At 43.9% G+C, this 144,179-nt stretch overlaps 1 protein-coding gene across 5 annotated transcripts; it reads right to left on the reverse strand.

Annotated features, from left to right (window-relative positions):
* Positions 1-2,638: 2,638 nt before the first annotated feature.
* CPEB2 (cytoplasmic polyadenylation element binding protein 2) lies at positions 2,639-74,300 on the reverse strand. 5 transcript variants are annotated; one of them, XM_054999119.1, is made up of 11 exons: positions 72,651-74,300; positions 66,940-67,221; positions 46,868-46,958; positions 42,003-42,053; positions 27,522-27,545; positions 22,329-22,499; positions 18,515-18,604; positions 15,650-15,768; positions 15,235-15,349; positions 12,121-12,302; positions 2,639-6,908 (listed from the first exon to the last, which is right to left on the reverse strand). In XM_054999119.1, exons 1-11 carry the CDS (start codon positions 73,239-73,241, stop codon positions 6,681-6,683), a joined length of 1,944 nt encoding a protein of 647 aa, XP_054855094.1. In that variant the 5' UTR covers positions 73,242-74,300; the 3' UTR covers positions 2,639-6,680. The 5 variants fall into 5 exon arrangements, with proteins under 5 accessions (XP_054855094.1, XP_054855096.1, XP_054855093.1 ...); XM_054999121.1 differs by having other exon boundaries at positions 22,329-22,475; positions 66,931-67,221; XM_054999118.1 differs by having other exon boundaries at positions 66,931-67,221.
* Between the last annotated feature and the right edge of the window lie 69,879 nt (positions 74,301-144,179).

Consider the following 144,179-nt stretch of genomic DNA (forward strand, 5'->3'; position numbering starts at 1 on the left):
CAGGCAATGAACTAAAACACGTCCCGGAAAAAAACAACAACAACAAAACCCAGGGCTGCTTCCAGAGGTTAACTATGTTACGCATTTGCAAGGGACCAAAAACCAGAAAAGCCCTGCCGCCGAACACTGTTGCCATTCTAATTTTGTAAAAAAGACCCAAGATAAAGAGATGGTGGGAGAGAATTATCAATGTGGACACCCTAAACTGCCCACGTTAAGACGTGCATCTGACAAAGAGAACTGTGATTCTCGAAAGCTTCTGCTACAGTAAAGTTGGTTAGTCTTAAAGGTGCTACTGGACTCTTTTCTATTTTGCTACTACAGACCAACATGGCTAACTCCTTTGGACATTAAGACGTGAATCCCTCAAAACCTGGAGCTGGTGGTATTGCAGAATCATTTAAATGGGGTAACAGAAATCTGGGCAGGAGGCATGTCCTTAGGATACAGGCACAGTGACCATTAATGAGCCCACCACTCTTTACTTTTAGGAAGGAGCCCCTTGGCCTCCCTCTCACTCTTCCTTCTCCTACGTGCCAGGCTTTCCAGGTGCTTACCTGGACCGCAACTGTTTGTGGATGTTCCTTCAGCATTTACTTTATGTGCACTTTTTCACTGCCTTAGGAATTCATTCACACTCAAGTGATTTGTGGAAACAGGGTCCAGGGTGATGGAGTAAGAGCAACCACCTTGCCTTCTGGCTTGGCGAGTTCCAGGCAGGCTGACCAAAGAGACGGAAGATGAAGCATCTCAGCTGCCCTCTCCATCTAAATACAGGCGAATCACCATGCAAACAAGGTGTGCATTTGCAGGGCATTTTTTTTTTTTTAAAATAACATCCCTCTCCTGTTTTTCCCCATGGGGGGGCGTGCCTTGCAGGTCCCTGCATGAGTGTCCGTGGCAGGTTGGCTGCAGCCTGTGGGTTGTATGTTTAGCACTCTTGCTTTAACTGATACTTAGAATGAGCAACCACGTTCCGTGACTTTACTGACAGCAGAATCCCACCGCGCCCCCCCCCCCCATCAGACAGGTATATGGCTCAACACACCACGGCAGACTGACACTGGCCTGGCGTTTCCCTACCAGGATCTTTTTCATTTCTGAGCCTGATGCTCCAGGTGAATGACTTTTTCTCCCCCCCCCTGCAAACTGTCTGTCTGTGAGAAAGATACATGGATGGATGGAGAGAGAGAGAGAGATTGCATGAATAGGACCCTCTGGGTTTGGGCACTAAGAGCCAGTGTGGTGTAATGGTTAAGAATGTTGGACAAGGATTTGGGAGGTTTTAAATAGCCACTCTGCCATGGAAGCTCCCTGTGCCAGTCACACAAACGATACATCTTACCTCACAGGCATGCTGGGGGGAAAATGGAGGAGAGGAGAATGAGGTAAGCCAGTCTGGGGAGGAAGGTGGTGTATAAATGAAGTAAAGGTCCTGTCAAGCTTCTCGCTTAAAACATAGTATCATCTGCCCAGCATTCCTGGCGGTGGCTTCGCTTCTCTTTCACAGGTGCATACAAGCAATTTTTAACATGTAATAGGTAGTATTTGAACAGACTCGCTCACTCTCGCTGAGAGAATAATTCTTTCTAACTCGGCAGTATGAAATTTATTCAATGGACCTTGAACAGAACACCTTTCATTTGTCAGAAATGAGGGATGTGGGAGCTGGAAGTACAAAGGCAGGCAAAGTGGCTAACAGAAGAAATCAGAGGAAGTTAAATCGTATCCTTCTCATTCAACAAAAGGCTTTCTACGTACAGCTTCTCAGTTATTTGGAGATTAACTGTCCACAGGGCAACCCGTTGTGTCACTCATCACATGAACTCAGGCTCACATTGCAAGACATAATAAGGCCCGCACCATAACGGAGTGTAAGAGATTTGGCTCAGCTGATACCTTCTGGAAAGAATTTTAATCTGGGAAGAGACTTGGACTCTTGTATTTGTCCCCCTACATTGTATGGAGGAAGTACTGAGTGAACTGTTCATATTTGAACACAAAATTTCAATGGCCATGATTCATCTTTCAGTATGGAGTTGAGCCTTCTGTTCTTATAACAACTGCACAATACATACAGGCCGTGCATTTCTTTGAGCAATAAAGAGGTGAGAAAGGCATGTCCACAGAAAGAGAGTATCTCTGGCCAGTTTTCTGGTACATTCATTGTACACTCGAGAAAAATGACTGGTCATGTGTTCAAATCCCATGAAGACAAAGTGACTGCACGCAAGTAACATGCAGAGAGTCACCATTTACGCGGGAGAGCATGTTTTTAAGACATGCCACTAAAAGGCTTGTACACAAATATTTTAACCACTCTAAGGCTGCTTTCAGACATGTAGGATAATGCACTTTCAATGCACTTTAGAGACTGTTTGCAAGTGGATTTTCCTGTTTCACACAGGAAAGTCCACTACTTGCAAAGAATCACTAAGGTGCATTGAAAGTGCATTATCCTGTGTGTGTGAAAACAGCCTAAGAGAAAGCATGTGAGTTCGGGCAGTGGAGAGGGAAATGGTAATTACATGGAGGTACCAAAACTTTCGAAGACTGTGGAAAGCATGACAGTTTTTTTGTTAAGTGAGTTGAAAATCTGTGACTCAAGTACAAGGCAATACAACTCTGAGAAAAAATATGCCAATAACTTAATAGTTTATTAGTCAGTCAACGATATTACAAATATTTAAAAATTACTTAATATATAAATAATTGGCAGCAAACTATTCCATTACAGAGTTAAATTACCAGTACAACAGACAGACTGGAGATTTAGACACCTGGAAGATAACAGTAAAATTAAGTAAAAGATTTTTTAACAAAAGATTTAAGCCAACGGCAATTAACTTGGGGTACAAACTACCAAACCCTGCTGCTGTGACACCCCCCCTCCATTTCCATAGGGCTTTTATGGATTTCCAACATAAGTGCCATTGAAACCAAGGGAGGTAACTCAGCAACAGGGCTTGATGGAGTGTCCCCTTTGTGTCCATAAAAGCATGGGTTTTCTTTTTATTTAGAAAAAAATAAAAACTGCTTTAACACCCCATTAGCAATACAAAATAAAATTAACTGAAAATATTAATTTGCATATCAAAGAACCATTTATAATTACAATCCAAACACTCCATAAACCACTTGTGCGATTCTTTACAGAAACTCGGAATTTAGAAACTAGTTGCTTTAATATTACAAAGATTTTAGCTCCAAAAATAATTCAACATAAAATAAACTTTTAGCAATTAGCATCATAAAATTATATATTTCCACATAAAAATACAAAATAATATTAATGACAAGAATATGAAAAATTATTCCAAGTATTTTTACTATCTGAAATAAAACAAAAAGAAAAACAAAAACAAAAGACAACAAAATAGAAATATGCATGAAAAAAGTCTCTCCTTTTGTTAGCAAAACACTATCCAAAATAACTACGATCATTTACATCAGTACAAAGATTTCTGGATTTTAAAAAATATTTGCAATGACAAAAGGGGTTTTCTTTTTCTGACAGTAAAAAATGACACTGTGGATAAAATTTGCAAAAGATGCAATGAAAAAAATAAAATTTGCATTTAAAAAGGTTTACACTGTTATTCTTTTTATACAAACATTAGAAACAGTATTGCACGTCACAACACAGAATCGAGGTTAGTCAGCCTTCCAAAATGTGTTATATTCAAGTTTTGTAGCATCTTTGAGGAGAGGCTCCGTGCAGCCAGATGCAACAGGGAATAAGATATCAAGTGTTTTCCATACACAAATATATAAATGCTAAATGTTTCCTTCTTAACAAAAAAAGTGTGGACTTTTAAAGTATTTTTTTCCTCCACAGTCATATGTTTGGGCAGCAATATGCACATTTTGGGGGAAATAAAGTAAAGAAGCTTTAAAAATACAAAAATAGAATAAAATTAATCTCCTACAAAAATAGTAAAATAAATATGATTTGTAAAAAAAGGAGGGGAAAGAAAAAAGAACCCAACCAAAACAGCGTGGAACCGCTAGGAGAAAAAGAGTACAATCCACCTGCCCACCAGTGCTCCATACACAGGAGTGAGAATGCTATTATGGTCTTGCGAGGCTCCCACAAAGGTTCCAGTGGGTGCTGGGACTGGAGAATTTCATGGTGGATTGGGCCCTAAGAGCACGATCATTGAAAGAACAAAAGAAACATGTAGGTTGCAGAAGCTATTCACATCAACAGCTCCAGAAAAGAAGTGACAAGCACAGTCTGATATTTTGATTACTTTTACCCATACCAAAAATAAAGAAGAGGTGTCCCCATGTATTCCTAGCATTAACAGCTTAATGGGGGAGGGGGGGAGGGGGATTTTTCAACATCTCCAATTATTTCACTTGTGTTCTATTTTCCCATATTTGTTTTCATTATTTAAAACATGTAAATGCTCTTCAATTTTAAACTTTAAGCAAGAAATATGAAAATAAAGTTAAAAACATCTGCAGAATTAAATTATATCTAAATAATTAACACTGCAAAACTACTGATTTTTTTTTCCTCTTTTCTAAATTCCAAAAATTGAGGTATAGCAAAGGAGATGCCATCAGTCAAAAAAAGGTGTGCCTCAAAATAGCTGACTTGTTGGAAAAAAATCTCTCATAGAGATATAAAAATAGTGCATAACAAATGTCAAAAATGGATCAAGGTTTGGCAGGGTTTAAAGGTTAGAAAAGAATACTCCCAAAAATCTGGAGGATTATGGTTAAGTAACAAATAGGGAACATTGACAAATAAATCAGTTAAAAAGCTCTTCTTAAAACAGCGTCAACTTTAAAACATTAAAAACATGAACTACAACCACGACAAAACAGCAGAGTTAGACATGAACCACATATTGTACAGTACAAAAAGCACACTGCAGACAACCAATATAATAAGATCAACACTTGCTTACATGAAGGATTGTCCCCAAGGGGTTGCTAAGAGCAAGACCCTTGTACATTTCTCTCTAGGAGTTAGAGACTTTCAAATTCTGCATTTGCTTTTGTTGGGTGCTTGCTTAAACTGTAGAGTAGCTCTTTCCTTCCACTGAAACATAAGGGCTAGTTGCATTAAAATGTCTGGAGATGGACAAAAACACAGCCGATGAACTTCTCTCATTCAGAAACTACACGTGTGTTTTTCATTTCTGCTCAAAAATCTGCAGGCCATGTCATCAGAACTCCATCAAAATTAAAAAAAACACTGTTTGGTTGTTGGTCAACTAACAACACTTCATGCAACAGTGACCCCAGCTGGACAGAAGACCAAATGCACTCAAGGTCAAGCAAGCACACACACAATTTTAAACTGGATTTCACTGTTGTCTTAAAGGTAAGTTTTAGCTTATGCAACTAGCTGTCTGTACATTATACCATCTCCATTTTGACTTCATTTAGATTTTATTACTAAAGCATCAGGTTTTCTTTTATGAACACATTTCTATGTGGATTATTTCTCAGTAGTTTCCCATTTGGTGACTGGTTAGCAGTGGGCTGGCCATCTTTGGTTTGTAGAGGAAGTTTTAAGCATGAATGATTAAGGGGGCTGAAATAAATTAGTCCAGAAAAAGCTAGTTTTGTTTTTACTCAAACATGTCTATGCTACGCCACTCCACATTAATTAGAATCACACATCACAAAATTGCACAGGGATTACAATATTACATCCAGTCTGCAAAAATCGAATTCCACTACCAACCAGGTCACAAAATGGCTGCACTTTCTAATCTAAAACTAATTTGCATATTGTACACATGTAGGACATTTTAAAAAAAACTTTTGAGTCACAATCATGCATGCAAGTCTTTTTTGTAACAAATTTTGCAATTTGCTCATGCTACCTAGACTTCAGAGCCTTTTAAAAAAAATTGCAATAACTTGCGCCTTGTTAGATTTAGTGCATGCATATGGTGTATACAGGTAAGTAAACATGCAATTTTTCACATTCTAAAACTATGGCAGTTTCGGCCATATTGTGCTGCCTGCATTTTAATCTGTAATGCAGTGTATCTTGAAACATTTCAATCCCGTATTAATAGGTGGCATTACACACAACACCTATGTAGCAGCAAAGCTAATACAGCTTGTAATTATAAATGTTTAAAAATAGCTAATAAATCAGATTATCTTGAGGTATTATTTCTTGCAAGTCAAAATGGAGAGCAAAAAAATCAACCCTATTTTTTAAATTGACGTATACACTGAAAATAGCAACAATAAAAAATAAGCTTTTTTGTAGCAGACATATTCCATCTTCACTATTTTTGCTACCTTTGGTAAATTACTGGGGCAGATCTTGAAGTTTAAAAACCCATGTTTAGAAATAAGTGCACGCTTCACCCACTAAATATAGCAGCAGACTCTGTGCCCCTACGCAAAAACATTCTCATATCTAGTTTTAATTTTACATATAAAAATAAGTTGGAGAAAATACAAAAAAACATTTTTTTTTATTTTAACATGAAAATATCACAAAAATTAGTAAGCCTGAGATGTAGGGTTTTGGTGAAAAACAAGAGGCTTTGTAGTGTTTTGGCTGCTGAAAAAGATGCACGTATTGAGAAGTTGGGGTAAGAAGCAGAAAAATGCACTTATTTCTTCTGCATGTCAGTTTCTTCAAACACAGTAAGCCACATGCACTCTTCTTTCCTTACAGGGATCTTGGAGAATCAAGCTCAGTTCCAGCGGAAGTGGATCTGGCGTGGGCGGTCAGCCCCCTCCTTCACCAATGGCTTATGGAATTCACGTCCTGCCCGAGAATGGATATTCGCCCAGCAAAACTCACAGTAATACTGCAGGCAAGTGACATTGGCACAGAAAAAGGGAGCAAACTTTCCACCACATCGTGCGCCCTGGCATTCGTCACACATCTGGTCATCCAACACATATGGCTTTACCTCCACCTGTTTAAATAAAGAAAACAGAGGGGGGGGAATCTCTAACTGCCCGTGAATGTGTATATTTCAGAACGTGGCAGAAATATTAGATTAACATTTCTATCCCAGCTTTCCCTTCAAGGAATCTGTAATAAGGACCCTGCGTTTATCCATGAGCTTATTTCCTGAGAGGCAGGTCAAGCAGTACCGAGCAGCTCAAAGCAATACAATGAACTTCAGGCTGAGCAAAGCTTTCTATTTTAGACCCAGGATTAACTATCTATCCACTGCTATACTGGTGCTCCAGTTATATTTTAAAAAAAAATTGGGGGTGGAAATGAAAGTACTAAAGTTGTGAAGGATCCCCACATCAAACAACACGGCTTGTCTCCCTTCTTTACAGGCTCTGTTTATAGTTTTACAGCTGCTGAATGAAGACTGTTAAGATACTGAGGCATCAGTAGGCAAACAAAAAGTGAAAAACAATCTCAGAAGTTAGCTTTGCAGTTAAACGTACCACTGTCGCCAACAGTGAACAAATTATCAGGTTTCTGCATATTTTCAAGAGTGGTCATGTGAAGAATGGTAATCAGTGGGAAAAAAGGGACTCAAAAGCTGTTTGATGCTCCGTTCAGTCACAGCTCAAGCAAAAGATATTGTCTGTACTATTAGATAGTGTTTAATTTCTATTAAATGCTACCGTTAAACCACTCACATAACTTGGTAAAACCTTCCCTAATTAAATCCTGGCAGTAGGGACTCCATATGTTGGACTCTGTTTTGCTCGTGGATGAAGGAAACGCTACTCCAAGAAAACAGAGCTTGTAAAAGAAACCCAGTCATTTTCACAGAATGTCCCATGAATAAACTTAAAAGTTACAGTACAATTTTCCATCCCAGATCAATATGGAAATGGAATGACTGGTTCATTTGTTTTGAGAACAGTGGGAGCCAAGATTAACACACAGTTACAAAGTTTGAGATCTGCTGTACCATACCGGTTAAGTGGTTGGGCTGCAAATCAACACTCTGCTTGTTCAACTCCCATTACTGCCATGAGCTCTGCAGGTGGCTTTGGACAAGCAGCTCCTCTCAGCCCCAGCTCCCCAGCTGTATTGTGGGGATAATAATAACACTTTGTTCCCCGCTCTGACTGGGCACTAATGTGTTCAAGAAGGGCGGTATATAAGCACATGGCTATTATCATGATCTCAGGGAAAATTATTCATCTTTTTAATACACAGTAATATGAGCTCTGATAGCATACTCTGATGATGGTGGTCTTCAAGAGGTGGCATTGCTTAAAGCAGCACTCCAGCTCTTTCCACCTATCTCATATGACCTCCTCCTCACCGCAAGCCCCTCCCTATCCTTGTAAGAGAAATTAAAGAGCATTGTTCTTCTCAGGCCATATTAGTAAGCTTATAGCAGAGAGACCCATTTGGTCCACGGCTTGTTGTTAATACCCTCATCCAGACAGGGAACTAAAGTGGAGAGAAAATGGTTTGGTCATGGCCAAGTAATGGGTCTGTGGCTGTTGGAGACTAAGCTGAAAAGAGCTCTTGTGACATAAGCAGATTTACTCTTCGTATTCCACCATGGTTCTGGAAAGGAGAATACACCGAGAGTACTCCTAAGAATAGGTGCTTGGAAAAGGGATAAAAAGCATCTTTGTATTCATGTATGAGACAAGAGGGCTGTTGGGAACACATGAGCCACCATTCCATGACTGCAAAACCCATTACTATCCGAGCATGTCCAGGCTTCTATGAACCACAGAAATGGTTCATTCTCCTTTTCGGAAGTCCTCCCAATTTGTGGCAGAATTTCTTCATATAGCTGCAGTATGAAGGAAGTTTATTTTCCAAAAAGAAAAGACAGACAATCTGCAACCTGGTTGTTGTGGGTTTTCCGGGCTGTATTGCCGTGGTCTTGGCATTGTAGTTCCTGACGTTTCACCAGCAGCTGTGGCTGGCATCTTCAGAGGTGTAGCACGCTACACCTCTGAAGATGCCAGCCACAGCTGCTGGTGAAACGTCAGGAACTACAATGCCAAGACCACGGCAATACAGCCCGGAAAACCCACAACAACCATCGTTCTCCGGCCGTGAAAGCCTTCGACAATAAATCTGCAACCTGTCTTTCCTAATTGTTTGTCAGAGCAACAGGCAGGCATTCAGTGAACCCCATGTGACAGGGGCCACCGACAATACGGGCTGTTTTCACACTGCTTACTGGCCATGGAACATCATGCCAAGCTCCCGGAACAACAGTGTCCTCCTGGAGCGATTTCGCACGAGAACTGCAGTTCTCACGCGAAATCGCACCAGGAAGATGCTGTCGTTCCGGGAGCTTGGAGCGATGTTCCGTGGCCAGTAGGCAGTGTGAAAACAGCCAGGGTATTTCTAATTATCCACAAATATTCACAAATTATCTATACCACTTCTTGACTGGCTATTCACACATCCCATTTACATGTACAATTAACTTTATGTATGGCTAATGTGCAGCAATTAAAATCACTTTTTGTGGGTGTGTTACGTGCCGTTAAGTCACCGCCGATCTATGGTAACCCTATGAATGAAAGACTTCCAAAACATTCTATCATTAATAGACTTGCTCGGATCTTGTGTACTGGAGGATGTGGCTTCTTTTATTGAGTCAAGCCACTTTGTTTTGGGTCTTCCTCTTTTCCTAGCACTATCAACTTTTCCAGAGAATATTGTCTTCTCATGATGTGACCAAAGGGTGATAGCCTCAGTTTTGTCATTTTAGCTTGCAGGGAAAATTCAGGCTTGAACTGATCTAGAACCCACTTGTTTTTTTGGCCATCCATGATATCCACAAAACTCTCCTCCAGCATCACATTCAAATGAATCAGTTTTCTTCCTGTCATCTTTCTTCATAGTCCAACTTTCACATCCGTACATAGTAATGGGGAATTCCATACTCTGGATTACCTTGATCTTGGTCCCTGAGAGACATCTTAAAGTAATTCAACATTTAATCTTCCCAGCTTTGATCTTCTGTGTATAATTTTTCCTTTAGTCTGAAGAAGGGAGTTTTGACTCCTGAAAGCTTACACTCTGAAAATTTTGTTGGTCTCTAAGGTGCCACTGGACTCGAATCCTGCTGCTCTTTAGCTGCTTTAATTTTAAGAGCCTAAAATACTGAATTATGGTTGCTTGGGCAATCTATAGTTTGGAGAATTAGAAACAACACTTGGTATGACCTCCACCTACCAGACACAGGTTTTCATTCTAGTAGAGATCAGTTTGCTATGATGTCCAAACTGGCAAACGATGCTTTTTTGCTGTCCTTCAGAACTGAATATGCACTTTCAACCAGGGCTTGACAAATTCCAGAAGCCAGGTCATCATGGCACCTAGAAATTTCACTGTGGCGCCTAGTATTTTCAGCCATGGTGTTATTATAAAGTCTCTTAATAAAGAGGACAAAGCTGGTTTATCATTTTCAAATCAGAGTATGTTTTGTTGTATGGCATAAAAACGTGTGTGCATGAAGTTCTTGTCATTGCTTCTTTATATGTTAACTTTTTCACCATTCAGTGGAAGGGGATGAATTAATGTCTTAACCAATTGCTTTCTATATTCACTCCAATATTCAATTAAGTGGAGCTTTTAAAGCAATAATGGAATGATCAGAGATGGGGAGAAGTTAGGCTATGGCTAGGGGTTCATTTTTTGTTGTGGCCAACCGGGCTATCCTTGTATTTATTAATATGCAACTCTTCTGTCATGCCTTCAATCAAATTACAAGAAATGGTGAAGAGATTAGGATTAGGTTTTGTGGGAGCAATCATTAGAAAATATAATATACAAAACTCTGAAGACAGACAAATGAGTCTGGCACCTACATCTTTGGGCTGGCTCCTAGAACCCAAGAAAACTGGTCAAGGCTTCCTTTAAACCAGGCTTCCTCATTCTAGTTGAGGAACAGGACAAACCATAGCTGGCCAACACAGAAGTCATGAGGAAGTAGGTCAGCACTGAAATGTAAGCTGAAAGGAGGAGGAAGCATGGAAGCCCAAGACTTATTCCGTCCTCCACTTCTCGGTTTGAAGGAACTCCTGCATATGGCCTCATTCACACCCCATGTTTTTAAAAGGCATCTGTTAAGGTTCAGTGTAAATTCTCCCCCTTTAAAGCAAGTGTCCCAGAAAAAACGGTGGATGTCATGAAGAAGGTCTGCTTGCAGAAGGGGGAGGGAAGCAATTTGTGCCATTTCCCCTCTTGATGTGACAGCCTGTCACCTCCCCACTTATGCTGCTCCTGAGAGTCCCCTGTCCACACGGTCAACAATGGGGGGCATTTCAGGCTGCAGTGGGAAGAAGGAGCGGAGGCAGTAATGCTTCCATGCACAGAATTTAACTTATTGCTGCATATCAAGCATTTGCTGGTACCAAATGAGGACTGAATAGACTGAAAGAGCTGCATCCTGCTGGAGCCTTCGCAAGGGAGGCAGACAGGGTTTGTGCTCGCGTGCATGCGCACAACACAGATGGGCATGCCCAGAGAGGATGACGCCACTGGTAGGCATCTCTCCCTGGGTTCCCAAAGCCCAGAACTGAGCAGGAGAATAATGCAGCACACAACCACAAACCCCATCAACAAGGATGTGCCGAGAGTGAGGAAGTGCTCTCCTGCATGCATGTCCTCTGATCAACCAAAATTTATATTGCAATCCTAAACTTTAAGCCACTTGTGTGAAAATAAGTCTTATGCAGGAGGCCAAAGATCAACCCCACACTGACATCTTAGTAAGTGTTTTCAACTAAACATGAACAACTCTTACGAAGGAAAAGTACACTCAAATATTTTAGAAACAGGAGGGAGAACGCAAATTTGTCTACCAGCAACTAAAACCCCTCTGAGCCAACTGACTTAATACCTAATGAGAATCAAATCCAGAGGGAAATAACATCTGACTACCTTCCCCACTTACAGCTTGCTGGTATAAATAACTTAATTTCATTTAATTTATAACCCAGCAACTCAGAGAACGCCCCCCCCCCAAAGGTGTCTTAAAAGTGCCTTAAACTTAGGAAACCAGAGGAGCAAAAAAACCAGACACAGCTATAGGGGCTATACTGGAAGACGGGCAGCCTGTGCAACTTCTATAGATGTGGCTAGCAGACACGAGGCTGCAACTTGGTACGTTGCCATTTTCTAATCCATGGGAAATGAAGTTAGTTTAATACTGATTCCATATAACTTACTCGTTTATCAATATCACCATGCTGAAGTTGAACAAACCGAGCACTGATGGCAGCAATGTAGCTCTGCTGATTGGAAAAAGCCACTCGCCCAGCACCTTTTGGGTATTTCAGTTCAGGATCTGTATCGATTCCTGCATAACAAACTCCGCCATAAAGTCGGTCCATTATCATGGCCAACTCCACTACAAGGAAATGAAAAAGAAAAGAAAAATTACAGTCGTGCTTTAAATGAAATGGAAATACTTCTGTGAGGTCACAAAATACAGGACGGAGGAGAAATGAAACTGGCTTCGGTGCTCTGTCGCACAAATAAAGCGAAGCATAAAGGAAGTTCCCAACTCGAGCGAGATGCTGCTGCAACTTTGGCGGAGGATTCCCTGTAACAGACGTGCATCAATCCAGTCTGCGTACTGATGCATTAGCCCAGGGAAAGACACCAGATTATGATTCACCGGGTATTGCTGGTGTTGTGCATGAATTGGAGGAGTAATAAAAAAAATTCCCATTTTTTTTCATAAGCAAAAGATTTCTAGTACAATTATATATCTTAGGATTCGTTTTGCTCTAATTCCAGCTTCCTAATTCCCATAGCATACACTTTACATAAAGTGATAACAGCACAATTTACAAGCAATATGTTTTTAATAAAGAGTGATAAAACAGCAAATGGGTGAAATTATCCTGAAATCAGGGTCTGTGTATGATTCTGCTGAAACTGCACAACATGTTATTCTACAGTAGTTATGAATGTAATTTTTCCTCCTGTAGCTAACCATTTAAGTGTACTTTTTAATTAATACTTTAGCTGAGCCAAACTATGCACAGTGCTGATTACAGAAGTTTATTACATTCAGATTAAGGAGCCTTAATTGATAAGGAGAAGAAATCTAATTTCATCACTTCAGGTCAACCATGAGAATTCCTTCTACAAGGCCCACTAAAATTCTGCAGAATACGTTTAGAATGTAGTTTTTGCAGACATTTCTATTTTGTATTAACAATACAGTGCTTTTTTAAAAAAACCAAGTGAGCTCTTAATACCTATTCAATGTATCTGCAAATGGCAAAAGCAATTGTAATGATTTTAAGTAAATGGGTGCGTGTGTCTTTAAATGCTTGGTGTGGTATAGATGAAGAGTGGGGGTGAAAGAGAGGGGTGAGTGAGTGATATGATCGGTTGGTGACTGAGAGGGTGGGCGGAGTGAAGGCAGTTTTAGACTGGGAGCGGAGAGAAAAGATTCAGTCAGGGCAAGCTGGGTGCAGCCTGAGCATGTTTAAGCATTTCTGTGAAAAATATTGAGTCTGGTTTTAGTAGGCAAGCTGTGTGCAGCCTGAGTATTTTTAAGCAGTTCTGAGATCAATATTTAGTCAGGAGAAAGCAGGCAAACTGTGTGCAGCCTGAGCTTGTGTATGTTGTCTGAGAGAAATATAACCTGTGTGGAAGCCTGAACTGTGTGTTTGTGAAAGAGGATTCAGTCAGGAGAAAACAGGCAAACTGTGTGTGCGCCTGAGAGAAGATCTATGTGACTGGGTTTAAGTAAAGTAACTTTAAGAATTGAAAAGAGTCCAGTAGCACCTGTAAGACTAACCAACTTTACTGTAGCATAAGCTTTCGAGAATCAGTTCTCTTAGTCAGATGTTGCATCTGATGAAGAGAGCTGTTGCTCTCGAAAGCTTCTGCTACAGTAAAGTTGGTTAGTCTTAAAGGTGCTGCTGGACTCTTTTCTATTTTGCTACTACAGACTAACAAGGGCAGTTTCCACACGTGTTGAATAATGCACTTTCAATGCACTTTAGTTACCCTTTAGAAGTGGATTTTTTGTTCCACACATGGAAAATCAGTTACAAATGTGCACTAAAGCGTATTGTAAGTGGATTATTCAACGTGTGTGGAAACGGCCAAGGCTAACTCCTCTGGATTTAAGAATTGAGAACTACACTTTTGAAACCATCAGGTTTTAGAAATAATATAAAACCGATACGCTACTTATAAAAATAAATGTTTACTTTGTTTGTTTTATATTCCAGAGACTCTGTCATTCCTATATCCCATTTCTATCCTCAGGTCCACATAGTACCATGAAAAAGCCTGACCCTTGGGCACGTTACTAAAGGAGAAATTTAAATTATTCTGGATTTTAATTCCTGTTGGCAGCAATCTACCAAGAGGGGGCAAGAATAAAAGGCTTAAAGATCAAATCTACCCAGAGAAAGAAAGGGGTCGTAACAGCAATGTTTTGAGACTGATGTTTCTCAGAAAAGCTACTGGAGGGAAAATGTGAAAAATCATTCAGTATCAAAACAGATTCTATCGAAGTGTAAGAAATGTTTAATTTTACACATCCACAAACATAAATCCCATCTGTGCACTTGCCATACCCAACCTGTTGTTATCTCTGTGGTAGTCTATGATATGCACTGATGCAAACATCTATGAGAATGTGTCTCCAGGTGCTGACAACACACCCATAAACACACAGGTAAGGCTGCCTACTGACTTCTCATTACCCACACCTGGCAATTATGCATTCCATGTTCACGCAAACCTCTTCCACCCTAGCAGCAGAAGGGAGCGTAAGTGCTACTACCAAGACCAGGGAAAGAGCATCGAGAACTATAAAAACAGGGGTGCTGGGCTGGAGCGCTCTTGAAAGCATTTTCAGCCCAAACATGCACTTGCAAACTTTTTGGTTCTGCCCTCGTTAGAAAAAGTTACTAAGAGCAGTAATTCTATACTTAGATGCATCTGGCAGGGAGAGCTGTGGTTATCGAAGGCTTATACTACATAGGAATTGGATGCTTTTACTGCTGCAAACTAACACGACAAACTGACTCCACACCAAAAGGAGATGTTTACATTTACTAGCAAAGGAATGTTTTGGTTGCCTCCCCGCTAATTGCATCTTGTCCCCTTCTGATATATGTCCCCTTCTCTCCCCTCTCCCTCCTCCTCTTCAGTATTTGACCAGTTTGGATCATGCATCTGATGAAGAGAACTTGATTCTTGAAAGCTTATGCTACAATAAAATTGGTTAGTCTTAAAGGTGCTACTGGACTCTTTTTGATTTTGCTACTACAGACTAACACGGCCAACTCCTCTGGATCTATACTTACCAGCTCTTAATGGCCTGGGGACACCACCCACAAAAATGGTTTTCCGAGGGTCAAGAGGCTGAGAGCCATCCATCACAAAGTCACTATCACTTAAGTTCCAGGGACGGATCTGGACCTAGTGAAACAAAAACCACGACAACTGAAGTCCAGCTGCATCATTCGAACTGGGATTTCATCAGTCTACGTAAACTAGCCAAACAGCCTGTTAACTTCTCCAGCTGCTCTCTTGGTAAACCTATACTTTCAACATACAGAGCAAAACATTTTATAATTGACTGAAATATCCCCAGCAGATTCATCCTAAACTATTGCTCGAGTCTGATTATTTTCCTCCTCCTCCTCCTCCTCCTCCTCTTAGAAGCAGCCTTCAGGCAGATGGCAGCTGCACCCTGAAGGCCATCTTGTATTTACTTACCGGCTTGTCCTTGATAGTGGGGCTAGAAACACACAGATAGAGCTTTGCATCTTCTTCAATGCAAGCATCAATCAGTGCCTGAACAGAGCTCTCCTCTTGGAAAAGGAGGAACGCATAACCTAGAAAGGACAGAGGAAGGGGGAGAGTTTTAAATACAGTTTTCCAACTCATTTTCAAAAGCACTTATGGGTCCAGGATCCAAAGGGCCCCTTTAGGCTTTGCTGGTTTTATGCTTTGCACCACAATCCCTCCCGCTGTTACTTGATGCTGCACCAAAGAGCCCCCTGACCAGCACGAGTGGCTGGGAGGGAGGGAGGAAGGAAGGAGGCTTCCATAGGGAAGGGGAACGAATGGAAACCGCTGAAGAGTTACCAGCTCATCATTCTAAACTCTCAGGAAGTAAAAAACGATCAGGTCATAAATGGACAAGCTTTTCCATGCTTTTCCCGGTCACTGAGAGGCTGACCTTAAAGCTCTCCGCCCAAAACTTCTAAGATGTAGCTCATGGCTGTCCTGTTCCCAGGTATGTACTAGTCTATTCATAATGCCCAAACCTGTCCGCCTTTTTCCATGATAAAATATCTAAAGTATGTATTTAGTTTCCCAATTCGTAGTTAACTGTTAGGAATGGATGATGTACCATGAAAACTGGATTTGGCATAAAAGGACTAATCTCAGTTTTGGAGACTGGTCTGTTGCATACGTGGCCTAGCAAGTTTCCCAACATAGCACAAACAAAAATTCAAAGAGTATTTAATATGTGACAATATTTATTAAGTGGTTTCCCCCCCTAATTTAAAGAATCTAATCTTTTTAAATCAGAAGATTTTTAAAACTTGGTTTTGCTATGAAACCCCAGACTATGTTGTTGGGAACAATACCAGATACTGTTGACAGAACACAACATGAACTGTTGACGTATCTGCTGATGGCAGCAAAGGTGGTAATGGCAAGCAAATGGAAAGAAGACGAATGTCCAGCCCAGGAAATTTGGAAAGACAAAATGTCAGCGAGACACTTCTGAATCGATATGTATAAAATGAGGCTGCAGGTGCCTGATTTCTGGCAGCCATATTTTTACTGGCAGTCCCATCTGATTGACTAATTCAGTTGCAGAGTGCCTTTGGAGCAAATTCCAATCTCTGTTTCCAACCAATCATTCACTCTTCAAAACTCACAAAGTTAATAACAAAAACAACATTCGATTTATATATCGCCCTTCAGCAGGGCTTTTTTTCTGGGAAAGGAGGTGGTGGAACTCAGTGGGTTGCCCTCGGAGAAAATGGTCACATGGCTGGTGGCCCCGCCCCCTGATCTTCAGACAGAGGGGAGTTGAGATTGCCCTCCGCGCCTGGCACAGAGGGCAATCTAAACTCCCCTCTGTCTGGAGATCAGGGGGCGGGGCCACCAGCCATGTGACCATTTTCAAGAGGTTCCGGAACTCCGTTCCCCCGCGTTCCCCCTGAAAAAAAGCCCTGCCCTTCAGGATGACTTAACACCCACTCAGAGTGGTTTACAAAGTATGTCATTATTATCCCCACAACAATCACCCTGTGAGGTGGGTGGGGCTGAGAGAGCTCCTAGCAGCTGTGACTGATCCAAGGTCACCCAGCTGGCTTTAAGTGGAGGAGTGGGAATCGAACCCGGTTCTCCAGATTAGAGACCCGCTCTCTCAACCACTACACCAAACTGGCTCTCTGGTTGTGGGAAGATTTGAAGGAAAAACTCTAATATGTATGCTATGAACAAAAACTATCCAACCAATATACATTTTAAACCAATGCAAAAATCTCAGCGTCTGCAATGCATCATTCTCTAGGCATTACTGAAGTATGCAATACTGCAAACTCAAGTTTCATAGAAGGATACAATGATTAGGAATTCTAGGTATCCGCTGAAGACACATTTAGCAACTTAGCAGATACAACATGTTGCAGTAGATTTCTAATTCAATAGGAAAACTTTATCATAAAACTGAAAGTATTGCATGTAATATCATTTAATATACGTTGTTTATTTTTAAAATCTGAATGTGCGGTTCTAATAATAAATCTCATTAAAATTTGACAAGTTCCAACAGTCCAACAGAAGCCCCCTGGAAAACCGTACCTTCTAACGAACTGCCAATTTGGAACCAAAGCACTACCCCACACTACAAACTAGAGAGACTAGGTATGTCACCAGGAGAATATTCTTAGTTTGTGGCAGTGAAATCCCACGCAGAGTGGCAGTGAAATCCCATCCCTTCGAAGCCCACTGACTTCCACAAGAACTGTGCAAAATGCCTTCCCGTGGTGCCCAATAAGCATGCTGCCGCCACAGCTCCTCGTTACCCTCTTGCACCCTCTCCGCATTCAGAGAAAGGCAGGCAAGCGGTGGGCATTAGTAACGTTGCCAATGACTCATGTGGCAAACAGTGACAAAGGCTAATATAGAAAAGAGGCCTCAAAGACGGCAAGTGAGCTGCCGGCTCCTCCTCGATAACGGCAGCTGTTCCTAGAGTTCGCTCACTGGACTGCTTCAAGAAGTTGGGCCCCATTTCTTGGGACAGTTGCTGTTTGCCCTCTAGTGAGGAAGAAGCAGTGGCCAGTTGCAGCCACCCAGACAGAAAAAGGCACTCTTGGCCTCTTCTTCCTCAGCGTGCATTAAGAGGAGGAGGACAGCATCATGGACACTTGAGGAGGAAGGGAGGGGGGCAATTATGTTGTTGCCAACGAAACAAAACTGCAGTGCAGCATCTGACAGGGAGACCCTGGCCCTCAAGGACTGCCATCTCTGCCACTTAAGAGTCCTTTTTATATCACAAGAAACTGAAAAGAAGTCCAGATTTTTTTAAAAAAAGAATAAAAAAACCCAGGATATTACCTTTAGGGGGGAAATAGGACTTGCTTTCAGCTTTGTGAGGCCAGTCAACCACCAGAGGTCCAAATCGCCTGAAGCTAGCAGTAATTTCATCTTTAAAAAATTGCATAAACATTGCAGTTAATATATTAGCTTTGTATTTCTTTTAAAAAATGGTTTTTACAAAGCAGGCAGTGGACTACCATTTTACTGTTTTTTAAAAAATGTTTTCTTGAAATACGTAAAATTTAAAACAAACACATTAAAAAAAGAGAAGCAACCAATTAACTTCTACCCTTTTAGGGTGTTAAAATGAAAACTACTACATATTCACAAAACTGATTTTCTTCTTGTAAACATCAAACTGAATTTGCTGCTGAAGTCATATGGGATGTTTTTTCCGCTCATTTTATTTAATTCAGCCATGAATAATACAGTAACTTTTATCTTTTTTCCAAAACCAGTCACATCTCAAAAACTGAATATTCATACAGGACTAAGAAATTTGTTATATGAATTGGAGGGAGTCTAGAGTCAAAAGTAGCTTTAAGGAATTTGCTTTTATGATTCCTGACCACACCTGAATAGCCCAGGTGTGCCCCATCTCTTCCGATCTGGGGAGCTAAGCAGGGTCCGCCCTGGTTATTACTGGTATGGGAGAGGCAGGTAATGGAAAACTCTCTCTGGATATCTGTTGCCTTGAAAACCCTATGGGGTCGCCAGAAGTCAGCTGCAATTTGATGGCAAAAAGAGAGAGATTCCTAGGAATCACCGGAATTGGATCTGGTCTCAAGTAAACTCTGTGCTAATATTTTCTGATTTAAGGGGAGGGGGATCAGTATGAATTCCTATGGATCAGGCCCCATCTACTGCCACACACAAGGCGACTGTGGGTGCTGTGGAAATGGACATGCTGACTTGTAAAAAGCAGTTTGGATTTGTTCCAAGATTACACCTTTCGGGCCTGAAAAATGAGATACAATCAGAACTATAATAGGATATATCCTACCTCTTCAGACTAAAGTAATTCTGCTTGGTTATTCGAAAGATGCAGTAGACGCTTAGATTTGGAATTAGTGACAAACAAGTGAGGAACCTGCAAGGACTTGCAGGCGGGGTGGGGGGTGGGGGTTCGTTTTCCCTTCTCCGCCATGCCCCCTTTCCCTTCCCTGGCCCCTCACCCTCTTTCCTTGCTTCCTTCTCTCCTTCCCGCCCACCTTGTCTGCCTCCGTCTTCACTTTTCCACCTCTCCCCTATGGCCCAACTGTGTGGTGCTGAGCCGGGCCCAGCTGCATGGCAGGGAACCTGCAGCGACTTGCGTGAGGGAACTTCATGTTTCCCTTTATTTCCTTCACTGCACTATTTCCTCTTTCCTTCCTCTTCGCAGCCTCCATATGCTCACCTTTTCCTACTTCCTTCTCTCCTTCAAACCCACTGAATAACTTACCTTTTATCTGCTCTCCATCTCTATTAATTTCCTTTATTTATATACCGCCTTTCTCCACAATGGGGACTCAAAGCAGCTTACATCGTTCTCTTTTCCTCCATTTAGCCTCGCAACAACCCTGTGAGGGAGGTTAGGCTGAGAGGGTGTGACTGGCCCAAGGGCACCCAGTGAGCTTCCACAGAAGAATGGGGATTAGAACTGGGTCTCCCAGATCCCTCTCTGAAACTTTAACCATTACACTACACTGGCTTTTGTGGGAGGTGGGGTTGCTGTTGAACAGTAGCAAGCAGCCAGGCCTAGATGAGTCATGCAAATCATGCAGTATCAATAATAATAACAACAACATTCTATTTATATACCGCCCTTCAGGACAACTTAATGCCCACTCAGAGTGGTTTGCAAAGTATGTTATCATTATCCCCGCAATAAAACACCCTGTGAGGTGGGTGAGCTTCAGAGAGCCGTGACTAGCCCAAGGTCACCCAGCTGGCTTCAAGTGGAGGAGTGGGGAGTCAAACCTGGCTCTCCAGATTAGAGTCCCACGCTCTTAACCACTACACCAAACTGGCTCTCAGTCACCTGGTTGTTGCTTCTGGACCTGCCCCAGTAAGTCCTCCCTCAAAGGCCAAAACAGCCCTGAAAATGCACCCCTCCCTGCCTTTTACTTACAGAAACTAAGCCTGGAACACTCTCAGAACTGTTGTGGTTGCCTAGCAACAGCCACTGTGGGCTGGTTGAAGCTACAGGAGCTCCTTTTATCATTTTGGGTTTTTAACACCCCCCCCTCCCCCTGTATATGTTTGTGTGCATGTGTTTAGATCTCGGATTTTTCTGCAAGCCTGGGGTATTTTTCAAGTGTGTAAAAAGATCTATCTTGGTTACTACAAGATAGATTATTACAACTAGCTGTGACTATATGAAGTTTTGAATTAGATTCTGGTGGCAGTAGCCAAGCTAGAAACAATATCAATATTATGCACATTAAAATGCCCAAGACTTGGAATATATTAGGTTCTCATCATATTATATCCTATATTCCACAAACAGAACTTCGTGCAAACTTACAAAATATCTGACTGAATGAATCTTTTTTCAAATAGCAGTTGTGATCCTATGGTTTCAGACAACGTCAACCCAAGGCCAATATTAGAAGGTTCTGCTACAGAAATTTGGGGCGTACGCACTATGGTTGACATTTAGGATGTCTGTCACTATTTAATGTATTGCCAAAGATTTGCCAAAGAAGAAACTCCTTCAATAATTGTTAACTCTGTTCAAGGGAGGTGATGAAACTGTTTAAAGTTAAATCTTTACTTTACGACTAACTATACGTTTGATATGTTCAAAGTGGCCAAATTTCCTGTCCGATCCTCAAAAAATAGCAAGGAATTCATAGAGGGTTTATATGGTTGATTATCAATTAAATAATCTGTAATGTTATTGTTATTTTACCATTCATTTAGCATTTATGTTATTTTAATTTTTTGGGGCCTCCTATTGTGTGTATGCCCTGACCTGGATAGCCCAGGTGAGCCTGATCTCGTCAGATCTCAGAAGCTAAGCAGGGTTGGCCTTGGTTAGTAATTGGATGTGAGAGTTGCACAGGCAGGCAATGGCAACCCACCTCTGTTAGTCTCTTGCCATGAAAACCCCACCAGGAGTCGCCATAAGTCAGATATGACTTGAGGGCACTCTCCACCATTATCATTATGTGTGTAAAGTGTTGTTAAGTTGCAGCTGACTTAGGGCAACCCCAAAGGATTTTCAAGACAAGAGACAAACAGAGGTGGTTTGCCATTACTAACTGTTGTGTAGTGACTCCGGACTTCTTTGGTGGTCTCCCTTTCCAGTGTAACCCAGAGCCAACCTTGTTTAGCTTCTGGTATCTGATGAGATCAGACTAGCCTAGGCCACGCAGGTCAGGGCCTCCTACCACCAGTGGTTAAAACCTTCCTGAGTGACCAATAAACTGATGGGAACCGAACACTGATAAGCTTAGCTACCAATTTAGCAATAAAATATCAAGCACATGCTACGAGTTAGATTACTGGCCATTTCTATTGTTTTCAGATATTTCTCACATCATTTCTTATTATTCATCTTCAACAAAGTACTGAATTGTTTTTGTTGATACGCAGCAGCTTCTTGGACACTTTAATGACTCAGTAGGAGGCCATGGTGTCAAACTGTTTGTCCAATCCATCTCCCACCCAAACGCTCCATTTATCAGCGGCAATAAAAATATTGCTCTGATTGTTGGGAAATGTATATCATTCTAACACATATTACAGTATCATGTTAATGCTGTAGTTTTTTCTGTTCTCAGACTGAGAGTTCTTTCGGAGTCAATTACAATGAATGATTTTCAGATTTAATTGAAAAGGAACTCACCTTCATCAATGTCTGGTGGAAGACCACCAACAAATACTTTCCGAGAGAAACGTTCTATCCGTTCACCGTTCTGATGAGCAGAATAGCATGTAGGGGAATTCAACACACCAACTTGATCAGTATGACCATCATCCAGCAAGCCGTCGTCTATTGGGAAGAGTGAAGAACGACCTTAAAACAAGAGAAACAGAGAGAGAGAGAGAAGATAGCTTTGCAAATTGCTATAATACATAAGAACGGACTCAATAGAACCCTCAGTTCAAATCTCACCTCAACTCACTTGGTAGCCTGAGCCAAGCCACCATTCTCAGTCTCAGCCTACCCTTATGCAATATAAGGATAGTAATTCTGACCTACCAAACAGGGTTACTGTAAAGATTACTGGGATTATGTATGTGATATACTCTGAATATCATAAAGACCTGGACAAACGTTAATACTTCAATGCAAATAAAAAGCAATATGGGAAAAAGCATGTGTAGTGAAAGACAGCAAATTCATTAATTTTAAATAAATTTTGAGTAAATTTCAAAACTATGGAATTGGAGCGTCATCACTAAATGCTACAACTGTAGTTTAATACATGCACATTTTTTGCAAAAGGAAAATATATATTGAGGAACATATATATTGAGGAATATATTGAGGAGTTAGAAATCATATTTAATACTGGTGCTACAGATGGAAGTAAAAAAAAATAGCACATATAGAATATTTAAGTTAATGCATAAGTGGTTAGAGTCATTCAATTTACCACCATCCTTCTAACTGCACATAAAACTCGAGTATGTCACAGACATGTTTGAAACCTCACATTGTTCTGAAGATGTAAAGGAAAGGGCAGGCAGGCATGAATGCCCAGCTGACAGGTTCAGAGCTAATCAAGGAAGAGATATTTTGTAGGTGGTCCATTTTGCTTCCCAAAGCAAGGCATTGGGGATAAAAACACATTTTAGTTCAGGGAAGGTACAAAGACACCTGACAGGTGTCTTTGACGTTAAGCAGGACTAGTCAAAAACTGAACAAGAGACTGCCAGGTAGCCCCACGTATGGGGGGGGGGGGAACACAATGAATGTCAGTATATAAAAGTATGCAGTGCTTTATGACTATCTAAGTGGCAAAAGTAAAATGAAAAACTTCATGAACTTCAACCACCGCAGAGCCATGATGTCAGGAGACCCCTTCCAAGGGCCACTTCCCTAAAGCAGAGGTAGCAGAAAAGAAACACTTCTGCCCTAATGGAAAAAACCCAAGCATTCAGAGTAAAGGAATGTAGGAATAAGCCATACCAGAGAACCTCAGCAAAGCTAGATGGGCACGAACCAGAATACGAACCAAAAAACCCCACGAACCAATGGTTCGTGGAAGCTCGTTTCCACGAACTTCCACAGAACTGGTCTACTGGTTCCGTTTGGTTCGTATTAAAGGGCAATACCTTTTTCCCTGCTGCTGCAAAGCAGCAAGGAAAGGGGCAGTTTTAAATGGCCATTTCCACAGGGAAATGGCCATTTAAACTTTTCCTGCTGCTTGCAAGCAGCAGGAAACCTTTAAATGGCCCAAACCCCACAACCCCCCCCCCCAGCCCTATACTTACCTTGTGTTGAGGCCCCAGTGTTCTCCATGGCCACGGCATCCTCCCCCTCCTCCTGCGAGGGGTGGGAAGGTCGTTTTCAGCCTCCTCCGCCACTGTGAGGGCCCGCAGAGTGGCAGAGGAGGCCGAAAACGGCCTTCCTACCCCTCAGATGGCCGTCATGGCAGCAATTTCAGGGGCGGGAAGGCTGTTTTTTTGTCTCCTCCACCGCTGTGCGGGCCTGCAGGGTGGTGAAGGAGGCCAAAAATGGCCTTCCCGCCCTCAAATGGCTATGGGCCCACACAGTGGTGGAGGGGGCCGAAAATGGCTTTCCTGCCCTTTGCGGGAGAAGGGGGCTGTAAGCCCACAGGGCAGCAGAGAACACCAGAGCCATGAGACAAGGTAAGTGTGGGGCTGGGGTTGGGGGACTGAGGTTTGTGGGGTTTGGGCCATTTAAAGGGCCCTGCTGCTGGTGGGATCCGTGCTGCCTGTTTACTACTATCAGTTACTTCTATCAGAAGTAACTGATTTCATTATCAGAAGCAAACTGATCCCATTATCAGAAGCTACTGTTTGCATCTACTCCCCCCTCCCCTCTCCACCTATATATCTGACCAGTTTCTTCTTACCCTCCATGCATCTGACGAAGAGAACTGTGGTGCTCGAAAGCTTATGCTACAGTAAAGTTGGTTAGTCTTAAAGGTGCTTCTGGACTCTTCTATTTTGCTACTACAGACTAACATGGCTAACTCCTCTGGATCCAAGTCTAAAAAAGTTCTCTCCTTAGTGCACATGGCACTTTTATCCTAACAAGAGAGAACACAAGCATATGTTAAGTGCTTGTGTATGACAAAAAATGTATTGGGGGAGAGGAGCAGACACACTAACAGCAGCCTAACTTAGCATATGATAGAGCAGGCAGACACCACTAGCTCACTTCCACAGGCAAGTCACATGATTAACTTCTGACACAGACATAAGGTGGATGCAGGAAGCTTCATGGCCCCCACATGTAGCATCTCGTGTGATACAATGGTTTCACCACAAATACATGCCAGTCTGGGCTTTCAGCGATGCAGCTCTAATGAATTATTTTTTTTTAATGCCTGTGGTACAAAGGGCCATGTAAACAGATGTCTCGCCTGTAAGGCAACACAGACATATTGTGCAGCATCCTGTTTCAACAGTGCTCAGATACATCTAAGAAGCCTGCAAGCAGGGCACTGTATATGTTGAGATCATACAAAACAGTGTATGTATAGTATGTGCTTCAAAACTTGCAGCACAATTCTAAGAACATTTATTCGGAAATAAATCTCACTGAACTCAATGAGCCTTACTCCTTAGTCAGCATGTTTGGTGTAGTGGTTAAGAGTGGCAGGACTCTAATCTGGAGAGCTGGGTTTGATTCCCCACTCCTCCACGAAGCCAGCTGGGTGACCTTGGGCCAGTCACAGCTCTCTGGAGCTCTCTCAGTCCCACCCACCTCACAGGGTGTTTTGTGGGGATAATAACAACATACTTTGTGAACCGCTCTGAGTGGGTGTTAAGTCATCCTGAAGGGTGGTATATAAATTGAATGTTGTTGTTGTTATTAGGATTGCAACTCTGGTTTGTCAGAGGAACTTTGAGGAGAAAATAGGTAAGGCTGTTGAGTTTTAAACACACTGTACTTGAGATAAGCAGGTAAGGATCCAAGCGCATTAGCACAATGCAGAGAGTGTTATATGTTGCATATGCTCTTTCTGCTGTCCAAATGTTTCCATGAAAAATAAATGCTTTGGAAAAAGCTGAGTATCATGCATAGATAGAATTAGAATCCTTGAGTATACATAGTCTAATTTCTTCAAGGGCAACAGCCAGAACTATATGTAACCGAGCTCTAATCTAACAGGGAACACATTGGTGTCTTGCAAATTTGCAGCGTGAGAATATGATTCATTCTCCATGTGATCGAAGAATTTCACAACCACAAGAAGGATCATGTGACTTGCAAGCAATGAGCTGAAATAATACCTACAGCAGCCACCACTGGTATTGTATTCAGATAAGTCAGCAAGGATGTGTTTGCTCCGGCCAGTGCAAAGCACCAGGGAGACAAATACCCTTTTCTGACACTTTCCCCCCCATCTCCTCATTTCTCACATTTTAGAGATGGATGTAATTTTATAAATTTTAAAATTTTAGAGCTGTAAGTATGTTTTTAATTTGTAAAGGCCTATGGCCACATGCAATAAATTTGTCTGTCATTTAAGTTACATATGATTTATTGTGTGATAAGCATGGAGCAACAGAATCCTAGAAAATATATTGTGAGTATCAGCAGTGTTTGCAAAAATGTTCTGATATGTTTGCTCAGGGCTTTTTTTCAGCTGGAACGCAGTGGAACGGAGTTCCGGAACCTCCTGAAAATGATCACATGGCTGGTGGCCCTGCTCCTGATCTCGACAGAGGGGAGTTTATATTGCCCTCCACGCCGCTGAGGGTGTGGAGGGCAATCTCAACTCCCCTCTGTCTGGAGATCCGGGGGCGGGGCCACCAGCCATGTGACCATTTTCTCCCAGGGCAACCCACTGAGTTCCACCACCTCTTTTCCCAGAACCCCCTCCCCCGCGTTTGCTTGAGATGTACCACAGCTGATCAATATTGCAAAACTGATTGTGCTCCACAGATTTTGATTCTTTCTGTACCAGTAGTGACATTTGATACAGTCCATGGATGATTTGGTGAGTACAAAGATCCATAACATCATTAACATGGTTCTAGAACACATCTTCTCAGTTTTAGTACTTTCCCCCCTCCTCTCTCTCATATAATATTCTTAATTTATCTTGTCCCTGCTCAAGATAGGTCATAGTACTTTAAAAGCAGATAAAAATCAAGGTCAGCCTCCTCATTAAATGAATTACAGCAATCTACCTTTACCAGAGCCATGAAAAAGACCCTCTATAATTCAACAGGATGGAGGATCTGGTTGTAAACCTGCTCAAATTTTTCTCAAATCCATAAATAATGGCTCTTCTTACATATTGCTAGGTGCTGCTACCCTTCCTTCACTTACCACCAAGCTATTTTTGTGCATAAACCAGCCACGAGACAAGGAAAGTAATACATTTTTATCTTAAGACCAAACCAGTTGAATCTGAGGAGTAATGTTTTTTTTTCTGAACTGTGAAATTTGAACTATATTAAAAGTAGCTGCATAGTTAGTCTTCCAGAATTCATTTTATTGTGCATAAAATCTGAATCATGATACTGGAAAGAAAGGAAGAGGAGGGCTGCTATAAGGGAAAGCTATAACTTAAGATGCATATTTGGCATATTTACTTCAAGCACTAACGAAATTGAAAATAGTATAGCAAAATATTTAAGGAATATCAGAACTAACATTCAATTAAAATATAAAAATCAGTATCTAAATATGGAGAAAGGTTTTGCTGAAGCGTGGTCCATGCAAATTCAAGGGAATAGCTGTATTAAAAATCAACTGGTGTTTTACCATCAACTTCCACGAAAGACAGGTAGCATATTGAGAATCAACATTTTGGAGTAATTAGTCAAAATTAACAGGACTACCCCTTTGTCAGTATTCAAAATATTGTAGCAAGCAAAAGAGAATTACCTCGTCTTCGCCCATAACTCCTTGCTGCATGTAAACAAAGGACAAATTGTAAAATGTCAAAGAGCTACTATATACCCTTATGAAAATACAGCTTTGGAATAAGAGACCTGTCTATTCTGGACAAACTATAAGCCCACAGTAGTGAACTACTACTGACATGCAATTTTGTTTTCATTTTGCAAAAAAAATATCAAGCACTAATATATATATAAATAAGAAAATTATATTGGACCATTATTTAAAATGTAGTATTTTCTAACGAATTCTTAAATCTGTTGACATTAGCAGTAATAAATGCAATTATTTTAAAATGGTGTTTCTTATACTTGTAGTTTTCAGATCTCATGAATGGACTTACACAAGACGGACAACTTTTACTATTAAAAGAAATCTCTTCATTCTTAACCATGTCAAAGACTTAAATGAATGTGAGAAGTGACCTGGCTCTAGGGACATTTTGTGCTGTCTCCTACAGCTTGCTGTACAAGCCAAGACCATCATTTAACCATGAAAACAGCTGACAGAAAATTAACGCAAAGACCTTGTGTGGAACAAAAGCCTTCTTATGAGCACAGATGAGACTTGTAGATTAACTGGAAAAAATACTCCTGCCTGGCACCCAAACATGACAGGGTGGTTCTGGCCCAATCAATTTGCCCCAACAGGCTGAATTTTTGCAATTTAAAAGCTGGCAGGTTTGTGCGTGCAGCTGCAATGCTGCCAATCTGTTTCTGGCCTCTCATTCTTTGGTCAAAAAAAACCCACCATGTGATATTATCTCATCTACTCTCTTACAGTGAAATCCTAAGCAGAGTTACTCCAGTGTAAGCCCACTGAAATCAATGAGTAACTCTCCTTAGGATTTCACTGTTAGAACTGTAGCAGCCTAGGAGTGTAGCACACACAGCCATGGGAGCAGGAAGACGCCGCCTGCAGCCCAGGGCCCCCCTGCTTTCAGCTGCTCTTGCCCCAACAGTCCGCCGCTCACACCTTACATGCAGGAAATTGCAAGAGCCGACTGTGGGGGAGTTGCTCCTGCGGTTCCGTTCAGCCATCACACCAAACCGTGATTTGTACTGAAAACAGTTTACACTGAAATCATAATACCTACAAGCTGCCAAATGTGTGGGGAAACCATTGTTTGGAGCTACTTGTCTGTTTTCATTTTCCATCCCTTAAGCACTCAAGATTCATTCCCATGGTGGAGTGGCTGACTGTGGAGACAGAGGGATGGCTCTCGCTCTGGTTTGTTGATTTCTATCATGAGCACTGCTGAAAGGTGCTGGGAGGGTGAAGGTGTAGAGGGCCACATGCTTAGAACCAGCCAGCACCGGGAAGGGAAGAAAGCAGGGATATAGACAGGTCATGCTTAGCAGCAGGGGGGAAGGCCCCTTGTCATATGGAAGCATGGCAGCTGGATTCGTGGATTCTTGCTTGGCACAAGCTATAGCTTGCAAATCTACTTTGGAACCATGGCTTCCAGTTGCTGGCTGAGTACAAAACATTGTTTTCTATTCCCACATCACACAATGGTTCGAAGGGAGCCAGGTTTGTACATGCTTAGTAATTAAGCTTCCTTAATAATTATTTGGAACTAGTAACAACGCCCATTATGTGAAAATGGGCAAGCAGGTGCTTTGCAGCAGCCTGGAGGCCAGAGCAGGAGGGCACTGAGGGGAGGCGTGGGAAGGAGCGCTTGGGTTATCAATTCAGCAGGCCCCCTCCTGGCGGCAAGCGGACACTTTGTAGCAGCCTTGAGACCAGAGTCGTTGGCAATGCGTCTGCATGAGGATAAAAAGTGAGTCATCGCCAATATGGCTTGCCTTAGGATGATGCCTAAAGTGACGCTATATCTTACAGTATGTAAAGCTGGAATGTGTAGTTAGACCCATTTTTTGTAACTTCGATTTTAATTCACAGCTCCCAGAACTTATGAGCAGTAGTCACGAAAATATCAGTATGCACTCTAGAAAATAACCAGTTTTAAAAAATCTTCACTGAAAAGCCTGGATAAATAGAAATGTTTTGGCTTAGCAGTAAGTGATAACAGGGCAGGTGCCAGGTGGATCTCAAGGGGAACAGCATTCCAAAGGTAAGATACCACTCATAAGGTTGCCACCTGCCTTGCCTCTAGAGGTGGATGCACAAAGAACAAGGTCTCGCTACTACAATTGGCAGGCTGAGCAGCTGTAGTAGCTTCCAAGCGACCCTGGTTCTCAGGCATTTCGGGCCTTAAAAGGTAAGCAGCAGCACTCTGGATTGTGCCTGGGAACAAACAAGCAACAATCGCAGGTCTTTCAGCCCAGGGATGATCAGATCCCTGCATCCAGCCCCCTACATAGTGTCAGCTGCATTTAGAAGTGGCTGAAGTTTCCAGTTTCCAAAGGCAACCTCATGTAATGCCTTTTACAGTAGTCTAGTGATTATTTTTTGAATGGGTTTGAGGGGAAAAATGCTAAATTCTCTCAGTGTAAGTAGAGATCTTGCTTTTCTCATTTGATTCCAGGTTTCCTGGATAATAAATGGAACTTTACACAAATTGTCACAGAAACCACCAGAATAGTTTGATGGCACTTAAGATAGTGGCATGCTGTAAACTGCAACAAATATGGGCTTGGCTTTGAAACAGGAAGCTACTTGGGGCGCTGCATATACTGCTTCGGGCTGGTGCTGTAGATCACTTCTGGCTCCCTGCAAGTGGCAGCCTCTGCAATATACTTGCTCACTCGCTGGAGGGTCCTTCTCCTCCCCAACATTAAACTATGTTTTTTCCTGTTATATATGTAATTATGGCAACTATGGCTTGTGCAAATCAGGATCTTCTGTCCACCATATTTTGAAATGCAAGAGGTAAAGCAAAAACCAGGTTAATCAAGGAAAGGAAGGAAGGAAGGAAGGAAGGAAGGAAGGAAGGAAGGAAGGAAGGAAGGAAGGAAGGAAGGAAGGAAACACTCCATGAGGGAAGAAATTAAGAGGAAAAGGGTACATCCCCAAGGGCAGTAAATTATATGCAAACCATGGTTTGTGGGGAACCAGAGCCACATCTATACATATCTATAGATCCTTTAAAATCTTTCGGAGATATATTCATCCACCAAATTAGTAATAAATCTGTTGTATGGCCTAACACGTGAATGTAAATATTGCCACTTCAAATTGTTGGGGAAATTTACCACAATCAAAAACATCCCTTCATGCTGCTCTCTCAAAGGGACATTTGTTTCCGATTAGAAATATGTATCTTACAGTAACAATTTTCCTTCTACAGAAAGAAAACAGCAGTAGAAACCACATTCACTGAGAGATTTGAATGGGTATGTATTTATAAAATAGGAAACTAGTCAGAAAAAGTTCAAGCATAGCATTTCCATGGGAAATAACATATTTTCGAATAAGTTTTCCAAGGTTAAGTCTCTGTATAAAAATAGCATCTTGTCTCATGCATACGTTGGCTCAATGAGTAGAACAAACCAGTGCACTCTTACTTCTATACCAAATCAGTTCTTGCATCTTTCTGTTATTCAAAATAGCAATTTTTAAATATTTTTTAAAAATTTAGTCTGATCTTCTATTGTGGAAATTGTTTCCTAACGATACGTTCTTCGGAGTAAAATAAAGATTTTTTCAGACTACAGAAAAAATAATTTCCACAATCTTATAGTAAGGCACTGAATTTATCATTACATTTTTAATGGCCCAAAATCTATCAATGCAGTTGATACAGTTTTCCAAGGCAAATTAACTTTTCTGCTGACATTGTAGAAACATTGTTATTTTTCAGTAACATAAAGCTCCTTACAAATTATATTGCATGTGGTAAGCTAGATCTGGTAAGCTAGATCGCTGGCTGGATACCATCATGAAAGACACTGGACTGAACATGAAGGAATTGAAAGAAGCAGTCAGAGACAGAAAGGCCTGGAGGGATACGATCTACAGAGTAGCCAAGGATCGGACACGATTAAATGGCTAGGATTGGATTGGAAGCTAGATCTTAAGTCACAACGCACTGTACTACCCATGCAGCAGATGGTCGAAGGTACTCCAACAGAGAACAGCCAACATGCACGCAATGAGAGACGCCAAACTAGCAGCTGTAAACGAACAGGACCAATGCTAGGAGGAGGTGGCAGAGTTAACTTGGTAGCACTATTTATTTCCATTAAGTGTCCACATAAGTCTATAACAGGAGTGCACCATGGTGAATTCAGGTCACCCTAGTTAATTCCACTGCTTCCACTATTCATTTAAATACTTCTATCCCACTTTTTGTCCCAATGGGGATCCAAAGTGGCTTACAACATCATTCTCCCCTCTTCCATTTTATTCTAGCTACTACCCTGTGAGGTAGGTCTGGCTAAGAAGAGTGACTGGCCCAAGGTCACCCAGTAAACTTCATGCCAGAATACAGATTTTAACTTGGGTCTCCCAGGTCCTAATCTGACATTTTAACCACTAGACCACACAGCCTAAAGAAGTTCACTTTGAGAGAAAACCCCCCAAAGGGACACAAGTGTCACAGGCAAGAAAATTCCTGCAACCAGGTCTGCTGTTAAGTCATTGATGCCTGCTCTTCCACTGGATTCTGCATGAGAGACCATGATGGGAACTCAAAATGTTAGACTTTGCATCATTGACTTCTGCAGCAAACTATTCACTGGCTCATCTGTGCTTTCACTAGCACAGCATACAACGTAAGAAGCAGCAATTTATACGTTAAAGTCACAGGCTGACTCTGATAAAGGGAGGCATCAGCTATTGGGCAGCAGATACCAGTGTCTACTTGCCCCATAGGGTACACAAGGAATGGCGTGGTCCTTGACCAATGACTGCAACAGCACCCCCTCCAAGCTTTTAAAACCTTTCAAGACATTAATCTGAAAACTTCTGAAGCTCAGACACTGGTATTTTAGTAGAACATGTTCCATCATTGGCCGAAGACCCACAAGAGGTTGAAGGTGGCTGTAAGACTGTTCACTGATCATGAACGGCACACACTAGATCAGGGATTCCCAACATAGTGCCCATGGGCACCACTGTACCCACCAACACCTTTCCTGGTGCCTGCCAAGTATTTTTAGAAAGAGGGTGGGGCCAAGTGGGGGTTTTGTCCAGCAGGGCTTCTGATAGGTCACTGGAGATTTGATTGTGCAGATTTTTTAAAACACTGCTTTGGCGGAAGCTGCTACCACTGCACAAGGATCTTCTCTGTGTGACTGAAGGTAACCTGTGGCAGCCATTTTGTGGTTGACTCTGTCTCCTACAACAGCCATTTTATACCTGTGCTCTCTACAATGTATCAGAATTCTAAATGTGCCCACAGGCTCAAAAAGGTTGGGGACCCCTGTATTAGACTTTGGATGACAATTTTTCAGGAAGCAAGACTTTCTAAAACAGGGTTTCAATGCAACACCAATCTAGTGCCCGAACCTTGCCTCGTACCAGTGGGGAAAGAGTTGGGAGTGGCCCACTCAACCCTCGAAAATGCTACGTTGAGGACTGTGGGACCTACATGAACAAAAAGAAACATGGGGTGGAGGCTGCTGTAAGGACAGCCCTGGGCCAGATTGCCCCATCTCCTTTTTGCACCAGTGGGAAAGCTGGCAGGATATGATCTTATACCTTTTATTGCCTTTAAAAAGTTCACACAGAGATTCTTAATGTAGAACAGAGTGTTTAAATTAGCAACATTACTGGTCCCATATAAAAATGTATCCATCACAGACCCCCAACTGTGTTTTATCTCAGTTTACTATAAACAGGAGACTTTTGAAATAATCAACCTTTATGTTTGAACTTGGTATGCTAAATTAGAAGACAGAGAATAGTCTTATGATTCCCTGCACAACACAGCTGAACATAATACAATAAGTAATTGTCTCAACCTCTGTGGCAAGAGCAATACTACATAAACCTGAGCACATGGAAAAATGCCACATTCCGATATGTTGCCAAGGGCCAACAATGACACAAAGTTCCATGACAACACCATAAATCTGGACAATGCTTTCAACTTACAAACACACACGCACGCACACACGCACACACCCAGTGTATTTTAGATTTGACCATTCACTGGGAATTCCACTGCTGAAGAACCTGGATCTCTTTAAAGACCATCAGAGGAGACAGCCAACAAGACCACTTGCAAGACGGCACTATTCGGACATCAAACAGAGTTGAGGAGCTTAAAAAAGCAAAAAGAATGCAATCTGATACTACTGAAATCAGGACTTGTACAAAGAAATGCAAAATGCTGCTGCCTACGATAACAGTAATGTCATGTGTAGGAACAGACCATTAAAGGCATCTTCCTGAAGGCACTTAAGTGATCAACAGATGCCATGGTGGGAGGAATGCAAAGCAGTTAGCAAGGAACTTCTGAGGTTCTTCATCTGTGATCTTACCAGGAATTCAATATCGTCAGCAACTTTGGTCTTTAGTAGGTCCCTGGAAAGATCATCTGCTTGTTTATCTGACCTTTCCGTAACTTCATGAACAGTAAGTACGACACGGTTAGATGGAACTGTGACTGAACACTTTGTAATCAAAAAATGAATGGAAAAGGGCTGTGCCACTGACAAAACTCTTTTGGCACCATCTTTTCAGTATTCTTAATCTCAACTTTTGAGAATACTATTGATGGGGTCAGATAGCAAGCTACACAGCCTTCCTCATCTAAAAGCTAAAAACAAAGTGTTACACAATTTGGGTAACTGCTGTCCACAAACTAAATCAGTTACATATTCTTGTGGACCTCCTCTTTGTTCATGTTTTATATTCTTTGTTGTGATGGGCATAAAGAAAACTTCAGTCATAAAACAAAGTATTATGCAACAACCGAAGGCCACCATTTACAGAACTCAGCTACTCAATTCTGCCCCTGGTATCCCCCGTTCATTACTGACACTTGCCATTTGAAGAAGCGCTAAAAGTATGAAGAAAAGGGGGGGGGCACTTTAGCAGACATCCAAGGTCTGCCTGAAATATCAAAGAAGGTTGTCCATGCAAGATCCTGCTCTCGTATGTCTCCTTAGCAACTTGCCACGTGGCAGTAAGACTACTGCATAAACTTTACCGCACTGGCTCAAAGCTTTAGCAAGCAACATCTTTTTTTAAAAAAACAGTCTAAATAATCATAATACGACTTAAAAATCAATTGAAACAAATACATAAATATTTAAAATCATGGGCCTTGGTAGCAAAAAGTACAAATTCAATATTAATGATAACTTGCGATTCCTATAATAACACATCAGCCCCAGCATAAGTTAACAGACTATCTATCAGCCAAACTAACAGAAGATTTTGACTGTATCTTTATAATCGAGGTGATAAGCTTAGTTGTTCGTAACGTTACCCATTTATTTCTATCAGCAGGCCGTATCACAATTTATTCTGGTCCAACCTCCCTGGATATCATACTAAAATATTCCCAAGATATCTTTCACGTTCTACTGCAAATCTTGGGAACCAAAACCCCACATGAACTAAGGCCTCAATAGCCCTCTTTTCACAGGAACAGACGTGCTCATTATATGGGATCTTGTTCTAACAACCTCTCAACACTGCCCGCTGTAAAATATCCAAATGTGCTTGAGTGCTTATATCCAAGAGTCTTTGTTATTTATTAGTTGTTTTGCTGCAGAGAAATCAAGCCTCCTTAAATAAGTTTGGCCACTGTATTTAATACACACTTACCAAAGCCACTCTCTTGCTCCAGAGAGAAGGAACTCACAGCTTTGAATTGTGCTATTTATACTTCATGGTAAACTAAGGATCTCTTTACATGTACGCTAATGCGAATTTCATTGTGGAAACCTCAACTCAACGCGTTTATAATGTATGATCTCAAAGTTGGATGGTCTCTGTTTCTGAAAACAGATCAACTGGTATCAGATTCAGGCAGTTACTCTTACAACTCCAGGACAAGTGAAAGTATATGCAACAGTCATTATTTTCTCACAAAAAGCTACAAATATGATGATGCTTGCACTTAATCCTGCCAACTGCCTGTTTTAGCCACCAAAGGAACTGGAATCTAATGCAATGCATATTACTTGATCTTTGCAAAGCCACTGGGTTAAGATGGACAGTTGCTAGAAATCCAGCATGCTAAGAATGTGAAATATGAGAGCTGATGTAGTGTGAGGGCAAAGGGACTGAGGTGCAAACCAGAAAGGAACTGCTTCATATCTCACCTCTGCCACACCGTGAGGAGGCCCTCAGCATGCCACCCTTTTAGACTGGATCCCGATGTTTAATGGGGGCAATAACAATACTAGCCTACAGTACAGAGTTGTTACTAAGAATTACAAGTTCCTGTGTGAAAAGGGCTTTGAACATTTGGAAGCACTGGAGAAATGCAAAGCATTATTAAAATACGTAGTCATGAGTGACAAGTAAAAAACCCCCACAAATTTAAGAAGTGAAATCGAAAAAAGATGCAGATATAAAATATTATTTCAGCAATATTTTTCTCAATTTAATAGGCAGGAGAATATGTCCAACACATTTCATTAAAGCCGTTTTTTCATTAAAAAACAAAGACTTCTTGCACCTTAAAGGCCAGGAAATTTATTGTGGCATCAATATCATCTACGTACAACAATAATCTTTCTATATAAAAGGCAAGCCATATTGGCTACGATGCACTTTTTATCCTGGTGCGCCTGTGCAGGAGCAACAGGAGAAAACCTGAGTAGTTGCCAATACAGCCTCCAGAGGGTGCTGCCGAAGCAGGACGGCCAAGCGAGCCGTCCCTCTGGAGGCCGCTGCAGCGGCAAGCCCGGCATCCCTGTGCTCCATTTTCCAGGGCCCTTTTTTAAAAAAAACAACACTCTGTTACTAGTGCAGTAATAAATTCATCAGGCTTTAAAGTGTTTCAAGACTCTTTGTTGTTTTGGTTGCAGCAGACAAACATGGCTATCCCTATAAAATCAAGTGTGCACATTTAAGGCTAATCTAGGTAGGTGGCCAGGCACGTTTTTGTTGTGTAATCTTCTCATGCTCTAGAATTCAAGAGGGCAGTCAAAACCAGCCTGCAATCCTGCGTACGTTTAGTTGGCAGTATTCAGTAAGTTCTACATCCAAGAAAACAAACACAGAATTGGGCTGCAAAAAAAAATATCTAGGATTGCTGTTAAGTGAAGTTCAATTAAGTGGTCCAGACTAGAGAACAAAGTGTTGGACACATATCTGGGACCAAACTACCTTTCGATCACAAATAATAAAAATATTGTTTGGCTACCAGTCATTAATGACATGCTTTGTAAACTGCTCTGAGTGGGTGTTAAGCTGTCCTGAAGGGCGGTATATAAATTGAATGTTGTTGTTGTTATTATTTAACTTTGGCTCCCTGTCTAATGACACACTTCACAAGCCTGCAAATGATAGGAGGACAAACTATATATGGGTTGTAAAACACAACACATATTTATTTTAGTTAAGAGATTTCTATCCCACCTTTCCAAAAGAGGTTCTAGGTGGCTCACAATCGAAACCAAACCATTTTTAAAAAATGCAACACATACTTAAGTTTAAAATAGTCAAAGCATAGCAAAATTATAAATTCAGCATGAACCAGTTAGCGGATTAAGCACAGCAGCTTAAAGCAAGGAAACTTTCCTATCAATTTCATAGGAGGCATGTATACTGCCATTCCTTGTATCTGCATGTGGCTGAACAGTTCTCTGAAGGAAATAGAGAAATCCTTACGGCCAGGGCTGGCGCGCACATTGAGGTCAGGTAGGCGGTGGCCTCAGGCGCGGGGTGCCAGAGGAAGCGCCGGAGGAGGCACGGGGGGTGGGGAGCGCGCACCACAGAGCTGCAGCCTCCTATCCCTCCCGCCCTGCGCTGCCGCCGCCAGCACACCCCCCCGGCTGGGCACAGCAGCCGCGGGCAAGCGTCTGTGGTGGTGCAGGCAACCGAGCGGAAAGCTCGGAGGCCACCCGCGCACCATCACAGCTGCCCGTTGCAGAGATTGGGCCGGCGGCGGCGCGCGCACCCCCATGATGACGTCACACGTGACATCAACACGCAGGCCAGTGCACGCGTGCGCATGCGCGGGTGCCCGCCTGGTCACGAGAGCCGAAAACCCTGGCGCCGCCCCTGCTTGGCACTTCTACACCCACAGAGAACTTCTACATCAGAGTACATACATTGATGTATGTTAAAGACAAAAAGGGGCATGATATATATTCCATTCTCTGTATGTAGAAATTTTGGCTTTTGCATATTTACACCTAATAATTAAAAATGTGATAAAAGCAGGGATTTTTTTGAGCTGGAAAGGCCAGGGACGGCGTTCTGGCACATCTTTAAAGTACCCATGTGACTGGTGTCACATGGGTATATTTTTAAAATATCCTGTTTTGGCCATTTTGGGCCTGGATCATGCCTGAAACGGCCCAAATCGGGCCGCTGCTGGGCGGGGGAGGGTTCCCTGGCCCGGCAGCAGCCTGTTCTAGGCCAACTAGGCTCCGATCTGGACCGTTTCAGGCCGCTTTTGGCTCATTTAGGGCCCAAAATGGCTCAGATTGGGGCCGCTGCTGGGTGGGGGAGGGTTCCCCCGCCCGGCAGCAGCCTGTCCCAGGCCAAATCAGGCGCAACCCAGGCCGTTTTGGGCCCAAAATGGACAGGATCAGGCCTGAAATGGACACGATTGGGCCCCTGCCGGGCGGTAGAACACTCCCCCACCCGGCAGTGACCTGATCCTGACCAATTCGGGCCCATAATGGCCAAGATTAGGCCGCTGCCGGGCAGGAGAATACTCCCCCGCCTGGGAGCAGCTCTATCCTGGCCATTTTGGGCCCCTTTTGGCCATTTTGGGCTGAATTCAGGCCCCAAATGTCAGGATTGGGCCCAAAACAGCTAGGATTAGGCCACTGCCTGGCAGGGGAGTGCTCTCCCCATGTGGCAGCAGCCAGTTCTGGGCTGATTCAGGCCAGTTTGGCTCAATGGGGCCCTAAATGGTCCAGACCAGGCCCTAAACAGCCAGATTTGGGCTGTTGTCAGGTGGAGGAGTGCTCTCCCATGCAGCAGTAGCCTGTTCCAGGCTGATCTGTGCTGTTTTGGGCCTGTTTTGGCCCAATTTGGGCCCCAAAAGGCCCAGATCTGGTCAATGCTGGGCAGGAGAGTACTCCCCCATGGCGGAGTGGCCCGTTCTGGGCCAAATTTAGCCATATCCGGGCCAAATCAGGTCCCCTCGCCCAGAGCACGGGAGCGCTCCCGGGGGGCAGCCACAGCCTGCATGATAATGTCACTTCCCAGACGTGACATCATCGCGCAGTCCCACACTCAAGTGTAGTAAGAGGCACGCCACCTCCTCCCAGGATTTGCCCCGTGTGAGTGTTCCCCCACCTCTTTCCCCAGAAAAAAAAAATCATATTTGCCTTTTATAAAGCAAACCTTTCATTTGATTAAAAGTACTCAAAAAGTTACCATTCTCCTTAGGATATTTTCCTTATCACATATTTTTGTCACAACTAACATGGTGGGGGGGAATCAGCCATCATAAAAGTATTTCTGTCAGCAGAAACTAAATTAAATGGCCTAAATTTGTTATATGCGCAATGAATGGAGACTTGCCAAGTTATATTAAATGGTTACATTTGTAACTAGTTCTGTTTTCCCCATGGATCACAATGAACACATCAGCCTGCATCACCTGGCAAGTTTCTGTGAAATAGTAAGAACTTTTAAAAACAGTCTGTGACATAGCACAAAAACTTGTTGTTCACAGAAAACAAGACAAAAGTCCCCAAAGTAATGCACAAGCCCTTGAAAGAAGAAGAGTATTTCTTATCCCTCTCATATATCTGGCTACTGTTACAAGCCTGGCATGGCTGTCCTTTCAGCAGCCACTCTGAACACCGCAATTGCCACAAGGGAGAGGGGAAGGAGGAGGGAGGCGACTGCATTCCTACTGAGTCCCACACTGGGTGCAAAACTAATGGAGTAACAAAAATGAATACAGTCTACAAGCAGGGGACCCACATGGACTTGTAGAAGACATTTCATTTCTCCTCCCCCACGACTGGGCCCAGTTTTGAGGAGTTGGGCCCAAAGAGAGAGGTGGAGAAAGAAGGAGGAACTTTGCTTGCTCGAGGAAGGAGATGCCAGTGATTTTAGCAGAAACTAAGACTTCATTGTACATGGTTGCACAATGCATGCTCCCCCTGCGTGACTTGCCCTCGTTTTCCCCCTGCTTCTAAATCTTGCTATGGAGCGGAGGGGGAGAATAAAGGGAGACACGGCCAGTCTCCCAACACGGGAAAAAGAATGTGCATCTCCCTGCAGGCAACACCCCCCTCCCACCCCCATCAGAGGAGATCCGGAAGTGTAAGCAAAGTGAACCACACTTCTATTCTGATTGCATCTTTGGGATCTATAAAGCATACATTAACCAAAGAGGCAAGCCAAGCACCCAAGCACAGCGGCTCCTCTTCCAGAACTGAAAGCATAAGGACTGCAGCACCAGTCTCGTTAACATGGTGCTTCCTGTCTGCACTGCTTCTGTATGTGGTTGTGAAGCCAACTAGTGTCACGTTACTTGATGCTACACAATATACTATCCTCTGTTCTGGCCTATTTCATACCATATTTCTCTGGAGCCAAGAGTCTCAAACAACGAATTCAAGGTTGGTGAGGAAACAAGAAAGGAAGCCAAATTCAGAGGACAATAATGTAAATTTGATCAGAAATGTCTGTACATCGTATTCTTCTGTCAGCTACGGTTAAAAATATTTACATGTAGTTTTGCATTGTGAACAGGATGGGAAGATGATTCTACTCGCTCCCACCCTTCAGGCAAAAAGGGAACGCTGCAGATATTTGCCTGCAATAGAGCAACAGCTCGATACTCATCTGTTTCTATATTTAGGCTGCTGCGACCAGTTACTGTTGTAAGAGTACAAAAACAAGGCCAATGGTACTCACCAAACATTTCTTACTGGTGAGAAATGGGCATTATAAAATCGGAGCATCTACCCTGCAGTTTCTAGTCATAATATTTTAAAGCTATATGGTCTTTGGCACCAGGCAGTATTTTTGTAAATCTTAACAGCATACATCTGCTGCCATTCTCTAATGTTTTAAGAATTCTAGTATCCCAATCTTTAGACTGAACAAAAAAAATCTCATGTGTAAAATGCTTATTATGCTAGTATAAATCACTACAGGAAAAAAAATTCACACATCAGCATTTCAGAGCACTACACATTTTAAAGCACTATGCATATTTGAAGTGGAGGCCAGTAATTATGATGTGGTGAATGGCTTCATCTCCTTGTGGTGAGATTTTAGCTTGCAATAATGTAAGCTACTTTGAATTCCACTGATCAGGAAAAAATGGCATGTAAATATTTTAAATAAATAGAAGCACCAGAGAATCAAAAACCAGATGAAGATTCCTTAATGCACATTACCTTTTACCAACAGCAAGCTACACATTTTGACAGGATTTGGTAGGCAACCATTATTTTTAAGCCCCGTTTTCAGTCCTCCTTTCCATTTGACTCCATCCCCAGCCTTCACAGACCATATGCCTACATTCTAATTCAAACTTGTCATCTCAAGCTTTCCTTTCTGTCTCTTGGCACAAAAAGATGAGATGCTCAATAGATAAAGGGCAGTGGTAGATATTTAAAAATTTAAACACGTACCATAAGGTGGCAAGAGGACTGCCAAACACATGCTCTGTCCATGCGCACTGCTGTCACTAACGCTCAGCCCAAGTAAAAAAACAAAAAAAAACCTAGCCAGCATGGCATGTCTTTCCTCCCTACCCTTCCTACCTTCATCAGAATTAAATTTATGGCTGTCACTGAAGACCATGTTTGTGGAATCCGAATTGTATCCGTGCTTCCATTTACCACTTACGCCCATTGACAAAATTTCCTTGATTGTACTGCAGTCTGTACCACTTACTTTTACCACCGTTGCACTCATCATGAAATAAAAGATTTATATATTATTTTCAGAGTAGACCAGACACATTTCATTTGGTTTTGCATATCTATGGAGGGTACAGACTTGTATCCTTCATTATTTATACATAGAAATGTGATTAAAGTTCCTTTAAATGGCAACCACAATATAGGAGACCGCAGCGTAACGGAACAGGCAGATTTCTTTCAAGCTCACAAAAATGAAGATCTGATATACGATACTCTGAAGTGAATTATCTGTCACTTTTTACTACAAGCCAGTGAGAAGTAAAAACCAATGGACGTTACCTAGCAAAAACAGATTAACTGAAGCGGAAAGCATATCTGAAAGGCAGAAATACAGTAGATACACAAAACGGCTTCAAAACACCAGTATTTATTTACATCTGAAAGATGATCATGGCTTTCTGAGAGATTCCTCTTCTCTAATGTTGGTAATTCAGTAATAAGAGGGTAAAAGTACACAGTAGCAATAATATACGAAACTTAAATGGGAGATAATTAAAAGCTACTAGAGAAGACCAGCTCTTACCATTTAACATTAGAAGATTGTCAGTCCCTGGATGCGGATAATTCAAACGTCCTAGGAACATATAGAGACAGATTTAGCTGTTCATACTTAAGGAAGGAAAGACAAGAGACAGAGAATAACCACACTGAAGTTTAAATACATCTACAATTCAGCTTGGTTGATGCAAACCAGCTAATTTTTTACTCCATTAACAAATATCACCCTTGACCCAACTTAAAGTTGAAAGAAAGAACTTCTTAACTGCAATTCTTCAGTCATAAGATCTGTAGTCTGCTCTGGTATCAACTCCAACAGGATAAAAGTCTCCTTTGTTTCAAGAAAGCCAGAAATAGCAACTAACTACTTCAGGTCTTCTTTTTTATTCTCACTATGAAAACTTCTATATAACTTTGCTTAACTCAGTCACACTGGAAAATTTCAAAAGGCTGAAAATCCGCCCACATCATCTGAAGTTTCAGTTCAAACTAAAACAACTTCACTTGAGATACTCATTTTTAATCTAAACAAAACGTTTTAAAGAATATCTCAAGATGATAAACATTTTATTAGTGTTTTTTATTGTTGTGAGCATTTAGGTTATAAAATAATAGAGAATCAAAATTAAGTGTATTTAGTTCTAAACATTTACAACTGCATAGTAAAATTGTTTTCTACTTTATTAAACAGCTTTATTATTACTGGCAGTGTACAATAACTGCTTTGTTCCCTACACCCTGGAAGGCTAGTTTTTGCATTCATGAAAACACCAAGCAAATTTGCTGCAATCCCAAATATGTAACAACATTTTTCAACTTTTCAGATCCTATCTTCAGCAGGGCAAGTGACAAATAATGAAGCGTCTATTCATGGAGGACTGGGCATACAGAATTTATATGAATGGAATGTATTAAATACTAAAACAAAACAAATACCTGAAGATGTGGAAATAATCATTTCTATTCTGAGGCTGCTTAATCAAACTGAAAGATTTCTATACATCTCCTTTTTGTTAAAAAGTCACCTTTGAACCTTTATGGCTTGCAAATTAATGCAGGAATCAGACCAAGAGAACTCGCTGCTAAGTGAAGCTTGTGTCCTGAATTAAGCCCTCTTGTTTTCAAATAAAACACCAACTGCTCATCTGTATGCTTTATTTTTTAATACTTTGATCTGGCAGTTCTGCTAATCTAGTTGTAGAAAACTTGGTGGGGGGGGCAACACTAATGACATAATTCTATTTAATCCCTGAACTCTGGTACTTCAATCCTAAATATCTGTATTGCCTCCAAAGCAGGCACAGTTTGACTGAAATAATAACATAGGACCACACTGTGCCATGTTGTATTGCAGGTGTGCCCCATTCCTCAGATTACATGGTGACAAGAAAAGTGTTGAGTTAGGATCTTGGGACACAACTAGCCAGGAAAGTTCTCCTCCCAAACCCCATAAAAGTGAACTTGAGAAAGTACCACCCCCTCCCAACCCCATTCCAGGATCACTGATGAAGGAGCTACAGCAATAGTAGTGCTAAGGCAGATGGCAACTCACGTCACTATGAAAAGAAATGACTGGATAAATCCTCCCTCCCCCTTTTAGATTCGACCAACAGTTAAAATGACACTCATTCCAGATACTTTCATCTTCACAGGGCATTTATCCTATAAATTTATCCCATTTATGGGCATAAGATCTCCTAGTATTAGGCTTTCTAACATTTTAAACAACCTCTGCCACTTCCTGAGGGAAGCCACCTATTATAGCATCAACCATGCTGTCAGTTCGAGTCTAGGTACGCAAGGTGAATGATAATATGCAAGGCGATGGATGCTTTGAGTCTAGGTATGCAAGGCGCGTAATGCTTTTGGATCTGAGGTGGAAAGGTCAGATCCACGGAGGTCGGCATCTCAGCCAGTGTGACGGCTGGTACTGTTGGATCTGATTGGTCAGCGAGCTCTGTAGGGGCAGAGGATTTTGCTGATTTAGCGGAGGGGCTAGTCACAGCCGACAATACCTGTTTCTACAAAGTAGCCTTTGAGCCTGGTGGCTCCTTCAGCTCTGGCTTTAGGGGTGAGGTTCTGGAAGTCTTTGCACAAGCTAACATCATGTACCTCTCCCAAACATACCAGGCAACAAGAATGTCAGTTTGTTCTCGTCATTTTCATGTTACTCTGAGTGCATCTTTTAACTAAGGCTTTTTCTGCCATTCCGATAGTCTCTCTCTTTTTTCATTCATCCAAATGGAGAAGTATCTGAAGGAAAGATGCTACGAAGAACCTCTCTGACTGGCAGCAAAAGAAGAACTGAGGGTTGGGGGCGGCCTTTCTCCCAGAGAGCCGGCTGTTTGGGCAGGAAACAAGCCACACCTGCACTCTGGGAAGGAGCAGATGCCCCCTGGAGGAATTTTTAGCTGTAGAACCTACCAATTGGCCTGGGCATGTGCAATCCCATGTGGGGCCGCATAGAAGACCGAAAATGAACCTTGGTACCTGTCATGTCTTAGCCCCATCCATGTCAATTTGAATTATCCTTTTATTCTGAACCAATGTATCCTGCTGTAACTCGATGTCATTTTACCAATGTCATAACTATTTCTTTCACAGGCTCTCACAGGTGTTTATCTAATGAACTGTTAACAGCTTCCAGTGTTTCTGACCTTGTACTCTCTCTCAGACTTTGCTATGTCTTGCTTCCTAGTGACTCAACTTGGTATTACAAATACATGAAACGTTCTCACACAAGAAAAGCGCCAAAATCTTGTTTATAATTGGGAGGGGGGAAAAGAGCAGACTAGAATGTTAAAAGAGAGGCTTCTCTCACATGATGCCATTCCTGTCAACTTTTACTCTTGCTGCTTAGATGCTTACCTTGCTTCTGAGTAGTTCTATGGCCATATATATGGAAATGATCTGATTTCTGAATAAAAGCCATTTAACCAAGGACCTGTGTCTTGCTCCAATGGTCCAGGGATCTGTCTACCATATCCTGTCATCCATAGCCTGACAGTACCATTTTAAGATCAGGTGAAATGAATGCAACAATGTTTCTAAAAGCACTGGAGTAGTCTTTGGTTGTTGTGGGTTTTCCGGGCTGTATAGCCGTGGGCTTGGCATTATAGTTCCTGACGTTTCACCAGCAGCTGTGGCTGGCATCTTCAGAGGTGTAGCACCAAAAGACAGAGATCTCTCAGTGTCAAGACAGATCTCTCAGTGACACTGAGTGACACTGAGATATCTCTGTCTTTTGGTGCTACACCTCTGAAGATGCCAGCCACAGCTGCTGGCGAAACGTCAGGAACTACAATGCCAAGACCACGGCAATACAGCCCGGAAAACCCACAACAACCATCGTTCTCCGGCCGTGAAAGCCTTCAACAATACATCGAACACCTCTACGGAGTAGTCTTTGCCAAGTTTTAAACGTAAAATGGATGCTCCCCTCTCTAACATTGCTGGAGACAATAAAATCTCTGTACATATGGTGTACGTATAACAAAATGAAACTTGCCGCTGTAACACTACATATTCTTTACAAGCTTGTTTTTCAAACAAAAATATAGTTTTGAACATAGTAAAGACATAAATTCAGGGTACTGAAACACACACAAGGATGTTTACTCATATTCTAGATATTTTTAGAAGCTAAATCTGAAACAATTCTTTGCAGGACGGCATGTGATAACAGTTTGATTTCACTCAAATTAAAACTGGAGACCTAAAAGACTTCTTTGTTAACATCACACTAATAGCAAACAAGTGAAGTAATTGATACCCACAGTACAGGTAAGTTTTAATCGGCTTTCCAGTGGAATTGTTTTTCTGGGAAGTTAGGGAATTTCAACCTTGTTTTGGCTATCTGGAGATAAACTGCTTGCACTTTTTGTATTTAGATGTTCTGGTTCACATAGAAACTAGACAGGAAACAGTTATGCTAACTACTGAACCAGTTTGAGTTGGTATTACTGGAAGTAAGAATTTCATATGTTTATTCTGACATTATTGTACTTGTTTCAGTGAATGATTCCATGGGCGACAAATCCTTCTATGGTGTACATATACCAGCCATGTTTGAAAAGGTGGGGGAGGGGCAATAACATGACCGCCTTCAGAAAAACAACTTATCAGTGGATCCAAGAGATGGGGAGTATCTACTTTTTTCTGAACAATGTAATTATACCTACTGTGCCTTCATCATTCTTGCAAGAAAATGCTTTCAATTATTTTAGTATGGAACCCTCCAATTCAAGTATTGTCTGAGCTGGTGAAAGAGAACGAAGAGGCACATAACCCCAAAGCTCACTTCAGATGGCTCCCTGAGAGAATCTGGGGGAAGGCATCAAATATCTAACAAGCCCTATTTTGCTTTAGTCAATATACATGGAAAGGATTCCGACGTTGCCACAAACTTCTGTTTGTTCATGACACGATTGGGCTTATGCACTCCCTCATGCAGAATCTAACAAAGTTTCCTGGTTTTGCAAAGATTTAATCAAACTCCCATTTGCCATTGTGTTCAGCTACAAGCATCTGGACAAACTGGATGTGTTTCTTCCCCACTAATTGGGCTTCTAAAGTTGAGCTGAACTATGGGTTAGAATCCCTGTTTGAGAACAAAACCAACTCCAGTTTACCCAGACACCCATATTTGGACATCATGGCCAAATAGGGTGTGAGATAATGCTTCACAAACCAGGGTGCTTTCAATCATAATCTATACACAAGAGGAATGGGAGGCAGGAACGGCACAAACATGAGGACAAGCTGCATTCATGCCCATCATAGACAAATCAGTCACAGTGTATGCCTGTGGTCCCAGGTCATCACTGAATCAATATATCCCATTTTTTTCAAAGAATATAGCAAAGCAGAATGAGCTCTACAATAACATACCTTTAAGAGGATCGTGCTCAGCTCTCATTATATCAATAAGGGAATTTTCCAACGAGTGCATGTTCAGACTGTCATACATTCTGTTTCGATCCTAGAAAAGAACAAATTTTTCGTATCAGAGCTACAACTCTTAATAAATATCAAGCAACTATTAATTTGTTTGCTTGAGAGTTCCACAGATCTGCTTAGGAGTTTAGATTTTCTTCTATTCTGACATCACGTAATACATTAGAATATCTAGAAGGGAACAAACTCCCTCTCTCATTATTATTATTTGGGACTTTAAAGAACATACAATCTCAGGAGGAAAGTTGCCCGAACAGAACCATGCAGGAAAACTCGTTAAGAGTTGTACATTATGATACGAATCTTGATCTCTACAAGCTCTTCATTGTCCAACGTAAGAAGGACTTATTATTATGCTCCTGATCTTCTCACTAACATATTACCCCTTATTCAAACAAATCCAAGAAGGATAATGGGGAAACTGGTAGGAAAGTGAGCTTTCCTCAACCAAATCACTCCTCCAGTACTTCTGGATCAGCAGCTCGTTTCCCTGATAGGGCATTCTGAGGCACAAGGAAAGCAGGGTAAGCCAGTAGAGCGGGGTGGGGGTGGGGGTCTCTCTCAAAGTGCCAATTTTGTATCATGGGCTTCCAGCAATTAACATATCCTAATATATTACTCTGCATTACTTATGTCTGATCTAACAATATTTGTCATCACCCTGTAATAAGATAAATAAAATACATATTGATTTTAGCATTATCTTGGCAGATACTACTGATGGTTTAGACAGAGCAATGTGAAGCCAGGGAAAAAAGTAAAAAAGAAAATAGGGAATGCATTCTATGTATTTCTTATCTGCTCTGCAACCTGGGTTCCCCCCCCCCCCAATTTTCCCAACAAAAATGGACATTTTGGGGAACAATGAAAAAAGAAATAAACCACTTTCTCTTTTGTAAAGAATGAAATGCTTTATGATAATGTTTTACTCAAAATGTTTAGTAAGAAAAACTTCATGTAAGAGAGTCTATAGCATTAAATAATGGATGATTCTGGTATACACTATAAAACAGAGATGTCCAAAAGATACATGTCCTATAGAAACACAGTGAGCAGTGGTTTGCAGCTCTCCCTGGTACTGAATGTATTCAGCATTGCTTGAATAACTTTGCCGCACAGTACAATGTTCTTATTGATGAAAATATTTATACTTCACCTTTGCCTAAAGCTCAAGGCAGCTTACAAGTCCAAATTTAAAACATACACAATATAACAAAATTCAAAATACACCCCCCAGTACGTCTTTCAAACACCCAGTATAGAAAAATTATTTAATGATGTTCTTCCATGTAAGTAAAGCCCACAGTGTAAAGTGTCCCTCTTTCAAGTACAGCATGGATGCTTGGGCCCCAAGAATGACATCATTTTCATTTTACACAGGACACAAAAAAGATGAGGCAGCATGAAAGCTCGGTTTGCATTCTCTGTATGCAGAATAGGATTTTAAATTATAAGTACTGTTATCCTGTTTATAGATTCTAAATAAAGCCCTAAGAGACTTTTTTCATATTCCTACATTCTGAATCGAACCATTGAGTATGGGAATGATTAACTTTACGAAATGGTTTGGCTATTGAATTACAAGAGGCTATTATCTGTGCATAAGTTACATTAGCCTCTTTCGCAGAACGTGTTTTGGCAATTGTTGTTCTAAGTTCTAACATCCTGTCAGATTGAAGTAGACAGAGTAACTCCTTATCTGTTTGGGCAGTCCATTTAATTCTTTTCATAGAACTTTGAGATACAATGTCATCGTCTAAAGGAGTTGACATTGGGGTTGAAATAGAACTGCCATAGAGAGTTAACTGAAGAGGGGAGTGATCACTTTCGGTACGAATCCCGATAGAGAAGGAGCTAACTATCAGCTGAAGATCTAAAGAGCGTAAGTCAGTTTGCATGTAAATTAAGGTGGCCTCATTGACGGTATCTGCCATGGTGGTCCATAATCCGGGAGCAGGCATGGAGGAAAGCCCTCCACATTTATGTCTTTAGCACAACAACATTGAAAGATTCTTGGACAAGGCAGCCAATTATTGCTACTGGCAAAGGCGTCATTTATCTAGATACCAAATATCTGAGCAGTTCTGCTGTAACTAGCAAGTCTGTAAGACAGAAAATTACTTATTTCAGTCGCTACAAATAAGTGATATTTGTCAAATCCAGCTTCATTATCCAAACAGCAGGATACAGATATCATTCAGCATGGATCAGACGAGTAGGGCTACACTCAAAATGATGAACACGGGTGCATGCAATAAAGAACACTGCTGTGTTATCTTTGTTTAAATGTTTTTGCTTAACCAGTAAAAGACTAAACATTTCAAAATGGCTGGGATCAAAGCATTGAAGGATGAAAATGAGCCCTCAAAACAAAAAAGAGCTCTCAAGGCCTCTGTTTTTCTCCTGTTACATGAAAGGCCAATTATCGTGTATTAAAATTCACCTCTGCAATTCACAAGGCAGGTAAATTAAGAAAAGATACACGTGAACTGTGGATAGTAATCCAAGTCAGCACAGAGCAGGATCCTATAGCATACACCTGGCTTCACTTTGTACTGAAAGAACTTTGGAGGGACTCTAAAGACGTAAGTAGCATGTATCATTTCCCCACACTCCTACTTAATTCACTCCTCTGCAGCTTTTGCAATTTGTTGTTGGAAACTATAATCACAAAATGTTAACTGTATACAATAAAATTTTATGCCACATAGAACAGATCTTTAATAAGATGGCATGTAGGTTTTCTAAATGAATTCTAAAATAAACAATTGGCAAGGATGTTTTTGAAGAGATCAGAATACGTCTAGATGGGTAGCAACTTTCCATTTCCATTATCCTCAGCTTTGTTCAGCTCTAATTAGCGACGGCTTGAAGAATTAGTAATACCACCACCACTGCCACAACCCAATTCAGGCCAGAAATGCTTATGACAATACTTGTCCAGAAGCCCAGTTGAGCAGCATGGACAGAAACTGGCCTGCCTGCCAAGGACACACAAAAGACGCTGCCACTGTGCAGCCATAGTGGTCATGGATCCTAGTTAAGCAATGAACTGCTAAACTCTGAAACGGGAAGTCTCAAGTTCTACCATCAGATAGGGCGGATGTAGAAATGTTTGAGGTAGAAATAGTAGAACCTGAACAGCCCAAGATCCAGAGGAGTTAGCTGTGTTGGCCTGTAGTTGCAAAATTGTAGAGTCCAGTAGCACCTTTAAAACTAACCAACTTTATTGTCGCATAAGCTTTCGAGAACCACAGCTCTCTCCATCAGATGCATGCAACCGACAAAGAGAACTGTGGTTCTCGAAAGCTTATGCGACAATAAAGTTGGTTAGTCTTAAAGGTGCTACTGGACTCTCTACTATGAACAGCCCAAGAGTTTCTTTGATTAGGGCTATGAAGGCAACCTGGCCAAGGTCATCACAGAACTATTTGAAAACCCCAAGGAAGCTGAGGTAGACTCCAGAAAGGAAAATCTAAGGGGATTTAAGAATTTACCCTCAGGTTACCAAGGGTCAGAAGAGTGGTTTGATTTCTGGAATCTTTTGAAAGGCAAATGAGAGGAACGAACATCCCTTCTTTCCAAGAGACAAAGTATAGTCTGTGCCCCCACCACCACAATTACACATTGCCTCACCGTGCTACACATCTGGTAGACACACTTATCATGGCTGTCATCTCAAGTGCATTCATGTCCAAGAACAGCAAAGGGTACCGCAAGGACCCATTTGCATTTCCCCTCCTCGGCATGCATGATCAGGTTCTCTGCTAACACTCATTTTGCCAGGGCCTCCATCATCTAGGCATGTAAAATGCTTCAAACTGATACCTGTTAAGAAGAACGTGGAGGCTGAATTCAGACTACTAAAGGCTGCCTTAATCACAGTAGAGGCCAACTGAGGTGCTGCAAATTTCTTACCTAGTAGTATTTATAAAAACATACAAGAGTGAGAGTAGTATATGCAGCCAAATGGAAGACATAATCATGCCCAGAAGTGACTGAGTGGATGAACAAATTGTATGAATATGCACCTATGGCCAAATTAACTTCTTATATACATAACAGACCAATTTCAGAATTTCAGAAAAAAGGGAAAGACTTTTTTGACTATGTAGCTGAAAATTAAGAAAAACTAAGAATAGCTACTATTAAAGTAGACCAACTGTAAAATTAACATTTTAAAAATCTGATTATAAATGTTGAACGCATGTAAGTAAGGGGATGGAGAGGAGAAATAGTTTTGTAGTATAATTGGCTGTTATATATTCTATGTTTTATTGTTTTTGTGTATTGTTATATTTCTTGCTTATATTATTTTATCCATTGTGCATTGTCTTAGTTGTTTATTGTTTTTCTTTACTTTCAAATAAAAATTTAAAAAACTAAGAAAAAACCTTATGCTACTTGCCCTCCCCCTCATCAAATGATGTACCCCCACCCCACCCCCTGAATGGCTGTACCCCACCCCCTGAAGTTTTGGCACCTGAATAGGTGCGGAGGGGGGGGGGGAGATAAGAGCAATGCACTGCAGGCCCAATCATGGCCAGGCCCTTGTGGCATTTTTAAATGGCTTTGAAATGCAAGTGCCGTCCTTGTGGTGGCCCCACAAGGATGTTGTCACACATCTGGTTTGACCCTAAAAGCCTGCTTCCGTAAGTAAACAGACATGCTTACGCTCAGTGAACAGACATGCATCGGTGTCTGTGCATAGCAGTCCAGAACAAATTCTTTCCCCAATTGCCAACCAGCAATACATTTAAATAGTATGGCTTAAAGATGCTTTATGAAATTTCTTCATAAGCTGTTACACTGTGGCATTTAACAGAAGTATAAAAGATACCTTAAAATTTAGATTGAATTTGAATTACCTTTTTCTGTCTTTGCTTCAAGTTTTACTAGGAAAATATAATAGTGAAGAGCTAATAAATTAGGCTGAAAAATGTAATTATATGCCACTGTAGTTATGTTGCTGATTCTCCTACATATGTTACACAGTGATCTCTGGCATCTTTAAGAAACCTAACCCATGTATAATGTGCTTTAAGCTTTGGTGGACTAGATCCCACTTTGTCAGCCATACAAAATGTGCTTGGGCGAGTCACAGTTCTCTTGAGCTCTCTTAGCCCCACCCACCTCACAGGGTGATTGTTGTGGGGTAATAATAACACTTTGTAAACCGCTCTGAGTGGGCATTAAGTTGTCCTGAAGGGCGGTATATAAATCGAATGTTATTATTATTATTATTATTATTATTATTATTATTATTATTTAGCCCACGAAGGGTTAGGGTAACAGCAAATCTGTTTAATCTGTCACAGAAGTCTTTTTTAATGCAGTAAACTAAATACAGTTGTCCCAGGATTTGCTTTTACTTTAAAAAGCCCTTGAAAGAAGCTAAATTAATAATAATCCTTGAAACAACCCAGAAACCACAAAACAGCTTCAAAATAAAGCAAATAAAAAGTAGCAGCAATGAAGAGGACACAATTAAAACTATCTAAAGTTCTGCAAGAATAAAATGTCTTGATTTGATGGCAAAAGGCAGTAAACTGTGGACCATTTGAATTTCTCCGAGAAGCAAACGCTATATACAGGGAGCATTATACCTTATCAAAGGCTGTGGCCCTGAACGTTACCCCTCCTCACCTCAGAAAGCAGGGCAGCTGCACAAGACCTCTGAAGATGACCTCAGACCACAGTCTGGCTCCAACAAGCCTCCCTTTAGGTTCCTGGCCCCAAGTCCTACAGGACTTTAAAGGTCAAAATCAATTACTGTCAGCTGTGCCAGGTAGCAACTTCTTTTTCCAGTCTTTCAATTCTGGAAAATATCAATGAGTCAGCCAGTTCCATTAACCGTTGGATGTTACATCCTGGACCAACGTTCTGAAAAGACAGCCTCCAGTCCTCTGCAATAGTCTAATCTGGACGTCAGCTGCAGCAACGCGCTCTATCCAGCTAGGGATGCCATTTGTGCACCAGCCTATACTGGCAAAATGCTAGCGTGTCACTCGGGGACAACTTCGAAGTAAACGAATTTAACAGCACATTCAAGCTGTGAAGATGGCCCTTCTGCAGAAACGCAGCCTCATCCTTAACAGACTGAAAACTACCTCCCGGAACAGACATTCAACTTACTGAGATTAAACTCCAGTTTTTATTAGCCTCAACCCAGTGCATTACCAACTCCAGATACTTGTTCAGGACTACTACCCTACCTCGACTAGCAGAAAAGGAATGGATAATAGCCAGTGTGGTATAGTGGCTAGTATCAGACTAGGATGTGAGACACCCGAGATTGAAGGGAAGCCCAGTGTTTGACCTCGCACCAGTCACATATACTCAGCCTAACCTACCTCACAGGGCTGTCGTGAAGATAAAATGAAGGAAAGGGAAACAACGTAAACCACTTTGGGTCCTCAAAAGGGAGAAAGGCAGGGTGTAAATGAAGTAAATAATAAAGAAAGCCTATTAATGACACCTAAATCCCCAGATCACCTCTCCCAGCACTTTCACTTCAGCATGTGGGACAGAACAGAGGAATCTCACAACCTTGTAACATGGGCCAAGCAAAAGTCTCCAAGCACCATCTTCAGAAACTGACACTTCACATGAGAAAAGCATCTCTGTTACCCCTTCTGAATTAACAGCATATATTCAGAGACTGGATTCTGACTGACTATATTCCCAAATTCACATTCCTAGAAGCAAAACTGGGAACTACATTGAAATGGGTCAAAATAATCAGTGTCATCCAGTAGTATGAATGGGAGTTTTCACAACTTGCTCAAGCATGCTGTCCAAAAAGGGAATATTGATCGGCTTAGAGCTTAAATAACCACCAGGGATCAAAGAGGGTCTATTTAGGCTGAAGGACCACCTCTTCAAAGCATCTGGGGTCACCTCTTCTCGTCAGTTCAGAATATTTCTGGCATGTGGCCAAAGGCCATCACAATCAAGCAAATAAAAGGAAAACATAAGCAGAACAAACACCAAACAATAAAACTATGATGTTAAAAACATAAAAATTACTTAAAACACATAAGCACTTTGTTATACATGAGTAAAAGTGTCTCAACTGTTAATTACAGCTCGAGCCCTGATTTTCTTAGCTGCTAGGGAAAACTATGCTGCCCTATAAGAAATGTGTAGATCCAAGTTGGAAAGAAGGAGGGACAATTTTTAAGATTTTCCCAAGAAATTCATTTCTGGGCTCTGTATACAAAGGGCAGAACAAAAGATCATCGGGAAGATCTTCAGGGGCTGAAGCTCCACAAATACAGAAATGGGGCAACACTTAGTATTTATGTGTAATGACTGTCTAGAATGGCTGAAGGGCATGGATTGAAACCTCAGAGAAGTTAAAGCCATTCAAAGTCTAGGAAAGGAGATTTTGGTCCAGTAAGACTCTGCCATGGTCCCTCTTGAACAACTTGAAACGGGGAGAAAATCTGGAACAGGGAGTTGTACTTCTGTCCAATGCAGCAGCCATCTTAAAGATCCAGTCTCATATATTGAGTCAGGGCAAGGGGACACCCTGAAAGTCATCCACCAGCCAATAATGATGGAGGATATTGTTAAAGCCGGTGGAGCAAATGGCATCTAACTGAAGCAGTGCATTGCTCTGCCTTAAGAGGGGGCTAGTGGAAAGATTCCTTTGCTTTCCCCAGAATCTAAACAAGGCTAATTGCAAACAGGCTCCGATAGAAGGTAACCCAAGTTCAGCCCACACTAAAGCCACTGGAGTGCCACGAGTCCTCTTTGAAACTCTTTAAAAAGAGGGTTTGAATTGGTTCCAGAGCCGAGGTCAGACATTCATTCCAGCCCCAGATCTCTGCACCATATAGTAGCTGTGGGATGGCCTTACACTGGAACAGTTTCAAGACCAGTTCAACTGAAAATCGTCGTTTCAAGCTGTAAAATTTAAAAATGACCCCAGTGGTTTTCAAAACAGAGACTTTTGTTATGGCCACATGAGTTTTCCAGGAGAGGGTTTCCCTAAATGTCACCCCAAGATACTTAAATATTCTGCATTGCTCAATGAGATTGCCATCAAGTGACCATTTAAATCGCCAATGTCTCTTCCCAAAGACCCTTACCTCACCTTGTTCTTGATAAATTTGATGCTTAAAGCCTCGCGCTTACAGAAATTGCCCAGTTTATTCAGCATCCTCCTTAAACCAGTACAAGTTAGGCAACATGTCACCTGCCTACTTTAATTCTAGCAAATATATTGGAATGAAATTCCTGAATTAGGAACAATAGGTGTTTATCGATATCAGTGCCTGCTAGTTTCTCCCGCAGTCGGTTCCGATCTACTGAGTCAAAGGCAGAAAGATCCACAAATGCTGTGAATGTAGCCTTGGTGGGGCCCTTAATGTTACGTTGAGCCAGCTAGAAAGAGTCCAGCAGTGATCAACAGTGTCTACCCCTTTCCTAAACCCTGTTTGCTCAGGACGGATAATGTTATTAGAAGTCTTCCAGTCCTCCACAGTTTGTACAACAAAAAATTTGCTGTACAACTTGGAGGCTACGCCCAGCAGGCTAATTAGTCGATAATTTGTGGGGGGGGGGAACAATTTACAGCTCCTTTTAAAATATTGGGGCTACAATGCTTTGTTTCCACCCTGAGGAGAAAATGCCATTTTGATTGATCTGTGTAAACAACTTTGCCAAGATGGGCACCCACCAGTCAGGGAAGGATTTAAACAACTCAGGAGGTATCAGGTCCTCACCAGGGGACTTACCAGAGGGAAGAGAGGAGATGCCTCCTATTGTGGATGCTGCAACAGGAGGCCATTGTGGTGAGGTGGATGAATCGAAAAGTAGAGTCTGTCCCACTGCCCTATTCTCTCAAATGGGGAGGGGGGACTAAATACCTGGCAGCAGTGAGCGTGCCAGTCTTTTGCTGAGATCTGAGCCTCCAATAAAGGGGGGGGGGTGTCTGCCTAAGCTAAAGGAAACAAGTTCCCAGAATCGGGACTCCCTCTTTTCTTGGGCTTGCCAGACCTAGATCCTGCCATTAAAATTTAGCAAAGTCAAGCTTCTTCTGCCTAAGGAGGTTCTTATTAACTGATCTTATCTGACGAAGAGAGCTGTGGCTCTCGAAAGCTTATGCTACAATAAAGTTGGTTATTCTTAAAGGTGCTACTGGACTCTCTACTATTTTGTGACAACAGACTAATACGGCTAACTCCTCTGGATCTTACCTCTGTTGGGGGTAATGGGTGTAAATGTATTCTTTGGATGGGGGAAACACGTTCTCTGCAAGTGGGGCCTCTACTGGGTTGGGGGAATCAGAGGGAGGCTGGACTACAGTTGACTTTACCAGAACCACCTCAGCATCTATCACTCTGGAGAGGGAGGTCTGAGGGAGGACCGGGCATTACTCTTTGACTTCCAGAAGCCTGGATCTCCATTGTTCCAATCTGTCAGTGGCTGACTGCTCTGAAAATGGGAGAGCAGTAAAAGAACGTTTTAAATCTGCCTTCAGAGCATCATCAAGAGGAAAGCTCCCTACGTTCGTTTCTGCCCTGGTCTCTGAGCAGGCGGCGGGGCGGGGGGCGGGGGGCGGGGGGCTGATCAGATCGTGATGTGAAACCATGACCAGTCCTCCCTTCAGCTGCTTGTCTTCGGCTGCAGACCTAAAGAGGTGCAGAGTTTTCCAGCTGAATAGTGGAGATTGTACTGTGTTCATAAAAACCAGAGTCGGGAAAATTCCCTTTGATTTTAGGAAGTCTTCCTGTCAAATTCGTAATAATTGACTGGTTTTAACTTAGAAGATCTCACCCTACTGCCAAACGAAGCTTTCAGGTGCTGCTGGGTGTGGGGTTTTGTATTCCAAATGGGGATGCGGCTACTGAATTGGCAGATGGTCCAAGCACCTTATGAGGAATGTGAGGAACCTCCCCCTGCCCCCGCTATCGGAAGGGAAGGGCTGGAATGGCTCCCACGTTCTTTCAGTGCTTCCCCCTGGAGTGTCAGTCCAGCTGTTGCTTACTCGGCACTCCTGGGTTTTAAGGAGCTGTTGTTGATCTTAGTTACTATCTGGATTAGGAAGTCAAGCTTTGAGAGTACCAGTTGTAGCTGTTCAAAAATACTTTCCACTGTTTTAGCAGTTAGGAAAGAAAGTCCGCTTAGCGCGTTGGCAGCAATTCCATCATTTCCTGTATCTTCCCCTAATGAGGGGGGCGGGGTCTCCACAATGATCTACCAGCAAAGTATCACTCTAGATGTCCTCAAAGAGGGTAGATAAAGCTGCAAAACGGTTTGAGGTAGAAGCATCATACGTGGGGGAGCTGGCAGAAACAAAGAAGTCTCCAACCTTTCTTTGCTTGGAAGTGGGGGTGGTCCTGGGGGCTTACATTTGAGAGCTTTACACTCAAACAGGAAACAAAATTAGTTTGAGATATTATGGGACAGTTAGTCTAAAATCTATACCAGGTAACTTGGTGGACAGCAAAGCTAGATTAAAGCTAGAACAGTTAAGCGTTTAGAAGAACAAGCTTTGCCAAGGTAGAATCAAACAGCCTTTTCAAATGGAAGCACTGCTTCAACAATCTTTTGAAGTCTCTTAAGAATGTCAACAAACACAGATGGGGTAATTTTGACAAAGTCCCTCACTGAAAGAACAATGGGGCTAAAGAACAGGAAATAAAAGCTGGGCTTAAAGAGACAGTTCCTGCAGTAGACAGAAATAAAAGGAGGGTCCCCAAGGATCGGTACAGGGACTGCTGAAATTTAACTTGTTCATAAACTATGTGCAAACAGGAATGAGCACTGACGTAGTCAAGTTTGCAAGAGAAGCTAAGACTGGAGTAACTCTGCTTAGGTTTCTACTGTAAATTATTCAGGATGCTAAGAACCAAGCCAAATCACAAAGATCTCCAAAAGAATCCCTCCAAACTGGTGAATAGGCAGGGGAAGAGGTTCAGTATAAGTAAAAAATTGATCCCACCTGGGACAAAAAAATCCTAGCTTCACATAGATCTGGATGGATAAGTTGGTGTTAATTAATCAAGGAACAGATTTGGGGGTTCTGTTGGATAGCTCACAGAAAGCATCAATATATGGTGCCTGTGAAAAAGGAAAATGCTGTGTTAAGGTTTATCATGCAAATAACTGTAAATAAGATCATAATACCCCTGTATAAAGCAATGGTGCATCCATATTTGAAGTAACTGTACATAGTTTTGGCTGCAGAATTTCACATAGAGCTGGAAAAGGAACAGAGATGACAACCAACATGACCAGTGGATTGGCTCATGTTCCCTAAGAGGGAAGGCTGAGGAGACTGGAGAAGTGGCAACATTAGGAATATCTTGAAGAGATGAATAGAGACCATTTTTTTCTCCCTCTCCCACAGCATTAGAACTTTGGTAACGAGTCATTGAATGAAGTTGATGGGCAGTAGACCGAGGAACAACAAAAGAAAATTCTTCACAAAACTCTTGTCTTATGGAACCCATTGCCACAAGATGTCACAACAGCCAGTGACATTCCAGAAACCATCCAGATCCATCCGCATATGTGAATTTTAAAAGTTCACGATGGATAATTTTATCACTTTATTTAATAATGATGATTTAGTAAATTAACTAAGAATAACAAAAATGTCCAAATAACAGACTGACCAGGGGTAGAATATGCTTCAGGAACACACTGAGAACAGCTGAGATAGAAAAGAGGAGGAAGAACTAGCTTGCTCAAACCCTTAAGTGTTTACAGAGCCCAGGAAATGAAGGGGGGAAAGGCAGAGTAGGATTTCCAAACTGATATTCCCTCCTGTGACTCCTCACAAGACCACAGCTTGTCAACAGGTATTCACCATGATGAGGAAAATGGAAGTATGGAACTGAACAGTATCTGCTAGTAGGCAGCAGCAGCAGCAGGCTCCTGCATTCATGCCTTGCTAGTGAGCTTCCAGGAAACATCTGGTTGGTCAGTGGGGGAAACAGGATGTTGGATCTTCGGTCTGAGCTGACCAGGCTCTTCTGATGATGTTCTTAGACCAATAATTCCACAGAGCTGTGATAGTATTGAAAGATTTGCAACAATGGAACATCGGCACCAATTAAAGTTCAGCAGTTTCTGGGCCATTCTATCATTTGAGTAATTCCTAATCTGAAACCTCTGTGCAGGAAACTGCATTAAAACTTGCCTAAAGGGCATCACTTGCGATGCTCTTATTCGTGTCCACACAGCAGCATGTACCCATGCTGAAAAGGTACTATTGTTGCACGCATACACATAACTGCAAGTTTTCAAGCACACACATGTGGTGTTCTACTTGTGAGATTTGTACAACTTCCTTGTAATATGTGAAGCAGCCTTAAGAGCTCCATACACTTACAGTAGTTTCACGTGAAACAAAACTGTTCTGATGTTAAGTGGAGAAGAAGGTTTTAAGGCTAGAAGACAACCAGTGGAAGAGCAGGGAAATTATGAGGACAGGAGAGATCATTGAAATAAGTGGAACTGCTCCTACTTGTACTGTTGAACTTCCTGAAGCCTGGATATGGAAGCTCCACAGGCTGGACAGAAGCAACAGACACTTAAAACAAGCCCTCTGCAGCTGTGGGTTTGACTCTCCGCCAAAAACATCATTATTCAATTGACTCTGTGATCTGCTTGGCCAGGGGCAAAAGATGCCATCCCACTATAAAGCGACAGTGTCTACGAAATACCCATGTCCCTTTAACGTTCTCACTACTCTTTGTTTCAACATCACTGCCTGATGAGCTCTGCCCAATGGCAGTTTCAGACCTTCAGATTCTAGAATCCTCGTTTCTGAACGGATTTTTTTAAGCCACTGGAAACAATGGAATTGGTTTTTAACACACTTGCTAAATTTGTTTCCCTCAAACACAGCCAAGTTCATTAAAAATAAGGCTGTCCTATTACTTCTGCAATGGAAGTAAAAACAATTCTTGGGCAAAGCTGCAGATAGTAAAGTTTTTAAATGCACACACAAAGACACGTGCACACAATCTCACACACACACAAGTGCAAGGGCTGTCTCATTTTCCCCTTCCCCACCATTTCCTCTTTCCCCATCCTGAAAGCCCCATAGCTTCTTCCGCTTTCCTGCTTCCTTTTCTCCTTCCCACCAGCCAACCTACTTTTATCTACCCCCCCTACCTTCAGCTTTCCCTCCTGCCTTCCACCTGGCAGCCTTTACCCAAGTAAAACCTAGTTGGCTGGTGCTAGCCACTGGGCCGGGCCCACTTATGCAGCAGAACCCGCAAGGACTTGTGGGAGGCACCTCATTTCCCCTTGTATCCCCTTCCCCGGACTACTACTTCTTTCCCTCCTCCCGGCAACCCCCATGTCCTCACCTTTCCCTGCTTCCTTCTCTCCTTCCTACTCACCAACCAACATATCTTTTACCTCCCCCCATCTTCGGCTATATTTATTAACTACATTTATACTCCATCTGTCTTCAGAATGGGGACCCCAAGCAGTTTTACATCATTCTATTTTCCTCCATTTTATCTTCATAAAATTGAGGTAAGGTAGGCTGGTAATATATAACCCAAGGTGACGGAGTAAGCTTCCATGGGCTGAATGATGACTTGAACCTGGGTCACCCAGATCCTAGCCTGAAACTCCTCCCACGACACCAAACTAGCTTGTGGCAGGGGCGTTATTACCGAACTGCAGTAAACAGACAGTCCCGGGTGAGTCACGCAAGTTGGTTGGTAGCAAATCACTTGGTGGTCGCTGCCAGGGCTGGCACCAATGTGTCCTCCCCTCAAAGGCCAAAACAGCCCTGGAAAGGGTCCTGCCTTCTCCCTCCCAAGGCTTGAAAGATAACAATATTGTTGTGGTTGCCTAGTAATAGCCACTGAGGACATTTGTTTCTTAAAGCTACAGGTGCTGCTTCTATTACTTTGGGAGTTTTTAACCCTTCCCCGCAGTGAGTTAATGAGTGTGTGTGTGTGTGTGTGTTTGTTTTGGATTTTAGATTTTCTGCAAACCTGGGACATTTCTCAGGTTTGTAAAAATAACTGTATTTTATGTTCACAGCTCTAATTTCTGGACGTAAATACCTGCAGATCTGGCCATGTTGAGAATTAGATATACTAATATGACATAATTCCTTGAGACAAACTATGAAATAATACAGATGTAAAGACTACCAATATCCTTAACAGTTACTTGGCGATCAGTCTTCACAAAGAGAAAAAATACCTTCCGCAGTTGCGTTATTGCTAGTAATAACTATAGTCGGGGACTCTGCAGAAGGGAAGACAACTACTCCATCACAGGCCAGGTAGAACGAGCCGAGCACCCACTACACACACCCTGTCCACTTGCAGCAGCCAGTCCTGTGAAGCACTGAGCAATCACCACAACATGCACTGCCTGCCATGTGTCACTATGGCCAAACTGTCATATTGTTGCCTTGGTTGTAATTGGCACCAGCCTCTTTGCTCTCACCTATGGAAAAACGCAAGAAACAGATTTGTGTTCTTTCCTGGGGTCCACAACGTGGTGCCCACAAGACCTTTCCTGGCAGTTGCCAAATGTTTTCAGAAAGTGGGTGGGGCCAGGTGGGGTTTTTGCACAGCAAGGCATCTGATTAGCCACCAGAGAAGTTATTGGCTGTGAAGATTTTTTTGAAAGTTGCTTTGGCTGCAGCTGCGACTATAGAACAAGGATCTCTGTATGAAGCAAGAAAATCTTTTAAAACAATATGTTCATTTAAAAATGCATCCTGCTAAACAGAGCTTCTGCCTAACATGTTAAAGTGCAACTATTTAAGAGTTTATGCATGACCTTGAGATTCTGTGGTTGTCTCCACTTCCTATGATTCTATGATTCTATGGCAGCCACTTTGCGGTTGCACTCACCATCCTGTGTCAGAATTCCAACAGTGCCTGCGGACTCAAAAAGGTTGGGGATCCTTGCTGTACCAAATGGCCCACTCAGAGATGTCAAAAATCCACAAAGGGGGCCACGCAAGATTAAGGAGGAGATTTCTACAACCCAAGGGTTGCAGCGATGGGTGGAAGGTCAAGCCTCATCTGATTTAGATAGAAGCCAGATTCAGTTAGTCATCTGAGAGGTTGCCGAGCTAGAAAGTTATAGAGGTAGGGTCACACTATGCAGCGAACTCTGCTCAAAGCAGGAAGAGATTATGAAGTGATATCTGGCTTTGACTCGAGGGTGCAGTGCAATATAATAATACTGCAGGCACACTGAGGCAGAGTTTGCTATAGAGCTGTAATTTTAGACTTTTTCTTGAACAGCAAATTCTTACACCCATATCAGAAGATTCTTTCGAAGCTGATGAACGTTAAAAGTGGTTTGTGTGACACGGCAGAGGCTACTAGTCCAAAGAAAGGAGTCAAAAGGTTTCCACTGGGCCAGCGCATGCCCCTTGTGCAGACCTGACAGTGGAATCATAGAGAGAGTTACACCATCTATTCCCATTGACTTCAATGTACTTAAAGAGTTCTTCTTTGGCTTGCAGTTTATGTATCGTTTTTAACCTCAGGCAAGACAGCCGATTCTCACAACAAAGGCATCAGGCAACAACAAATGGCTCTGTGGACTCTTTATTCCTTGAGGGGTCCTGGATGACATCCTATCTTCAGGCTTTTCTGTCCACTGGCCTGGCTTATGGGACACAGTCAGCTTTAGCTGTATTGGTAGCTAATTTTTGAAGACTGATAGAAACACAACAGGACTTCATTAATACCCCTCAACGGTATCTGATATTGTGAACCGCGTTCTTTTGGATTGCTTTAAACCCCTAGGTGGAGCATCAGGCGGGCCTGCCAGTGGTTCACTCAGTTCTCTCAGGTCATACACAAGGGCTGGCCATTGGAAAAGCCAACCCCATTTACTTCTAAACATTTAGAACTGGTTCCAATGCTATTTAGTATACTTCTGAAGCTGCCAGATGATCCACGGCTTCAGAACCGGTACGCTAATGACACCCTATATGTCACTGGCTATGCATCTTGGGAGCTGCCATCTAAGGGCTGTAGACTAACTCCAGAAGGCAACATAGCTGAATCTGTATAAATCAACAGTGGTGGAATGCCTTGCAAGGAGGTGATATATCTATAACTGACTGGATTATACTTTCTTTGTCTGAAAAGCTACAGAGCCAAGAAGCATTTTTTTGATAAAAAAGGTGGTTTCGGTTGCTAAGGATGCAACTGTGTCTACTGCATATGCTCTGCCCCTTTTTGGACTGAGGTGATCTTGTTGCCATTTAGAACCATGTTTTTGGTATCTGTGTTTGGATATTGTAACTTGCTCTATGCACGGCTGTGTCTGAAGAGGACCTGGAAGCTTCTGCTGGTGCGAAGCGCCACCTCCATGTGAATATCAAGGATTGTGAACATATTTCATTTGGCGTTATGATGCCTGCCCTGGCGGCCAGTGTGCTTCCATGTCTAATCCCAAGTTTTCACCAATAAAAACCCTCATACTAATGATTGTCTTCAAATTAGGCCTTACTTCAACTCACTAGATGTGGTTGATCACTGCAGAGTAAAATTCATAGCTGCCAGAATCTGGGCCCTTACAGCGATAGTCTGAGCCTGTGGATAGCACTTTAACAGGTAGACTTGCATCTCCTTATTTACCTTTAGGAAGGTACATGGCACACACACCATGGTTAACCACTGAATTTCCTTACATCTCATTAAAATTTAACTTGGACTATTACTACTTCAGCTAACTCGCTACCTCACCCACACTTAAGGACGTCTCTTCCCCTTGAGCCTATTCACCCCGTGATATTCCAGATATATTTTTTGAGGGTAAGCATATCTGGAACTATGGATTGGAGGGGGGGGGGCACCTTCAGGAAGAGAAGCTGTAACAGAACAGTGTAGGTTCAGGGAAGGACTTAGCTAGCCCTTCCTACATCCACACAATCATCTGTGACATTGCTCTGCTCCAACAGCAGGAGCGGTAGGCATTGAGGAACATGCATTTAAATGTAGATCTGCCTGAGTAGCATGCTATTTAGATAAGCTGTCAAGCATTACAAGCTTCTTGACTAAAAGGGAGGTTCATTCATCCTTCTTTCATTTTAAGTCCTCAACTGCCATGTTTTTTTCCCCAACATGTTATGGAAACAAGCAGGCAGGGGTAGAGGTCTAGATTTACCATGCCTAAGAGCACTGTCTACAATCAAAGATATAAAAAAATAAGGCAGAACATTGCTGGAAGAGAGGGAAAAAGTTGTAAATGGGATGGAGATTGTTCTTTGTTCTTTTCAAACACTTCCACGTTTTAACATTACAGCATGGAAATGCTGAGCTTTTAAACAAAGTAATTTTCAAGTTGTATTAAATTATCTGTCTGGGAAAGGGGGTGGGGTGAACAATTTCTGTCAGTGGTTAGAAGTGACATTACAGATCATGTCATCCATATACACACACTCCACAGAGTAATAACCATTGCAATGAAATAAAGAAACTTTCGGGTTTTGTAGCAACAAAGTTGCTAGGAAAATGTAATTTCCTCTCAGCAGCTAGATTTCCTTGAGGAAGTTGTGTAGACTTCCCAAATTAAAACTGGAAAGCTACTGTGAAGAGCAGGTTTCAAGTCTTAATGTGGACCACAAAACTATGTTTAGTACTATAGGCTAAGTAACTGCCCCCTGAACCAGTTACTACCTTTACCTCTGATCTGAGGAATCCACATGGAATTTTCTTTTGCTGCAATATAACATTGTGGATCGACTGTTATCTGACATGCAGATTTCCCCCACTCAGTCAGTACTACTGTCTATATATTTTTTCCCATTAGGGTTTGCATGTTTCATTTTTCTTACATCTAATTTCTTTAACATGGTTTTGAAGTCTTAATGCATTCTAATAGTAGGCTTTGGGGCAAAATCTCCTAGCTTAAATGCGTTGTGCATTCTTTCATGCAGCTCATTAAAAGAAACAAAGAACAGCACCAGACTTGGTACAACTGTTACTCTGTCAGCTCTCACAAAAGATTTTTTCTACTAGTCACAAAGAGGCTTATTTCAGATGATGAAAAATGTGGGAGAGGGGAGAAGAAAGGAAAAGAGCATTCAAAGAGATACTTATTAGATTACAAAAACTACACTGTTAAGAAGACTGCCACGGCAATGCTAAACATTTGCAATGGCAACGTACTGCTGCTGCTATGCTAGTGCGGTATTATGACTTACAATGTTTGCATACACCCCTCCTAACTACACATTAATTTTCACAGCAGTTCTTAAGATCAAGCTGCCAGATCCTGCTCTCATGTAGGGATTCAGCCCCTAAGCAAAATTTGATCAAAACAAGAACCAAGCCATACCACACATTTAGGATCCAGAATTAAGTCTTACAGATGTGTAACTTAGCTGCAAAACAAACAGCTGGGGGGGGGGTTGATATTAGGAAGGGCAGTGGCACTGGGGAAAGGGGATTAACTTACTCCTCTGTACCATTACCCTCAAAGAACCCCTCCCACTGCTTTAAATCCCATCATGGAAAATAAGACAGGATTAATACCAGTACTGTCTTTTGAACTTACATGGCTTAAGGCCTGAAGGGAACAATTTTTATTTAGGAAATGATGCAAGGTGAGTTTGGGGAAGTGTCTTGAAAGTGGCATCACAGGAAGGGGTGGAGTTTTGGTGCAGTATGCTGGAAGTGACATAATAGGAAGGGGTGGAGCTTGGGAAGAGACATCACCTGACCTTTGACAAAAGTGACATAACATCCTTGATAGGCTTCGCCCCCAAAGTCCCCAGGTATTTTCTGGGTTGGACCTGGTAACCCCAACATTTTTATTGAAAATATGACAGACGTGGAAAGAAAGAAGGAAAGGGAGGGAGGGGAATATACTAAAATAAACTGTACAGCCACAGCAATACTCAGAGAACTCCGGGAGCCGCACGATATGTCTAGAAGAGCCGCATGTGGTTCCCGAGCCACAGTTTGGCCACCCCTGCTATAGCATATTATATGAGAACCCATACAGCACAGTGTCAGGCTGGGATCTGGGAGACCCAGGTAGGAATCCCCACCCTGCCAAGGAAGCTTGCTTGGGCAGTTACACATTCTCAGCCTAACCTACTCACAGGACTGTCAGGAGGATAAAATGGGGGAGAGGAGAAGAATGAAATGTTACGGGCAGTCTTAAACTGTGTGTCTATTCATTTTATGCTTGTTGTTTTATCTATGTTGCAAGTTGCCCTGAGTTCCTGCAAGGCAGCATGTTTTTCAATAGGCTGTTTTGGATCCCTGTCGGTGACAAAAGTGGGATATAAGTGAATAAATACATTGGTCATATCTGTGTCTTACACGTAGAACTCAATGCAGCTTACGCAGGATCCCCAGGAAGTTTCCTGTCCAAGCACCGATCGGACCTAGACCTGCTTACTAGAAGCCAAGGGCACCTGCATCTTGGGCCTTCCCAAGCACACCGCCGGACCTATTTCACTAGAGGTTTTTAATTAATAAATTCTACCTCCATCTTCTTTACTGATTAAACATAAGCAGGGCTGTTTTTCAGCTGGAACGCGGGGGAACGGAGTTCCGGCACCTCTTGAAAAGGGTCACATGGCCAGTGGCCCCACCCCCTGATCTCCAGACAGAGGGGAATTGAGAGTGCCCTCCTCGCCGCTCCAGTCACCATTTTCACTGAGGGCAATTTAAACTTTAAAAACTCCCCCTTGTTCCAGCTGACCCAAAGTGACGTCATTGTGCAGTCCTGGGAGCATGCGTGCACTTTGTGCACATGTATGTGGTACCAGAGGCACTACCTCCTGCCAAGAGTTGCCCCCTGTGCTGGCAACCCACTGAGTTCCACCACCTCTCTTCCCAGAAAAAAAAGCCCTGAACTTAAGTACTAAAAGGACTTTAAAGCCAAGCGCATAAACTACTGTCCTAGTAACGTGTAACTAGGACACACATTTTCCAGCCATTTTTCTCATTAAAATATTGATAAATTGTCATTTTATCAGCTACAAACATTCAAGACACTCAAAAGTTGTAGTTACATACCATTATTACCTGTAAGGGTAAGAGCGTGTTACTGTTGTTGTCTGTTCGGAAAACATTATCTTCGATCCATGATTTTGGTGCCAACGACGGAGTAGAACGAGTAAATTTAGGTGGCGCTATGACATTGCCAGAAAACGGCTTCTTTAAGGGAGAGATTTGGTTCATAGTTCCTGGAATCCCCATGTTTCCAGTTCTCCGGTGGTCTCTACCATGCATACTTCCCCAGGACATGTTTCCAGTGCTCCAGCCGCTGCTCTGATGGTTACTCCAAGGCGAGGGCTTCAGAAGAGGCTAGAAGGAGGAAGACACCAAGTTATTTTAAAAGTGTTGATTCCCAAGGAGGGTTACGATCTTAAATCAAAACAATTTTTAAAAACACTAAAAGCATCTATAAAATGTATAGCACAGGGCATAGATCCAATCCGTTACAATGGCAAGGTGGGGAAGAGAGCACATAATCCGAACAAGAGTCTGGATGAACAGAAAGGCGCCAAATAGCTGTGCAAAGGTTATTCCTCAATCCAAGCGCCCCTCTGCAGAAGACCCCGTCTTGAATATAAACCCATCTGACTTCAGAAGACGGGGGACACTGCCTCCAAAGTTGCCAGGCAGGCCCATATGGATGCAAAGGGTCCTTGAAGTACCACGACCATTTGTGGTTTTAAAGGAAATAATTATCACTTTGACCTGAAGCAAGGAAGGAGCAAGCACAGCTCTTCCAATACTGGGGGGACAGGTTCCCTAGAGTCAGTGCTTCTTTGCAATGTTGCCCGTGTATTCTGCATCACTGACGTTTCTGAACAGTCTTTCCAGGCAGCTCCATGAATAACACACCACAGCAGTGGCCCAGTCTGAATAGGCTCAGACCAGAACCATGTTCAGTTCTTGCTTCTCCAGGAAACACTGGGACTGGTACACCAGCCAGTCAGAGAAGGGCGTTACATGCCACAGACACCGCCTGCTCTTACGCAGGTTTACTCGTAAACCATGGAACTGTCACCTTAGAAAAGTTTCTGAGGGACTTTTGCAGAGTACCACAAGCAGACTCAGTCAACAGTAGAAACGTTTAAAAATAATTTCCGTATGCCATAGTCAAAACATTTGTCTAAGCAGGGACTGGAAGTTGCGTGGGAAGACAGACACAAGCTCTACTTTATCGCTGCCCCCATTCAAATGTTTGTGTACATTTTCTCTGGACCAGCAGTCGTGAGCCACCTGGGCCAAGGGCCCGGCCGTTTAAGTGTTACGGTAGGAAATACAGACCAGTTTTTGTCTTGGTTTACCTCATCTCCCTTCCCTAATACAAATATTGTATTATATTGTATATATCTCTTATCATATATTGCATTTCTGTCTCAAAAAGAAGTCAGTGGAACATAAAGCCGAGGGCACAACACAGGTTAAGTATTTTTACTCCCCATTCCAGTGATAGTATGTTTCTATATACAATTACTCTGATAAAAAGTTCCAGCCTCGTTACAAATACACAGGAGTTAGTAGTCCACTTGTCTATAGTAGTGTAGTAACTTCTGTCAAACTAATAGCATGAAAGAAAAAAATCTCCTACTATTTCTATTTTCCGGTTTGTAAAACTTTCCCTACCACAGGTGGCCAGGTGAACTGATAGTCACAAATCCAATCCCAAACTAACTGGATCTGCATTTTATGGAATAGCAACAGGTAGGCAATAATGTACAAAAATAGATGGAAACAATAAAAGCGCAATGATGATAAAGGGCCTCAGCTGAAAGTACAGCGTGGCATCAGGAAAACTGGGGAACAGGGTAGGTTCACCCTTCAGTCCACAGATGAGCAGGATAAAAATCCAACTCGTTTTGCAGCTTTTGATGCAATATTCTGTGTCAAAAAGTAAAGTTACATGACTACTTAATACGAGTAATGTGGAAACAGCTATAGCCATGCAACATTAGTCAGTAAAATGAACTAAATACTGAGATTCTTTCTATTTAATAAAGAGATACCTTAAAATAAACTGTGTTAGAATTCCTGGGTTTTATACAAATTGAACAGTTCACAGAAACAGCAAATAGCTTTCTGCTTTAATATACAGTTACATTAATTTTAGTTGACATGGTTTTAATTAAAATGGAAATGTGTATTATAGCCACTGTGATGCACCACAAAATAACTTTTTAAATTCCAAAGCCATTTCAGTAGGATAATTATATAGACACTACAGTTCTATACAACTGTAAATAATTATGTGATAAATTCTGAACGTTTTGAGTTGGGATGTTATAACTCCTCATCCTACTATGATAAAATCCAATTTTTACAAAGTCTCTAATCTTTACTACTCAGCTAGTCTACTGGCTAAGCACAATACATATGTAAATTATTAAAGTTAAGAAAATCTTAGAACAAGCTCTCTTCTCCTTCTTCTTACTAATTATTATTGACAAGAAGAGAATTTCTTAAGTTTATTAAAAGCTGAGGAATTGTCTTTGCTTCTCAATTTGTTCCAAATTAGAATTATGAGTAGCAAGGAAAAAATTAAAATTAATTTTAGTTGTCGTATTAAAACTAAGTGAGCACAACCCCAGAACAATGGATCAGACGTGAGAAGCACCCTCAATTTAATTATCTTGAAAATACTCTTGGGTCAAAAGGTTGGTTAGAAATCAAAATTATTAATAATCATTGTCATATTCTACTGTTTTTAAATCTACTTTAAAAAGACATACTGGTAGTTTCCCAGAATTAGAGCCCACAAGGTAAAATGGAAAAGATCAGATCTGGACCCTAGTTTAACCCAATTCAGAAAGGAGATTTTATAAAACGGAAGGAAAAGATTTAATAACAGAGCATAAGCAGATTTGTAAACTCAGAATAAAACTAATCTGTTACAGAAAGAGATATGAAACTGTACACTTATTTTATTGTCAGTATGTATCAAAATAAAATCCTTAAAGGGCTCCTCAAGGAAAGCAACTTTCCAGCCAATCGGAGAAGAGAATTCCATTCCACCCATTAAAGCACTGCTGCATGCAGGAAGACTGGGACAACCTGAAATTCCACACTGAAACTTTTCTTGGCATTGCTTGCAGCTTATACAAGCAGTTTTGTCCACAGCACAGGTTGCAAAATAAGGGGTAGGCTGAAATTTGTTTACAGCCCTGTCCACAAGCAGAACGGATGCCTATTTAGTCCAACTTACTGCAAACTGGATAGGACATGGGTCTACCTACCACTGGCTCATTCAAAACCATTCAGCACATATATCTTCTATTTTTTAAAAAATGAGATCAAACTCTTGCCCTAAGTAGGTGTTCCATGCAAAGCGCTGGCATTACAAAAGGTTGCCTTTTTCTTGCTTGCATTGTAATACCAGCAACGTTGCCATCAAATTCACAGTAACATGGAACTGCTGAAAGGGAAGCAAAAAAACAACCCTACAGGCAGCCAACAGAACAATGCAGAGAATATCAAACTATCTACTGGAAGTTACACAGGCCCTTCATTACTGACTTAGTAAATTATTATTCTCTAGTATCTCAAGGCAGCGTCTGCAGGAACAGCACATATAAGCCACAGGGGATGAAAGTAGAAAACAGCAAACAGAATGCTAATAATTCACTTCGTAACACAAGCCAAGAAAGAAGAGGAAAGGTTAAAAGTCTCCTTTGTCTGTCCAGGACCTCTTAACACATTACCAGATTCCAATAGGGAAGGCGCTTCTGAAACTAACATGCAGCACCATATGTAATGTATTTTATACTGCAAGCGCTAAAAAGCACTGATGTGTGTAGCTACACATGGGTTTTATGCTATTTAAAAAACAAATGTGTTTAGAACATTGTAACTGCAGGATCCACAACAAGGCAGCCTTCTATGTTCTGATGCACAAGGGTTTATTTTACTCCCTGAGCAACCAGGATGCAGAAAGAGGGGGGGGAGATACATCTCATTCTCCTCCTCCTCTTTCCCCAAGCAAGAACTGGGCTGTCTGAAGAAGAAAGCTGCAGGAGCCCCACCCTGCTTTCACAAACCTGCTGGCACTCTGTCACTGCTATGAAATTTCAACTTGGGTGTGTACACACATCAATAGGGGTGCATTGGAACACACATTTTTGAAGACCATCTTGGGCTGTTCCCCCATTTTCAAACATTCTCTGTCCAACTAGCACCTCCTCTAACATCAAGCTCAGTGCAGGGTCAGTTATGATCAGTGCAGGGTCTCCTTGAATCCCAACCCAGGCAGAGGTGGCTCTTCTAAAAAATGGTCTAATCCCCCTGCCGCAGGACACAAAGCAATCCCCCCCCTCAAAACTGGAGAACCCAACAGGGCAGGAGTTAAAGAGAGAGAGAGAAAACATTTTTCTTAAATCTCAACTGCCACGTCTCTTCTACAGTGGGAGCTACAAATGGAGGAAATGAGTTTTATTTATACACGCAGGTGGCTATAGATGTCCAAAGAGCGAGTGTGGAGAGCATATGTATAATTTTAATACAGGCATATATTCAAAGGTGCGTGCATGCAACTATTAAAATTTGACTATGAATGTATTAATATATTTTAATAGGCAAAGGCAAATAAAAATGTGTGCATATACATGTGCCTATACACACACATACTTTTAATATAGCAACATATACCCAAAGGTGTGTGCATTCGGGTTTCTCTTCAAATCGCATTTAATCTTTCGCCTTTTACTAAAGGTGTGTGCATTCAACTATTAAAATACATATACACACCTTTGACTGTGTGTGCTTTAATATATTTTAATAGGCAAGGACAACTTCAAATATGTGTATATACATGGGCCTCCCCACACACACCACTACATATATGTATATATTAATACAAATATATACGTACATATTGATATTTACACAGCCATATTTACATATTAATATATCTGATACACAATACACACACAGATTTCCATATATAATATGCAAACACACATCTGGGAAAATGCATTAAAAACCTTCCTCAAAAGGTCTCATAGGTTGGCACCTTTCTTGGATCTGACACCCACCCCCCTTTGCTGCTCCTGCATGTGTTTAAACTGTTTTTTTCCTCCTTATAATGCCATTGGGGGGGGTCAGGAAATGGGATAGAAAAAACTGGATAGAAATAAGGACCTCCAAAGGAGTAGAGCCTGGGCAAGGGAGGGGGGGGCCTTCCCGCTTCCCCAACTGGGCATTCTCCCCCCATGCAGCTGGTTCCTTGTGGGCATCTCCCTAGGAAGGCTGCTGCCTTGGGGGCATCTGGTGCCCTGTGGGGATCTACCTAGGAAGGCTGCTGCCTTATGGGGATCTGGTGCCCTGTGGGGATCTCCCTTGTGGGGATCTGGTGCCCTGTGGGGATCTCCCTAGGGCTGCTGCCGCCTTGTGGGGGATCTGGTGCCCCGTGGGGATCTCCCTTGTGGGGATCCGGTGCCCTGTGGGGATCTACCTAGGAAGGCTGCTGCCTTATGGGGATCTGGTGCCCTGTGGGGATCTCTCTTGTGGGGGATCTGGTGCCCTGTGGGGATCTCCCTTGTGGGGATCCGGTGCCCTGTGGGGATCTCCCTAGGGCTGCTGCCGCCTTGTGGGGGATCTGGTGCCCCGTGGGGATCTCCCTTGTGGGGATCCGGTGCCCCGTGGGGATCTCCCTAGGAAGGCCGCTGCCTGGTGGGCCTCTCCGCCTGAGGGGCCCGGGCGCCTGCCCTCCCGCCTGGCCGCCTCCCCGCGACCGGGCCGGGCCGACCCACCTGGTGGTGGTTGTAGGAGTTCCTCTGCTGGAGGAAGGCGGCGGCGGCGGCAGCGGCGGCGGCCTGGTGTTGGTGCTGCTGCAGCTGAGGGCTGACCGGGGAGCGCCGGCTCTGCGGCTGCGGCTGAGGTAAGTTGATCTGAGGCGGCGGCGGCGGCGGGGCGGCCGAGAAGGGGCTGCTGAAGGGCCCGACGGAGGCCGCGTGAGGCGAGAAGCTCTGGAAGAAGGCCGGGCTGAGGGACGACGCCATCCCGCCGCCGCCGCCCGCGTAGAAGCCGCCGCTGTCGGACGACTCCGGGCTGGGCGGCGGGGCCAGGGCGGCGGCGCTGGTGGCCGGCGGCGGCGGAGGAGGCGGCGGCTGGGGCGGCTGCCCGGGGGGCGGCTGGGGCGGCGGCGGCGACGAGGTCTGCACCGACCAGGGCGTGCCGAAGCCGGGCAGCGGCGGCGGCGGCGAGGGGGCGGCCGAGGAGGCGGCGGCGTGCGGGTGGTGCGGGCTGGAGCGCTCGGGGCTCTGGAGGCTGCCGAAGCCCGCGCCCAGGAGGCCGCCGGAGCTGCCCAGCAAGTGGCCGCCGCCGTTGGGGGGAGACTCCATGGCCCGGCGAGGGGAGGCGGGGGCCGCCCGGGGCAGTCAGCCAGGCAGCCGCGGGCGCCACATCGGGCGCGGCCGGCGAAGCTCGGGCGGGTCGGCGGCTGCTCCTGTCAAGGGCCTCGGCGTCTTCGCCCGGCCAGCCTCAGCCCCCGACGCGGCTCATGCCGGGATGAGGCGGGGAAGGAAGGCAGCGGCAGCAGGAGGAGGAGGAAGAGGAAAGAGGCGGCGGCCACCCCCCCGCCCTGCCCGCCCGCCCGGAGCAACCGCTGCCAGGAGCGCCCCGGCGAAAATGGCTCCGCGGGCGAGGAAGAGGCGCTGCCAGCCGTGCCAGGGGAGGGGGCAGGGGAGGCCGACGCCCTCTGCCCGGCTCCTGCGACCGCAAGCCCTGCGGTCCAAGCCGCCCTCCCTACTGGCCCCAGCCGCGGGTCCGCCTGCCCGCCGCTCTCGAGTGCCCACCCCGGGCACAGCCGGGCATTCCCGGTCCAGAAACACCCCCGGCTCGGACAGGGGCGGGGGGGAGAGCTCAGTGTCCAGGGCCACGAAACCCGCTTCGGACAAAAGGCATCTCCCCGGGGGCCAGAACCGCTCGTGGGTCCTGAAAGGACGGACCCGCAACCCCCGCGCGCCTCCCCACTCTAAGAAAAGGTCCTCCCCGGCTGTTCGGAGGGGAGGACAGCGGCGCGATCCGGCGCTATTAAATACCCTCCGCCCGCACAGAGACGGGCTATGTAACTCCTTTTTTTAAAAAAAAAAGCTTACAATAAATTAATCCCTCCGGTTATTCTTTGTACAAAAAAAAAATCTTTGCAATAATAATTTAAAAATATTTGCCGCGAGAGCCAGTCCTCGAATTTTAAAAAATAAAAGGGGGGATTGTCCCTATCGGGTGACGCGCAGCCCCCTCTCAGAAACCCCCCGTCGTCGCCGCCGCCGCCTCCATTTTGCCAGCCCTTGACACCGCCAGGCTCCTCTCTCGCTCGGGGACTGCCTCTGCCTCTGGCCCCGTACACCGTTTCCTGCTTCTGGAGCCGGCAGGCACCTCCGCCCTCCCTGGGAGCGACTCCCCGGCCTTCTGCGGCGGCCAGAAGAACCCCGGAACTGGCGTCAGCGCCGTCACACATCACAATCCCACCCCCCTCCTTCGCGGCCTGTCAACGGACCCGGCGCCCCGCGGGGCCACGCCCCCTCGTTCATAATTCATGACGGCTCCTCCTCCGCCCCGCCCCCTCTCCTCTCGGCCGCTGCTCTTGCGTCCCGCGACTCGGATCGTACCACTTCTGATTCCTCCCCCTCTTCTCCAATATGCCTTCCTTATAAATGGGAAACATGGGGGTGGGTTTATATTTTAACGGAGTGTGGGGAGAGGGGACCGGCGACGGTGTTTGATTTGGCTTTTCTAGGAGGCTGGGGAATGGTCGCGGCCTCCGAGGGGACCCCTCCGTCCGACGACGCATGCGCGTCGGGAGGTGGGGCTGGTCTTTCGCTTTGCCCTGGCTGCAGTCGCCTTTCTCCTGGAGGGAAAGTGAAACTGGGTGGGAGGGTGAGGGTCTTTGGGGATGGCCAGGGGTGAAATGGAGCTGGCCTTCGTCGGCCGGCTGGATCGGGGCTTCCGAGGCTAAGCCGCAAGGTGGGAGAACCCCCTTTTCAACCGACCTCCTGCGGGAGGGGGGCGAGACTGCCCCCCCCCAGTTTGTATAACATCTATTATTTCTCCGCTCCTGGTTTTAGTGAGGAAAGGACAATCTGAGTGCCGCTGGATTTTTAATAAATTGATCCTGATTGTATATGGTACCTGTTTTATATTGCGATGTAATCCGCTCTGAGCCTGCTCTGCAGGGAGAGCGGAATATAAATATTGTTTTTTAAAAAATGGGGGTCTCCTGCAACTAAAGGCTACATTGTTGATTCCACATCTCCCCCCACCCCCCACCCCCGTTTTTCTGGACTGAATCATTTCAGGGACAGCTTGCAAAGTCTGGGTGGTCTGAGGGATGATAACTGCCCAGGGGTAGGCGTGTTTGTTTCAGCAGACTTTTATACCACTTTGCCGCTCGAAACAGTTTGCAATAAAAGAAGTTAATTATAGAGATTAATCATATCTCCCCTCCCGATTTCCAATCGCACCGCTTGCATTTGATCTTTCAAATTGAGGTGTAAAAAATAAGCAGGGTTGCGTGTCACCTAAAAGGCTACTACTTATTATTAGAGGGGACCTTTTTTGCTCCTTGGCCCAAATGCAGACTTCTCCCCGCCCCCCCCTTTCCTGCTGCTTGTGATGAATGCCAAAATTCTGAGATGATGAGACGCTTCCAGTAGCAATTGGGGATGTTGTTGAGCCGCCTAAGTGGGGTCAGGCTTCTCAGTCATGTAGGAAGTAGTCATAAGGCAGACACAGCTCTGCAGCTGCAGCAATGAAGGAACTATGATTTGCTTCAAAACTGGCTGCTACGTGGAGTAGGGTTACTAAGGGCAGGGTGCCCCAGTCCATCCAAAATGGCCAGATCCCACAGAACTGTTCTATTTATGGTGAAGCGTTCCCCTCAGAGGGTCTCTTACGAGAGGTGCTGTGTGCCCAAGGGAGGTGGGACCGTTAGCAAAACAGATCTGTAGGATCCAGCCCATCAGCTTTCAGGTGCTGCAATACAATTTGCTGCTGTGCAGGTGATAGGATTTCGTCTTCCTTTGGACAGTGCTTACAACACCTGGAAAGAGAGAACAAAAAAAATTAGCTCAAGTGCTTTGCATAACAAAGCTACAAATATTGTGACATGACGAGGTGCATCATTGGTGCTTTGTTCTGAAAATCAGCTGTAGCGTGCCAAGGTAACAGAGAAGGGGGGGGGATCACTGCTGTTATCACATCGTCCTTCTGAGTCTCCTCTTGGTAACCAGAACCATCTTCAGAGGAGGATCTTTTAATGCTGCTGTTATAAAAAGGATCACTTTTGTTAGCCCGTTTATGATGTCATTATGATTTATGACAATTACATGCGCTAGCCTAGCATGTGAGGATGATTTCTAAGCAGTTGTCTTGGTAACAACAGACTATAGTGTTAACGCGGATATGTCTTACATGGAAAGCTAATTTTATGTGTATATTTTTAGGATAGAATTGAATAACTGAGTTGGATGGTAGCCTGCATTCTTGATCTTCCAAAAACATGGCTACTATGTTTTGTTTGCATACCTCCACTATTATTTTTTTAAAAAATGAATGGGAAGGAGAAAATATTTAATAGAAACATATAAGGAACTGTGTTATGTTCATCAGCCCACCATGTGGATACCCCCTACTATTTACTCATCTTGGCAGTGGCTCTTCAAAGTTTCAAGCAGAATTTCCCTCCAGCTTTGTTACCCACAATCCTTTTAACTGCCGGAGAATCAACATGGAGCCTTGGGAATGCAACGCATGTGCTGTGCCCACTGAGCTAAGGGCCATCCCATAGTATGTTTTGTGTACGAGGATTCCCAACATGGCACCTGTGGTTTATTTCCTGGCATCTTCTCACTTTTTGAGTCTTGGAGATAACATTCAAAGGGTGTTAAGGAGATAAAATTCAAAGAGGGGCCAGTTTGGTGTAGTGGTTAAGAGCAGCCAGACTAATCTGGAGAACCAGGTTTAATAACAATAACAACAACATTCAATTTATATACCGCTCTTCAGGACAACTTAACATCCACTCAGAGCAATTTACAAAGTATGCTATTATTATCCCCACAACAATCACCCTGTGAGGTGGGTGGGGCTGAGAGAGCTCTGAGAGAGCTGTGACGGAGGTCACCCAGCTGGCTTCAAGCGGAGGAGTGGGGAATCAAACCCGGCTCTCCAGATTACAGTCCTGTCACTTTTAACTACTACGCCAAACTGGCTCTCCAAACTGTTTGATCCCCCACTCCTCCACTTGAAGCCAGCTGGGTGCCCGTGGGTCAGTCACAGCTTCTAGGAGCTCTTCAGCCCCACTCACAGGGTGATTATTGGGGGGATAATAATAACACACTTTGTAAACTGATCTGAGTGGACGTTAAGTTGTCCTGAAGGGCGGTACATTTCCTGCTAGCTAATTAACAAGCAAAGCACTAAGTTCATCTGGGGAAGGTGCATTTTATTTGCCTTCGGCTTGATCTTAGATGAAGATATTCTTGTGTATCTTGTGCGTTTTCCTATGGCCTTGCAGTAGGGTTGCCAGCCTCCAAGTGGTGGCTGGAGATCTCAAGGCTGCAGAGATCAGTTCACCTGGACAAAATGGCTGCTTTAGAAGGTAGGCTCTGTGGAATTATACCTTGCTAAGGTTCTTCCCCTCCCCAAACCCCACTTTCTCCGCGCTGTACACCACAAATCTCTAGGAATTTCCCTATATGGAGCTGGCAACCCTACCTTGCAGGGAGGACCCCCCCCCCTTTTCTTTGGAAACGAAAATCAAACAGTATATTTTCCCTGCAGCAAAAAGCCAATCCTAACTTTCCCTTCCTTGGAGCACGAGATGCTTTAGAAAAGCCAACAGGCAGGGAGCCTTGGAGCCAAGCTACAAGTGACACCTGACACAGGTTGGACACTTGTCAGCTTCCCTCAAGTTTTGATGGGAAATGTAGGCGTCCTGGTCTTGCAGCTGTAATGGAGAGCCAAGCTGTAAAACCAGGACGCCTACATTTCCCATCAAAACTTGAGGGAAGCTGACAAGTGTCCAGCCTGTGTAAAGCGTCACTTGTAGCTTGGCTCTTGGGTTTACTTTCTGCAACAAATTTGGAATCCATTTGGAATGGGTTGCATCTGTTGCAGAAAGGTGCTTGGTCAGGCATCTCACAGTATTTTGTGGGACCTCCCGGCTGCCTTGGCGGTTGTGACTGGCCCACCCATTAACACTAGTCATTTTGTGATCCAGCCTGCCCCCAGTCATAGCTTTTTTTATGGAAGTGGCCACCCCCATCTCTCAAAATTCCAAAAATGCCCGTAGTTTCAGCTAAGTAAGGTGTCCTGATATAGGCTGATGGCCATGGAAAGCTGGTACACAGCTTCCTAAAATAAAGCTTTAAAGTCTATATCTTTGGGTCCAGTGGTGCATAACAGTGACAGACATGGCTGGCAACTCCAGGTTGCGGAATTGGGGATGGAGCCTGGGAAGGGTGGGGTTTAGTGAGGGGAGGGAGCTCAGCAAGGGATAATGCCACAGGATCCACCTTCAAAGCCGCCATTTTCTTCAGGGGAATTGATCTGTGTTGTTTGGACATCAGGTGAAATTCCAGGGGATCGCCAGTTGCCCCCCACCCCCAGGGATTGACAACCTTAGTGGCAGACCATGTTGAGAATCAGGTCTGCCAGTGAGCCATTATAAATTGGTAGGTGGTTGTGGTTTAAATGCAGCATAACCATGTGGCATCCCGCCCCCTCCCCCCCCCCGGCCCGGTCCACCTATTGCTTCCCCAACCTACTTCTGCAATCTCTTTTTCTCCCACTGATATTCTGTTATGAGTAGTAAGCTCCTCTGTGTTAGAAACAGAAAATCGACAAAAGCACAGATGTGGCGCGGGCCTTGCCTTCTCACATGGTGCAATTTAAATACTGCCCCCCCTTCATTGGGTCCTAGAATGTTATCTGAGCGGGCCAGGTTCAAAGCCCCACCATGTTGCTTTTTCTCTTAACCTACCCTATTCCTCACAGGGCTGTTGTTGTTGTGAGGACAAGTTGGAGGAGGGGAGATTGGTGTAATAAGCCACTTTGGGTACCGATTGGAGTAAAAATAGGGTTGCCAACCTCTAGGTAGGGCCTGGAGTTCTCCCGGAATTACCACTGATCTCCAGACTTACAGAAGAAAAGGCAGCTTCAGAGGGTGGATTCTTTGTTATGAACATAAAAATTCTTTCCATGATCACAATGTTTGTAGGGCAACAGACAGCGGCTGGCAGTTGCTTGGGGTGGCACGATAAGGAGGGCACTGATGCACGGCGGGGGCTTAACCGGGGCTCATCTGGACGTAGAGTCCTTTCCTAAGCTTGTACTGCCTCCCACTTGATTCAAGAAGCGAAGGTGGGACCTCGCTTGGGATGACAAAATATCCTGAACTAATCCTGCATAGCAGATTTTCCTGCTTAACGTAAGCATAAGAAGAACAGCAACAACACATTTGGAGCGTTGTTTCAGGTTGATGCAATTGGTTATCCTTTTGCAGGGCTTTTTTTTCTTGGAAAAGAGGTGGTGGAACTCAAGACTGCACAATGACGTCACTTTGGGTCAGCTGGAACAAGGGGGGAGTTTTTTAAAGTTTAAATCGCCCTCGGTGAAAGTGGTCATATGGCCGGTGGCCCCGCCCCCTGATCTCCAGACTGAGGGGAGTTTAGATTGCCCTCCGCGCCGCTCAGCTTTTTTCACACCTTTTTCACACCTTGCTCCTGTGCTTGTAACACTCACACTCCATCGAAAACACAGACGTTGCTCAGGTAAATCTTTTCATCTCGGATCGCCTACTTTCCTTGTCACAGCACAAGAAGAAGTAGTGTTGCGGCTTGCGGATGGTGTGCTCTGTAAATACATACAGGTTGACGGCTAGGTTTGAGCTTGCCACGCTCCTCGATGGGTACAATCTTTTATATGTTTGAGATCTATCTTTGGGGAGGCAACCCGGTGTGACAGAAGGCTTACTCTTGCAAATTCTGTATTGAGGTGACTCTTGCAGATCTGGATGGTCTCCTTGCCATTTCCTCCTCCATCAAAGCTCTGTCTAAGGGTTGCTAACTCTGGGTTGGGAAATTCATGGAGATTTGAGGAGGGAACCTGGAGAGGGCAAAGTTGGGGGAGGGAGATCAGCAGGATGTGATGTCATAGAGTCCACTCTCCGAAGCTGCCATGTGCTCCAAGAGAACTGTTCTCGGTAGTCTGGAAATCAGCTGTAATTCCTGGAGAACATGGAGGTTGGCAACCTTACTCTGTTCAGACAGATCCCTGCTTCTGTAGGCAACTATTCGGGCTTCTCCTACCATCCCCACCAGACATCTTCCTACCCTGAAAAAAGCAGTAGAGGTTGCTGGGGGGGGGGGGCAGACAGCACCCCTCTTGGAAGCAAAAGGAATTAATTTCTAAGCTTATAATATATTAAATAATTTTAAAATGGAAAGACAGATGATCTCTCTGTTGTAGAACCCAATGTGTTTTTCTCATACTAATATGTACTAGGAACTCTGTAACCTGGCAATTTAATCCACAAACTGCAATCTCCTCGTTTAAGGGTATCCCAAGTAAATCAGGATTCCATTATTCAGTACTCCCTCCTATAGAATTTAGAGGTACTCCTCCAGCGGTGGCCAATTTATATGAAAATTGTGTTTCTCAATACCTTCTCAGGGCGTATTGAATAGTTATTTGCAAAATGGGACAACTGCGCACCACAAGAAAAACGTATTTTTTTTAAAAAAGTGTCTTTTATAGGCTTTTTACTCAATATGAAGAAAGAGCGCTGGTGGAAACTTGGAACAAGTTATCTGTCTGCCTATTCGAGTGCTTTATGGCAAGATTTCACACTGTATTTGTAAGGAGAGAATGCTTTTGGAGGTCCTCTTTTCCATAGCTAGCAGCTGGGAGAGTGGCCTCATTTCTAGACGGATCCTTAGTAATATTACAAATATGGAAAAGAGGGACATACACGCCTTGCACGAGGTGCTGGGAACAGGACATAGGACCTGTCTGAAGCAAACCCATGAAGTGATTGAGCCCTGTGCCAGTTACAAGACAGCTCGGGATGACTGGGTTAGAGAAGTCTTGCGGGTCTCCTTTTGCTATAAGCCCCTGGTAGTTTACTGTCACCAGGAAGGACAAAACTATGGCAGTGCAACAGAGTGCACCTGTTTGGCCCTAGGGTTCCCAGGTGACTGCTGGTGGTAGGCAAACTCCCGGGGGGTTGCACCCTTGCCCACTGATCCGTCAGCGATTGGTGGGGGGGTGGCAAGACCCTGGAGGTCACCTGCCACCAGCAGGCACCCCAGGAACAAGCGCAGTGCACGTGCTCCCAGGGGCACAATGACGTCACTCCTGGAAGTGATGTTGTTGCACTGGCTGCAGGAGTATTCCGGTGCTTTGTTTGGGGCTGACTTTGGCCCCCAAATGGGCCAAATCGCGCCCCCCCCCCATGGAGTGCAGGAACGCTCCCGTGGCTGCCACAACATCACTTTCGGGAGTGATGTCATCGCGCAGGCACTGGAGCATGAAAAGGAGCACACCACTGGCATGAAGTCAGTGCCAGTCCCCTCCCGACACCAGGAGGGTATAAGGACTTGGCAACCCTATCTGGCCTCCAAGCCAAATGTAGCCCACCAGCCGTGTATGGCAGCTAATTTGTAACTTGATAGGGGTTATCTAGCATATCTAGCAATACATGGCTAATGTATTGAGCATGGTTTAGTCACAAGGTGATCAGGCCTGTTATAGTGGAAAGCTTAAACTTAGCCGGCAGCCAAGTCTGATGCAGGGATGTGGCCTACCAAGGACTACCATTTGCTCACTTCCAGCAGGGGATCCAGCACCACAGCACTCAGTTTCCTGCCACTGCTGGTTTTTACCAGAGAGATTTGGGGTAATTCCCAGACTGTTGTCTGGAAGTGATGTCACTTCCACATAAGATGCAACCCTCCCCAGGCCCCATCCCGGTAATGTCCTGACGGTTGTGGACAGAGGCCTGGTAACTCTAAGCCCACTCCTCCTGAGCCAGGGAATGTGGCCAGAGAGCAACTTCAAGTTTCCCACTTCCAGTAAACAGCTTGCCGTGTATGAGAGATTTTGGAGGTTGACCTCTGGCACAAGAATTCCCTGAGAAAGTGAGGGAGGACCTCTTGGGAAATGCCAGAGATGGGCCTCTCGAAACAAACAAATGTTGTTGCATTAAAACAGGAAGGAGGCTATGGAAGCTGCTTCAACACCATTCTTAGATATTTACCTTAAAGACAAACAAATCTATTATAGCAGAAGTTTTCATAGCCCTGTTATGTGTGATGATGACACGGACTCTGGTGCATCCTTCCTCCAAACATTTCAGGGTAGTGTACACGTAGGGTTGCCAGATGGATCCAGCCGATTACCGGACTCTGGGGAGAGGTAGGGGGACTTACTTTTGATGCATGCATTCCCGGGGTGGCATGATGTGTCACTGTAGGAAGAGATGTCATCATGCCAGCCCTTCTCCACTTCTGGGCACCACTCCTGGGAGGTGCCATGCAGCTGCAGGAGGCTGCTGCGGTGCCCGGGTTGACTGGTTTCTCCTGGGCGGTGCCGTGCCGTTGCAAGAGGCTACTCGAACTGGGCTAGCAAGCTACTTTCCAGACCCAGCGACAGCACAGCTGCAGGGGGCTGGACAGCCAGGCCAAGTAACTGATGGGGGAAGGGCTGGGCCAGGTGTCAGGTATCTGAGGACTTTTTTCCTGGACAGTCCCCCAAAATACCAGACTGTCTGGGCCAAAACCGGACACCCGACAATCCTATGTCTATGTCTTCACCCCTTTTCCTTCATAACAATCACGCAAGGTAAGTTGGGCTAGCCCACTAAAAGGCTTTATGGACGAGCAGGGAATTGAGTCCAGATTTCCCAGTCCAAGCCTAGCACAGTAGCCAGGATACCTACCACAACTGTTCCATGTGGCTTCACTACCGCTTCCAAAAGTTAAGACTAAAAATGTATTTGTATTATATATTTCTTGCCTTCTTTTTTCTAAAAATATAGTCCCATTATGTGTTACAAAGTACACAACCCAAATCCCTCAACAACCATAAATTGTCAGGAGTAGATTAGTGAAATAACACTTTAATTGATTAGCCAGTGAGGGCAGGGTAAGGGCATCCGCTTTTGGTATTCAAAGCTATTTTGGCTGCGGCATGTAATAAAATAGAAAGTGCTTTCTTCTAACACATGATTAGTTATTAAACTTTATTTATCTTACCCTTCAAGAAGGTACACATGTCAAGAAGGTACATCTTGAAATTTTGACAATACGCAAATTGATTCAAATATAATCAATTAACATGGTAAAGTGATCGGTTAAAAATACTTTCATCCATTGATAACCTACTGAAATACTGTTGCTGGAAATGACAGCTGTAAAGTGGGCCAGCCCCTCAAGTAGGTGGAGTAAAGCTCTGGAAGAAAACACAGGAGAAAAATATCCAAAGAAATGGTAGAAAATTGGGCAATTTTCTGAAATTAAATCATTCTTTTGTGTCATCTTCAGATGCTTTCCTCTTGTTTCTTCTGTAGCTTGGTGTACTGCTCTCACTTCTGAAGGAGAAAATCCACATGTGCCAAAATTTCCACTTATTTATTCAGGTCCTTGATATCCTATCTAGGCTGCATGCTGGAAATGGGCTTCCCATGCGGCCTCCCATCTCAGCACTGGCTTTGGGTTACCAACCTCCAGGTGGGGCCTGGAATTCTCCCGGAATTAACTGGGTTCCAGACTACAGAGATCAATTCCTCTGAGAAAATAGCAACTTCTGTATGGATACTATGGTATACCATAGAGTCTAAGAGAAACTAACATCCTAGAGTAGCATCACTGAGCTCCCTCCTGTCCTCAAACTCCATACTTCCTACATACCATACCCAGAACCCAATTAGACAACCGTTAAAGGTACAAGAACTCTGCTGTCCCATGTACATCTAGTTGGTCTATTAATGTAGCCCTTAGAATACAACTCAAAGCTTTCCCTTCAGCCGTTGACTGCCTGTGAAATTATCATCCTACTATATAAAAGAGGAAGCGCGTTCCAGACGACTCAATTCCTACCCTTGTGCGCCACCAGAGGGTGCTACTGCAGAGGGAAGCCCAGACGAGACATCGTGTCCCTCCAGAGACCGCGCTGTGGTGGGAAGCCCAGGCTGGGATCAGGAGGAGAGCAGGTGGCAATGCCCGCCCCCCCGACTTCACCCAGCTAGGATCAGGAGCAAGGCAGGTGGCAATGCCCACCCCCTACCTTAACCCGGCTGGGATCAGGCATGGAGCAGGTGGCAATGCCCACCCCTGCCTTCACCTGCATGGGATCAGGAGCGGAGCAAGTGTCAATGTCCACCTCTGCCTTCACTCAGCTGGGATCAGGCATGGAGAAGGTGGCAATGCCCACCCCCCTGCCTTCACCTGCATGGGATCAGGAGTGGAGCAAGTGTCAATGTCTGCCTCTGCCTTCACCCAGCTGGGATCAAGCACAGAGAAGGTGGCAATGTCCGCCCCTTCTTCACCCAGCTGGGATCAGGAGCAGAGCAGGTGGCAATGCCCGCCCCCTGCCTCACCTGGCTAGAATCAGGCATGGAGCAGGAGGCAATGACTGCTCCCCCCTTCACCCAGCTGGAATAATGAGTGGAGCAGGTAGCAATGCTGGCCCTCCACTCAACCCACCGGAATCAGACATGAAGCAGGCAGCAATGTCCTCCCCACTTTACCCAGCTGGGAAAAGGCACAGAGCAGGCGGCAATGCCTGCCCCCCTTCAACCTGTTGGAATCAGGTGCAGAGCAAGTGGCAATTCCCACCCCCTCTTCACCCAACTGGGATCAGGAGTGGAGCAGGTGCCAAAGCCCATCTATAAGACTCTTGGACTCTTTCTCTATTTGGATACATAATGCACATGACCCCTGAATATCACATTTAAAGGGCTTCTGTTTTTATAATGCTAATTTTGCATTTGCACTTTAAGACGAATATGCAATAATATATACAGAGAGAGAGAGAGAGAGAGAGAGTAGCACTTTAACACTAGCACTTTATGTATAGTTTTTATTGAATGCTGCAGGGTCTGTTGTTTTATAGCACTTGTATGAATTGTTGCTCCAGTGGTGGGTTTGAGTACCGTAAGGTTAATTTATTGTATATTTGAAGGTTTTACTGTGAATTTAAACGATTTGTGAATTGTGATTAAAATATTCTATATATGTGTATTATAATTGATATAATAGGCTGATTAATAAGTTTACGTGGGATTTTTTAATCTTTTGAGTTCTTTACCGCATTACTCTCTTTGCTGTGATGAGGAGCGGAGCAGGTAACAATGCCCACCCCCTCTTCACCAAGCTGGGATCAGGTGCAGAGAAGGTGGCAATGCCCGCGCCCCTTCACCCAGCCGGGATCAGGAGCATGAAGCAATACCTACTCACCCCCCTTCACCCAGCTGGGATCAGGCATGGAGCAGGATTTAATGCACTCCCCCCTTCACCCTACTGGGACCAGGTGCATAGCAGGTGGCAATGCCCGTCTGATGCCTTTACCCGGCAGGGATCAGGAGCAGAGGAAGTGGCAGTGACTGCCCCTCCGCCTTCACCTGGTCGAGAGCAGGTGTGGTGCAGGATGCAATGCTCACCCCCCCCTTCAATCAGCAGGGATCAGTCACAGAGGAGGAGGCAATGCCTGCCTGCCCGCCCTCCCCTTTCTAGAGCCCATTGTATTTTTCCCACAATGGGCTTTGTTGCTAGTCTGATATAAAGGCTTTATTCCTTTTTAAATGAACTGTTATTAAAGTTTTTTAAATGGATATAAAACATAAAGACAATAGAAAAAGAAAACAAGAAGAGAAAAAAGGAAAAAAGAAAAAAGAAGGGGGGAAAGCAGATATATTAGTAGGAATTTTCCGTTTGAAGAAGTCTAACAACAGTACATGTTCTACACCAAGTCTAGGAGTACAGACATTCCTTCCCTCTCCCTAGTCTTCAAAAGCACAGGTCATCTTGTTCTGTTTCATACAAGAAGTCCATAAGGGGTTCCCATATAATTAAATATTTATCTAAAGTCTTTCACCTTCTCAACTACATCAGTTTAGTCATCTCGGCATAGTCCATCATTTTCTCTAGCCACTCTTCTGCTGTAGGTAATGTTGCAGTTTTCCATTTTTGAGCGTATAATAGTCTTGCTGCTGTTATCAGACACAAAAATAGTGTGCCATGCATACTTTCCAACTGTTTATCCATTAAACCAAGCAAATAGGCCCCGGTTTCATTTGTACATCTTTAGAATCTTCTGAATAATTGAGTGCATTTGTTTCCAAAACTTCTTTGCTTTGTTGTATGTTCACCGTAGATGATAAAATGTCTCCTCATATTGTCCATATTTCCAACATCTATTTGAAACATTTTACTAGTTTTTCTGGTGATATATACCATATGTACATCTTTTTATAAACATTTTCTTTCAAACCTGAATTTAGTGTAAATTTAAGTCCCTTAAACCACATATTCTCCCATTGTTCAAACTGTATATTATATCCAAAGTACATACCCATTTTATCATACCTACTTTAACTTGTTCTTCTGTATCCAATCTCAACAAAAATGTATACATTTTGGCAGTAACATGGTCATAATTCATACAGAGTTCTGTTTCAAATACTGTGTCCAGGGGCTGGCAGCTCCCTTCCCCATGGACTTACCTGACCAGGGGAGCCAGACGTTGAGAAGCAAGCTGCCTTGCAGCTGACAGATGGGATGCTAGGCCCGGCAGGGCATGGAGCAGTGGCTGGAACGACAGGGATGGTTGCAGAGTGACCAATGGCAGGGGTCAAGGCGGCGGGGACAGCTGTGGACTCCTAGGATGCTGGTGGGATGGAAAGGAGGCTGGGCGCATCACAGATGCTCTGGGAGGAGAGCACACCACCCGAGAAGGCAGCAAAGCCGGCCAGGGCCACAGACGAGGAGGCAGAAGTGGCGGACAGGGAGAGCCCCAGTTGAGCACAGGTGAGGTCCACCACAGCACCTAGAGGCGGCATGGGAAGAGAAGAGGCTGCTCCGATACATGTGGGGCCGGCGGCAAGCCCAGAAGCCCAGAGGTGGGGCCAGATCGATGGCCGCCACACCCTAGCCAGCCCTACCCTACAAGGTTCACTCCATTGGGCACAGGGAAGAGGGTGGGTCTTGGCAAGCTCCCCTGCGAGCCTCCCGGTTGGGAGGGAAGACTGTCAGGACAGAGAGAGGAGAGGCCATGGGTTGGAGCCTGGGTGAGGGGAGGGCTGCAGCCCAGGTGAGCCCCATAAAGGGGACCTTGCATGGCAGGTCGAGGAGGAAGTTGGTGGAGGTGAGCAGTGAGGGGAGAAGTCTAGAGAGAGTACGAGAGGGACGACTACTGCCCAACCGAGAGGAGAGAGGGAGTTACGGAGAACAGAACCCCCCTCCTTCCCTGTTCTGAGGCCTGCCAGTAGCAACCCGCCTTAGCAGCCATCCTGGAGAGAGAGACCACCCCATTTTATCATACCTACTTTAACTTGTTCTTCTGTATCCAGTCTCAACAAAAATTTATACATTTTGGCAGTAACATGGTCATAATAATACTGTTATTGAAACCTACTGTTTCAAATACTATGTCCAGGGTTTCGACAGTCCCCTCTCTGAGCCTGGACACCCCCAGCCCGGAGCCTGACATACTGTCATAGTTTGACAAATCTAAATATCTTTTTATCAGCTTCAAATCACTCTTTTAATTGTGCATAAAAGAACCGTTGACATGCAAACCCTTGTGTATTCAGGTCTTCTCTTGATTTCATTTTGCATTCACCTTGCAGAAAATATAACATATTTCGATATATCAACCATTTATATTTAAATATCATTTCTCTTCTAAAAAACACATCATAAGGCGATATCCAAAGTAATGTTTTAGGACACAACCTAAATTTATATTTATTTCATACTCTCCAAATGGCATGTCTAATGTAGTGATTTTTAAAATCCACATTTACTTTAACTTTATCATACCACAAATAAACATGCCATCCAAATCTTAAACCTAGCTCCAGCAATCTTTTATTTCTCAACAATAACCATTCTTTAAGCCAAAACAAACAACTAGCGTCAAAATATATATTCAAACTAGGTAAATCTACACCTCTTCTTTCCTTTGCATCTTGCAATATTTTAAGTTTAACTTGTGATTTCTTCCCTTGCCAAACAAACTTAGATATGTCCCTCTGCCATTGTTTAAATGATGTGTCAGACATAAATACTGATCCGAAGCAAAAATAACATTCTAGGTAATTTTAATTATAGATATTCTTTCCAACAATAATTGTAGTTTTTCCTATCTTGTTAAATCTTTTTTAATCTCTTTCCATATCTTATCATAATTATTATGGAACAACATACAATTCATATTTGACAAGATAATTCCCAGATACTTTACTTTCTGTTCTATCTTTAAACCAGTTTTTTTGTCAAAAGAGCTTGATCATGTAATTTCATTTTTTGTTAGAATTTTTGTTTATTTTAAAACCTACTAATAACCCAAATTCTTTTAATTTATGCATCAAAATATCCACTCCTTTTATTAGATCTTCCAAGGTTATAACTAAGTCATCTGCAAAACATCTCAATTTATAATTTTCTTTCTTAACCCTCACTCCTTCAATTTTTTCTTCTTGTCTTATATCTCTGTTCAAAACCTCCAAAACCAAAATTAACAAGAGTGGGGACAAGGGAAAACCCTGTCTTGTGCCCTTTTGGATTTCACATGGTTTTGTCAATTACCCATTAAAAAATATTTTTGCCAATTGTAGAGTATATATAGATGTTACCCATTTTATAAAATTCTCCCCAAAATTCATATTTTCCAACATCTTAAACATAAAATTTCAGTTCAAATTATCAAATGCTTTCTCTGTGTCTAGGAAAATTAAAGTGGCTTGTCTTCATTATGATTTTCAAAATATTCCAAGATAACCAATATAAAAAGGAAGCAAGCACTGAGTCATTACCGACCCATGGGGGGATGTCACATTGTGACGTTTCCTTGGCAGACTTTATTTTGTGGTTTGCCATTGCCTTCCCCAGTCATCTACAGTTACCCCCAGGAAACTGGGGACTCATTTTACCGACCTTGGAAGGATGGAAGGCTGAGTCAACCTTGAGCTGGCTATTTGAACCCGGCTTCCGCCAGGATCGAACTCAGGTTGCAAGCAGTGCTTGGGCTGCAGTACTGCAGCTTACCATTCTGCGCCATGGGGCTCTTAACCAATATAATTCTCAAATTATCTTTCAACTGCCTCTTTGGTAAAAAAAAAGCACATTGATCATCGTGGATATAGTCTTGTAGAAATTGTTAAGCCTTTGTGCTAATATTGTGGTAAAGATCTTATAGTCATTATTCCATAGTGAAAGTGGTCTATAATTTTTTTAAAGTCAAATCCTGACCTTCTTTGGGTATTAAGGTATAAATGCCTCTTCCCAAGATAAAGGCATCACACACCCCTGGAAAATATAATTCATTGTATTTTTAAGTGTATTATTATTTAATCTTCAAAGCATTTGTAATAAAGGCTTGATAATCCATCTAGGGCTGGCGCTTTACTCAATTTAATCTTTTTATAGCCTCAGTTACCTCTCCAACTAATATAGGCATATTCATACATTGTCCAAGAACTCTGCTGTCCCATGTACATCTAGTTGTTCTATTAATGCAGCCCTTAGAATATAACTCAAAGATTTCCTTTCACACTTTCTATAACCTTAGCATGTGATATAAATGCTTTATTCCAATCAGCATCAGGGCTGGTTCTCTGGCTTGGCCACCCAAGTGGCTGCTTGCAGTGGCACAAAGAGGAGGGCACCCAAGAGGCATAGCTCATTCTGAACCCTCAGTAGCACTGGAGGAGACTGGCATCCATTCTTGAGTCTGCAGCATCACCAGTAGACATGGGCACAAACAGAAAGAAAAAAACGAACATGGTGTTCGTTGCCATCCATGAACAACAATGAACACTGACGAACATGATCCTGTCACAAACATGTTCGTTGTTCGTGGGGGCCAGCAGGCTCTCCTCCAGCCATCAAGATCCCTACTGCACCACTCCCAGAAATCCTACCTGAGCAGGCAGCAGGAAAGGTACCAATAATAAATAATAGCTTGGCCCCAGAGCCTGACAGCAGCCCTGGAATCTGAAGGGGTAGACCCCTATCCCACTACACACAAAGAAAATTCAAGCTCCAGTGCACTCACTCTGTCTCTCTAACAGCAGCTGAAAGCCAGAGCTGGGAGCCCCCCTCCCCCCTGGTCTTTTCCTCTTGTAACAAATTTGGAGCTCCAGTCCACACTTGGAAGGAAGACCTGCCTATCAAGCTAGATTGGGCTTAGATTGGGGTTTCCAGGGCAACAGCAGGAGTTCAGGCAGAGTTCAGGCAGTCCCTGCCTCCGGTTGCCAAGGGAATTGATTGCAGGTGCCAGACTGGCTTGATGAACAGCAATGAACAAGGCTTGCAACGACCACCTGTTCGTTTAGAATGGGGCCTCACGAACAGCTTGTTCGCGAACAGCAGATTGGGCTGTTTGTGGGTTTTTTCGTTCGTATTGCTGTTCGTGCCCATTTCTAATCACGAGCCACAGGGTGGCGTCAGCACAACTGGTGGTGATGCAGGCCCAGGAGGGGATGGGTGTACTTTGCTTGGATGGCAAAATCCCCCTGGACTGGTCCTGTGCAGAATAGCCAGTGGTCACAACAGCAGTTCCTTTTGTGCCAGCAGTTTCTAATGGCTGTTGAGATCCAATCCATCCTTAGTCACTGCTGTGAAAAAAAGATTACATAGGTGATGCCGCAGCTAATATATCCTTCCAAGCAATGAAAGAAAGATATTTTTAATGCAGCCCACTCTCAGCAAAGCCTCCGAGGAAGAGGCTTTTTAAAGCCACCGATATACACTGCAAAAGCATATGTTTATTGATCGCAGAAAAGACGTCTGGAGAGCTTTTCCTGTGGCTCACAGCAGCAGGAATTAAAAATCCTGTTTGTCTCTGGTGGTAGTCTTCTGTGTTATTTGGAAAAGGGCGGGGGGCGGAATCAGTCTTTGTATCAGACTAAAAGAAGCAACTTTGTGCATTGTGTATTAAGAAAAACAACAACAATCCTGTACTAATGTTGTAAGGCTTGCATTTGATGCAGAGACAAATGTCAATCGTGTGGCTGAACAAAAGATCTGTTGAGGGTTGAATACTGTTGACTTTAGGGAAGTGCGCTGTTTTTTTCACCAATTGAAAGGAAGTGGAAACCAATCTTTCTTTAGCCAAAGTGAGCAGAAAGGTCTGAAAATGAAGTCCCTGTTAGCCTTGATCCTCTCTCCCTCATTACTGCCTGTCAAAATAACCAATGGCACGACAATGTGGTTCATCCACGCCAGTGCGTGTGGACCAGAACGACGTGGATGCTGTGAAGTGGGGATATGCATTGCAAAACAACAAGTGTTTTTCAGATTTGGGCATCAAGAAAGCCATTAACATTGGTATTCCTAACATTCGGTGCTGCCATACCCATTTTTTACTCCGATCCATTTTTTTCAGGATTCTGAAATTAACCAGCTCCGTTATTTGCTATGGGGAAATTTTTCGGGGGGGGGGGGCTGGAGGGCTATTTTCCATGCAAATCATATCAAAATTGAGTGAGGGATGACTGTCCTCTAAAGTCCCCCTTAAGTTTCAAGTAGACTTGGTCAAGGGTTCCAGTTCTATAGGGTATAAAATTAATTCTTTGTTTTGAAAATTTAGGTCGGGTTCCTTACCACCTAGGATTTCTCTAAAGAGGATGCAACTTCTATTTAATAAAGGAGGATTTGACTTTCCTGATCTTAGTTTATATCAACAGACATATTTGTTAACTTGTACTGATCACTGGGACTCCTCTTCCCAGGCGGATTATCCCTCTTGGGCTCTTTTGAAGACTTCTTGCCTGGTCCCCCTTTTTAAATGGAGTGCATTAGGGTCTACTCATGTTAAACTGGATCCTGTTCCTCCTGCAATTTCTGTAATTAGAGAATTATGGTGCATAATATCACGACAATATCAATTTGACCTATTTTCACAAATTAAATTAACATTATGGGCCAATCCAGATTTAAAAATTAGGAAATCATTTTTATGGGTTTGAACAAATAGGGTTTTTTGATTTTTGTTTACTTTGGATCAGTTGAGTCCAGTAGCACCCTAAAGACTAATAAACCTTTCCAGGGTAGAGGCTTTCCTGAGTCAAAGCTCACTTCATGCGAGAGGCACATTTCATACCAGGGCTCCAAGATCCCACCCAGTGTTCCTGCTAATGTGAGCACGTGAGCAATCGCTCACAGATTCTGACTCCTCCGCTCACAGCTTCTCAGATGTAGCTCACAGATACTAACCCTCAGGCGGCCCCGCCCTCCCAGTCAGCCAGCATCTGCAGGTGGGCCCTATAGGGATGGAGCAGGGACGGAGCCTCATCCCACTTCTCTCCTCCCTTCCTGGCCGTGGCTGGTTTGGCCCCCAGGGTGGTGCCAGAGAGCACCTCCAGCCACTGCTGGGTCTCTAGCTGGAGAACAGAGCAGAGCTGAGTGATCGGGTCTGGCCTGACCCATGCAGCCTGAAATCGCTAGGATCCCCTCAGCCCCAGAGAGCAGAGGAGAGGAGGTAGCACCTCAGTTACCTCAGCAATTGCCTCAGCAATTGTTAAATTGTTTTGATTGTAATTAAAATAATTTGATTATATTTTTTTTTAAAAGGAGGTGCACTCAAAACTTTAATGAAAGTTGTTTCGGCTCACAAAGTAGATTTTTAGCTCACAACACTGCAAAACTTAGAGGGAACACTGATCCCACCCCAAAAATCTTGCTGGTCTCCAAGGTGCCACTGGACTCAAATCCTGCCCTTACTGCACAGCAACACAGCTGCCCTCTAGAAATGTTTCATACTGTTACTTCACCACTTAACTTATTTGCTGATATGCAATATATTCTTGATTTGTGAGAACTTTATACACTGCACTGCACTGGAGCGTAGCAGCTGAGTGCATGGGAGAACTCCCCCAGCCCTTGGAGCCTCTCTGCTGGTGCTGGCAATGCCCATCTGCCTCTAGCAGAAGCCAGCGGGAAGGCTGCTGCTCTTTGGGCTCCCACTCACCTTTCTGTGGCTCTGATAAGGTTGCCAGCTCCAGTATGAGGAATTCCTGGAGATTTGTAGATTGAAACTGGGGAGAGTGTGATTTGTGGAGGGGAGGGACCTCAGTGGGTATAATGCCACAGAGTCCACCCTCCAAAGCAGTTCCCCAGATCTCTGTCATCTGAAGATCCATTGCAATTCTGGGAGATCTCCAGGCTCCACCTGGAGATTGGCAACCTCATAAACAAGACAATTTAGGGGGGGGGTTTGATCTTTGTTTGCTGGAAATAATAGTTGTAAATCTGGGAAATCTACAGACCCCACCAGGAGATTGGCAACCCTACCTGCCTCACCTGAGCGTTTTCTGCAGAAGAGCCCTGTGCAGCCCGGGAGCGTGCATGCTCCCTCACTTAACCTTAGTAGTTGAAAGCAAAAGTTTCATCTTCACTTCTGATTTCCTATGTGACTGCTCTACAGGGCGGTTGCAAACGTTTGAGAGGGGGGCAGGCTGGTGCACAAGTGAGTTCTGCAAACTCTGTTGGGAATGTTTTCAGTGATTTTCCTTCTTGGGCCCAGGCGAGATCTGCCTAGCAGCAGCTGACGTAATTAGCACTCTTTTCTCCCATTGGTTGACTATCCCTGGGAAAGTCAATACCAGCAATGCCCTGTTCCTGTTGTTCTTGAAGCGCCAGAGTCCAGCTGTCCCCCGGTGGGGCTGCCCTGGGGTCGCCGCTGCTTTCCTCCCGGGGGTGAGTAGAACTTGTATCCCACCAAGGGGGCTGAGTAGCAGCGGCAGGCCTGAGCCAGGTGGACTCGGTGCAGCCTTCAGCAGGAGGGGTAGTGAGCTGTGTGGGGTGGGGCAGGGCTAGCTCCAGCTTTCTTACTGGCCTCAAGAAAAGGCTCCTTCTAGCCATTTTCCTACTGCCTCTACCTGCAGCAGCATGAAGCCTCCGGGGGGGGGGGTGTTGGCTGACTCCCTTTTTATCCCTGCCAAGCGCGCCTGCGCAGCGATACACCAGTGAGTCGTCGGCAATACACTTAGGCTTTTATGTAGTAAGATTATTGGAAACCTTTTATGGATGCTTACGCATAGATATCTCACTCTTGTTTTCATAAGCTTATATGAGGCTTACTGTTTTCTTTTCAGATAATTTTTTTTAAAAAAATTAGAAACTTGGTCTATGGGACAGGTGCAGAGTTGCTTGGCCGGGTGATCGAGATGAATGATGGGGAAACCCATCAAGGCAATCCAGTCAGGAGTTCACTGTGTGTGTAACTGAGGGAGTTTGACCAAGGTGAGTTCCCCTGGCAATCATGTTGTGTTGAAATTCTCAGCTAGTCCAAAGTGACATATTGAAGACCTTGGTTTACCATGTGAGTGAAACTCCACCTAGGCTGAATTTGATCTGAATACTGACTGTGTGTAAATTAAGGAATCCTAAAAGATTTGCCTTACATATATTTCACATTGATCCAGCTTTCCAGCACAGGAGGCAAGTTCTTCAACTGAAGCAGGAACTGAGAGAAAAAAAGGATCTAGCTCTTTTGTTTTTTAAAGACATGAAAGTACTACCTGTGTCAACACACCAACGCTCCTGTCTCTTCCTCTCTCGAAACCAGCATTTTGCAAGCCTTTTGTTCCTTATCTTAAGTCCTTCGCAGCACAGCACATGGTGCCAAGGTTATTTGGTCTGATAGAAATTTATGATAAGAGGCCTTGGGATTTTTTTTCCCATGTCAATTAAGATTTTCTCAGGGATAAATCATGCTTTCAAACACACAAACAAAAAAACCACAAACGCACTTTAAAGTGTGGTGTGTTTTCATAACAAAGAGTCTGAAAGCCCCTTCGATAAAAGAAATTTGAAGGTAAAAGGAGGACCAAGAAGGCCCAGAACGGGCAGACCCCTGCATGCCGGACGCTGCAACCCCGGCAAAGGAGAAGAGGGGTTGGGGCTCATCTGCTTTACAAACTGTGGCCTGGGGGAGGAGAAGTCCCTACCCAACAGGTGGGTCAGACAGAACAGTGGATTTCCCAAATCAAAGTGGAGTTTTGTGTTACTATAATATTTCTCTCTGTGTGATCCTCCCAACTGTCTGCATCCAATCCTGCACTGAACGTCAAAGGCATGAAGAGATGCAAATCCCATCTTGCAAAATTCCTGGAGATTTGGGAGTGGAGCCTGTGAAGGGACCTCAGCAGGATATAACGCCATAGACATCACCCTTCAAAGCCACAAATTTTCTTCAGGAGAACTGATCTTTGTAATTTGGAGACCTTCTGTAATCCCTGGTGATCTCTAGGCCCCATCTGGAGATTGGCAACCCTACTCCCTATTCAGTAAGGGTGGGCACCATTGCCACCTCCTCCCAAGGTACTGCACATTACATTTTATTGTTCCTCCTGAGCCACCATACAGCACATATCCCCCACCCCCACCCCGCTGCACCACCCGCTTAAACTGTCATCTGACACCCATGCCTGGCAGAGGCAATATTATCTGATGGCTGAGATGGGGACTGGCAGCACCATTATTATTACATTATTATTATTACATTACTTTTCTAGACCGCCCTCCCCGTCGGACAGGCTCAGGGCGGTGTAACAACATACAATTTATAACATACAGTTTAAAACAATAAAAACATTATAAATAGACATTTAAAACATTATTCCATGTGCAATAAAATCTCTCTAATGGCGGATATAAATATTAAAATTCAGCATTTTAGGCACAGGGCTTGGTTCTTACATAATGACCTGCATCACACTTTATGAGCTCCTGCATGGGTGATGGACGGTCTTCAGTGGTATGGCCGGCAAGAGGACAGCCTAGCCAGTGCCAGATCCAGGGTTGCCCAGGCGGAAAGATAACAAATCCTGCCAAGCCCTCGTCTCCTCAGACAGAGAGTTCCACCAGGTCAGAGTCAGGACCAAAAAGGCCCTGGCTCTGGTAGAGGCCAGACAGACCTCCCTGGGGCCAGGGATCATCAGCAACTCCTTATTAGCTGATCGAAGCGACCTCCGAGGAACATATGGGGAGAGGCGGTCCCGAAGGTATGCTGGACCCAGTCCACATAGGGCTTTATAGGTCAACACCAAAACCTTGAACCAGACCCAGTACTCAACTGGTAACTAGTGCAGTTGACGGAGGATGGGACCATGGAGAGCATAAAGAACTGGTTGGTCGTGCCAGAGCACCAGTTTTTATTTTCTTCATAGTTTATTCATTTTTATGCTTTTGTATTTTATACATTTTAACAGTTTTATAAACCTTTGTAAGTTACCTTGGATGTTGGTAGCAAGGTGGGGTTAAAATAAATAAATGCAGTCCCACGAGGGTTGCCAGTGTCAGACTGGCTAAATAATGTCCTTCCTACAGGTTCTCCTCTACAAGCAAACAAGAGTCCATTGTTTGAATAAGGAAACTTTACTGCAGAAATGACCCATTATAGTCCACTGTCCTGAATAAGAGATTCAGGATGGTACAAGAGCATTGTTACCAATGAAGAGCAAAGCATGAGGTACAAAGTAACAGTTCCCAGCTGGACCAGCCTCCCCCCACAGTTCTCAAAACAACATCTTTCAGTCTTGGGAAGCTGGACTCTGTCAAGGCCAATCTTGGATGGAACGTTGTTAGACAAAACAATCTCGTTCGGTGAGAAGTCTGCTTGGGAACTTGTGCACCTGTGGGGAAAGCACTTAAACACTAGAAGCATTAGAAAATGGAGACAGTACAGCTCATATACCCACTGAACCTGACATTCTGCCCCCCTTAAAATAAATCCCCCCCAGGTTTATATGGATAGCGAGTATGAAAAGCTTTGGTTAATCTAGGAGCATGAACATGTACAGAATTCACCCACTCATCGAACCCAGAGTCAAAGTCCTTCCATCTGATGAGATAAAACAACTGATTGCGTTTGATTTTAGAGTCCAGAATTTGTTGTACCTCATAGTGTATTTGATCATCTAACAACGTTGGAATGGGTGGAGCTTTGACGTGCCATTTATCATCTGTTGGAACCTTCTTCAACAGGCTGACATGGAATGTATCATGAACATGGCGCAGATTTTTGGGTAAATTTACAGCAACAGTCACTTTGTTGATCACTTTGCGCACTGTAAAAGGTCCAAGGAATTTTAAGGCTAGTTTGCGGCTGACTTGTGCTAGTTTTAGATTTTTGGTGGATATATAAACATGATCTCCAGGTTGCAAATCCCATTCGGCCGCACGGTGGCGATCGGCGTACTTTTTGTAATCCTGTTTGGCTTTCTCGAGGTGTTTTTTAATGAGAGTCCATTGTTGGGCTGCCTCCCCCCACCATGAAGACACATCTGGCGAAGTCGGGGAAAAGGAAGGGGGAGCGCCCAGCGGAAAAGGGTTAAAGTGGGCCCCATACACAACTTTGAAAGGGGCTTCTCCTGTAGAGGCATGTACACTGTTGTTGTACGAAAACTCTGCTAGAGGGAGGAGATCCACCCAGTTATCTTGTTGGAAGTTGATGTAGCAACGAAGGAATTGCTCTAAGATCTGATTAGTTTTTTCCGACTGCCCGTCGGTTTGTGGGTGGTGGCTTGAACTGATTCCTTGTTCAATATTTAACATCTGTAAAAGCTCCCGCCAGAAGTTGGCAACGAATTGTCCGCCGCGATCCGAAATTACCTTGGACGGAAAAGAATGTAATTTTACAACGTGTTTTAAGAATAGATCTGCCAATTTTCGAGCGGTGGGTATAGTGGTACATGGAATGAAATGGGCTTGCTTGGAAAACAGATCCACTACCACTAAAATGCAGTTATGTCCCTTGGATACTGGTAAATCAGTGATGAAGTCCATGGATATCGTTTCCCAAGGTTTGCTGGGCGTTTCCAAGGGTTGCAATAGACCCGGAGGTTTTCCCTTGCGGGTTTTGGCGCTGAGGCAAATGGGGCAGGAGGTGACATATTGGGAAATGTCTTTGCACATGCCCGGCCACCAGAACTGCCGTTGTATTAAATGTAGCGTTTTCAAGTACCCATAGTGTCCTGCGGTGGGGGCATCATGACACCGCTGTAAGACCTCCTTTCGTAGACTGTCGGGTACATAAAATCTATTTCCTGATAACCAATCCCCCTGCGGGGATTGTTTCAGCTTGGATTTGGGCATCTTATCCCCCTCTTTTTCCACCTCGGCCTTAAGTTTCGATTTCCATTCTTGGCCGTGCTGAAGGGGTTGGATTGCGCGGCTGCGTGTAGTTACCACGCCTCCCAATTGCGTAGGTGAGAAGACTGTATCTATAGTCTCCTCCCGTTTACTTCTATGTTGGGGCATGCGCGATAGGCCGTCTGCAAGAAAGTTGGTTTTGCCCGGGAGGTAGTTCAAAGTGAAATTGAATTTGGAGAAAAATTCCACCCACCGTAATTGCTTGGCATTTAACTGGCGCGGACTTCGGAGGGCCTCCAAGTTTTTATGATCTGTCCAAACCTCGAAGGGGTGGCGTGCCCCCTCCAACCAATGCCGCCAGTTCGTAAGGGCCGCTTTTACTGCAAAGGCTTCCTTCTCCCACACATTCCAATTTCTTTCTGCCTCAGAAAACTTTCTCGATAGGAATGCACAAGGTCAAAGCGTCCCGTCCTCCCCCTTCTGCAATAACACTCCTCCAATTGCAGTATCGCTGGCGTCGACCTGCACTATGAAGGGGTAATTTTCATCGGGGTGGCGGAGAATGGGTTCTGTTACGAATTGCATTTTTAAGCATTCAAAGGCTGTTTGGCAATCAGGTGTCCACAGCAATTTGGAGGAGGGTTTTTTCGCTTGGTCCCCTTTATCTTTGGTTTTTAACAGTTCTGTTAGGGGAAGCGTGATCTGTGCGAAATTTGCAATGAATTCCCTGTAAAAGTTGGCAAATCCCAAGAAAGACTGCAGTTCTCTACGGGTAGTGGGAGTTTGCCATTCTTGGATCGCTTGTATTTTGGTTGGATCCATTTTTAAACCCTGTTGGGATATACAGTAACCCAGGTAAGTGAGTTCAGTTTTATGGAATTCACATTTAGATAGCTTGATGGGCAACTTATTACTCATTAGAGTGGCCAGAACCTTTTGAACCAGTTGAATGTGGTCCTCCTCTGAGTCTGAGTAGATTAACACATCATCAAGATACACCACCACTCCTTTATATAGAAATTCATGTAGTACTTCATTTATCATGGACATGAATACAGACGGGGCGCCCGTCAATCCAAAAGGCATAACTAAGTATTCATATTGTCCGAGGGGTGTATTAAACGCGGTTTTCCACTCATCTCCTGCCTTGATACGAACGTGGAAGTAAGCATCTTTTAAATCTAATTTTGTAAAGATCTTACCTTGCGCCACGACGTTGAGAAGGTCCCGGACGAGCGGGATGGGATAGGCGTTGTTGGTCGACACAGCATTAAGTCCCCTAAAGTCCGTGCACAGTCGGAGTCCCCCGTCATTTTTCTTCACAAAGAGTACCGGGGCTGCATGGGGACTATTGGCTGGACGGATGAACCCTCTCTGAAGATTGGTGTCAATGAATTTACGGAGTTCTTCCCGTTCATGGAGACTCATAGGATAGAGTCGGCCTTTGGGTAGTGAGGCTCCTGGTAAGATTTCGACGGCGCAATCAGTTCGTCTGTGCGGGGGTAGAGTATCAGCTTCTTCTTCGGAGAAAGCCTTCAAATAGGACCAGTAGTATTCGGGTATTTGATTTATTTCTTCTTGGGTGAGAAGAGCCTTTTCGGTGTGAGTTGGATCACTACCCCAATTCTGGTTCCACCGATGGCTTTCACAGTTGGCGTGGGTGAAGGTGATACTTCCTTCTGCCCAATTTATGTAGGGGTTGTGATCGCATAGCCACTTGCTGCCTAGAATTAACGGGTATTTGGCTGTTGTACTGATGACAAACGACCTTTTTCCCAGTGTTGGCCCATGCCCGTCACCACTGGCACTGTTTCTGTAGTGACGGGGTTCATGTTGGTGCCATCCATTTGCTCGAAAATGACTGGGTTTTGTAATTCTTGGATTGGCAATACTAGTCCATTGACTAGGGCTGGGGCGATAATGTCTCTTGAACAGCCTGAGTCAATGAGGGCTTGTACACGGATGTGCATCTTTCTTTCGGGGTTTAGCAAAGTCACTGGCATGAATAATATGGACCCATGCGGCCGGTCCCTGGTTGGGACGGGTCGGGGGTGGATCTGTCGTTTGGGCCCTTTTACGACAGATCCATTTCGTTTCCCGACTGGGGGCTTTCTGGATTCCCCTCTACATTTGGGGTAGCGGGGTCGTATTCCATAAGTTCTTCTGCCTCCAATCCCCTGTCTGGGGCAGGTCGCTGGGAGGTGCCGCGGCCCCTACCCGATCTGGGAGCTGGTGTTGGGCGTTGCAACGTGGGGAATGGAGCAGGGGTTGGATGCCGTAGTTGGAGCGGAGGTCTTTGCACAGGCCGATATGGGCATTGTGCCGCAAAGTGGCCGGCTTGCCCGCATTGCAAACACAAACCCTGTTGCCATCTAGCATCCCTCGCTCCACGGGTAGCGTATCCAGCACCTCGTCCTCCCTTCTGCAAAGTTAAGGAGCGTCTTTGTCCCGTTTCTTGTTGTTGTTCAACTAAACGGACTTCCAATATGCGATTTTCAACTTCACATGTGAGTTGAATCCATCCCAACAGAGTAGGAGGATTATCTTGCATGAGGGCTCTATCCAGAAGTCTCGGGTTCAGCCCTTGTTTGAACAGAATTATTTTAGTGGATTCTTCACATCTAGGGCATTTAGCGGCTAGCTGTCGGAATTTTGTAACATAGTCTCTTGCCGACATGCTGCCTTGCCTAATAGCTTGCAATTCTGTTCGGGCTCTGGTTTCTTCTAAGGGGTCTTCGTATTGTGCCCGGATAGCATCCACCAACCCTTGTAAGGTATTGAGTTCTGGGGCCCCAATATTGTATAGTCCTACATACCAGTCTGCCGCTTTGCCTTGTAATCGTGAACCGAGATGTTCAATCTGGCTGGCCTCACTTCCAAAAAGATGTCCCCATCGGTTGAAGAACTGTACTACTTGTACCAGGAAAAATCTCAGTTTCGAGGGATCTCCGTCAAAAGTAGCTTCTAGTTTCACCCAGCCCATTGGAAGGTCTTGCCTTGGGGCTGGTGCGGGGTAATAGTCCATCGGAATAGTTAGTGGCGCCTGCGGCGCGGGAGGAGGCTGTTGGGGCCATGGTTGTTGCGGCAGTAATGGTTGCCCGGGGCCCCCCGGCTGCAGTGGTAGATACGGGACGGGGTGTATCGGAGGGGGCCTTACCGGTTGGGCTGGTGGTGGCATCACCTGCTGAGCGGGCGGCGTTGGCAGCGGTTGGGCTGGCGGCGGCGGCACCGGTTGTGCTGGTGGCGGCAGTATCGGTTGGGCTGGCGGCGGCAGCACCGGTTGTGCTGGCGGCGGCAGCACCGGTTGTGCTGGCGGCGGTATCACCGGTTGGGCTGGCGGCGGCAGCACTGGTTGTGCTGGCCGTAACGGTTGGGCTGGAGGTGACCGAACAGGTTGGGCCATGATTGGTCGCTGCGGTGCGGGTCGGTGGGGTCGAAGTGGCGTAGGCCGTACTGGTTGATCGGGAGGTGGTAATACCGGTTGCATTGGAGGTAATCTTACCGGCTGCTGTAGTGGTATTAGCTGCGGTCGAAGCGGGAGGGGCCTCTGCGACGAAGGCCTGATGGGTGCTGGGCCGCGCGGGCTTGCCCCTCCCGGCGTCGTTGATCTGGGACCTGGAGGTTGTTCTCGTGGTACGATCTGCACTGGTTGATCCTCCCCTGGGATTTGTTGTATGGGGATGATTGCTGGAGTTTGGTGTGGCGTTCCCTCCCTTGGGGGAGCTGGAGGCTCTTCTAACTGGTCCGGCCGGACCGTTATTGGGGAAGTTGGAGGGGGTATCACCGGCGACTCTGTCGGGCGGGTTGGCTCCTCTCCACTCCCTCCTGGAACCTCCACTGGAGTATCCCCGGAATGCGGAACCTCGTCCGGTCTAGGGGTTTCCGTTGGAGTCTCTCCCGTCTCTCCAGGGCAGGGTTCCCCCTCTTCTTCTGATTTGGAAGGGTCGTCAGGGCACTGGCTAGTGGTGCAGGATCCCTCTTCATCTTCCTTCCCTGGGTTATTCAAGGGCGGCGGCTGCAACGGGGCAGGTTCCCTCGGATTGGAAATAACGCTTTGTAGTGTGGCTATTTGTATAGCCATCTCTTCTGGTGATGGTCTCTCTCCCGCCACCATCAATGAGAGTAGATGTATGGCATGAGCTAGGCTTTCTTCCATATCGACCAACCTAGCTTCCAGCAATTGAATTCTACTGGGACCCGGTTGGTCCATCGTGGAGCCCCCTGCGACTGCTACCAACGGGGAAATCGGCCCCCAGGGTGGAGGGTCTCCCTGATCGTCTTGCGATCTTGCTGCTAGAATTCCTTTGGCTAGTCCCGTAACTGCCGAAATGCCGGAATCCACAGCAAGGGTGCGATTTTGCATCTGCACCCAACTTTGTTCGGAAACCTCTGGTTGCTCCGACCACGGAGTGAGTTCCGAATAATCCCAACTTAGGATGCCGCGGCGGGATGTGTCCCATTCTGTTTGCTCGGTCGTCCTATTCCAAAACAGCCATGGTTGGCTACTGTCCAATTCCGGGACTGTCTCTAGGCTTCGACGCCCGTCCATGGGTAATTGCTGGTGCACCCCACTGGCCCTGCGCTCTCTCTTTTCTCGGGGTCTGGGTCCCCACTCCGAAGGTGTGGGTAACGAGAACAAGGGGATGGTGGTGGCCGTCGGCTTGGAGGCCGTCGGCTTTTCATCCCCACTGCCGAGATCGATGAGAGGCGGGGTAGTAGTTGAAGCTCCGTTCCCTGCTGGCGCAGGTGTTTGAAGTTCTTGGGGTTGCACTTGTGGATTGCCGGGAGACGCATACGGATCAAACAAAGGATCCCTGTCTGGGACTGCTTTGGATTCCGCTGGGCCCGACTGAGACATGATTGGTAACAAAATGTCAGACTGTGGCTAAATAATGTCCTTCCTACAGGTTCTCCTCTACAAGCAAACAAGAGTCCATTGTTTGAATAAGGAAACTTTACTGCAGAAATGACCCATTATAGTCCACTGTCCTGAATAAGAGATTCAGGATGGTACAAGAGCATTGTTACCAATGAAGAGCAAAGCATGAGGTACAAAGTAACAGTTCCCAGCTGAACCAGCCTCCCCCCACAGTTCTCAAAACAACATCTTTCAGTCTTGGGAAGCTGGACTCTGTCAAGGCCAATCTTGGATGGAACGTTGTTAGACAAAACAATCTCGTTCGGTGAGAAGTCTGCTTGGGAACTTGTGCACCTGTGGGGAAAGCACTTAAACACTAGAAGCATTAGAAAATGGAGACAGTACAGCTCATATACCCACTGAACCTGACAGCCAGGTCCCCTTACCCCCAGGGCGGGAGGTGGGAGACCTGGAACTTACCAAAGTGGTTCCAGGAAGAGATGTCATTGTACAGGCTGTGAGCCACCCCTGGGCACACTCCCGTGCTCCACAGCAGGCTGAATCACTCCCTATTTGACCCAAATTGGGCCACTGTGGAGCGTGGGAGTGCTGCCAGGGTCATGTGACGGGCCTTGGAATGATCCTGCGTTCCACAGTGACCTGATTTGGGCCAATTTGAGCTGGATTTGGGCCGAATTGGGCCAAATTGGACCGTTGCAAAGCTCAGGAGCGTTGTTGGGGCAGCGTTGTTGGGGCAGCATGACTCTCCCTGGAGTGCTCCTGTGCTCTGCAGTGGCCCAATTTGTGCCAAAATAGGCCTACTGCAGTGTGCAGGAGCACACCGTGCCTCCCAGGAGGTGCGTTCCCCCGCCTTCTCCCCTGGCAAGGTAAGCAGGGGCAGAGGGTGGAGTGTGGGAGCAGGGGATCCCCCGCCCCCAGTGGGAGACTGACAACCCTAAGTCCCACCATTCATTGTGTTTATTCGTTCTTGGGCCCCTGCTATTTGGAGCTGTGGAACAGCATTTTTTTTTACCAAGATGAAAGAGCACTCCCGCTGCCCCCGACTTAATCTCCTCTGTATGCCCCGGATGGTCTAGCCACTGGCTTGTCAACTGTAGCTGTGCATTCTGCAGCAATTTGGTGTGCAAACATTTGCACACAATCATGTCTGTCTACCTGTTGTAAAAAGCTGTATCTGCTGACTTCTGTGCACGAAGTTGCTGGCTCAGGCACAAAGCCAGAGCAGGCTGCCTCCCTGGCACCCTGTGGAAGTCTGTCACATGGAATTCTTTGTGCATAGCACATGAGAGCTTGAAAGGTAAAGCTGAGAGTCTCTTGAGGAGGATATTGCAAAACGAAGTTTCCGTTACTTTTCATCAGTTGTACAGGATTTCAGCATCTTCTTTTAAGGAAACAGATTACATTGTCCCAGAACTCTAGCAGCATTCCCCTTCCTTCATTGGGAAAAGGCACTACTTTGCAAGTTCTGTGGCAGAATGCAGCTTTAAAAGCCGCGGGGTATTGTCCTGGACAGTGTGCATGTCCTTGCTTGTGATGAGCAATGCAAGAACACTTCTCATAGGTATGTTCAGGGCTTTTTTTCAGCTGGAACGTGGGGGAATGGAGTTCCGGAACCTCTTGAAAATGGTCACATGGCTGGTGGCCCCGCCCCCTGATCTCCAGGCAGAGGGGAGTTTAGATTGCCCTCCGCGCGGAGGGCAATCTAAACTCCCCTCTGTCTGGAGATCAGGGGGCGGGGCCAGCAGCCATGTGACCATTTTCTCTGAGGGCAACCCACTGACTTCCACCACCTCTTTCCCCAGAAAAAAAGCCCTGGGCATGTTTAAATTATTTTCATTCTAGGTTTGAGTGTCATGATCTTTCTGCTGTCTGGGGCAACCAAAGACATGTTGATGCCTGAAGGCTGGAAATCCAAAGCGACAATTTCCTGTCTTTAATGGTTCTCAAAACCGAGGCGGCTTTTTCATTCTACCTAAAGTCAAGGCTGGCCATACCTGCCTACCACACCATTTCTCCATCTGAGGATCCACCTATCAACTGGGGGTGAATTCCAGCATGACTATCCATGCTACCTAGCGCAATACCCCTTCCCTTTTAATATCTTTTTGGGCTTGATAATTTTATTTTTCTTTGTTTTGTGTGGCCCCCACTCCAGAACTTTCCCGTCCCAACCCAAAGGTAAGGCTAATTATATACTTCTTTCTTCCCCATCCGTTATTTCTGTTCACAATATTTTGGTCCTGACATTCAAATGGGGCCAAGCCTCATTTCATCTGAAAAGGACCTTTAATGCCTCCCGCACACCCTCTGCCTATCAAAGGGCAGCATCCAAGACTTCATTTCCCCCCTTTTTATTTCCAATGGGGTGACTAATATTTATGTGTCTAACAATAACTCTGAAAGTTTCAAGGGCAGTAAAATGATACGTTGCTGATTTTATCAGTCTGAAGGTTGGAACAACAGACCTTGAGAAGTTTGTTCCAGTGTAAGGCTTAGAAAGGACACCTGCCTCCTGATTTTGATTCGCCTTTGGAAGACAACTAGGGTTGCCAACCTCCAGGTAGGTCCTGGGGATCTCCCAGAATTACATCTGATCTCCAGATGACACAGATCATCTAGAAAATGGCTGTTTGGGTGGGTGAACAATATGGCATTATACCCTGCTGAGGTCTCTCCCCTCCCCAAATCCCATGCTCTCCAGCCCCCCCCCCCAAATCTCCAGGAATTTCCCAACCCTCATTTGGCAACTCCTAACACAATGCTGCAAAGAAGTGAGACTGCACTGGATTTAATGTTGGGGGGGGGGGTTAAGCTAAGGGGAGACACCTATACCTGCAGTGTACCTCCTCAACAAAATAGTTATACTTCCTAAAGGCTGCATGGTTTGATTAGGCAACTAGAAGACCAAGACACCTTGAGGAACAATCAGCTTGGCTTCGGAAAAAGAAAATCCTGCCTTACCAAATTTTTGGAGCTCCTTGAGAGTGTAGACAAGGATGCTCCAATAGACGGCATGCATTTGGACCAGGAATAGGATATTCGAACACCCACTGGTTCAACTCGCATCTTGTTTGCCAGCTGTGAACAGAAACCTGATTTTTCAACAATCGGTTCAACAGTTCATCATTCTATTAATCGGTGTTCAACAAGTTGCTTCACTGCATACCTTCACAGCATTCCTCCCTAACCATGCAGTACAGCACAATTGGCTTTTCACACTCGTGCATTCTCATATAGCCCAATTTAGTTCTACTCTTCCCAGGGTTGCCTAGCATGGCCTGAAAATTGGGTTGGGGGTGAGGGTGTGATGGCAATGATAATGACATTGCCAGCAGCATGCTGGCATCACTTCCTGTGAGCCCGGAAGTGATCTCAACGTGTAGCCAGGGGATGCTGGGGACACTCCAGCATTTGGAAAGACACATGATAGAGAATCCCTAGTGTCCCCCACCAATGTGCTGAGATCACTTCTAGGTGCCCAGGGAATGGTATCAGTTCATCAGATCCAATATCGGATCCTTAGAGCTTCACACCCATCCCCCCCCCCCACTGGCCAGCTGAACAGTGGTGGGAAGCACTTGCTAGTGGGGGGAGATCCCCCTCCACCACTGAGAAGATAGCAGCCTGCCTACTCCCCCATACTTGCCACTTAACTGCTCTGCTCTGCTCAGCAAGCAATTGTTTAAATAGACAGATCACTCGCAAATCATAAATGCTTTTTTCAGTAAAATCTTACCCTTGGATACTCGTCTAAGTAGTCCTTAGTGAAGTTAATGGCTGGTGATCAGTTTCAATTGGTAGCATCTTTGTGCATGCACCATTATGTGAGAACCTGGTGCAAACCCGTTCAACAGGCATTTGTGACTGGTTGGCATGAACAGAACAGATTAGGTGATTGACACCCATCTGATCAACACCATTGAACATGGTAAGTTCAACTGCTGAACGTGTCTGTGGTGAAATTCTCAGTGTCCCTAATTTGAACTTCCGAAAAGTTTCTGACAAAAACTTTGGCATACATGAAGGATCATATGGGAAAAGGAGGTCCTTGCAGTATCCTGGTCTCAGTATCCCTTTTTAGGGACTTAAAGATTGAAAACTGGACTTTGATTTGGGCCTGGGGACAAAATGCATCAGGGCTGGTATTATGTTGTCAAAGTGGCTTATCTCTAAGACCTCCATACTGGAGAGAGGGGGGGGAGTTTCTGTCCACTCTTTCCTCAACTTTTGTCATGCTTCCCCTTACCTGTATGTTTGTCATCTTAAAGCCCACATCTGTTAATATCTAATTAAAAGATTACTACATCATCTGCAAAGAATTTTAACTTAAAATGACACCCTCCAATTTCTGTCCCTTTGATTGGCCCTTTCTGACTTGTTTGACATGGCTAAGGATTTTAATGAGATTATAAATAGTAAAACTGGCAAAGAGCTCCTTTGCCTTTACACCCCCTTGAGAGATTCCAAATTCTTTGAACAGATTTCTTTTACTCTCAGCTTTGCCAATGATTTAACATTCAGTATTTCAGTTCACTGTATACCATATTCTCCAAAGTGAAGAGTTTCAAGACATCACAGTAGGACCTTAATCTCAACCTTATCAAAGGCTTTTTCAGCATCCAAAAATTAGCTGGTGCGTTGGAATAGACAGCCGCCTAATCTGGTTGAAATAATGTGAAAGCCTTCAAGTATATGCAACCAGAGGCAGAGCTCCCGTAGAAGAGGACACGAAATCTGCAGTGCTTAGCCGGCCCCAGATCGAGCCTGAGGAGGATTCCTACATCCATCCCACCTCTGTGTCCACTCTATGCATGGAAAAGCTTTAAGAAAGAAAGAAAGAGACCAACATAAGGATTTGAATTCCTACTGACTTTATTGCACCCGGACATGTTATATTACTCATGAATGCACTTTTTGTATTGTATATGTATTCTTGTTCCTAAGAGAGTTACATAAATATGTATGAATTATATAGCTCTGGCACTTTAAAAATTTAACATGTTGTAAAGTATTGTTTTACTGTATTCCCCGTGGGCTTGTCCTTCCTCCTCCACCAAAAATTAGCATCCAGCTGATTTCAACTTTTTTCCTTCCACATATTTAATCAGATTTAAAACCCTTATGTTGTTAAAGATCTCCCCAAGGTAAAACCTGACTGATGGATACTTATGTATTTTGAAATAATTGACTTCCATCTTCTTGCAAATATCATGGTTAGAATTTTATAGTTTTATAAACTAGCAGGGCAACAAGAATTTGGAGAAGTAAGATCTTTTCCTGCTTTTTGGTTTACGATAATCTTGATAAGAGTCCAAGTTTGGGGAAGTCTCTTGTAACAATGAATTTCAATAACAGCGAAAGTAAAGGCTGTCATTGGAACTCAGGGACTGTTTTGTAGTGTTCTGTAGTTAATCCATTCAAACCAAGGATTTCTGCTTTTTCCGCTTCTCAGTTGTCAATGCAACCTCTTCTTCTATAAACTTGTTCACATTTATTCTGTCTATGTCCATTTCCACACTACTTACCTTCATCCGGAACGCCACGGAACATCGTGAAAAAAACACGGAAGTTCTTCTCACGTGAGTTTTGTGCAATGTAGCGCAAAACTCGTGCAAGAAGATGCTATATTCTGTGGTTTTTTTGCGATGTTCCGCAGCATTCCGGATGAAGGTAAGTAGTGTAGAAACGGCCCATATTAATTTTATATAGGAACCTATATATATGGTCATTTGCTGAATTTTCTGATATACGTGTTTTCATAGAATTTCATAAATTCTTGGCTGACAGACAGTCGAGGGGAAGAGCCATCTTTTCTGGTAATCTGGAAGCTAGAAATTTCACAGCTTTCTCTTCCAAGTCAAAACATTTATAAATTGTATCAGCTTCATAGTAAAAGTTAAAAGAAGAGAGACAGAGACAGAGAGAAACTGAAATTGTCCTTAACCAATTTTGTTCTGTTTCTGTGTCTTTTGCATGCATCCCACACAGATTAAATTATAAAAAATAAAAATAGAAGCCCACTCTTCTGTTCCCATATGGAAAGTCCTGCAACCCTGACCATCAAAGTGCTCTTGTTCCAGTTCTGTGACAAGAAAGCTAGAACTGTATTCAATATATTATTTATGATGTAAATGTTGATTCATATAATGTGATTGGCTTGTATCCAACCATACAGTTCTGAAGACTAGCAGGTACTTCTGTCTTTGGAAGAAGGGACATTGGTTTCTGCCAACAGTCCTCTTCCCCTTCTTACCCCCATTCTCATCCCCAATAATAAAATGGGGGGGGGGCTCAGTGGGCTGCAGTAGAAGGGGAAACAAAACTTAAAAGTTCTACTCTGTGAGTAGATTTTGTTGGATATAATCTACCATGGTATTTACATCTGAAGAAGTGAGCTGTAGCTCACAAAAGCTCATACTAACACCAATTTTGTTAGTCTTATGTTTTGTTAGTCTTATAGGCAGGGTTTTTTTTCAACGGGAATGCGGTGGAACCTCTTCTGGCACCTCTTAAAAATGGTCACATGGCCGGTGGCCCCACCCCCTGATCTCCAGACAGAGGGGAGTTTAGATTGCCCTCCACGCCGTTGAGTGGCGCAGAGGACAATCTAAATTCCCCTCTGTCAGGAGATCGGGGTGGGGCCACCGGCCATGTGACCATTTTTGCTGAGGGCAATTCAAACTTTAAAAAACTCCCTCCTTGTTCCAGCTGACCCAAAGTGATGTCATTGTGCGGTCTTGAGTTCCACTACCTTTTTCCCCAGAAAAAAGCCCTGCTTATAGGTGCTACTAAACTCTTATTCTGCTGCTACAGACAGATCAACACAGCTACCCATCTTGATGGTATTTGCAGTTTTATTTTCATTCCCCCCATAATTCTTAACATCAAATTTGGCTTCTTTATTGCCACAGCATCTGAAGTTTTCAGTGAGTTGCGACTTCTGAACCCTCTTTCCTCTGTGGCCACAGCCGGTTTTAAATTCTATTAGCACATAATAAAATTCTGGCTTAAAGTTATGGCAGGAATAAAAGGAAACGGTGCAATCTACAAACAGTGCTTCTGTCCAAATCCTACTTAAATGAAGCTAACCAAGAGCACAGATCCCAGGAGTATAGATTTATGCACACAGGAGCTTTCTTTAAAAAAACAAACATTACAAAACATATGGTGTCCATTGATAGCCGAACTAGATACAACTTTTTTTAAAAAAAAGCTAAAGTGCATCTAAGGGAAGTAGAGGCAGCAAGAATAGGGTTACCAGCCTCAAGATGGGACCTGGAGTTCTCCTGGAATTACAACTGATCTCCAGACTACAGAGATCAGGTTCCCTGGAGGAAATAACAGCATCAGAAGGTATGGTATACCAGAGAGTCTAGAAGTCTTAGTGACAACACATCCCTGCTAAGCTCCTTCCCACCCTCAAACCCCACCATTCCCCAGAACCTTCCGGAATGTCTCACAATGGGTCGACAAACTTAAGGGGGGTAGGGTACAAATTTTTATCAAAATTACACCACGGTTCTTTTCTCACACATGGGGAGAAATATATCAAGGCTGTGGGGTTGGGAGAAGCAACTTTGTTTAAAATGCTACCCCCAATATTACCTTCTCTGCTTTGATGATAGATTTGAGTGTCTCCTGGGTCACATTGCATTTGGATCTAACTTTTTTAAACATTGGAAAACAGCTGGAATAATTTTTTAAGGGCTGTTTGAGAGTAGGGAAGAAATCTTCAGTATATAAGGCTGCCAGTGTCCAGGCAGGGGCTGGAGATCTCCAAGAATTACAATTGTTCTCCAAACTTCAGGGATCAGTTCCCCTGGAGAAAATGGCTGCTTTGGAGAATGGACTCTATGACCCACTGAGCCGCTGAGGCCCCTTCTCTCCCCCTGACCCCACCGTCTCCAGGCTCCATCCCCAAATCTCCAAAAATTTCTCAATTTGGAGTTGGGAACCCTTTTAAGTAGTAAGGAAGCATTGTAACTAGATGCTCTAAGTTTCCAACAGTCCTTTTCAAGAAGGTAATATTTTAAAGTCTTGTTTCCAAAACCAGCCCTCTTCTGTTCTGCATTACCCAAAGGTGTGAGCATGTGCACAAATATTTGGACACGACATCATTCATAAATCCTGGTATTTTAATATTTACCTCAGGGGGTTGTCTGACCTACTTTAAAAACTGCACACAGAAGGAAAGTATTTTTAACTATGTAAAGTAGAACACTTGGAATGAGATTCATGTTAACAGTCTCTTTTCTTTCCCTCTTGGCTGCAAAACCTGTACACGGGACACAGCAAAAGATGAATACGATTTTCCCCCCCAATAAAGTTAAAGTCATTGTCACTTTCACTGCTCAAAATAGAACCTGTACCATCGCATGGCATTTATATCCTACTGTTCTACTGCAGCCCTCGAAGCTATTCACAGCTCACCAGCCATCGACTGCCAAACAGGGCTGAATCTGCATTCCTTGCTAAGTGGGCCCAGCCATGGTTCAGTGGTAGAATATTTGCTTTGCATACTGAAGGTCCCAAGTTCAATCCCGATTCCCTGACATCTCCATCTGAAAGGAGCAAGTAGGAAGTGATGTCAAAGAGCTCATCTTGATGTCCTGATTGCCATTACTAATCAGAGTAGAGAGTACTCACCTGTGTAGGAAAAAAAATCCAGTTTATTAGTGGCAGGGCATCTGTTTTGCATGCAGAGGTCCAATCCGTGGCACCTCCAGGTAAAAGAATCAAGTAGGGGATACAAAAGATTTCAGCCTGAGACCCTGGAGAGTAGAAAAGATTGACCTTGATAGTCCAATGGTTCCCAGGGCTGGTTCTGCATAACTAAGAGGGCAGGCTGGCCCACGGTTGTTAACGACCGGACATTTTGGAAATCATTAATTCATATCTACAGCTATGTGCAGAAACACAAGCCACATGCCGTGTGCCCCTGTGTTTGATCCAAGGGCGTCAATAGCAGCTCTTTGGGTCCCTTTCGTGTCAGAAACATGGCACAGTAGGAAAGAGTTAACCCTCTCCTGGCCCTGCACTTTGATGATCCAGATCTGACACAGAATGGAAACACGTGTTGCAAATTACCTGGGGATGCTCAAGCGCAGGATTTTGTGGTACGTAACACACATGAACAGTGACGTTGCCCCCACCCCATTCAATAAAGATAAAAGTGAGAAGTCTAGTTGCTTAAAATGAAAAACAAAAAAATAAATAAACTCTTCCAAAGCCTTCCGTGTTCCATCATGGCACCTACATGAGACCAGAGTCAACAGATATGGAGATGCTCGAAGCTAGTTAATGCCACCCTCCCCTTCATGTCTATAGAAGGGGCTCCTCTCCACTTTTTGACACCTTCCAAAAATCTGGTTCCTTAAGCAGTTGCCCAGGTTTGCCTGGTAGTTGGGCTGAACTGGAAAGAGGGCACTGGTGTCCCACAGGAGCTTGGCTTGTGTCCTGATTATTGACTCACACAGCCAGCAGACAGGGGAAGTTTCCAAGTTGTCAGCGCAGGCCAAATCACAGTTCAGGCACAGTGTAGACAACACTCACAGCTTCCAGTCCAAAGGGGTATTCCAGAGTCAGGTCCACAGTCAGAGACAAGGCACTCCATTCCAAACACAAGCAGCAAAGTCAGCAGACACTTGGCTTCCACACAGCCACACCCTTCTCTGCTGCTTTTAAGCCTCACGCTGCTCAGCCACCTGTGCTGCATCCTGCACCTGCCAGCTGTCTCAGTCCTGCTCCTGCAAGTACTCCTCATCACGGATGGTGCTGGGCCGGTGCTGGGCTGCTAGCCGGGCACTGCACCTTCTGGCTTGAGGGGCTCTCCTTGCCCTCCTCTGACAGTGCTCCATCCTGAAGCTCTGGTGATGGGTGGGAGAGAGCTGACCAGTGCCTGGCTCTCTATTACTGGCCCAGGGCTGGGGCACTGAGGGGCTGATGTGTTGGGACCTGGCTGTGGGTCTATGTATGATCGCTCAGAGACTGCCTCCTCCAGCAGTCCCTCTGCCACTGGCTGTGGATCTGAGTTCAGGTTTGTCAGGTTTGCTGGCTGCCTCTTCCTCAGAATAGTCCTCTGAGTCTCTCTGCTCTGCTGGACTGGTCCGGTCCACCACAACTTGCATTCCCATGAACACATGAAGGGGCCTTATACCAAATCAGACCATTGGTCCGTCAAAGTTAGAATTGCCTAATCAGACTGGCAGTGGCTTGCCAAGTTCTGAAGCCTTTCACATCACCTACTACCTGATCCTTAACTGGAGATACCGAGGATTGAACCTGGGCCCTTCTGCATGCCGAGCAGATGCTCTGCCACTGAGCCAAGATCCAAGGAGAAGAGGGAAAGAGGAAATTGTGGGGAAGGAGATACAGATGGAGATGTCCCCCTCCTCTGCAAGTCCTTATCCCTGCAAGACCCTACTCTAGAGATGCCAGCACTGTGCATCTGGGCCATAGTATTCCCAGGTAAAGGCTGCTAGGGAAAGAAGGAAATCTGATGGGGGGCAGATAGAGGTATTTTGGCTGGTGGGTGGAAAGGAGAAAAGGATACAGGAAAGGAGAGAAGGTATGAGGGCTTTCAAGGGAAGGGAAAGAAGAAACAGTGGGGGAGGGGAAAAATAGGGATCCCATTCCCCCAGTGAGGGTGGGCAATCCCCCACTCCTAGCCTCTGCCCCCACCTCTCATCTATCTGATGGGGGGAAAGGAGTGGGAATGGATTGAAACCCTCCTGGGACACCCCCAGTGACCCCCCCCCGTTTGAGCCCCAGGGGACCTGGTAATCCTAGGGGAAATGAGATGCTGCCCAAGTCCTTGCAGTTTCCATGCTTGTAAACAACTAATATTCATGATTAGCATACGTCTGCATAAGGCACTTCCAAGTGTCTGTAAGCACCTTTCATACTGTACGCACTTTACACCTGTAAGCACTTTACATTCTTCAGACACGTGCTGAATCTGAAGAAGTAAGCTGTGGCTCACAAAAGCTCATACCCTACCACTAATTTTGTTAGTCTTATAGGTCCGACTGGACTCTTGCTCTTTTCCACTGCTACAGACAGACTAACGCAGCTACCCATCTTGATCCACCTTACATACATTATGTAATCTCCACAGTGGCCTTGAAGCAGGTCACAATGATTATCCCCCAGCTTGTGGATGAGACCAAGAGAGAGCGGTTTGTGTAAGGTCATCTTGGCCTTGCTGATTCATAGCTCGCCCCCTTAGTGAAGATGCTACCTCCAAACTGTAACGACAGGGCATCTGTAATTTTTTTCCCATTACCCATTACAGAAATCCCTGAGAATCTAAACAGTCTCAGAAAACAGGCAAGCATGCCATTAACTCACAGTCCTGCTGATACGTCCTTACTGATTAACACTGACGCTCACCAATGAATCAACCCAAATTTTAGTTGATTAAACTACCTATGAAATGATTTGGTCCAAACCCATTCCATTCAGTCAGCGTTAAAAGTCATTTATGGATTTCAGTTGGAGGCATCGAGAGACTTTATTATCCTGGTTATCTCTGAACTTCATTCTGTCAAGATACAGGGCTATGTGTGCGCAGTGTCAGATTAAGGCACGCTGCCGGGAAACTTTCTTTCCCTGGGGAGCGCTTTCCTGTGGTGAATAGTGCATTCTACTGACAGTTGGCTGTCATGTCTGTAAACAGACATTTACCCTCCATTAAGGGCTCCTTGCCCCTCTCCATGACCTCTTACTAGTTCTCCATATCCAAGCCATGTGGCACAGATGGTATAATCCTGTCAGGCTAAGGCAGGTGACAGAGATGTTCAGTGCTTAATAATCAAAGGCTGTAATTAGCCAGACTGGACACAAGCTCCCAGAACAGGGCTGCAAGCCAGCTGCCAGGGTAGGAGACCTCAGCTTTGAGACTGGAGCACATTGGCAGGATGTGTGTGTGTGTGTGTGGGCTACACACCTTTCTTTCTTTCTTTCTTTCTTTCTTTCTTTCTTTCTTTCTTTCTTTCTTTCTTTCTTTCTTTCTTTCTTTCTTTCTTTCTTTCTTTCGTTCGTTCGTTCGTTCGTTCGTTCGTTCGTTCGTTCGTTCGTTCGTTCGTTCGTTCGTTCGTTCGTTCGTTCGTTCTTTTCCTTCCTTCAATCGTCTTTTAAAAATGTTCAGTTTGGACAATACGATACTTAAACTTTACGGGTTTCTATATCCCCCTTTGACAATTGCCAGCAGAATGATCTTTTTGGTGTAGGAGAGAAGGTCAGTTTTCACCCGCTCTCACTTTGCCCTCCCATGCTGATCCCCAAGGGCAGATTTGGGGTAGGGTTCAGTAGACTACAACAGGCAGGGAATGTGGGGAAATCCCACTCTGCAAGATACACTCTACTGGCAGAGTTTGGGATCCAACCCATTAAAAAAAATAACTACCACTTTTTATTGCGCCATCAACACTGTGTATTTCATGCTGCAGTGCCAAAGAAATGAACTGGACATTCAGAACCAGAAACTGAACAAAATAACATTACTAGTGAGATCAATTAAGGTTCTAGCCCTGAAATAATCGTTTTCGGCACCAAATGCTGAAAATTCAGAGAGATATTTTTTCTAATATTTTAAATTGTAAAATCAAACCTTCGCCCATTTCTTTTACACCTGGGAAGCTTGGTTTATTTTATTGCAGTAGCTGGATTTCCCAGAAATTTTGCAATCTGCAATGGTCTTTGGAAACACTGGCAGCTTTAGCAATAATTCAACAAAAGGGGAGAAGTTAATAATTTATTTTCATTATTCTCCTTAATTGAGTTTCCTCCATTTTTTCATGAAACAAGGACATTACTGTGTGTGTGTGTGTGTATATGTAAAATGCCAGAGTTAACAGAATAGTCTCAGTGTCTTCCCATGGATGAAAAGGGTTTTGGAAGCCATCGAAATAGATACGTCCATCTATAAATAAATTATTCAGAGCTGGATGCTGAGATGAGATTACACATTACCATTGTTACGTGAGGAATATGCAAAGGCTGACCCCAGAGTGCAGCTGTTATCTTTGTGATTGGTATCCTGCATTTCCTTTTGTTTGTGATTACAATGTAAAAGCAGGGATGGGGGCGGGGCAGCGGGATGCCTGTGCTTTGGTAATGTTTTGCACCATCACTGCCTGCAGTAACAGGCTTCTCAGCTTAGGGGAGCTATGAGTGTACAGCACCTGTCTGAGCAAAGTTGCTCTCCTCTCACCCCAACAGTTCCTCACAACCCACACCAGCAATTTCAGGGGATATGAATATTCACCTTCTCCATGTACCAGCTGGACATTACCCATGTGATGCAAATGGAATTGGGTCAACAGATGGCTGGGAGGGGTGGGGTCAGTATTTCAAATCTGAATCAGCAATATAAAACAGGTGTGATGGTGCAAAAACTTAAATGATCAGCTCAAGGCAGGGAGTAATAAATATACCTCTTCATTCACTGTGTTTGCCGGACTTTTAACTTACGTTCTCCTTTTATCTCTGGTGGCTCCAGTTCTTCTAAAGGACGAATGCATTGAGAAAGTGTTCCAAGAAAGATGCCTAAGGAGAGGATGCGTGGGTCGATAGTAGCCCACCTGTTTTCCATGCAAAAGGTTCCAGGTTTGATCTGCAGCATCTCCAGTGAACAGATTGCAAGGAGCAATAACAACAACAACGACAATGACAACAACAAAAACAACAATAACAATAACAACATTTTATATACCACCCTTCAGGATGACTTAACACGCACTCAGAGTGGTTTACAAAGTATGCTATTATTATCCCCACAACAAAACACCTTGTGAGGTGGGTGAGGTGGATGGGGCTGAGAGAGCTCTGAGAGAGCTGTGACTGACCCAAGGTCACCCAGCTGGCTTCAAGTGGAGGAGTGGGGAATCAAACCCGGCTCTCCAGATTAGAGTCCCTCCACTCCTAACCACTACACCAAACAGGCTCTTAGCAAGTGCTAAGAAAGATCTCTTTCTGCCTGAACAGGACCTAACTACATATACACCAACCTCTTCTCCATCACAGGGTCCTATCAAGCAGAAGTGCACCAGGCACAGGGTGGGGGAATTGGATCAGAACCAGACCCCATGGGAAGAAAAGGCTGAAGCCTTCCCCACTGGTACCGTTCTACTGACCGGAAACATCCTTGGGGATCTGCTAGTTGCCTCACTGGGTAAATTTATGTATACTGATGTGTTACACATAAACTTCCTCATCAGGCAAACAGCAGAGCAGTTCAGGCCAGGAAAACAGCATGGGGAGCCAGAAGGAGCATTTGGAGACTGGGAGCATTGAGGGGGTGGGGGGATAGATTGGAAAAATGATGGCATCAGTGATACTCTAGGAACCTCCCAAACCTCTATAGTAACAATAACAGTACAAACTTTATAATAACCAGGAACAACAGAAGAACACCCATCTACTGTGGTCGAGGAGGAGGCTTTCCTTCCATCCAGAAGGTCCCTGAAGGTTGGGTAGTTACGCCTCCTCTACTTTGGTCGTGGTGTGGTACTGGTGCCAGGGGCATCACTGCAGGGTGGATTCTTCTTCGAGGAGGTCCAACTTGACGACCTCTAGCATGGTGTCGGGCTTGATTTGATCTAGAACCCACTTATTTGTCTTTTGGGCCATTCATGGCATCTGCAAAACTCTCCTCCAGCACCACATTTCAAAAGAATTAATTTTGTTCCTTTCAGTTTTCTTCATTGTCCAACTTCCACATCCATAACTAGTAATGGGGAATACCATAGTCTGGATTATCTTGATTTTGGACCCCAGGGAGACATCCTTATCTTTAAGGATCTTATCTAGTTCCCTCAAGGCTACTCTTCCAAGTTTCATTCTTCTTCTGATTTCTTGGTTGCAATCTCTCCTTTGATTGATGATTGAGCCAAAGAATAGAAACTCTTGAACAATTGACAACTTTTAAATCATGTAATTACTTAGTAGTCATGACTTTTGTCTTGATGTTCAGCTGTAATTCTGCTTTGGCACTTTCTCCTTTAACTTTCTTCAGTTTCAAGTCTGCATTGTTTTCTGCCAGTAACATAGTGTTATCTGCGTATCTTAAATTGTTCATGTTCCTTGCACCAATTTTCACTCCACCTTTTTCTAAATCTAATCCAGTTTTCCTTATGTTATGCTCTGCATAGAGGTTGAACAGTTAGAGAGATAATATACATCCTTGTCTGACACCTGTCATATATGCAGGGGCGGCGGGCCTATTGAGGCCAGGTAGGCGGTGGCTGCAGGCGTGGGGTGCCAGAGGGAGTGCTGGAGGAGGTGCGGCGCGCGCTCCCGTGTGCCGCACCTCCTCCGGCCCCTGCACAAAGCACCAGCCTCCTATCCCTCCCACCCCGCGCCGCTGCTGCCGCCAGCACAAGCCCCCCAGCCAGGCGCAGCCACCGCGGGCAGGCATCTGCGGTGGCGCAGGCAACCGAGCGGGAGAGCTCGGAGGCCGCCCGCCGCAGCAATTGGGTTGGCGGCAGCGCGTGCGCTCCCATGATGACGTCACGCGTGACGTCATCACGCAGGCTGGTGCGCGCGCAGGGGCGCGCGCAGGGGCGCCCAGCCAACCGGCCGGCTGCGAGCGTGGTAAACCCTTGCGCCGCCCCTGCATATATGCCAGTCTGTATATCTGCCATGAATGTATTCTGTGTTATGTGCTGGTCCCCTGAGGGCATGAGAAGTGTCTTATTGATGTTAAGGCAGTAGGTTATCTCACAAGTATTTACTTTCTTTTTCCCGGTGCCTCCAGCAAGTGTCCTTGAAAGCTGGCTGTGGCCAGCTCGAAATGTATCTTGCTTGGGAACGGAGATGATTTCATTCTTTGTTCTGTCTAGCCTAAACCTAGCCTCTCGCTTTCACACACACTCCGGCTCTTTCGCGCCCAGAACTTTAATGGTCCTTATCCTGATGGCGGGAACTTTCCCTATAACTAACATCACCAAACCCATTTACGTCACTGCTGCCAATTCAGCTGTCTGAGCACCTTGAACTTGATGGATCTCTAATAAAGTTACTTCAACCAATACACCTGTGTGTTCGCTGTGGAGAACTTGGGGATTCTACCTGCCGAGGACTGACAACACCTTTGATAACTGGAAACCATTCTGTTTCCCAGTATTCTGTCCTGACAGTAGCCTCTTGTCCAGAGTACAGATTATGCAACAAACCAATCATATGTTGTAGAACCCCCGTTTCTTTTAATACTATCCTTAGCTTTTCATGATCCACAGAGTCAAAAGCTTTGCTGCAATCTATAAAACATAGGCTGATTTTCTTCTGAAATTCCCTAGTATGTTCCATTAGCCATTGTAAATTTGCAATGTGATCTCTGGTGTCTCTTCCCTTTCTGAATCCAGCTTGATCATCTGGCATTTCTCATTCCATATATGGTAGAAGTCTCTGCTGTAGAATTTTGAGCATCACTTTTATTTCCATGGGAAACTAACACTATAGTCCGATAGTTGCTGTACTCTTCAGCATCCCCCTTTTTTGGAATTGGAATGTAGACTGTGCATTTCCAGTCTGTGGGTCATTGTTTTGTTTTCCATATTTTTTGACAGATTCTTGTTAAGATTTTGATGAACTCATTTTCTGTAGCTTGAAATAGCTTTAGTGGTATTCCATCTACTCCAGGTGCTTTGTTTCTCCCAATTGCTTTGAGTGCAGCTTTTACTTCACTTTCCGAGATTTCTAGTTCATCAAAAGATTCTTCTTTGAAGGTATCTGTTATCCTTCCCTCTCTTCTGTATAGTTCTTCAGTGTATAGTTTCCATCTTTCCTTTATTTTGTCCTGATTAGATACTGTATTTCTGTGTTGATCTTTCAGCACCTCTAGCTGTGGCTTGAATTTCCCTTGGATTTCTCTGATCTTGTGGAACAGATCTCTTGCTCTTCCTTTTTTGTTGTTCACTTCTATTTGTTTGCAGTAGTTATTATAATACATTTCTTTGTCTCTGTATGCGAGTCACTGAAAAGCTGCATTTAGAATTCTGATTCTGTTTCTGTCACCTTTTGCTTTTCTTTTGGCTACAGGAATAGTCTTTGCACATTCTTCCTGGTTTCAGCCCATAGTTCTTCTGGTTCATGATTAATTAAATTAAATTTAGCATTGCAAATCTGTTCTTTACATGGTTTTTAAATTCTTCAGGAATATTATTTAGATTGTACTTTGGCACTATGATTCTTTTAGTGTTTCTCTTCAGCTTTATTATAATTTTTTATATTAGCAGCTTATAATCTGTATCACAATCAGCTCTTGGCCTTGTTTTAGCAGAGAGAATAGAGCTGCTCCTTCTTCTGCTTCCAATTATGTGATCCATTTGGCTCCTGTATTGGTCACCCAGTGATTTCCATGTATACAATTGACTTTTTGGTTACCTGAAGCATGTGTTAGCAATGAACAGGTTGCTGGCTTCACAAAATTCACAATTAATCCACTACCAAAAATAATTTGCAAATGCAGCTGCAGCTGCAGATAGAGAGTTCATTTGTGTTCTATAGAGAAAAATCTCTATATTGAACTGTTGGGTGAAAGTATATATTATCTTAGATGGTTTATTCAGAGTAATAATGTCCAGACTCATGTACTTACACTGAAGAATGCCTTCAACTTCGGAATTTTCCCTGGGCTTCTGATAAGTTTATGTATGGAAAGGGGGAGATGGGTGGTCTGAAATAAGATTTAAAATTGTAACTTCAGAATATCTGGGAATACCTGCCCCACTGGATATCTATTCAATTTTATAGATTGGGGCTACTGTTGGTCTTACTTCACTACCCAGTAATAGCATCATGTATAATTCTTTCAACAATATGAAGCAGTTTGAACACTGCGTTGGGTTATTTTGACCATGTGTTATGGAATAGGATCTGTTATCACTGTGTCAGTTTTCTTGCATAAGCATCCCGCTAGAATCTGATGAAGTAGGTAACTGTCAGTGAAATCTCATGCTCATTATAAGTTTCTCTAAATGATAAAGAAATCTTTTAATGGAGTCTGTCTGACCTGGCTGACTCAGTTAAGAGCTCAGAGGTTATACCAGCCCTTCTGTTAGAAAAGCAAGTTAAGCCAGCTGCAAAAAATACTTTCTGCAATCTCAGTTTAGCCTGGAAAATGACCTTGTAGCTTGACAGGGCTGAACAAGCCACCTGGATCCCTGCCATGGTAACATTGAGATTTGACTATTGTAATGCACTGTGCATAGGTCTCCCCTCTAAGTTAACTCAGAGACTCTAGTTGGTGCAGAACGCTGAAGCTCAATTATTACTGGGAGCTTGGAGGAGCATGAATATTTTCCCCAATCTGCAGTCACTCCACTGGCTACCTATCAGCTAATGTGCTCAATTCAAGATGGCTATCACATACAAAATTCTTCATGGCCTCAGTCTGGCATATATATGGGACCACATCTCCCCCTATGTTCCACCACGACAGCTTCACTTATCTGGACAGGGCCTTCTGCAGGTTCCACCTTGCATGTGGGCAAAATCAATAGCTTCCTATACATGTAAATTCCTTGTGTTAGCACCCACCTTATGGAATAGCTTACCTGAAGAGGTCAGAAAAGCTCCCACTTATGGGACAAAGTTATAATGGGTTGAATATCAAAGGAGGGGACAGGGCAAGAGGACTCCACAGCCCCCTGAGGCAAGTGTGAGTGTTCCTCAAAATAGATTTCATATTTGCCTCAGAGGTAGCTAATATCCCATGATTTTCTAAACCCTCTCATGCCAGGTCAATTCTCTGGTCTCTCTGCTGTTTTAGTTGGCCTGGTGATAGGGGCAGAGAATGATGTGGGTGTCAGTCTACTCATCTTCAGTCTGTTAACATACTACCAAATAGAGACAGTGGCAGTTAATAAAGTGGAAGTTTCCCCCCTTCCCAAAAAATAGAAAAGGCTTTTAAGGTCCTCTCTCACACACCCACAAAGGAATAATTATACCCATTTGAACCCACACCAAAAGTGCTGCCACAGAGCCCTATAAAGTTAGTCAATATTATCATTCCCATTTTTAGACTGGGACCCTTTTCACACTACTTACCCGCTCCCAGAACGTTGTGAAATATCATGCAAAAAATGCGGAAGATAGCGTCTTCTTGCGAGAGTTTTGCATGACATCGCGCAAAACTCTCGTGAGAAGACGCTATCTTCTGCATTTTTTTACATGATATTTCGCAATGTTCCAGGAGCAGGTAAGTAGTTTGAAAAGGGCCTGGGTCTTGAATTTGAGAAGCAGAGAAAGCCATTGCTTGCCCTTGCCTGACCACAGGTGAATTCATGGCTGGGGTGAGGTCTAATCCAGAGCTATCTCTGTTCACAGCTTTAGTCATCAGGCTTTAGTGGCTCATGTTGTGCGTGAGTGTGTGGCAATGGCTGAGGGACTCAGCGGTGAACTGGAAAGCTTCTACTGCAACGAACTTGGTCAGATATGTAGGCATAAGGATGGCTGATATTCTCTTCTTGATCAGCTGCTTCTGCAATATGAGAAGTATGCTACTGACCTACTTTTCAACTATGTTGTTAAATGGATTACTGAGAAATTGTATGTGAAGCATCTGGAACTCTTGATGCAGGGCTCATTTCAAGGGGGAACACACAGGTACGCAGTTCCGCAAAGAGGTCACATGTCAGGTGGCCCCGCCCACCTGACTCTTGGCCATTTTGGGCCCATTTTGGCCTGGATTGGGGCCGAAACGACCTGGGTCGGGCCTCTGATGGGTCGTGGATCACTCTCCCGCTCATCAGTGGCCTGATCCTGACCATTTTGGGCCCCTTTACAGCCATTTTCAGCCCCTTTTCGCCATTTTAAGCCCAATTTCGGCCCTCAGTGGCCAGGATTGGGTCCAAAACAGCCAGAATAGGTGATGTCAGGGGGTGTGGCATATGCAAATCAGTTATACTAATGACACACTTCCAGTGATGACAAGAGGTGTGGCATATGCTAATGAGTTATGCTAATGAGTTATGCTAATGAGTTCCTCCAGCTCTTTTTCTATGAAATGACCCCTGTCTTGATGTATGTATAAAATACAGGTATATAACTCACGGACTCAGAATCTTGACAGGTCAAAAGTCTGTTAACAAGGAGACTTATCAGCCTGACTGTGACCAGCTGGGTGAGCCTATACCCATTAGGCAATCCAAGTTCCCTTAACATCATCATGGCAGCCAAGGTCCAAGCCCATTTCAGGGTCCGCTTGGCTCAACTTCATCCTAGTGACCACTGATTCTCCAGGGCAAGGACACACTAGGAACTTCCCCAGTAAGTTACAGGGCTGCTCTGTACATGGTGATGATGACCTTGTCTGCGTGGAAACATTTCTGATGCACGGGCATTCCCAGGAGTCGTGTGTTCCTCTGCCCATCTCTAAAGAACCGAAACTCCTTGAACGAAACGAAACCACACCACAACAAAACCTTGAGCAATTATTCTGCTCTAGCCTGTTGAGGCTTCTGTTCGTCAAGAGCTGGCATCTAATCAATAAATGTTATTCCGCAGTAAAACCAATGCATTCTGTAATCCTCTTTTTGAAGATCTGAGGGGGGGATGCCGGGCTAGAACACTGTGCCTTATGCATGTTCCCCTTATAAGCCTGTTAGTCTCCAAGGGTGGCCTGTCACTCATCCTTTGCCAATAGCTTGACAACATGACCCAGTGGGGCAAATGACTCCCAGCCTGCCAGATGCAAGGATTTTCTCAAGGGCTCCTTTCTGACCTCTCAAAAAAGTATTTGTTACCTGCAGAAATCGCAGAAGCATCAATAAGATTCTCACAATTCGTAGCTTTGTTCATCTTACTTTCCAAGGAGGATTAGTTTCAGCTCTGTGACACTGTTTAAAACAGAATATTTTTGGTAGTTTGGAACAATTAATTTTAATGTAAAGATTTATTGTGTTATCAGAGAAGAGGAGGATATAAAGGGGAAAGTACTCTCTTGAATATTTTCACCACTTCCCTCCCAAATGGGTTCCTGATTTTTTTTTTTAATACAAAGAACAAAAAAAAAATTGCAAACATTTTGAAGTCGAAACGCTGGGGTAAAGTTTTAAATTAGCTTTCTCTTTACCCTTTAACCCATGTCAACTGCAACCTTATTGTCTGAAGATTGGGATCAAATGCAACACATGAAAATAGTTTTTTCTTGTTTGCAGCAAAATTTATCACACCAAAGGGGGATCATGACCCATGAACAAAAGAGAAGGCATATCCTTTTGTCATATAAGAGCGGTCTGGGCATCAAACGGAAGCTGGGATGATCTTATGGAAAAACTCGGCTGGTATCATTATCCAAATGAAAAGTTCATCCCTCGCCCCACCCCGAACTTTCTGCTATAAAGTATTTTCATGTAAGAGGCTACAGCCCTCCCTATGAACATAATCTTGAATAATTAAAAAACACATGGGAGAAGTACCTAAATGTATAAAGAATTGCAAAAATGCTTGAGTTAAGAGTACCAAAGGCAATTATAATTGTCTGGTGCACCACCTTTTAATTTTTTTTTAAGAAAATGCTTCATAGAAGCATAATATTTCTGCTTGCAAAGAAGGATTTCAGGGAGCTTCAGTATTTTAACATATTGAAACTACTATGCAAAAACAGAAGTGTATATGTAGAGTGATCAGCTGTGATTTAATTTGGTTTGAGCAAGTGAACATGAGTATGTGTGCAAAGCACATTCCTACTATATAAAAGGCAAGCTGTATTGATGACAACTCACTTTTTATCCCCACGCAGGAACACTCGCGGGCCTCACTGCAGGAATAAAAAGTGAGTCGTCGGCAACACAGATTACCTTGGAGGCCCCTCAGAGGCAGCAGTGGTGATGGGAAGGTCCAGTGTGGCAACGCAGCCCTCTGGAGGTCCTGAGGAGGCCACCATGGCAGCAGGAAGGCTCGGCAGGGCAGTGCAGCTGCTGCAGGGCCTTGGGAGGGCCACACTGCTGCACTGGGCCTCTCTGTGGCCTGTGCCAGGCCTCTGAGGGGCTGCAGAGGCAGCAGGGAGGCCTAGCGTGGCAGCATGCCCCTCCCAAGGTCCTGCAGTTGCCACAGTGGCAGTGGCAGTGTCAAGGCCCGGTGCAGCAGCATGGCCCTCCCAAGGCCCTGCAGCAGGGGTCCACCGAATCAGTTTTCTAGAGCCCGTTGTATTTTTACACACAATGGGTTCTGTTGCTAGTCTTACTATAAATTGAATCAGATTCATTTCTGGGAGGATGTGCAGTGGCACCAAGACCAGTCTATCATTTGCTTGTATTTTGTTGTTGCATATCAAAAACTCACATGCATTTTGAAAGGTTCGCCCTGCATGATGCTCATTAAATAAAAGGGTTTTTAAAAAATGTTTTGGCATACTCTAGTGAGACCAGGAATCAGAAACCAGGATGGAGCTCTTCAGATCGGAACAAGGAGCAGGTTTCTCAATGGCTGAAGTACAGGAGCAGATTTTGAACTCACTCCAATGATGTCCCCCACTGCACATCCCCTTACTTTCTTCCATGAGTGAATTGCTGCCTGGGTCAGGTGGAGCAGTGAAATTTACCCCTGCTAGCCAGCATCGAATGAGAGTGGGGCTTCCAGGATACAAAATGTAGCTGAGTGCTGGGAATCAGGAAGAGTCACAGGAGGCGGGAGCGGGGGGCTATCAGGTTTTCCCAATTGCGAGTTCAGTTGTGCCAGTTGAGGGAGTTTGTTGGAGCATGTGGAGAATGAATATTAGTTGAGGTCAACACAGAAACCAGATTCAACCAACCAACCAACCAACCAGTCAGTCAGTCCGTCAGTCAGTCAGTCAGTCAGTCTTTAGTTTTCCAGAACAAGCCTTTTGTTCCTTATCTCAAGTCCTTCGCAGCACAGCACATGGTGCCAAGGTTATTTGGTCTGATAGAAATTTATGATAAGAGGCCTTGGGATTTTTTTTATGTCAATTTAGATTTTCTCAGGGATAAATCATGCTTTCAAACACACAAATAAAAAAAACCTAAATGCATTTTAAAGTTTAGTGTGTTTTCATAACAAAGAATCTGAAAGCCCCTTCGATAAAAGACATTTGAAGGTAAAAGGAGGGCAAAAAGGCCCAGAACGGGCAGACCCCTGCATGCCGGAAGCTGCAACCCCGGCAAAGGAGAAGAGGGGTTGGGGGCTGCTTTACAAACTGTGGCCTGGGAGAGGAGAAGTCCCTGCCCAATAGGTAGGTCAGTCAGTCCTTTATTGACATAGAAATACATAGAGTGAAGCATGATATACAGACTGTATTAGGGTTACAAATAAATAAATATACCGTCAGAATAGCTCTATATATCTTATTAGAGCGCAGTGTAATAGCACATTGCAGAAGTATAGCCACCTTCTCATATCCGGAGAGGAGTCATTCAGAATGAATTATCTGTTAGTGGGGATCAGAAAGTCCCATCTTGTTTTCCAGAACTGAATTTAGATATTTGCTACAATTTCTGTATAAAAGGGACAATAGAGAAGAATAGGTTGTTTCAATGCAACCTAGCTTACAGGGACAATGTCTAGCTGAATATGGGACCTTTTGAAATCTTCCATATAGGATTGCAGATGGCATAACATTATATCTGGCCAAAGAAAAGGCTCTATGCTGTTGTGGAACTTGGCAGAGAATGGAGATATGAAGCCGTCTGGCCTGCTTTCAATGAAATCTCCAGACTCAAGGGAGAGCAAGTTTTATTGGCCACACTACAAAGATTTTGAGATTCCACATCCAAAATGCTGCATTTATTCCTATAGAATGCATCCAGTTGGGGAACCAGATTATTTGTGTAATCATGTCCTGTGGCTGAGAGAGAGGACAGCTGATGGCCTTGCTTCATGTACCCTTTCATCTGAGGCGAGACAGATGGCAACTCGAGAAAGGGCCTTCTCAATTGTGGTGCTGAAACTTTGAGCCAAGCTACAAGTGACGCCTGACACAGGTTGGACACTTGTCAGCTTCCCTCAAGTTTTGAGGGGAAATGTAGGCATCCTGGTCTTGCAGCTGTAATGAAGAGCCAAGCTGTAAAACCAGGGCGCCTACATTTCCCATCAAAACTTGAGGGAAGCTGACAAGTGTCCAACCTGTGTAAGGCGTCACTTGTAGCTTGGCTCTTTGAAACTCGCTCCTCAGGAAGATTCCCCTGTCTCCCTCTTCTCTGGACCTCAAAGGGGCCTTCTGAAGAAGAGAGAAAGAAGAAGGGAAAGCTGAGAATTAAAACTGGATCTCGTGTTAAAGATCGACGCTGAAGGTGAAAATCTGAAGAGCAATGGCGGCCAGCCTGGATGATTTACTGTTGCCGAGATGTCTGGCCATGATGCCACAGCCTCTTGTTTCTGAGGCAGCTCTTCACTTAGCCATAGACCTATATTTGTCTAACACTTCATCCAGCCAACCAGCCTTGCTGGCAGTCAAGGTACAGGGAGAGGCTTAATTCTGAATCTCATTTGAGACATCAAAGCTTTAACTAAATCACTGCCATATGTGTACTTGCATTGAGCCTCTTGGTTTATGCTATTATAAGCAAAAACAAAGTTAAGGATGGAGAATGTAAGACGCATCAAGGCAATGCTGCAGGTACTTGGCTTTGACCCAGGAAGGGATGCCAGTTTAGGAATGCAATACTCCTGCTTATACTGGGAAATCTCCCACCCTTCACCACTGCAACCTGCCACCACTCACCAGGAGGAAACTGGCCAGAAAAATGAGGAGGGGGGGCATGGTCAGTGTCCCTGGTGAGATGACACAACTTCTGATAGGACCTGGAAGTTACATCATCACATTGTGTGATGCTCTAACAATCGCCGAAATGCCTTACAGTTTGGGGTGTATGCTACAGTGTTGTATCTGGGTTGTGTCACAAGTTATGTCATTGCACTGGAGAGGCCAGTCCTGCCCCCACACCTGCCTCCCCCATCTACTGTCATTTTCCAAGCCATACCTGACAACCCTATGCCATTTACCTGTCATGCCATTAGGGTTGACAAATGACATTATGTGCCATACATTAGGAATATACATAACAGCAAGGAATGTTACAACCTCCTAGAAAATGAGAGGAATTCCAAGGGTGCCCTTAAATACAATTCTTAATATTTATACAGCTGTTACTCTATAAGGAAATAATTTACACGTGTTCACTGCACAGAAACAAAGCTGCATTAATATATTTTAAACAGACAGATAAGGCTGTGTTGGATTCACAATGACTTCTTCATTGCACAAAAGCAAAGCTGCACTAATATATTTTAAGCAGACTGTGATGAGGCTGTGCTGGATTCCCAATGGCTTCTCCATGACAGGGGACCAGTTTGAACTCTGTCTCAGCCAAAAGTGTTTTTCAAGTGTTGTAGCCAATTAGAACGCAATCCTCTTTAACAAGATAAATATTTTGCAGATTCACAAACCAAACAGCATTGCATCTTCTTCAAAACAGTCTTGGTCAGTGGGAGAAAAATGGGGTTGGTGGTCTGGGAGCTTCCCCAAATCTCTATGGTTTTTACCATAAAGATCGAGGGAATTTCTAGAACGTCACTGTATCAGTGCTTCTTTTGCCCAGGCTCTGCTCCAAATGCTCTAGGGGTTGTCAGCCCTACATGCCACTTATGGCTCATAGCAATCTGAGCCTCTATGGTGCAGTTGTGTATTTCCCTCTCTGGCACTCACAGCAATTCCTTAGCTGGAGAACCAGCCCTGACAGTTTCCTGAGCAGGAACAAAAACCAACTGGTGACTTAAAGCACTTCCTTGCCTAGGGAGAAAGCTGAACCTGTTGAAATGCTATTTCAGTGACCGCTCCACAGCCCACAAGATAAGTGGGTTCATGTCAGCAATATTAAATGAGTGCAAATGGATAATGAAATAAAGAGGAAAGCTAGAGGGGAACTTTTATTATTTATTTATTGTCATTATCTCAGAAGAAAGCTAGACTTGAGTTTTTTCTTTCTGATAGAGATACCAAGATTACTTACCAAGTAGTCAGCTTCAGTACTTTGGCTAAGGAAATTTTACAGGATTTAGATGGTAATGTAACTGTTTCATATATTTATATTTATTACTATCTCTAAATGTGGGTTTTAAGTATGCATTTCCTTTTTATATACTTGGTCTAAGGACTGTAACAATGAATGAATGAATGAATGAATGAATGAATGAATGAATGAATGAATGAATGAATGAATGAATGAATGAATGTCATTTATAGTCCGCCCTTCTCACTGAGACTCAAGGTGGATTATACAGTATGAAATTAGTACAGTCAATTTCAAGAACATTTCCATAAACAATGCCATAGGATAAATAAACACAAGTTTACAAAGACATAGCATGAGCAAGAATCCACTACAGAGCTGAAGAAATGCTCATAGGAGCCCTTATTTAAAACAGCAGAAAGTACGTAAGACAACATAGTGGTGAAGTCTATGGTGGTTAACTCATTAGTGAAGCATCTGAGACCCTCTCCCTACAATATAAAAGCTTTTTTGAATAATTTAGTTGTGCATCTTTGCGGAAAGCCAGGAGAGTGGGGGCTCCTCCTCAGGCAGGCCATTCCACAGGGTAGGGGCCACCACAGAGAAAGCCTGTGTATGGGCTGCTGTTGATTTTGCCCATGTGCAGGGTGGCACCTGCAAGAGACCATGTTCAGATGGGTGAAGCTGCCATGGAGGAACATAGGAAGGGAGGCGGTCCCATATGTATGCTGGACCAAGGCCATGATGAGCTTTGTATGTGATAGCCAATACCTTGAACTGAGCTCCATAACTGATAGGTAGCCAATGGAGTGCCTGCAGGATGGGGGTGATGTTCATGCTTCTGCTCACTCCTGATAACAGTCGCAGTGTAATGTTTTGCACCAATTGGAGTCTCCTAGTTAATTTGGATGGGAGACCTATGTATAGTGCATGAGGCAAACAAAACAGGAAGGGTAAGAACACGCCCTAACTTAGGCAGATTCATGCAACGGCTTGTTTTTCAAAGTTACGTAGAGTTAATTGTGAACTGGTTGGGTGAACTTCTGCCATGAGTGCCAAAGGACAGCGTGCCCATTAGGGTACACATGAGGAAATGCAGGTGATCACAAACATGTTGTGGCCATGGTGTCCTCTTCACACAACTCGTTCAGCATGGTCAGTAGAAGATGTCTGAAAGTACCCGTCCAGTGCGAATGTGCAACCTTTCTAGTGTACCTAAGCTTCTTGTTGTCTGTGGCATAGATCCTGGCCTTCCCAAGAGCTGTTTTGTTCCTAGTGCTTTAGAGCTGCGTTTTTGCTGAATTAGTGAGCTCGTGCTATTGGAATGAACCCAGAATCATCTGGGAGCATCTAAAGCTTTAGAGTAGTTAAAGCTAAACAGGCTGTGCAAGGAGAAAACCACTGGAAGTCTAAAGGGAGGTACTTTGTGCTTTCCCAAGGAAGAATGAGATATAAGTACATAATTTAAAAATACATATTAAACGGCTACATGCCAGAGCTCTAACATACCATTATGCTGACAAGGCATAGTTTTTGTTGATAACAAATCTTATCATGAATAGAGGTGGACATGGACTGGAAAAACCCCATGGACCATCGGCCCGGGGTCAGTCACATTTTATGGACCACAGGCCACAAACTTTTCACAGACCCACCCTGTACATGGATCGGTTCATTGGTCTGTGGTCCATCACTTCCTGGGGCCCTAGGATCCCCCCCCCCCCTTCACACTCAGCAAGGCTTCAGCAGGCTCTCCTCCAGCCACCCTCCAAGTTTGGCCAAGATTGCATTTCGGAGGTCCAAGTTACAGACCCCCAAAGTGGCCGCTCCCAGGAAACTTCCAGTAGATACTGGGAGTCACAAATGCCAATTGACTTGCATTGGCTTGCAGCACAAAAAAGCTGCAATGAAGCAAAATCAAACAAAAGGGTGGGAGAAGAGCCCCCTCACACACCACACAGATACCTTCCCAGCTGTTGCCTAGGGAATTAATTCTTGCTCCTTGCTCACATAGAAGAATGAGAGCTCTCTGGTTGGCAGCCAGAGCTGCCTATCAACTTTTTAAGGGCTAGGATTGGTGGGTTCCAAGGGCTGCAGAACATCCATCCTCTCCATTGCCTAGGGAATTAATTCTTGCTCCTTGCTCGCATAGAGAAGAATGAGAGCTCTCTGGTTGGCAGCCAGAGCTGCATATCAAGGTTTTGAGGGCTAGGATTAGTGTATTCCAAATGCTGCAGAAGGTCTGTGGATGTCCCCTCCATTGCCTAGGGAACTGATAGATCAGTGCCAGGATATCTGGACTCATGGACCACGAACCTACGGACCAACACAAACGGACCAAAGTTTGTGAAAAAATTTGATCTCATGAACTGTGTGTTCATGAACCACGAACTGGGCTCATCCATGTCAAATTTTTGTCTGTTTTCCAGTCCGTGCACACCTCTAATCATGAGTGCTCTCTTGTACATCTAAAAACTCTTCTTTTACATACAAAACTAGCATGGTATGGCTATGCAGGATCTTTCTTTCTGCCACATTCCTGTTGTAGTTTAGGTTATTTCCTTCAGTATGAAACAGTCCTGTTCAGCTATTAGCCTCCTACCTATGATCTGAAATGGTGCAGCCCAACAAAACCTACCCTGCAGGATCCTTCCATGCATATCTTCCAGTTTGCAGAAACGTTGCATCGAGCATGCACTAAATCGATCATTCCTCCAGCTCTGAAAGAAAGTAATATATGCAGATATTCCTGTCCAAGATAGTTTTTAAACACATCAGTAGAAAATAATAACCTTGAGTTTTTAATTAAATGGCTTTATTCCTGTTATTTTGGTTGGATTTGAAGGTTTTTCAAGCAATGCACATGAAAAACAGCTCATTTTAAAAACATTCCACACTGCAAGCGCAAAATGTACTTGAATGGTCATAGGAAAGAATTATTAGGCAGTTGAGACTATAAGGAGTTAATTGCTTTGCAGAAATACTAACCCCATTTGTGATGAAAAAGCACAATAGCCATAGAAATTAGCATCTAATTTGCTTTCCTTACTACTGTTGAGCACTTTTGCACAGATCACATGCCATTATAAATGCCTATTTACCTGTGCTTCTGTGTTTGGATACCAGTTTAAAAATACATGTCATTACCCACAATACCCAAGGCATAGCTTTATTTTGGAGACATGCCAGACCTAATAAATGGAGGCTTACTCATCTGCATTGTTTTGTACATTTAAAAAAAGAATGATTGGCAGTAAGCTGTCTTGGCTACTCATTTCAAAGACAAGATAATTACATAAGCAGTTTAAACTGCACACAAAGGTGTGGGAGATTAGTTTATAACAAGATTTAGTACAGGTACTCTGGATTTCTTGGATGTTTGGAGCTGAACTACCTTCCTGAGTGGCATGAAATCTTGCAATACAGATCTTTGTCCTTTCTGGCTACTGACTTGCTAAAGATATCAAAAAACTCTATTAGCCAGGATAATTCATACATCTTTAATGGAGAGAGACCCCCTTAAGTTTTTGAAGGTGGCCACTATGTCAGGCTCAGGCATGCCCCACCCCTCACATGTCTCTTTCTGCCGTGGTGGCGCTCACACACCACCTGCCTGACTTCTGCTTCTTGGCCTTTGGGTCTACTCCACCACTGTTGGCCCACTAGCCCCTCTTAGCTGCAGGAATATTGTCTCCTGAAGGTCTCAGAAGCAGGGTGATTGGGCTCTGGGTACTTCCCAGGGGCCCCTCTACAACCCTGAGTAGACTAACCTCCACTCCAGGACCAAACCTCCTGCTTCTCAACTTCCTTCCTCCCTCCCTCCCCCACTTGTGGGTAGACCTCCCTTTTATCCCCTCACTATTCCCAGGCACCACCTCCTAGCCCCACCCCCAACAGCTTAGCTGCTGCCCTGGCTGACTTAGGTAGCCACAGCTGTGCCTGTTTTGCCCCCAGCCTCTCCTGGCCCTTTCCCATCCCCTCTAGCCTGTTTGCTGGGCTGCAGTTCTTCCCATGCCTGCCACTGGGTTGGGGTGCGGTCCTGTGCCACTGGTGCTGCCCATGATCTGCTGCTTGTGGTGGCAAGGGCTGGCTGTCTCTGTCTCCTGTGCCCTCTTCTTCCAGCTAGGCTGGGCCGCTCTAAGGGCCTGGCTGGGAAGCGGGCAGTGGTTAGGGCCCAGGAGCTGCCATCTAGCCTGCCTCCTGCTGACGAGAGCTTGTCAGCACCTAGGCCATCTAGCCTGCCTCCTGCTGATGAGGGCTTGTCAACACCTGGGCCCGCTTTGGCAGTCCAGTTCTCTGTTGGTGCCTTTGCTGCCTGTCTCCTCCTTGCTGCTGCTTGTTTCTTCCTTGTCGGGTGAGTGCCAAGGGTGGCAAGGCTGGATGGTGGGGCTGCCAGTCTGGGTTCTGGGTGTGGTTCTGGGAGGGTTCCCAAGTCTGGCCTGGTCATCGAACACACTATTAGATAATTCTTCCCTGGCTAAGGATGAACATAGGCTAGTCTCAAATATCCCCTGTCTGGGCAAGCTGATTGAGCCGGTGATAGTAGGACAATTCCAGGCATACCTGAATGGCACTTATCTACTCTTGACTCTTTTCAGTTTGGCTTCATGTGTGGTTATGGGGCAGACACAAAGTTGGTTGCACTGGTGGATGATCTCCATTTGAGTGAGTGGATGTGAAGTTCCATCAAGTCACAGCCAACTTGTGATATCCCATTATGGGGTTTTCAAGGCAAGAGATGAAGAGAGGAGGTTTGCCATCACAACCTTGGACTTCCTTCATAGTCTCCTATTCACGTACTTACCAGGGCTGATTCTGCTTAGTTTCTCAGAGGAGATGAGATTGGGCTAGCAGGGGCCATCCAGGCGATCTCTGTTTAGAAATGATTGAAGGTTTATCATCACTTATCTTTTTTAAAAAATAATATATTATTTTATTTTATTTGAAAAAAACAACAACTAAGCCTTATATATAATAGAAATATACATATGACAACTATAGTAAGAAATCTATACATAAGCATCCTAAAACATTTTCAAATATCTAAAAATAAGTGCAGTTATTATCTATACACCATAAGTTCGAATATACATGAAGATGTAAGATCCTCCATTCATTAAATTATGAGAGGTGGGCATTTGTCTCTCCAGTGTTGTAATACGTCTTTTAACTACAGTAAGGGCATGGGGTACCATTTCTGTTGATGAATATATTCCAGGATACAGATAGGTAATTTACAAGTATGTAAACTAGAGATGGGCACGAAAGTGGAAAATTCTGAACCGTGCAGTTTGTGGTTTGTCGCATTTCACAAACCATGAACTTTCACAAACTCACCCCGGTTCATGAACCGGTTCGTTCAGTTTGTGAAAATGTCACTTATGGGCCAGCAGAAGGTCTGCAAAGATCCCATCCCCTTCATTGCCTAGGAAACTGATTGATCAGCGCCAGGCTGGCTGCCGTGACGAACCGAAATATGAACCAAACGAACTAGGCTAAAATTCTTCATGCTTCATGAAATATGAGCTCCCACAAGCCTCCGGTTCGTGAACCACGAACCAGCTCGGTTCGTGATCAACTTCAGTTCATATTTTGGTTTGTGCCCGCCTCTAATGTAAACATCTTCAAAGATCACTGGGTATTATAATACAAAATAAATATGAGTAATAACTTCCTCCCAAAAAAGGTCAAATAACTGGATGTAGCCAAAGTATGTGCTTAAGAGATGCATCTTGTAAACAACATAGTCAGCAATTAGACACTGTAATTAGTCCTTTACTTTAAAGGCACCGTGTTGTCCAATACACCCTAAACTTAATGTTTATTTTGCTGAATAAGTCACAGCTTAAGATCTATCTTGTAAGATCTTTTTGTGGACTTTGACACCATAGAGGACAATTAGGATTGCAATATAATGGAACAGCTCAGGACTTGGTGGTGTGATGATGCTTTTATAAGCAAATAGTACTCTATTGTAGGGGTGTGCATAATGGAAAAAAACAAGCCAAAAGTACATCCAGAATTTGCTGTTTTGTTTTGTTAAAGCAGCTTCCGGAACACGGGACCAAATCCAGAAACTGAATTTTTAATGAGTCCCTCCGACTACAAAGTTGGTGTGTTTCATTTAAATGTATATAAATCCATTAAATAACCTTCTGTAGCTTTGCAGTTGGGTGTCATCAATATGCTGGCATTTTTAGGATTAGCACGTTGAATCTAAATTCCAATTCTTCCAAAAACTCATTTGGTCATCCTAGGAAGGTCGTGGATTGGATCTAAAGATCTGGAACCTTCCCTCAGTTTGTAGAATGGATTTTCTCCTTGTGGCTCACCTGCAGCTCGCTGTGCCACTCACAAAGCTTTCACAGAGGCAAAGGGGAACCTCAGGAAAAGCACATGATGGAGAACCAAGGACTGCAACTCAAAGGGAAGTTCAGTGGAATTCTCTCCTCCCTTGTGCAAGGGTTACTTTGATTCCAATCTACTGTTTCTAACATTCCGATCCCCAATCTGTAAAATGGGAAGAATGATGAACAATGCGCATCTTTGGACTAGAGGAAGATTAACCAAGAGAAGTTAAGCACTTGGCATGAGGCTATAGGGATGTGCTCTTGCATAAGGCCCTGTCTATGCGTGTAATTCCAGTCCCAACCAATGAAACTTCCAAGGTTTTAATTGTGCACAGAATTGCATAATACTGTTTTCATGTATTAGATGAATAGCAAGTGCTTTTATGTGGCATGAAATCAGCCCAGCTAGCTACACCCATAATTAACAATGCTTATCTCAGCATTCGCATCTGAAAGCATTTGTCCTTTGATAAGCATATCATGGGTGCTTGTCTGCGTCTTTGATAGCCATTGGAGAAATATGAAGAAGGATTTATCAGATAAATATAACCCAGATGAGATGTGACGTGAGGTAGCAAAATGGGTCAGGTTGAGAAATGGAGAATTAAAATGTGTTTGGAACCCTCAATCTCCTTTACATTTTGTCCACACATTTTCAGAGGAAAAATTATTATTATATTGAGTTTTATAAAGTTTAATGAATTCTAATTTATGTAGAACAGATTAAAGAAGATTTTATTACAACTAATTGATATGGATATATATCAACATGTAGCCACACCCTTGTAGAAGGTCCATAAATCAAGGGAAAGGGCAATTCAAATGAAGTATCCAATAAATTTACTATGAATGTCAATGAAACAAACCCCAAACAGCCTGAAATTAAGAGTTTCCACATTTATTCCCCTCTCCACACTTCCTGAGGTTGGAGAATACATAGAAAGAGATCAGCTCTTCTTTCTTTCTTTCTTTCTTTCTTTCTTTCTTTCTTTCTTTCTTTCTTTCTTTCTTTCTTTCTTTCTTTCTTTCTTTCTTTCTTTCTTTCTTTCTTTCTTTCTTTCTTTCTTTCTTTCTTTCTTTCTTTCTTTCTTTCTTTCTTTCTTTCTTTCCAGAAAATAATGAAACACTAAAACAGTTTAAAAACAGAACAAACAAAAAAAACCCCAGTCTGTACTGCATGAAATTTAGCAGACACAGTTCCCTCGAGGAAAGACTTCATCCCAGCAAATCTTATCTGACTCTGGAAAAAAGTAAAGAGTCCAGTAGCACCTTTAAGACTAACCGTTTTTAGTGTAGCATAAGCTTTCGAGAACCACAGGTCTTTTCATCAGATGCATCAGATGAAGAGAGCTGTAGTTATTGAAAGCTTATGCTACAATAAAGCTACTAGACTTTTTAGGTTAGAGTGGTTTGAAATTTGTCCTTTGAAATAAACAGGAAACAAATCCAAATAGAATCGAAGGAACTGCCCAGACTCGGTACAAGACAAAGCAAATTGTTGAAATGTGTCAGCAAAATGAATGAAGCCACCAAATGAAACAACAAAAATGAAACAAAGATATATTTTATTGTACATTCTTAAAAATAGTACTTGGAATTGTGTCCAGATACATTGGTAGTTACTGTAATCAATGTAGGTGTAATGTGATTAACTGTGCTCTTAATAACCTGTGCAATTAATTCTGGATTAGGCTGTAACATATTCAGACATGTTGAAGGTACCTTGCAAAGACTTCTGCCCTGTTTGAAAACAAGCTGACAAAGTTCCCAGTGAAACAATGGCAATACATCCTTTACAGTCAATAAAACAGTTAAATCCAGCGTAAAAGTGTAAAGGACATAGAAAAATGCATGCTGCAGAACAAGGCAGGAGGAGAGGATGTTGGAAATAGAAGAAGGGATGGTGGAAGTGACCCCCACATCTCAACACCTTCATCCTTGGCCATCTCCTTCTGCTCCTCCTAGACACAATGTATCTGCCTCGAGCGCCTCACAAAAGGCATCTCCTGGAGTGCCCACAGCTGCAGGTCAGCACAGCTGCCCCTACACCACTGATGTCTGGGGGCACTTGCAGAGGACTGAGGACTCCTGCTATGCACAGTGCCAGAGCACTGTAGGTCCCAGGTCAGCCTCAGGAACCATTTGAAGAAGCACTACCAGCCAGTGCTGGAGAGAAGCTGGTACTCCACGGCCATCAGCAAGCCAGCAGGGGGGGTTGCCTCTGGCGGTCCCCCCACCCCCAGGTCTCCTCTAGGGAAGGAATGACAAGGGTCTCTGACAGAAGTTTGGTGTGTGTGGCACTAGTGCACCAAGAAGGAGGATCCAGAGGGCATTGAAGCACGTCACTTGATGCATTGCTGAGATGATCACCATAGACGGACACCTCTCTTCCATGACTCAGGATATTGGCTTCCGTGGCCTGCTCCAAGAAGTCTGTCCTTGCTACATGTCCTCAGCTGGCTCCATGCCCTCCCTTTACAGGGCTGTCAAGGATTATGTGCAGGCACAGTTCTCTCGTGCTGCTGGGAGAAGTGTGCACTTTACATTAGACGTCTGGACCTGCTCTCAGTCGCTCTTGCTGAGCAGTACGTTGGTTGTAAAAAAGGAGCTAGATGTAACAATTTCAAAATTGGGAACGTTGTTCGTATCAAACTAGCATACAGGATCAGAAAGGGAGATTCCAGGTATTCCAGCCCATTGCAGATAATGGACCCCCGAGGGGATTCTGCTATCCCCAGGGTTGGAAGAAAATGGAACAACACAAGACTGTCTAAAGTCCAGAAAGCAGCCTATGAAGAGGATGCTGACTCTGTTTTTGGGTAAGAAATCCTGATAGATACCACCGAAGAAGAGGAAGAACACAGAATACCAGAATTTACACCCCCCCCCCCCAAGTCCTTCTTGTTCCACTCCATTAATTAGAAGGAGCACAAGACAAAGACGACAGCTTCAAAGCCTTGAGGGTTTTGTAACTGACTTTTGGTTACAGTTTACGATCCTTTTTTATTTTATTTCAAAGAAGAGAAGGCTGTTGTGTTTTAATAGCTGCTCAACAAGTTTTATTTATTTATTTATTTATTTATTTATTATATTAGATTTTTAGTCCGCCCTCCCCACCGAGCGGGCTCAGGGTGAAGCACAACATTTTAATTTTCATAAAAATACATACAAGCAGATACAACATTACAATAAAATTTAAAGCACTACATCCAATAAAAACTTCTCCTCAGATGGTGATGGAAGAGTTACTTCATTTCAGACATGGCCCATATATCCATATCTATAGATATATAGACAGGGTGGTGGACAGATCTTTTAAAGTCAAGTATGGCCGGTGGGAGCCCAGCCTAGCCTCCGCCGTATGCCAGGCAGAACATCTCTGTCTTGAAGTTAAAACACATTGTTAAAATTTGGAAGTTTGTCTCATTAGGCAGACTAGTTTGTTGCTGGGCAGACTAGGCCCTCTAGACCTGAGGGGAGAGAGAAAGGGAGAAAGATGGAAGAGAACATAAAGCAGGGCCTGTAACATAAGAATAAGACCTCTTGTCCTGCCTGATGCTGCCTCCTTGCTTGCATTAAACTACAAAAAAACCCTACTATTTTTTATTTACTTCATTTACACCCTACATTTCTACCCAATGGGGACCCAAACTGGCCCACATCTTTCTCCTCTCCTCTATTTTATCCTCACAACAACCTAGGAAGGTTGAGTAGGCTGAGAGAGTGTGACTGGCCCAAGGTCACCCAGCCAGTTTCCTGGATCTCCCAGATCCTAGTCCAACACTCTAACCACTACCCATCACTTCCTTTACTAATATTGTCCATTTCCCCGTGGTCTAAAAATAGCAGGATACTCACGGAAGGCTGCCGGCTCTCTCTCACGATTTTTGACGCCATCCATTTACAAAACGCCACAAACGTGATTTGTGGCATTTTGTAAACGGATGATGTCAAAAATCTCACAAGGAAGTTGGTAGCCTTCAGTGAGAGCGGGACCACAAGTGACACCTGACACAGGTTGGACACTTGTCAGCTTCCCTCAAGTTTTGGCGGGAAATGTAGGCAGCTTGGCGGAATGTTGGACAAGTGACAGTTGAAAAGTCCATTGGGCAGCAGTCGGAGAGCCAAGCTGCAAGACTAGGATGCCTACATTTCCCATCAAAACTTGAGGGAAGCTGACTAGTGTCCAACCTGTGTCAGGCATCACTTGTGGTCCCGCTCTGAGTATCTCGCTATTTTTAGACTGTGAGGAAATGGCCATCATCTGGTTTTGCATATATGGAAGGTTGTGGTTTAAACACAGCTGTAAAGTGGCTTTAGGCTGTACTTCTTTGCAGAGTTAGGCATACTAAGCCCACTGATTTTAGCAGGCTTAATGTACCTAGCTATTGATGGAGATGAACGACACGGGGATAAGAAATACGGAAACCATAACATGATCTCTCTGAAAATTCATTCCAGCCTAAAGGAAGAGCATCTGGTCAGATGCTGACATATGGTATTCATACACTTTGAAAATACGTTTATGTTTTGCATGCAAATTACAAGTGGAATTTCAAAGGTCCCAAATGCTTAGGTTTATTAATATGTATATCCATCCTTTTATGGCATTAAAATTAATCATAAAACGGAAAGAAAATGGGGATAATGAAAGAAGTGTTTTTCCTTCAAAGACCCATGGCAGTCTTTTACGGGAATTGTCGAATGGGGAATGGCATGAATTCATATTTCCAGAGCTTCCAATAACTGAATTGGAAGAATACAATACCAGAGTTGCACATTTTGAAATAGTTCAGGTGATCAAATATCATTAAGCAAGTTCTTGCTGTTCCTGTTTGCATTTCCTTATCAAGAACATAATAGACACTTATAAAGCCCATATTTCCTAACTTGTAGCATATCAAAGTGTTTTTTTTTTTAAATCATGTTGTAATGTGTATAAGAAATGCCAATCAATATTTTAGGGAGGGGAGGGGGGACGACTAGATAAATATTGTGTAGTGTGTTGTGATGTGACGTGTTGTGTTATCTGCTTGCTTGCTTATGGACATTAACTGTCAATGCTCAGAGGCATTTGATGGCTAGAAACCAGGGCTTTTTTTCTGGGAAAGGAGGTGGTGGCCCTGGTACCATGTGCGCACACTCAAAGTGCGTGCACGCTTCTGGGACTGTACAATGACATCACTTTGGGTCAGCTGAAACAAGGGGGGAGTTTTTAAAAGTTTAAATCACCCTTGGTGAAAATGGTCACATGGCTGGTAGCCCCGCCCCCTGATTTCCAGACAGGGGGGAGTTTAGATTGCCCTCCACGCAATGGTGCAGAGGGCAATCTAAACTCCCCTCTGTCTGGAGATCATTGGGCGGGGCCACCGGTCATGTGACCATTTTCAAGAGGTGCTAGAACTCTGTTCCACCGCATTCCAGCTGAAAAAAAGCCCTGCTAGAAACTATTTCTTTAAGGAGCACAGATAGTAGGTAGCTAATAGGTATGGCATGTCGCTCAGGCTTGGATAGAGGCTGGAGCATTTTGGAGGTGCAACGTAGCCAGTAAAGAAGAAAAACATGAATTCTACATTTGGCATGCAAGAAAGTAAGATAGTAGAGGAAACTCCAAGTACATATATATTTGCTTTGGTGGGGAGAAGAGAATGCGGCTTTGAAGACTAGCACTGTTTGGATACTTGCTAGCTCTCCCATGCTCAGCAAATTCATTTAAATATATTGGTTTCCATAAATAGCTATTACAAAATGTCATATATCTCCAGTGTTCTCTCCTCCCAATGCAAAAGACCCCATCATGGCAGCTCTTGACATTTATTGCTCAGGGAAGTAAGGAGGAGCAACATTGAGAGAACTCGATTATTCCCAATACAATCGGATCACTTTTTGACACAGGCCAGTCTACAGCCTGGACTGAACGTTGCACACAAAGATGGCCTGCTTTGAACTGGGAAAACCTGCTTCTGGTGGGTATGATCATGATGAAAGAAATAATGGAGGGAAAGGGGTCGGTTCTTAATCCTTTCCCTTCTGGCTGTTTTCCTGCCCCACATTTGCTCACCACTGACTTCTCTTTCCACAGAACAAAAACATTTTGAACCCCTTTGGGAGGAGGATTGGCTAGGCTCATGAAAAAGGTGGATGAGGGGAAGATAGAAGTGCCTTTCTGCTCCTAAGGGCTGTTTCTCTGGCCAAGCCACCCAGGACCCCATCAGGTTCAGATGCGTTTGATTGCCTATGGCCATTGGCCTTCACAATAGCAAAACACTCTCCAATGTCAGTATAATACATAACCAAAATGATCAGGTAATCAAACACTTCAAAACCACATGAAATGCCCTGCTAAAAAAACCTTTAAAATTAGTAAAACCTTCTAAAAGCCATCACAGCGAATCAGTGGCTGATTCCTTTGCTTTGATCTTCCTAGCAGCTAAAGCAAAAGGCGCCAATCTTAGTGAAATGGAAGAATCCTTGTTCAGAGAGCATTGTAATAATCTTATCAGAGACGGACAAGGGATGTAGAGCAAACAAGATCTTAGCCAGGAATTTATTCCTAGGTTCTGTGTATAAAGGGCAAGCCAGGATATAATGAGGGAGGTCCTCCACTGAATGACCACATATACAGATGTGTTGGTCAACTGGCGTCTTTTTATATCGACCCACTAGCATCTCCGCAGGCATTGTTTGAAAGTGCAATGAAGTGAAGGTCCCAGGACCCCATCAGGGTGGCACAACGAGGAGGGTGCAGGTGCCTTGCCGGAGTGTGGCCCAATCTCAGCCATCAGTTGTACAAGACGTGACTGGGGCTCGGTCAGAGCTCACGTACATCTAACCCTACACAGATTCTGGAGGAAGCAACGTAATGATAATATCAACTCATTACGCAGGTTATGCTATGAAATTATGCTGAAAAATGACACTGCACAACTAGCCAGCTGTAACAACATCCTTCAATATTACTTCATCTGCGACAACTCCCAGGGTGTCCCAGTTGCTGGCTTTAACATTCGGGAATGGGTGTTCCACTGAGGCACCGTAATGGATAGGCAGGCGATCTCCTAGTCTTAAATTCTCCCAATGGTTTAAACTATTCAAGAAGGGTCATGTTAGAGCCCCCACTTTGGTTAATAACCTTCCTCACAACCTTAGAACAGCCTTTACCGCAATTCGATTTCAAACCCAAGTTGTAGAAGATCTACCATACTACTACACTACCTATTATTCTGTTCACTCCATGTAGAGCCAAGGACTAAATTCCTAGCAGAGTTTTAATGGGTCTAAGCTCCTCTTCAGGCTCTGAGAAGTTGCTTTTTCTCCTGTCTGATATTGTTCCATTTGTTTCTTATAAAATCTCTCTTTTCGCTTTAGCAGCCAAGAAAATTCGGGATAGAGCTGTTTCCTGTGATAGTAGTGCTTTTATTTGATTGGTATTTCCTTCCTAGATCATTTTAATCTGTTGATATATGTACATATGTTTAATCGCTGATTTGTATATTTGACTCTTTTATATATGTTAGACTGTTTGATGTATCTGGATTGTAGTGGCCTTTGACCATAAGCAATAAATTCTACCTATACAACTGAATTTTAAACAATGTATCTTGTTTTATGTCCTGATTTAATCTGTATCGCTGGTCTAATGTTTGTTACAATAAAATTAATAAAATTCATATACAACTGTGCTGCCACTACCCAGGTTCAAGGAGGATAAGAACACAAAACTCCTGCGGTAAAAATTAAGGTATTTAAAGTACGCCGTGCAAATAAGCAATTTCAATGTATGATGTAAACACTACTTACAATTCAATCCAGTACAAAATAAACAATGCAATAAATCTTACATAAAGTGCAAATGCAAGATGCATATACAATTCTTACAAAGTGCAACCATACAATGAAAAGTTCCTTCCACACTATTGCAATTCTAAAATATGTATGAGGCACACTTAAGAGAAGAGAGGAGGAAGTGTCCTTCCACTACCCTACTGGGGTGTGGCACAGTCCCCAGAGATGTTTTTTTTTAAATTTTTTTTATTGGATTAGAAATCTCTATAATATCTATTACAATCAATTTCCTTTAAATATTCCAGTTCTAACCCCCTCCCTTCCCCCCCTTTTGTTGACTTCCAACAGTTTTCCAACCCCTTATCCGTTTTTCCCCCCTACTCATTTCAAACTTATTTTATTCTATTAAACATATACTTTCACTCTCTTCTAAGCTTCTATTATAACACAGTGCTATCTCTATTCCCTTTCCCACTTAACTTATCGACTAAATGTTACATTCCTGGCATATATTCTTTAATAATAACAGTCATTTGTCTACTTTTGTACTCCATATTCTATTTTGTACCATCCATATTCTATCTTATTTCTTGTCTCATCAATATGGGGCAAACAATTTGTCCCTTATTCTGCATAACTTTCAGTACTTCTATAAGCATTATATACATTCACTGTAAGTCAATCAATTTAACTCATACTCTATATGTTGCTCTTTACTTCCTTCTATCTTATATTCATTCTATCTTGGTTATATAATTCCTCCATTATACAATTATCTGCCAGAAATAAAATTAATTTCTATCCTTATAATTCTTATAGTAACACCTCTATTACTTAGTACTATGTATAGTAGTCAAATAAAATATTTGCTTAGAATTTCTCATTTAACTCTCCTCCCCTCGGTAAAGTCACTTCCCTCTTCTTTTGTTGTATTTCAGTAATTTTCAAACTGCCACAGTTCTCCTCCCACCTCCCA

The sequence above is a fragment of the Eublepharis macularius genome, chromosome 15 (assembly GCF_028583425.1).
Source record: "Eublepharis macularius isolate TG4126 chromosome 15, MPM_Emac_v1.0, whole genome shotgun sequence".
NCBI classification, from domain to species: domain Eukaryota; kingdom Metazoa; phylum Chordata; class Lepidosauria; order Squamata; family Eublepharidae; genus Eublepharis; species Eublepharis macularius.

Coding starts and splice junctions, on each gene's coding strand:
- CPEB2 (XM_054999118.1), bottom strand. CDS start 73,241: ATGGAGTCTCCCCCCAACGGCGGCGGCCACTTGCTGGGCAGCTCCGGC. Junction 67,222..72,650: donor ACTCCTACAACCACCACCAG/GTGGGTCGGCCC, acceptor TCCTCCTTCTAG/CCTCTTCTGAAGCCCTCGCC. Junction 15,350..15,649: donor CCACTATCAAGGACAAGCCG/GTAAGTAAATAC, acceptor TTGTTTCACTAG/GTCCAGATCCGTCCCTGGAA.